General features: G+C 42.8%; 3 protein-coding genes and 2 pseudogenes across 6 annotated transcripts; 1 reads left to right on the top strand and 4 right to left on the bottom strand.

Annotated features, from left to right (window-relative positions):
* The first annotated feature begins 19,639 nt into the window (after positions 1 to 19,639).
* Positions 19,640 to 31,694, top strand: LOC117964888 (H-2 class I histocompatibility antigen, Q9 alpha chain-like). Of its 4 annotated transcripts, none has more exons than XR_009311385.1 (7): positions 19,640 to 19,834; positions 22,548 to 22,808; positions 27,340 to 27,615; positions 28,119 to 28,442; positions 29,152 to 29,262; positions 29,928 to 30,020; positions 30,233 to 31,694. XR_009311385.1 is itself a non-coding variant. In XM_059011078.1 (6 exons), exons 1-5 carry the CDS (start codon positions 19,777 to 19,779, stop codon positions 29,244 to 29,246), a joined length of 1,014 nt encoding a protein of 337 aa, XP_058867061.1. In that variant the 5' UTR covers positions 19,640 to 19,776; the 3' UTR covers positions 29,247 to 29,262; positions 30,233 to 31,694. The 4 variants fall into 4 exon arrangements, 2 of the variants coding, with proteins under 2 accessions (XP_058867061.1, XP_058867062.1); XR_009311384.1 differs by having other exon boundaries at positions 29,869 to 30,020; XM_059011078.1 differs by lacking the exon at positions 29,928 to 30,020.
* A 15,739-nt stretch (positions 31,695 to 47,433) lies between these two features.
* On the bottom strand, positions 47,434 to 68,328 carry LOC117964890 (gastrula zinc finger protein XlCGF26.1-like; annotated as a pseudogene).
* Positions 68,329 to 70,640: 2,312 nt separating this feature from the next.
* On the bottom strand, positions 70,641 to 76,725 carry LOC131696759 (gastrula zinc finger protein XlCGF7.1-like; the record flags this gene model as incomplete). Its single annotated transcript, XM_059010646.1, has 1 exon — positions 70,641 to 76,725. A coding segment is annotated over one exon (969 nt), but the record flags the coding sequence as incomplete, so codon positions are not given.
* LOC131709131 (zinc finger and SCAN domain-containing protein 12-like) lies at positions 76,722 to 83,474 on the bottom strand. Its single transcript, XM_059011086.1, has 3 exons — positions 82,840 to 83,474; positions 80,119 to 80,626; positions 76,722 to 76,895 (listed from the first exon to the last, which is right to left on the bottom strand). Exons 2-3 carry the CDS (start codon positions 80,597 to 80,599, stop codon positions 76,726 to 76,728), a joined length of 651 nt encoding a protein of 216 aa, XP_058867069.1. The 5' UTR covers positions 80,600 to 80,626; positions 82,840 to 83,474; the 3' UTR covers positions 76,722 to 76,725.
* Positions 83,475 to 84,624: 1,150 nt separating this feature from the next.
* On the bottom strand, positions 84,625 to 106,374 carry LOC131709133 (zinc finger protein 271-like; annotated as a pseudogene).
* Between the last annotated feature and the right edge of the window lie 11,955 nt (positions 106,375 to 118,329).

Raw genomic sequence — 118,329 nt, 5'->3', positions numbered from 1 at the left:
CTTTTTTGCCTCTTCAGGCAAACATGTCAAGTCCTGCAGGAAACTCTGCACCTCTTCAGGCTCAGCCTCAACCTCTGCTGCGAACAGACCAGAGTAGAACTCCACCACATACCTTCGGATCTCCTCCGGCTCCCTCAGCTCTACACCATCTGGTCTTGTCAGACAGTGAATGGTCTTTCTCTGGCCACTTTTTTTCTCCAACCCCAAAAAAAACTGTGTGGGTGCATCCATTTTGGTCAATCCTTGCATTCTGGACCTCACCAGAGCTCCCTGTACTTTTGCATCCAAAAGATCTGCTATTAACTGTTTCTTAAGCCTTAATTTTTCAATTAAACTATCGTTTGGATTGGAGTCCAGAGTTTCTTGAAGCTCTAAGACCTCCCGCTCCAGCTCTTGCAGAGACTCATTAGCCCTCTTTGTAACATTTTCAGTATATTGTTGACAAAAAGTTTTTATTTGGGCCTTTCCTACATCCCACCATTGTCTAAGGTTGGAAAATAAATTTTTACCAGCGCTCCATTTTTTCCAAAAAAAACTAAAACATTTCCTGAAATTTAAATCATTCAACAAACTTACATTAAATTTCCAATAAGAGCGACTGTGCTTAAAGGAGGGCAATAAAACAGAAAGAGAGACTATGTTATGATCTGAGAAAATAGTAGGGGAAATTTCCATTCTCTTTCCCAATCAGACTGAGTTTTCAGATCGCAATGTGTTTCCTGCAGGAATGTTACAGCAATCTTTTTTTGCAACAAGTATTCGAAAACCGAGGCTCTCTTGAGATCATCTCTACACCCATTTACATTTAGATTCCCTAGTAAAAGATTTTTCATTGGGATAAATAGAGAAAACAAAAACCAAACAACAAACAATATAAGAAAGTAATATAAAGAGTTTGCTCTCATTTATTTACTTTTGGTTAAGACTACTACGAGTTTTAACAACAAAGTTCTTTAGACGCCAGCGTTCCTGCTCCGTCAAATTAGACCCTGACGCCTTCTTTACGAAGAAAGCCGCAGAATTTAGAAACATTTTTATATCAGGAAAAAAATCCTCTACATCAATTTTTCTTCTTCCTTTTGTGACTTCTAAAAACTCTTTTATATTTTGTTCACTATACCCACTTTTTATGATAGCGAACTCTGAAGTCTGAGATGAGTCAGTGAGATCTGCCTCATCTTCACTCTCTGATTCTGAGCTGCTCTCCCTCACAGTACTGGCAATAGCTACGCTCCAGCACTTCGCCCCATCCGCTACTTCACTCTTACAGGCTTTCTTTGCTACTCCTACAGCTGCAGCAACTCCTTTCTTTTGCACTCGTTTTTTTTTTTCTTTTTTGAGGGGGTTTTAAAACCATCATTTTCATTTACAGGCTCACTCATGTCTACTTCTCCCACTACATTAGTATCAGAAACTTGCACCAACGCAGTCTCTTTCCTCAAATTCTCGTCTTTATTAGAGGTACACTGAGAAGGACTCTCGCCCTCGGTCTCCTTTACTTTACTTGTGCCAGCAACAACGTTTTTTATACTTTCTACTTCAAGCTGCACAGCTTTTGGTTCTCCCCTGCAGCAGCACCATCACTCGACCCCGCTGCTTTCCTCTCTTTAAGTTCACCCCTCGCATTCTCCCTATCAGCATTCTGATGTTCCCCTCCACCAACAACACTACTTGGCTCCTTACTTTTGGTTTCGGGCACCACAGAAGTAACATTATTTTGGATCACTCCTGCACCAACAGCCTCACTCGGCTCCGCCACCCCTCTGTCATTAATCTCAACATTCTTCTTTTCTGTTTCACCGCCAGCACAACTCGGCACTGTAGCTTCCCGAGTCACGGACACATCTCTCTCTGCTCTTTCACCATCTCCCTCCTGCGCTTTAGTTTTAGGACAGTTTTTAACTAAATGCCCATCAACACCACAATTAAAACATTTCATGGTATCTGATGTCGCCAAATAACATAATTACTGCATTCTATTTTGAATTTGAGTACAATATTAAGTTCCTCGTTTGGTTTATTTAAAAGCATAAACAACTGGAGATTTGCATCCCAGCGGAATTCCTTTTCGGGCTGACACAATCTGCCCATGTCGTGACAACTCATTCATAATTAACTCGTTCTTCAGAAAAGGTGGAACATTTGATAAAATGATTTTCTTTGCCAGTAGCTCTAGTGGCGAAACGGCAACAAACAAATCATTTATAACAATCCCGCTCTCAACAATTTTATGTACTAGATCAGTTTGACTCAAAAAAGCCACAAGTGAACCATGCATTCTCGAAGCAGACTTTATGTTTTCACATCCAACCACTTTACCAATCTCTAAAACACACTTCTCTAAAGAAACAAAACCTTCCGTAATTACTTTGACTCCATGCTTTCAAAGGGAAAAAATCCCGCTGAGCCAGCCATGCTGGCTAAAAAACAATTTCAAACTTATTAGTTTGCTTTACTCTAACACAAAAATATACAGACAGACAAACAAAAACATGAAAGAGAAACACCTACCGACACTCTACCTCGCTCACTCCACTCTCCCACCATGCACCGCACTAGACAGAACAGACAGATAGATAGATAGATAGATAGATAGATAGATAGATAGATATGATGCATTGTATATACACATGTATGTATTGTATAATTGCTTTGGCAACACCTGCTATTGTAAGTCATGCCAATAAAGCACCATTGAATTTAATTTAATTGAGAGAGAGAGAGAGAGAGAGAGAGAGAGAGAGAGAGAGAGCGAGAGCAGCAGCAGCAGCTTTCCAGAACCTTGCCATTCAAATATAATGTGCTATTTTGCTGCACTAATATAACAAACTATGTGACTATTACGTTATATAAATGATCATGTTATGCACGAATGTAAGAATTAGCTTTACTGTGGTGATGTACTTTTTTCTTTCAAATAGCATGTATCTATAATCGTTTTGTGTGATTTATTTTAGTTGCAAATATATACTTTTAAGTTGCTTTTTGAATTAAAAAAAATAATTAATAACTCAACATCTTGTTTGATATTTCTTTATTTTTGTGACCTCTGTAAATAAATATACTTTTATCACAAACAGGGTAATAGTGTTTCCGGTCAGTTTTTCAAAGCCATACCAGTGCATCGGAAAACTTTGGGTGCGTTCAAAAGGCAGACGCTCCACAGCGTCACGTGATGCTTTCTATTGAACCACCTGCACACCGAGATAGCTTCCTCACAGCGTGTCGAGCTCAGAGCAAATGGATTTTTCAACTATGGATTTGTATGACCATCACATGTGTGATGAGTAATATTTTTTAAGCTGATTATGGTATTTTTTAAAGTGACGATTGCATTAGAAAAGGAAACATGCACTATTTATAACTTGATAAATCTGAAGTTAAACCAAAACAAGTGTCAGTAACTTTATTACAAAAACACAATAGTAATCACATTTAAAAATAAATATTTAAAAAAACTGATGATCTCTAAATTACTTAATTGAAAAAAATCGCGGTCCCAGTGTGCTTGTGAATGTTGTCCAAATGTTAAATGTTTCACAGGGTTTTGGGGTATAAAGGGGCAGCTTGCACTCTGCTGTGGGCTGTGTTGTGCTGTCCTGACCTCGTGTGAATACAATCTTGAATGAGATCTTGCTGCACTCGTCTGGCTCCCTTTTGTTTACCCCGGAACGCTACATTGGTGTCAGAAGTGGAACAGAACGAAAGCGTTGGGGATTCAGAGAGGGAGCCGGGGGGAGACCTACCGAAGTCAGTATGCAACTAGAGAGAGTAGTGGAATCCGACGGGCGCTGCACAATTTCCGGGGGGCTGGAGCTGTGAGAGGAGAAGGAGCAGTGATTCCAGCGGGTGCTGAAAAGTGTCCGAGGGTCTGAGGCTGTGAGTGAGAGCAGTGATTCCAGCGGGTGCTGAAAAGTGTCCGGGGGTCTGAGACTGTGAGTGAGAGCAGTGATTCCAGCGGGTGCTGAAGTGTCCGAGGGTCTGAGACTGAGTGAGAGCAGTGATTCCAGCGGGTGCTGAAGTGTCCGGGGGTCGAGTGAAAAGAGCGTCTCCAGAGAGTGGTAGCGAGAACGGCAGAGCCTTGAAGGAAGAGGCAGAGCGGTGGAACTCGGCCAGGCAGGGCAGCGGAGTCGGAGGGAGCACGGCGCACCGACACTAAACGACAGGGCTCATCCAGCCAGCGGGAAACGGCAGAGATCCACCTCTCACCCTGACAGACGTTTGCAGCACGGAGGACACTATAGCACATATAGTGGTCGCATCCTGGGAGAGCCTGTCAGCAGAGCTGGGGAGTGGGAGCCAAGCCCCTCCTGAATTAGCAGACTGCGCACACAGTTCCAGGGACCAGCTACAGGCTGCCAGCGTTCACCTTGGCCAATCTTGCAGCGAATACCAGATTGATTCGAGACTGTAGCATTGTATCTTCAGGGACGAAGAGAACTGAGTGGGGAGCCGTGGAAGGGTTGTGGGCAATTCACTGACACACACGAGAGACAGAAGTTTTATTTGAAAACACTGCACTGGTGCCCAGTTTTATTTTATGATGTTTTCTTTTAGCCCGCAGAGGGCGCTGTTGTCCGTGGCCTGAGTTTTGGGGTATTGTGACAGAAATACAGTGATTCTTGGTGGTAAATCTCCCTCCTGACTGGTGAGGGCGCTGTGTAAAGTGAACAGAGTGCCCTGGGGTTGGAAGTCGACCAGCTTATAAAGGGGGTGGAGGAGCCACAATCCTGCAAGTCATTGCCCCAAAAAGGTCGCCGATGTGTCAATTGTGGATTGGAGGAAAAGCAATTGCACTCGCTACCAGAGCGGGCGTGACTGGTGGTATAAAAGGGGATGTGGCTTAGTGATCTGTTCCATCGTTTGGTTAAAGCTTTGAACCCGGAAGGACCCGTATTGTACTGTATCGTGAGTGTTTTGTTTGTTTTGTATAATTGTTATTATTAGACGGCTGACACGTTCTGGAGCTGTCGTCAGAGGCCAGCACTTACCTGGAACATCCCTGCACTGGAGCATGATCAATTGTATTTACAGCACGAGCACTACTGCCCTCACTGAGGACTGGTGACCGTGTATGTGTTTTGAATACCGTGTACATTGTATGGGGCTGCCCCGTGAATTAAATATACAGAGCAGTACACATCATTGTGTATTCCCTGTATCTCATTATTATTTCTGTTGGTCACAATTATCACTTAATCAGTACTGTTAAACATCTTTGTTTGGAGCACTGCATCACCTCTACACCTGCGCACTGAGCACTGCATCACCTCTACACCTGCGCACTGCAAACCACTTAGCCACACGTGGTGTCAGAAACGGGACACTGGATCACATGACACTGGTAGAGTTACTGAAGGCGTTGGATAACCGACGGGAGGCAAAGGAGAGATGGAGAGAGGAGAGGTACACAGTGCTTATTGAGAGGGTAGGTCTGGCAATAACGCCACACACCCCAACAGCACCCGGGATGACAGCCCCGAAAGCACGGGCGATGAAGATGATGACGGAGGATGACCCGGAAGCATAGCTGGTGGCATTTGAGTGGCTGGCCACCACCGACAGAGTTTCTCGGCGAGCCAGCTGGGACCCTGCCTGGTCGGGGAGGCTCAGGCAGCATACCACGCCGACGATTACAACCTGGTGAAGCTGGCAAAACTCAGACACCTTAACATCACGTTGGAGATGCATCACCTACGGTTCAGGGAGTACCAAAGATCCCAGGGTGGTCGCGCAGAAGTTGTGTGACCACATGGTACATTAGATGACCCCCACCAGGAAGACCAACCTCCAAATGGGTGAGGCAATAATTGTGGAGCAGTTCTGCTATGTGGTCTGCGCCGAAACACAAGCGTGGATACAGCGCCATAACCCCGACACCCTGGAGGATGCCGTGAAACTTGCAGGACTCCCTGATCTCCGCCCGGACCGGCCTACTCATGACCAATAAGTTGCCACCTGTTCCATCAAAACATTACACACAAAAGACAACATTCCTCCTCCCAGGAGAGCAACCACCAAGAAAAGGTGTTAAAACCAATCCTCGCCCAGGACAACTGGAAGCTGCTAGAGACTGGAATATGCTGGCAGATGTTGGTCAACGGCTTATTTTTCCACCTGAGATTGCCACCACTAACCTTCGACCAGATATTGTCTTGTGGTCTGGATCAGCACGCCTTGTTCACCTGGTAGAGTTAACAGTGCCATGGGAGGATGCTGTAGATGAGGCGTATGAGAGGAAGAAACTGCGGTATGCTGAACTAGCCACTGAAGCGGAACAGCGAGGATGGAGAGTTCGGGTTTACCCAGTGGAAGTGGGTTGTCGAGGATTTGTGGCACACTCTACAACCTGGTTTCTCAGAGACGTCGGATTCAGTGGCCAAGAGTTGCGTCGCACAGTGAAGAACTTATCTGAAGCAGCAGAGAGGAGCAGCAACTGGCTGTGGTTGAGACGGAAAGATTCTGGCTGGGGACAGGTAAGTAAGCTGGGCTGAGTTGAGTGGGGGACGGAGGGGGGTGATGCTGGGACGCCAGAATCACCGTCGAGCCCTCTTGAGGTGTCGTGGGCTAGTCGACGAAACACTGAGGATGGAAGGTGCCCACTTGAAAACCCCAGAGATGTACCCTACTTAGCTCAATCCAGACGGTTGTCATGCTGATGCGCTGGGGAGGCCGCACTTTGGTTGATCCCCGGAGCCAGCATCGCAGCCGTTGTGTGTGCTGATGCGCTAGGGAGGCAAATAAGCTGATCCCTGGAGCCAGCATTACACTTCAGCCACTAACACCAGACAGAAGGATATCTACATCATCATATGGAAGGAAACGTAAATGGATGGAGACGCATATGGATCACATTAGTTTACTGTAAAGCTACGTCTTAGTTGGTGCTTATCTTGGCGAGAGCCGAGTTCAAATCAGCATGAAGTTTTAACATCTACTCTTGTGTAATGGAAATCATGAAGATCTGGATACGTCCAGTGACTGCTGTGAATAGTGCAGCTGGCAACAAGGGAAAGACCTTGTGACAGCCTGGAGAGACAGCTGACAGGAGGAAAGAGACCCCATTGGGGCTGGTAAGGGTTAGCTACCCTTGTCGGCAGTATCCAGCTCTGTGTTTACAGGATGCTGGAGACACCCGCCCAAGGCTTCTAAGAAATTAAAGAGAAAAATACCCCTAGAGTCTGCGAGAGCGGGGGCGGAAGATGACTCAACGTTGGACAACACGGTTAACGACTTAGGAACGGAAACGGATATGAGTATGGAGAGTACTCACAAAAGACTAGTTCAAGATCTGCAGTTAACAAAGACATGGAACTCCAGGTTTGTGTCTGCGGCTGGAGCAAGGCGACAACGGTCAGGGGTTTGAAGATTCATCAAGGGAGAATGAAATGCTTGAGGGAGAAGGGACAAGGGCCTCGCATTGATCAGTACTTCTTACGAAGTCAGTCAAGTCAGTCGAATGAAATCCAGCGACAGGAAGCAAACCACAGTTCGCAGGATATCAGCACCCCTGTCATAGATGTGAGGAGGACTTGCATGGACACAGTTAGTGATGAACCTAATGATCCTTGTGAACCCGGTCAGACAAACCAGCATAAGAGAGAAAAGAACCTCAACGGGCACAAGCCTGGAGTTAAATGGCCAAGAGCTTGTGAGAAAACTGCATGGGACACAGTAAACACAGATCTCTGCGTTGCATTGGAAAGATTAAGTGGAACAGTTGAAAAGAAGCTGGATAAATTTGGGGACATCATCTACGCATATGGAAGTGAGAGGTTTGGAGTTGAAAAAAGGAAGGAAAAAGTACAAACTATTCCTGGAAAGTCTAGACGGCAGCAGGAGATTGAACGCTTAGTTAGAGAAAGGAGACAGCTGAGGAACCAATGGAGAAGAGCAGAACAAAGTCAGAAGGAGGGACTCAATCTCTTACAAAGGGTCATAAAAGATAAGCTTGCAACATTGCGCAGAGCTGAGCGCCTACGGAAACGCTACAAAAAGAAGGAGCGTGCGAGAGCTAACTTTTATAAAGACCCATTCAAATTTGTAAAGAAGTTATTCACCAGTGAGAAGAATGGCACACTAAAAGCATCTAAGGTTGAGCTGGAGAGATATTTGGAGGAAACACATACAGATTTAAAAAGGCAGGAGCCTATGTCAATTCCGTCAGACATCCCACCTATCAATCCACCAGAATACCAAATGGAGGACTGTGCACCTAAGTGGAAAGAAATAGAGCAAGCTGTGAAAAAAGCAAGGGCTTCATCATCTCCAGGGCCTAATGGAGTTCCGTACAGAGTGTACAAGAGTGCTTCAGGAGTTCTACGAATTCTGTGGAAATTGATGAAAGTGGCATGGGAAAAACAGGTTGTACCAAGAGCATGGCGCCGAGCAGGTGGAGTCTTTATACCTAAAGAAAAAGATTCTACAAGCATCAGTCAGTTTCGTCCCATTTCCCTATTAAACGTAGAAGGCAAGATTTTCTTCAGCATTATTGCTCAGAGATTGTCAGCTTACCTATTAAAGAACTGCTTCATTGACACTTCAATACAAAAAGCGGGCATTCCAGGTTTCCCAGGTTGCTTAGAACACATCAATGTGATCTGGCAACAAATTCAATCAGCTAAAAAGGAGAGGAAGGAGCTCCATGTGACATTCCTGGATTTGGCTAATGCATATGGTTCAGTGCCACATGAACTACTTTGGGCAGCATTTGATTTTTTCAGTGTACCGATGACAATAACAAATTTAGTGAAAGCCTATTTTGGAGATTTGCAATTCAGTTTTTCAACTTCAGAATTCAGCACTACATGGCAATGCCTAGAGGTTGGAATAATGGCAGGATGCACCATTTCTCCACTGGCTTTTACCATGGCAATGGAAGTAATCATTAGGGCATCAAAATGGGTAGTAGGAGGAGAGCGCTTGGCTTCTGGAATGCGACTACCACCAATTCGAGCATACATGGATGACATGACAACCATGACTACAACAGTAGCCTGCACTAATCGATTATTGGGCAAATTAACCAATAACATTGAATGGGCACGAATGCAATTCAAGCCCACTAAATCAAGGAGCATCTCTATAATTAAAGGCAAAGTAGTAGATAAAACATTCTTCATTAATGGTGAGGCAATACCAACAGTGTCTGAGAAGCCAGTGAAGAGTCTTGGGAGATGGTACGACGGGGATCTAAAGGACACAGTTCGTGTGGGAGAAGTTAGACAACAAGCAGTGGAAGGGTTGAAGAGCATAGACAGCTGCGCTCTACCAGGTAAACTAAAACTCTGGTGCTTTCAGTTTGGTCTACTGCCGAGGTTGCTGTGGCCACTGACTGTGTACAAGGTTTCTTTGACAACAGTAGAGAAGCTGGAAGCTTTAATCAGTTCATACATCAGGAAATGGTTGGGAGTTCCACGCTGCCTCAGCAGAGTGGGACTTTATGGTAAAGGAATACTGCAGCTACCAGTCTCTGCTCTAACCGAGGAGTTTAAGTGCGCCAAGGTCAGATTGGAAATGACATTAGTAGAGTCACGCGATAAATGCGTAAGGGAGGCAGCACCTGTGTTGAAAACTGGAAGAAAGTGGGCGGCAAAGAAAGCTGTGGAAGATGCAAAGGCTGCCCTTCGAATTGGTGATATCATGGGGCAAGTTCAGCATGGAAGAGGGGGTCTTGGTTTCAGTTCAACTCCTCCTACATGGCACAAGGCGGCCCCAGCTCAAAGAAGGAAGCTGGTAGTCAACGAGGTGCAAAAGCAGGAGGAGAGGATGAGGTGTATAAAGGCCATTTCCCAGGCCAAACAGGGAGAATGGATGAGATGGGAGAGTGTGGAACAACGCAAGATTGGCTGGCAAGACCTATGGTCAATGGAACAGAGCAGGATCAGTTTCCTCATCAGGTCAACATATGATGTTCTCCCATCACCACAGAACCTAAACCTCTGGGTAGGAGAGGATCCCTCATGTCCTTTGTGTTCATCACCTGCAACATTAAGGCACATTTTGACAGGATGTAAGGTGGCTCTTAGCCAAGGACGGTTTACTTGGCGCCATGACCAGGTGCTGCGATATTTGGCCTTAGCATTGGAAGACAAGCGTAACATGACCAATAAGTTGCCACCTGTTCCATCAAAACATTACACACAAAAGACAACATTCCTCCGCCCAGGAGAGCAACCACCAAGAAAAGGTGTTAAAACCAATCCTCGCCCAGGACAACTGGAAGCTGCTAGAGACTGGAATATGCTGGCAGATGTTGGTCAACGGCTTATTTTTCCACCTGAGATTGCCACCACTAACCTTCGACCAGATATTGTCTTGTGGTCTGGATCAGCACGCCTTGTTCACCTGGTAGAGTTAACAGTGCCATGGGAGGATGCTGTAGATGAGGCGTATGAGAGGAAGAAACTGCGGTATGCTGAACTAGCCATTGAAGCGGAACAGCGAGGATGGAGAGTTCGGGTTTACCCAGTGGAAGTGGGTTGTCGAGGATTTGTGGCACACTCTACAACCCGGTTTCTCAGAGACGTCGGATTCAGTGGCCAAGAGTTGCGTCGCACAGTGAAGAACTTATCTGAAGCAGCAGAGAGGAGCAGCAACTGGCTGTGGTTGAGACGGAAAGATTCTGGCTGGGGACAGGTAAGTAAGCTGGGCTGAGTTGAGTGGGGGACGGAGGGGGGTGATGCTGGGACGCCAGAATCACCGTCGAGCCCTCTTGAGGTGTTGTGGGCTAGTCGACGAAACACTGAGGATGGAAGGTGCCCACTTGAAAACCCCAGAGATGTACCCTACTTAGCTCAATCCAGACGGTTGTCATGCTGATGCGCTGGGGAGGCCGCACTTTGGTTGATCCCCGGAGCCAGCATCGCAGCCGTTGTGTGTGCTGATGCGCCAGGGAGGCAAAATAAGCTGATCCCTGGAGCCAGCATTACACTTCAGCCACTAACACCAGACAGAAGGATATCTACATCATCATATGGAAGGAAACGTAAATGGATGGAGACGCATATGGATCACATTAGTTTACTGTAAAGCTACGTCTTAGTTGGTGCTTATCTTTGCGAGAGCCGAGTTCAAATCAGCATGAAGTTTTAACATCTACTCTTGTGTAATGGAAATCATGGCTCCCATCCACCGGAGCAGCCTCAACTCACCTCCTCTCTCCTTCCCACCACCACCAGCACCCACACCAGCACCAGGATCGAGACCTCCCAGACCGCCGACCCCGATGGGCCACCTTGCCTCCCCTTCATGGAGACCAAGGTTGGCCCCCAGCTGGGGTAGAGGTGCTGCCTCTGCCCCATTGCCATACCAGCAACGGGACAGATACTTAGCCACTGTTCCCTCTGTCCCCCTACTTGTTTGAGGTGCATCCAACCAGGGCACCTGGCCAGGTCATGCCCCGCTGCAATGAGTGTGACTTGGCGGCGTGTAATTGGGCACCAGAAATAGATAAGCGAGGGGAAAATGGTCGGGAGGGACCTTGTACGGTTGATGTGGTTTTAGGGAATGTGAAAACCCATGCATTAGTGGACACAGGGTGTGAACAGACCTAAATTCGGACAGCTCTCTTGGGCAGTGTGTCGTGGCGGACACGAGGTTAGGTGGCCATCTCCTGTATCCATGGAGACACGGCGGCATACCACAGACTAAAAGTGTACTTATCGGTAGGACCGATAAGACGTCACCTGGTAGTAGGGGTGGCAGAAAGCCAACACACCCAGTTATTCTGGGCCGAGACAAAAATTTAAAGAATTAATGCAAATAATGGCAGTCTCAGCCACACATGTAAACGTAGAAGAAAAAGGAAAAAGGGAATGAATTGATGATGTGTTCCCTTTTCAAGCTGAAATGTTTTCTTCTGTCTTCCATCCTAGAAAAACAAATAGAGAGAAGCACCGAAAAATGGGAGGGAGCATCAATGAGACAAGGCTGAGGTTAGAGGGGAGAACGCTTGGATGGTTACAAACGCCAGTCTAATGGGGTCGGAACGCAGTGTGACCGAGAGGGCGAGGTTACTGGGCTATCCAGGACAGAAGCTACTCCAGCCCCTCTCAATATACCAGACATATGGCACTCAAGTGTGGACATAATGTGGGGACAACACAACGACCCGTCACTAGTGCATGCTTGGGGGCAGGTCCGGTCTAATGAAGGTAAGGATGTTGACGGCGCTGAGGCACAAGTATGTCCACACTTCATTATCAAGGGGCAATTACTGTATAGGGTAAACCTTGCCACGGGCACAGAACAGCCTGTAACACAATTATCTGTTCCCCCATCTTGTTGGACCGAGGTCATTAGGCTGGCGCATGATATCCCTTTTGCGAGGCACCTCGGAGCTGACAAGACAAGGGAGCGAATATTGGCTTCATTTTATTGGGTAGGTGTGGCAAAGTGGTAATGACGTGCAGGTGAGTGCAGTGCAGAATAATCACACAGACAAACGTTGATACAGGTGCAAGGGTGTTTATTTAAATTAATAAATGTCCAGAGCCTCAAGGCAAAACCTGTAAATAATAATAATGCTGGAAGTGATACAGCGGCGTGTATCACTTCTATTTGTAATCCTACGGGTTTGACCCGTATCCCCAAAGTCCCGTTCAGACACCCACACTAAACACAAACACAAAGACAGTGCGTGATTCAAGTGCTAAAAGGTGCAAACAACAGACAGTTCCAGTAGTGAAAAGGTGAGTGGTGAAGTCCGGGTTTGTCGCTGGCCTGCGGCTGCAGCTCCGGATCGTGCTCAGTAATCTTTAGTGAAACAACACACAAGACACACAGTGTTAGGACACAGACACAAAACACTCACGGTCGATTTCACAAACGGGCTCCTTCTTGGTCATATAATTTAACCATATGCAAAGGAACAGATCACTCAAGCCATGCCCCCTATTTATACCCTCGCCCATGACCCCGAGGTTAACGAGCGCATCCGCTCCTCCAGTCCTCGGATGCCACGCCGCTTACCGTCTGGGTCACTGAGCTCGGGTGCCATGGCTCCGCCCCCTTCCGAACTGACCGACTTCCATCTACCCTACGGAATAAATTGTCGTGCCATTTCATTAAGGGTACTCTGTTCCTCGTATACCGTGCCCTCACAGGTCGAGAGGGAGATCTAACACTAAGACTCATTCGATCTCTGTCACAGTAGGACTTCATAAAGATGTGTTGGAATATGTAGCCACATGCCCAGACTGCCAGCGAGTAGCGCCAGGTCGAGTGCGCCCCGCCCCTTTGGTTCAACTGCCGATTATTTCCACCCCGTTTGAACGCATTGCAGTGGACATAGTGAGCCCTCTGCTTCCAATTCCGGGTAATCGCATTTATTTCGAGCTCTAGTATGGCCGACAGCCTCGCGGCATCCTCGATCTGTTGAAGGGTGGGAGGAGCACAAAGGGTCGTCCAAAAATGTAGTGCAGCATGTGCTCCAAGTAAGAGATCGCCTGGATTTGGTTGGTCGTTTGGCCCAGGACAACCTCAAATCGGCTCAGCAGCAGCATTACAATAAAAATGAATTAATTCAAACCTTTCGACCAGGAGACAAGGTAATGCTGCTGCTTCCCTCCTCAGAATCGAAATTATGTGCTAAATGGCAGGGGCCATATGAAGTGATTCGGGCTATAGGAAATGTAGACAGCCCAATCGCAGTAATGAACGTGAAATTATCATGTAAACTTATTAAAGCCCTGGCAGGCAAGGGAAGCCTTATTTATAGCCCCAGTCTAAGTAGAGGATGATCTAGGCCCCTGTCTAAAGACCCCTAGCACTAAAGTCATTTCGATAGTTCCAGATCAGCAACAGGAGCTGTGTAAGTTTACTGAGGAGTTTAGCCATGTTTTTTCTGAATTGCCTGGTAGAACTAACCTTGTTGAATATGACATTGTCTCTCCCTCAGGGGTCACAGTACGAAAGAGACCTTACCATCGACGAAGTGGCGTTCGCAAAGAGGTATGGGTGATGCTCAAACTTGGGGTGATTGAGCCTTCCAGAACGGAGTGGTGCAGTTCAATTGTGATAGTGGCCAAAAAGGACAGCACCAACCGGTTCTGCGTTGATTTCCGTAAGGTAAACGCTGTTGCCCAGTTCAATGCCTTCCTCATGCCTCAGGTCGACGATCTTCTCAATAGACTGGGAACAGTGAAGTTTATCTCTACTCTGGACATGACAAAGGGATACTTGCAGAGCCCCTTAACCCGCAGCTCTAGAGAGAAAACCGCATTTTCAACATCAGAGGGCTGTTTCATTTCATAACAATGCTGTTTGGGTGCGCCCGCTGCCTTTCAGAGACTGATGGACCAGGTCTTATGCCCACATTGTGAATATACAGCAACGTATATGATGATGTAGTTATTTACAGCTCCACCTGGCGAGTGCATTTAGGGTTACGTCCTTTAGTCTCTAAGGGTAGCCCGGCTGACTGCTAACTTGGGAAAATGCGTTTTTCCCAAAACAGAGACACAATATTTGGGATTCTTAATGGGGAATGGAAGAGTGGAAACCCGTTGTCACCAAAATCAGGGCTTTGGTCGACACGGCAATCCCCAAAACCAAGACTCAGATGAGGTCACTATTATTAATAATAATAATAATAATAATAATAATAATAATAATAATAATAATACATTTAATTTATAGAGCGCTTTTCCAAACCCAAAGCAAAATGGATAAAATAAGGAACAGCATCAACACAGATCCTTGAAGGCCAGTTTAAAAAGACTCTTATAAAGCTGTGCAGTGCATTCCAGAGACATGGACAGTAGTGCAGAAGGATCTGTCTGTCTCCCAGGGACAGGGTAAATAAATACAAAAACAATACCGACGGCACTTCACCGTCATATAAATACAATAATACAAATAAACAATAACAAAACATACGCCGCACGGCTCTCGCCGTCATATTTACACAATAAATAAATCATAGCGATAATAATACAACAATACAACAAAAGAAATACAAAATAATAAACTGCACAGGGACGGAGGGGGGAAATAAACAAAATCCATGCACAGGGCTCCTTGCCCTGTTACATATCCCCACCTTGTGCAACGCACACTTGGCCCCAACGGCCACCTCCCCCCTCAGTCTCAAAGTCCCGGAAGAGGGGGAAGCAAGGTGTTTCTGGGGGTGGCCAAGGTGGAATGTTCTCCACCCCCCATTTCTTTGTGGCTAACAGCTCCCTCTTCCAGGGCTTCAGCCACACTATCTCCTGCCGGGAAAGTGTGGCTGGGGGAGCTGGTCTCCTGACCTCTCCCCCCTTCTTCGTGGCTGGCAGCTCCCCTCCATGGGGCTCCGGCCACAACACTTCCTGCTGCCACACAGGACCCTCGGCAACCTCAGGCGAAGCAGGGCCCTCGACGACCCAAGGCAAAGCAGGAGAGGCAGCAACCCTAGGAGAAGCAGAAGAGATAGCAGCCCCAGGCGATGCGGAGCAGCAGGCAGACCCAGGTGATGCAGAGCAGCAGGCAGCCCCAGGCAATGCAAACATGACATCCCTGAGCGGAGCGGGCGTGGCATCCCTGAGAGGAGTGGACGTGACATCCCTGAGCGGTGCAAGGCAGGCATCCCCGGTCGGTGCAAGGCAGGCATCCCCGGGCGATGGCAAACTGGCATCCGGACAGCGGACCCTCGGGAGACGACGGCGGGAGGGGAGCCCCTGGCAATGAAGGTGGAAACAGGAGCCCCATTTCTCCCAATGGTGGTGATGGAGGCAGAGGTAGCTCCTGCTCCTCTCCTCTTAATGGCAAAGGCGGCCGGGGCTCCTCCCCTTCTGGTGGTGAAGGCAGCCAGGGCTCCTCCCCTTCTTGCGGCGAAGGTGGCCGGCGCTCCTCCCCTTCTGGTGGCGAAGGCAGCCTGGGCTCCTCCCCTTCTGGCTGCGAAGGTGGCAGGGGCTCCTCCCTTTCTGGCTGCAGTGGGAGAGTCAGCAGGCATGCTCCATCTGCTGGTGGAGACGGGACCAGCAGGCACTCTCCCTCTGCTGGTGGGAATGGGCGCAGCAAGTCTACCTTCTCTGGTAGGAGGGGGCAGTTGAGTGGGGAGTGCCCCCACCAGGGGCGGACTGAGATTAAAAATCGGCCCGGGAAGCTCGGGTCCACCGGCCCACATTTATGTCAAAATCAACATACCGAAATAATAAAAATGTAATAGTAACGCAGCGCGTCGTCATGATGAAGTATCTATCAAAAAAAAAAAAGAGTTTTAAATTGTTAGGGTAAAACTTCTCTCTAAATTGTAGGCTATAGCTACTACCAGGTTTTTCAGACATATTAGGGGCGATTTAGGTATGGCAAAGTATAGGCTATGACAGTTGCCATACCATGGCTTCATGATCTAGAAGTCACAAATAATAGGCTATCCTATTGAAAATATCATAGATTTATCCATCTACGAAATATGTTTCTATTCATTATTCTTTGTCTCCGCACGTCTCTCTGTCTGCCAACGCTTTGCAGTCAGTGAATGCAACATTGTATCAGAGTTAGATTCTTTCGCCAGTTTGTCCAGTTTACGCACCACGGATTATTTCATTGATGGCTCTGCTCTGTGCAATTACAATTTTCTGTTTACAGTAATCGCTGGTCTAAAATCTAATTGCATATCAGATTATTTTAAACACAAGATTGCCGACAGTTGGTAGGCTATTTAGTATTTGTATTTACTGTAAGCAAATAAACATGAGTAGCCCATTTTATCAAGTAGAAAGAAACCATTCTCCGCACACCAGTACCAACCTCAGTAGGCCTAATAATAAACTGTAAAGTATAAACACATATCTTATTTATCAATTCTAGAAACCATCACTGACCTCACACAGATTGTGGTCTCTCAATAGGCCTAATAAAAAAAAAACAGTAAATTCTAAACACATCAGCTCATATTTAGCAATTCTAGAAACCATTAGCAGCACTCAGAGCCAATAGCAACCCAAAATTACAATAGGGTTTCATAACCCCGAATTATATCTCAAAATACAGTCAAAGACTTTACCCAAATCTACAGTAAACGAGACTGTCCTACCTTACGTCGCCAGCAGAGGTCGAAGCAGTGCACTCTTCTGCGCAATCCTGTCAATAACTCCATCACTGTCTTGGGCCATCAGTATCTCTTTCTCTGTAGACATTAGCATGAACCCTTCCAAGTGGTCTTGGGACATAGTGCTTCTCAGTCTATTCTTGACAAACTTCAGAATAGAGAAACACCTTTCACATGCTACTTGCGTTACTGACAAAGTCAGGAGGAATTTGTAGCCCATACCAATTACATGATAGGCATCAGTCAATAAATTATATCGGGATAGAATCAAATAGCAACACATGGCACAGTTTTTGCATGAAGTGCACGTTTTGTTCTCTAGCTCCAGCTCTTCTTCACATGCTCCACTGTTTCCATCCTCCTCAGGCATCTCACTTGTTGTTCTGACCCTGTATCTATCCCAAGCTGACATCTGTCCAACTGTGTTTGGGTGTGTGGCAATGTGGCCACGCCCTTGTGCGTAGTTTGTTTATATGTTACGTGTTGTGTGTTAATGTTGGTGTATAGAGATGGCTGCACGGGATATAAATGGGTGTGTGCAGCACGAGTTATTTAAGATGTAATTGTATTTAAGCACGAGGTTGCACGTAATTAATTCAAGTGCTGGGATTCAAGTGAATAATTAATTAGTAATTGAATCCCAGCACAACAGTATAAATAGATGCACGTTTTACTCACTCTGGGTTGGGTGTTCAGGGCGAGAGAACGGGAGAGAAAGTAGGGAATAAGCTTTAGAGTAATAATACAATTACAATTGCCATACGTGCTGAATTAGATCACGATACTTGTTTGTTTAGCGTTCGTCCCGTTTGTTAGTGTCTGTTTCGTTTAGTGTTAGTCTGTTTTTATTTGTCTATTTATTTTGGCTCACAGTGCCATGTGCTGTTTTTGTTTAACTCTTTTATTTGTTTGTTTATTAAACGCACTGAGCTCCGCAGCGTCTCAGTTTCACCTTCCAGTACTGCCGGTCTGTGTGTTTCTTTCTGGCCTGACATCACCCCTACGCCAGCCTGTTCACAATATAGCATTTAGATTTCAAGACCACGTCACATTAACATACTGCATAAAATATTTTCTCAACAAAGTTGTAAAGCAGGTGAAAGTCAGACAAAACTCAAGCACACCTTATCGACTTAATTTGTTAAACTTAATAAATGGCCAACAAAATAATGAGATACCGTTCTGTACATACGAAATGTATCTATGTAATATGAAGTAAGCAATTCAGACCATCTTCGTTGCCAAAGTAAACACGGTGATGAAGACAGTCACACATGCAGAGACCTTTACATGTTGTGACTAGCTCAGCAAATCTGCAGTAGACATGTTCCCAGACTCACACATTGCAAAGTATTCTGCAGGGAAGTCTAAAGCTCCTTTCACACTGGCACTCCTACCCGGGTCCGGACCCGGGTCCTGGCTACCCGGGTCACAAACCACCACATACCTGGGTCGTACCCGGGTCACACACCACCACGTACCTGGGTCGTACCCGGGTCACACACCACCACGTACCTGGGTCGTACCCGGGTCACACACCACGTAATTGAGTCGTACCCGGGTCACACACCACGTACCTGGATCGTACCCGGGTCACACACCACGTACCTGGGTCAGACCCGGGCCACACACCACCACGTACCTGGGTCATACCCGGGTCACACACCACGTACCTGGGTCAGACCCGGGTCACACACCACCACGTACCTGGCTCGTACCCGGGTCACACACAACGTACCTGGGTCGTACCCGGGTCACACACCACCACGTACCTGGGTCGTACCCGGGTCACACACCACGTAATTGAGTCGTACCCGGGTCACACACCACCACGTACCTGGGTCATACCCGGGTCACACACCACCACGTACCTGGGTCATACCCGGGTTAACCCGGGTCCCAGCAACCCACCTCAGGATGTGGGTTGAAGGCTTTGACCCGGGTTGAGCGAGACTAAATGCATGATGGCCGGGATGTAGTTGATTTTGCATGCTGTCATGCAAAATCAACTACAGTGGACCTGTTTACAAAGTATCAGCTGCGGCCAAATCAGCCACCTGCAACTACAGCACAATAAGAACCACAGGGGCCAGGAGAGAACTGGATTGCGAGACATCTCATGGTTGTTTATCTGTTTGATAGTTTTCCTTTTTAAAATCAATTAGAAAGAGCCGCGTATCATCATTCTACCAATAATAAAGTGGAATAGTTGCATGCCTTGGTCTTATTTAGGTATTCGCTTCAGTTCAGGACCCTCACATTTCAGTTTTGAAAACGCATGTTGACAGGTATGTACTTTGATCTTAGTTGTGAGTCTGTATGTTTGAAGGACCCTGAATAGTCTTTCCCTTCTAATTCCTCTGCGTACCCGCGACGAGCTAGTGATATGAGCGCCATTGTACTTTCTAATAGGATATTTTTTTATTATTTGCGAGGTGCTTAAGAATGGGAGTCGTCGCAAATCGTTTTTATGAAACGGGCCCCTGTATTTTACCCGGAGCCTCCCGATGCTGCGCGTTCTATTGGCTGAGAGCCGTCAGGGCAGCCAATCACAATATTCTGGGTGATTCAACCTTTTTATAACTGGACAGAAGTGCGCAGAACTGTTCAGTGCAGTGCGTGTCCGTGACTGTACTGAGACTCTTAAGAGAGCTCGCTTACAGATTGTTCTGAAATATCTAGTTATTAGCCTCGGAAATCGAGTTTATTCTTTATTGTTTTGATTTGTGGAGAGTGTGGAGATGTTGAGGGCGGTTGTGCTGGCGATCCTGTGCTGCGTTCATGCGGCGTCTGCTGCAGGTGAGTTAACAATCCTATCAGCATATTATTATTATTATTATTATTATTAATAATAATAATAATAATAATAAAGCAGACACTTCACAGGGAACACTTCAATTGCTTATAATAAAAAACAAAGTATTGAAGTTATGTTTTTTTTTAATTAAAATAAATGTATTAAATTCTATAAACAAGTCGTTAAAAAAAGTAAAATATATGTGATACCACCTGGAAGTTACTTCCCGGTTCCTTATTCGCGGTGTAGTTGACAAACCGCGTGTCCTTTTTCTGTGTTTTATCTCATTTACACATCTTGCTCAATTACTATATTGATACCGTTTAGATCGCTTCCTCTTTCAAGAAAAACGAAAACATTGTCGGTATTTTTATTGGTTACACTTTGGAGTGCTGCTGATCGTGGGGTACGGCTTGCTCACTAAAATCTTTAGTGTTTTTGCAAAGAGGGGGTTATAACCTATATGGGGATACCTCGATATTTAGTGAGCAAGCCGTCTAAGGGGGTAAATGGGGCGAAACAAGCGGGTAATATAGGGGAACCGCTATGCTGCTGATACAGATTTGTTATATATATATATTGAAAGAGGAAGCGGATATTTTTTAAATAGTAGCGATATATTAATTGAGCAAGATGTGTAAGCGAGTTAAAACACACAGAGAAAGGACGCGCTGCTTTGTCAACTACACCGCGAATAAGGAACCGGGAAGAAGTAACCAACTCCCAGGTGGTATATAAGATACCGTTAGTTTATTATTAGTGGAATGGATTGGGATGTGAATTGACTGGACAGTGTGGATCGGTGTCATTCTACTGTCATATTATACTAATATGGAGGAGATTACACCGAGTGTTTATATTCTGCTGACTTTAAATTCACTTCTGAAAACAAATCAGGTCGAATTGTAAGTACGTCATTGCTGATATCATTTAGAATGCACGAACAGTCATGTGACTGGATTGTTTAGAATGCGTTTTTATTTTATAAGCGCCTTTCTGTGTCTTTATACAGCTGCATTTAGACCTACTAAAAGAAACGTAATCAGTGTAATGAGAGATGTTTCGACTGGAAGTATTTCTCAGTGTCTTCAAGTCAGTCTCGTTACATTGATTTAGTTTCCTTTAGCTTTTCTGGTCTCGTTTAATATAATGTTAGTTTAAATGAGTTTTCTTTGAAAGGCTCTACAGTATGTGTATATATATATATATATATATATATATATATATATATATATATATATATATATATATATATATTACAGTGTCCGCTAGCACCAGATCCCGTGTTTCTGCTGGATTCTCAGTCAACCAGTGAACAGCACAGGCCGCCAGACAGCTGCACTGTGGTGCACTAAGAGTAAAGATAAATAAATACATCAATAAATACATCAATAAAATGAACAAAGATTTTATTAGATGTATTTTTAAATTTTTTTTTTACAGATTTAGCTTAATACATAAATGTAAAAAAAAAACATTCTTAAAAGTTTATAAATATATAAATGTTGAACACGTTCGTCACAAACTCAATATTTCAAATCAATATGATAATTAAATCTGGAAAGAATGCTTCAGTCTTTAAATCTTTTTACACTTGACATCAACATTTAGCTGACAGATACATGCGAAATACATCGAAAAATAAATCTGGTCAAATAAATCGGTTTTTTCAAAATAAATATTTCCAAGCTCAATATGAAGCTGACATGCAAATGAGTGCCCGTCCATTGAAGCGTGTGATGCAGGAATTCTACACACAGAGGCGGGGATGCAGTGCAAAGGAATATCCACTAGAAACTGTCCTCTGGGAATTAGTCCAGGACTCCAACCTTTCACGGGCTGAGCTCTGCACCTCTCTGACATCAACCCGCCCTGACCCTAACCCAACCCGCTGAGCTCAGCAGATCATTAACACATAGGTGCACTGGTATAATTAATTCATTTTAATTATGTATTTCTTAGCAGACACCCTTATCCAGGGCGACTTACAATTGTTACAAGATATCACATTATTTTTTACATACAATTACCCATTTATACAGTTGGGTTTTTTACTGGAGCAATCTAGGTAAAGTACCTTGCTCAAGGGTACAGCAGCAGTGGCCCCCACCTGGGATTGAACCCACGACCCTCCGGTCAAGAGTCCAGAGCCCTAACCACTACTCCACACTGCTGCCCATATATAGCAAGACAGAGGGGCTGGATTAGACAGGGTTACTGTACTGGTATAGCAAGACAGGGGCTGGATTAGACAGGGTTACTGTACTGGTATAGCAAGACAGAGGGGCTGGATTAGACAGGGTTACTGTACTGGTATAACAAGACAGAGGGGCTGGATTAGACAGGGTTACTGTACTGGTATAACAAGACAGAGGGGCTGGATTAGACAGGGTTACTGTATATATAGCAAGACAGAGGGACTGGATTAGACAGGGTTACTGTACTATTATATCAAGGCATTTTTGTGTTTAGATGACTTAGAAGAATCACTCAGGATTAAGCAGTTTGAGTGTTTGACAGTCCCTCTTATTATCCTCTAGTGTTGTGTTTAAGTGACTGGAAGAATCACTCAGGATTAAGCAGTTTGAGTGTTTGACAGTCCCTTTTATTATCCTTGACATCTCAAAGTTGTACTTGTTATCCAGGTATGCCTCCTGAGACACAGAGAGCTGCTTGTGTCAGTTAGACTAACCAGTGTGTCCTTCCCTGTCCCAGGAACCCACTCCCTGCGGTATTTCTTCATGGGGTTCTCAGAGGGGACGGGGCTCCCTGAGTTTATGACGATGGGGATGCTGGATGATGAGCAGATTGATTACTACGACAGTGTCATGAAGAAGATGGTCCCCAAACAGGACTGGATGGAGAGATCTGAGGGTCCGGAGTACTGGGAGAGAGAGACTCAGGGAGCTGTTGGGACACAGCAGAGTTTCAAATTGAATATTAGAATCGCAATGCAGCGCTTCAACCAGACTGGGGGTGAGTACAGAGACACACACACACACACACGCATGCACACACACACACGCATGCACACACACACACGCACACACACACACTCCTCACTTCAAGATATTCAGTCACTTGCAACTCTCATTTACCTCTTAAATGAATGATATTGTATTTACACACAGATTAGAACTGAGGCCCACAATTTTAACAATCTGCTGTTATTACCAGTTAAAAAAGCAAACACATCTCCAAATACAGTGACATGAATGTGGTTTTGTGGTTTTGTTGTTTTGAAAGCATCTAAAGCAGGTAAATGTTTGGTTATTTTTTGGGGGGCTATTTTTATCCTGAATGTTTTTTTCTATTCCTTTCGATTATGAGGTCATCTCCAGCGCAGAACTTCAATCACAGTGATGCCCTGTATAGTAGATCACACCCTCCCTGTCTTCAATCACCCGGATGCCCTGTATAGTAGATCACATCCTCCCTGTCTTCAATCACAGTGATGCCCTGTATAGTACATCACACCCTCCCTGTCTTCAATCACAGTGATGCCCTGTATAGTATATCACATCCTCCCTGTCTTCAATCACAGCGATGCCCTGTATAGTAGATCACATCCTCCCTGTCTTCAATCACAGTGATGCTCTGTATAGTAGATCACATCCTCCCTGTCTTCAATCACAGTGATGCTCTGTATAGTAGATTACATCCTCCCTGTCTTCAATCACAGCGATGCCCTGTATAGTACATCACACCCTCCCCCTGACTTCAATCACAGTGATGCCCTGTATAGTAGATCACATCCTCCCTGTCTTCAATCACAGTGATGCCCTGTATAGTAGATCACATCCTCCCTGTCTTCAATCACAGTGATGCTCTGTATAGTACATCACATCCTCCCTGTCTTCAATCACAGTGATGCCCTGTATAGTAGATCACATCCTCCCTGTCTTCAATCACAGTGATGCCCTGTATAGTAGATCACACCCTCCCTGTCTTCAATCACAGCGATGCCCTGTATAGTAGATCACACCCTCCCTGTCTTCAATCACAGCGATGCCCTGTATAGTAGATCACATCCTCCCTGTCTTCAATCACAGTGATGCCCTGTATAGTAGATCACACCCTCCCTGTCTTCAATCACAGTGATGCCCTGTATAGTAGATCACATCCTCCCTGTCTTCAATCACAGCGATGCCCTGTATAGTATATCACATCCTCCCTGTCTTCAATCACAGTGATGCCCTGTATAGTATATCACATCCTCCCTGTCTTCAATCACAGTGATGCCCTGTATAGTAGATCACACCCTCCCTGTCTTCAATCACAGTGATGCCCTGTATAGTAGATCACATCCTCCCTGTCTTCAATCACAGCGATGCCCTGTATAGTATATCACATCCTCCCTGTCTTCAATCACAGTGATGCCCTGTATAGTATATCACACCCTCCCTGTCTTCAATCACAGTGATGCCCTGTATAGTAGATCACATCCTCCCTGTCTTCAATCACAGTGATGCCCTGTATAGTATATCACATCCTCCCTGTCTTCAATCACAGTGATGCCCTGTATAGTAGATCACACCCTCCCTGTCTTCAATCACAGCGATGCCCTGTATAGTAGATCACATCCTCCCTGTCTTCAATCACCCGGATGCCCTGTATAGTAGATCACACCCTCCCTGTCTTCAATCACAGCGATGCCCTGTATAGTAGATCACATCCTCCCTGTCTTCAATCACAGTGATGCTCTGTATAGTAGATCACATCCTCCCTGTCTTCAATCACAGTGATGCTCTGTATAGTAGATTACATCCTCCCTGTCTTCAATCACAGCGATGCCCTGTATAGTACATCACACCCTCCCTGTCTTCAATCACAGTGATGCTCTGTATAGTAGATCACATCCTCCCTGTCTTCAATCAGTGATGCCCTGTATAGTATATCACATCCTCCCTGTCTTCAATCACAGTGATGCCCTGTATAGTAGATCACACCCTCCCTGTCTTCAATCACAGTGATGCCCTGTATAGTAGATTACATCCTCCCTGTCTTCAATCACAGTGATGCTCTGTATAGTAGATCATATCCCCCCTGTCTTCAATCACAGTGATGTCCTGTATAGTATATCACACCCTCCCCCTGACTTCAATCACAGTGATGCCCTGTATAGTAGATCACATCCTCCCTGTCTTCAATCACAGTGATGTCCTGTATAGTATATCACACCCTCCCCCTGACTTCAATCACAGTGATGCCCTGTATAGTAGATCACATCCTCCCTGTCTTCAATCACAGTGATGCCCTGTATAGTACATCACATCCTCCCTGTCTTCAATCACAGTGATGCCCTGTATAGTATATCACATCCTCCCTGTCTTCAATCACAGTGATGCCCTGTATAGTATATCACATCCTCCCTGTCTTCAATCACAGTGATGCCCTGTATAGTAGATCACATCCTCCGTCTTCAATCACCACGATGCCCTGTATAGTAGATCACATCCTCCCTGTCTTCAATCACAGTGATGCCCTGTATAGTACATCACATCCTCCCTGTCTTCAATCACAGTGATGCCCTGTATAGTATATCACATCCTCCCTGTCTTCAATCACAGTGATGCCCTGTATAGTAGATCACACCCTACCCCCGTCTTTTTTCTGAAGCTCTGCATCAAATGAAATTACGAATCACACAAACGCTCAGTTATTTTTTATTCGTCACCAATTTAAGAACTGAATCTGTACAATTAGAATTGCTTTTAAATGTATTTTTAAACACTATCTGCCGACAGTTCTGCACAATTTAATGTTACACTACATTCTGAATATATCCCCCCCCGACCTCGATTACTGGACAGAAACCAATATAAATTTACAAAGGTATAAATATCAAACATTGTAAAGTTTTGTCAGTCTTTTCATCTCTTTCGAATTGACTCCATGGATATCCGTGCTTTCTGATACAAACATATCATGCGCTGAGCTGTACTGAGGCCTGGTCCAAAGTCAGTTTAAATCTTGTGCTTATATGATTGCATTGGAGGTACACCTTTCTTGTATATAAAGTGTTTTTGAATCAAAAACCATTTGTCAGCTTAATTTTTTCACTACAGTAACATGGCTCTCTATGGGGTTTTTGAAGTGCAATCATAAGTCCTGCTAGTTCTGCATACTGGCTTGTCTTTGGTCCTGACTTAAACTTGCATGGTTCGAATATGAGAATCATTTTCCCAAACCAATCCCACACCTGCATGTATTTCTTGTTGGTGATGGTATGAGCACCCATCTACACAGACTCTAGGTAAACCTTCACAAACATTCTCTTCATAACATCTGTGGGGTCCACCTGCATAGTCACCGTGCCAGAATCGTAGCCTTAGTCATAGGCCATCTAGACAATGGTACCTGTCGATTCAGTACTTGATAATCTACAGCTATGCTCCACTTACCACTTCAAGACTGGCCAGATAGGAGAATTATATGTTGAGTTACACTGTCTAATAATTCCACGCTTTAACAAAGCATCCAGGGTTTCCTGTAGGTTATACTGTCTAACAAACACTGGCTTAGCACTCACATCGGTAGGTGTTCTGACCTGATGTACCGTAGTTTCACCAGTCATACGAATCCCTGGCAAATATAGTACTAAACTCTTCAAACAACTGTGTCAGTTGTTTGCTCTGCTCTGCGGGGAGTAGAGTGGCTTGATAAAGCTGATCTTGCAACTGATTCTGAAACTCTGGGTAAAGCAGCACTTTCTCTATGCCCGAGTTTTGTTCCAAGCTCTCTAACAGGTCAGTGTGTGTCTGTGAAAGAGCTGACACCCTGTGGTTAGTTACGTCCTGTTGTGCTTTTCTCAGAGAGCTGTGGTTAGTTACGTCCTGTTGTGCCTTTCTCAGAGAGCTGTGGTTAGTTACGTCCTGTTGTGCTTTTCTCAGTGAGAGGCTTACATTACCATCTGTAGAGAAGCAGTGCTGGGGTTCTGCACTAACAGATATGTTGCTCTGTTTTGTATCTCTAGGTAGGGTTTGCCTTACTTTGTTGCTGTTCACACTACTCAGTACTTTGCTACATTGCAAACATTTAAAAAATGAGCAAAATATCAAAGTGTTGATGCAGAAAGATCGTTTTCTGCATAAAAAATGTACTTTATGAAGCATCAACCCTCTCAATGTACAGCATGCTGTATCAGAATAATATGGAAAAACGCAAAATAACTGCAAACTGAACCACAGCAGAAGCAACAGATGCACACAGAGAGAGTCTTTTTGAAATTGAAACGTCATTTTTAAAGTTATGTAAACCTTCAGTTTTTGTTTGCTGTCCTTTAGAAAATCCATTGAATGTTATGTAAAACTAAATTGTTTGATTATAGTGAAGCTTACCAATTTACAGGATTAAAACTTGAACCTGATGTTGTGAAAACCACAATAAATAAATACATATTTAGATTAATTTTCCTTTTTTTCTACTTATATAGACAGACTGATTTTATTTTTATGTAGGTATATTATATTTAATATACCTCTCTCGTGTCTGTTGTCTTCTCCAGGAGTTCACACTCTCCAGAGAATGTACGGCTGTGAGCTGGATGAGGACGGGACCAAGCGGGGGTTTTTTCAGGACGGATTCGATGGAAAGGATTTCCTCAGCTTCGATAAGGACACTCTGACCTGGACCGCCCCTGTGATGCAGGCTGTCATCACTAAACACAAGTGGGATGCTAACAGAGCCGGGAATCAGTACTGGAAGGGCTATCTGGAGACAGAGTGTATCGAGTGGCTGCAGAAGTACGTCCAGTACGGGAGGGAGACTCTGGAGAGGAGAGGTACAGTCACACACACTGCTGCAGCGTGCACTGCTGTTGAGACGAGGCTGAGAGGAACACACACACACTGACACACACACTGACACACACACACACACACACACACACACACACTCCCACACTAGAAATGTTATTTACTTATTATTTCAAGTTTCACATCAGGATAAACTCTTAAGTTATTGCAACTCATTCACAAGAGAAATCATTGTCCCAAACAATCATACTGTAAAGAAATCTGTAAAGAAATCAATTACAACAATTATAGGGGAGAGCCACCAGTGCTGTCTGATTGTATTGCAGTGCAAGCAAGGTACTGCACAGGACCTTCAGAGGAGCAGTGTGTGCTGTGACTGCTGTGCCTGATATAGACACTGTCTCCCTGATATAGACACTGTCTCCCTGATATAGACACTCTCTCCCTGATATAGACACTCTCTCCCTGATATAGACACTCTCTCTGCAGTGTCTCTGCTCTCCTTGATATAGACACTCTCTCTCTGCAGTTCCTCCTGCAGTGACTCTGCTCCAGAGGAAAGCTCATGGATCTGCAGACACGGAGGTCCTGTGTCATGTGACAGGGTTCTTCCCCCGCGCTGTGGAGGTGACCTGGGTCAGAGACGGACGGGATCATCTGGAGGAGGGGGTGCAGAGTGGGGAGGTGCTTCCCAACCAGGACGGGACCTACCAGCTGAGAAAGATCCTGACAGTGAGCCCTGAGGAGCAGAGAAGACACATCTACTCCTGCCAGGTGGACCACGTCAGCTTCACTGAGAAACAGAACTACATCTGGGATCCCAACATGAGAAGCAACAGCGAGGATAATGAGGGTGATGATGAGTTAGAGATGGGGGAGAGGGAGGGAGGGATCCTGACAGTGAGCTCTGAGGAGCAGGGGAGACATAGCTAATCCTGCCAGGTGGACCACAGACATAGTGGTGTAACAGAGAGAGGGAGTGAGGAGGAGAGAGAGGAATGACAGAGATGTAATGGTACTGTGCTGAGAGGGAGGGTGAGGAGGGGAGGAGGCATGAGAGAGATAGAATGATACTGTTGAGAGGAAGGGTGAGGAGGGGAGGGGAGGAATGAGAGATGGAGTGAGTGGAGAGGGAGGAATGAGAGATGGAGTGAGTGGAGAGGGAGGAATGAGAGAGATGGAGTGGAGAGGGAGGAATGAGGGAGATGGAGTGAGTGGAAAGGGAGGAATGAGAGATGGAGTGAGTGGAGAGGGAGGAATGAGAGAGATGGAGTGGAGAGGGAGGAATGAGAGAGATGGAGTGAGTGGAGAGGGAGGAATGAGAGAGATGGAGTGAGTGGAGAGGGAGGAATGAGAGAGATGGAGTGAGTGGAGAGGGAGCTGGACTGTGTGTGGAAGGGAGGGAGGCTGAATCTAGTTGAACTGTTATTGAGCAAAATCAAGAAATCAAGTAGCTGTCAATTCAGTTGATTCAATTCAGTGAAGTTATGCCTGTGTTGGATTTGCCCTGGCTGACTGACTGCAGTAAATGAACTCCCACAAACCCTGCTCTGTGTCTGCAGTGACTGGGTGCAGGTGCAGCTCCTCTATTCGGCTCGTTGTTGGAGGGGTGGGTGTACTGGCTCTGGCTGCAGCGGTCATTGGAGTGGGGATCTAGAAGAGGAGACAAGGAGGTGAGTGAGAGAGTGAGAGGGATGGGAGAGAGGGAGGGGAGGGAGGGGGGAGGGAGGGGAGGGAGGGGGCAGTGAACTGCAGTGCTCAGCAGACACACACTCAGTGCGTTTACAACTCAGACCTGAACGGGCTCAGAGAGTCGAACAGATTAGAAGATTGTTATCATTTGAGCCACATGTTTACACTTGAGCACAGAGCTAGGCTGGAGAAAAACAAGCATTTCCTCATAATGATACGTATCAAAATCCAATCACAGGTTACATTTGCTTTACTGTAGATATGTGTGATATTTCTGACAATAAAGCTTCGTCTTTTCACATTATTGGACAAATATCAAAGTCTGTTTGTATGTCGGAATCCTCTGCCACAGCTCAAAGTAAGTACTGGATTGAGAGCTTTTCCACATTGTGCATTTTAAACAGCATCTTATGTGTTTGATTGAATTGTCAATAGGAGGCTCCTGGGATAGTGGCTGCTTATTCCTCTAATTCTTCAGATCCTACAAACAGTGTGTCTTGTGAAGTTAGATTGTTTACCTGGAAACAAAGCGTCCCTGTGTATCTCCAGTGTCAGTGAGTCTCCAGTGCTGTGTCTCTGCTCCACAGCGTCCCTCTGTGTGTCTGCAGTGTCAGTGAGTCTCCAGTGCTGTGTCTCTGCTCCACAGCGTCCCTCTGTGTGTCTCCAGTGTCAGTGAGTCTCCAGTGCTGTGTCTCTGCTCCATGCTGTGTCTCTCTGGTCATGTTGTTGTTTATTTCAGGTAAGAGTCAGTCCTGAACACTGAAAGGCTCTGCAGTCTTGTTCACAATCACACATAAACATGCAGAGATTGAAGGGGAATATTGAGGACAGTTTAGGGTTATATCTGTGGTGTTGTTTGGTTTTGTTCCTGAGCTACATTGTGACTGTGATGACCTCACTGATGACCTCACTGGTCCTCTTTGTTAACGCCCCCTTTCTGTCTCATTCCAGGAGAGTGACTCCACTGCAGAGAGAATCAGCGACTCTGCAGAGATTTCATCTTTTAAAATCCTTCATACGCAATACTGCTTTATAGTTTGATTTGATTCCACTCATTGCAACTGTGCAAGCCAGTAGACAAGGAACCTGCCTCAAAATCAACTGAGTGAATCAGCAAACAACACAAATGACACAATGAGAGGAACAAGAACATGGATTTCTACAACATGATATTATAATGGGATACAGCAAGATGACCCGTTTAACAAGGAGCTGTCCTATCCATGCAGGGCTATTGTAGAAACACTAACACTCACTAGTGTAATTTATTAATTCATTATCAAGACATTAGTAAATTGTTCTTGTGGAATGTTTGTCAAAGTACAGTCAATTCTCATTGAAACAAACTTGTATTGAATTAATTTCCTCATACTACGAATGTTCTGCATGGTCCCAGACAGGTTTAGCAGTCTCTTATTGTAAATCACTCAATAAATATTGCACCACTGTCCCAGACAAAGAAAGATGTTGCTGCAGATTTCAACATTCCTGCAAACACTTTCTCAACCATTCTGAAAAACCAGGATCAGTAATATACTGCAGTCTGAATCTGGAATCACTGTGAGACACACCCTGAGGAATGAGCACAGCAGCTGGGACATGCACATTTCAACCTCAGTTCATTTGCAAAGTATACTCACAAGTGCACAGTACTTTTACATTTATAATACTTTTCATTGTACTGTAATTGTAATTTGATTTCAGCCTTACTGTAACTTCAGTAAAACATTATGCATTTGGCTTAGACCCTTGATAATCAGAATTACAGATGAGACACATTTGTTTTGCTGGTCCCTTGTTTTGTATTGATGTGAGTTGAAGTTTGTATTGATTGTTGAAGTTTGTATTGATTGAAGTTTGTATTGATTGTTGAAGTTTGTATTGATTGTTGAAGTTTGTATTGATGAGAGTTGAAGCTTGTATTGATTGTTGAAGTTTGTATTGATGAGAGTTGAAGTTTATATTGATGAGAGTTGAAGTTTGTATTGATTGTTGAAGTTTGTATTAATGACAGTTGACTGTCTTCTCTTTTAGCATTGCTGCATGTATCTTGTTTAAGGCAGACACTGAGTCCGAGTGAGTCGGTGTCTTCACTTCAGTTTGAAATGTTGCAGTTCCCTTGTCTACTGGTCCGGCTTTGTTTATTTACCATGTTGATGTTTTTTTCAGTCAGAATGTGCTTTTGACAATACTTAAGGAGACGAGATTTTTAAGTCCTAAAACTGGAACAGTATAGAAATATTGTGAATAACTTCCAACTTCCATGGTTGGAAACGCCCTCTGCACTGAAGGCAGACATGCTACAGTTCTGCTAAAGGTTTTTTTTTTCATTATTATTTCCACCGATGGTGATATTCAAAGTGGAAGCTTTTACTGTCAAAACTTTTTTGTGTGAATAAATGATCTTATTGTCTTTATAATTTCATTTCTACACAACAAGTATAGTTCTTACATTACACAGTAGCAATAGAATAATATCAAATTCTGAGATTCTATTTTATTGCTGTGTGCAATAACTGAAGCCACTGCATCACCCAGAAGCCTCCCCACCTTTTCACTGATAATCAGCTTTTCTGAGTTTTGTTTAGAAGCTGCCCTGATAGAAGAAGGAATGTCCTTCTGATTAGTTATTAAGTCTGGTAAATAGTAATCCAGGCAGGAAACCCCTTTGAGGTTCTCTGAATAGTTGTATTTCCAAATCCACCTTTAACGTGCTGTAAGCTGACGGGAAAGGAACCTGTTAGGAGGCTGTGTGGTCCAGTGGTTAAAGAAAAGGGCCTGTAACCAGCAGGTCCCCAGTTCAAATCCCACCTCAACCACTGACTCATTGTGTGACACTGAGCAAGTCTGATGCATAGTTCACACACCCGAGTCTCTGTAAGTCGCCTTGGATAAAGGCGTCTGCTAAATAAACAAATAATAAAATGTCTTCATTGCAGGATGAAATTTCCAATCAATGATCATGAGAAAGTGTCTTTTGAAAATCTAGATTGACAATGCATTTTACAAAGGCTAATTTCTTTGCTGATCTTGGCTGGAGTTTATATTTTGGAGTCAACAGTACAGGCTGAGACATGGATCACGCTGTAATAAGATTAAATCATATTCATTTTCTGATCAAATTTAATACTGTCACTTCATTACTCACAAAAGAAATACTGTTTAATCTTCCTTAATATAAGCATAAGCATTATCCTGTGTGAAATACACAGAGACGTTTTCAGATTGTCAGGAGACGCGTTCTCATTATTATTGATTGGTACTGAAACACTGCACAGACAAGGCAGGAAATGTCTTCACACGATGAACATGTTTAACAGGTTCCTTTCTGTTTAAGTGATACCTGCCAGCTTAAAACATGTTAAAAAGGAAATCTGGAAATAAAACCATTTGGCGAACTTAAAGGGATCGACCCCACCCCCAGCCCCACAGTAATTCAAGCCCTGACATTTGCCTCTTTTGCTGAAGGAAAAACATATTTTATCAATGTGTTGTTTTTTTTTCTATTAAGCTATAAGCAGTGATAAAGTAAAATACTTATAAAATATCTTATATAGCTATCACACCTGTGCAACAGATAGCATTATTCTTAAATATGAATACTCCATTGTCTCTATTTTTGTCTTCAATTTTGCAGGATAAAATAGTTCAGAGGGGATGTGAAGCTTTTAGTAGACTGCGGTCTCTCAATAATTGGCTAACAGATTGGTGTGCCTCCGAGAATCTGAGTTTCATTGATCACTGGGATAGTTTTTGGGAGAGACCTGGGTTCTTTACATTAGACTCTGAGAATCTGAGTTTCATTGATAACTACAGGCCTATATCAAATCTTCCATTTCTGTCTAACGTTTTAGAAAGAGTAGTTGCCGACCAAATTTCTTGCAGTTCATACATATATGAGAAATTTCAGTCTGGGTTTCAGCCTTAACATAACACCGAGACACGCTTATTAGAGTGGTTAATGATGTGTTCTCTGACACACGCACACCTTCGGTTCTTATTAGAGTGGTTAATGATTTGTTGTTCTCCTCTGACACGGGCACACCTTCGGTTCTTATTAGAGTGGTTAATGATGTGCTGTTCTCCTCTGACACGAGCACACCTTCGGTTCTTATTAGAGTGGTTAATGATGTGGTGTTCTGACACGGACACACCTTCGGTTCTTATTAGAGTGGTTAATGATGTGTTGTTCTCCTCTGACACGGGCACACCTTCGGTTCTTATTAGAGTGGTTAATGATGTGTTGTTCTCCTCTGACACGGGCACACCTTCGGTTCTTATTAGAGTGGTTAATGATGTGTTGTTCTCCTTTGACACGGGCACACCTTCGGTTCTTATTAGAGTGGTTAATGATGTGCTGTTCTCCTTTGACACGGGCACACCTTCGGTTCTTATTAGAGTGGTTAATGATGTGCTGTTCTCCTCTGACACGAGCACACCTTCGGTTCTTATAAGAGTGGATAATGATGTGTTGTTATCGTTTGACACGGGCACACCTTCGGTTCTTATTAGAGTGGTTAATGATGTGTTGTTCTCCTCTGACACGGGCACACCTTCGGTTCTTATTAGAGTGGTTAATGATGTGCTGTTCTCCTTTGACACGGGCACACCTTCGGTTCTTATTAGAGTGGTTAATGATGTGCTGTTCTCCTCTGACACGAGCACACCTTCGGTTCTTATAAGAGTGGATAATGATGTGTTGTTATCGTTTGACACGGGCACACCTTCGGTTCTTATTAGAGTGGTTAATGATGTGTTGTTCTCCTCTGACACGGGCACACCTTCGGTTCTTATTAGAGTGGTTAATGATGTGCTGTTCTCCTCTGACACAGGCACACCTTCCGTTCTTATTAGAGTGGTTAATGATGTGCTGTTCTGACACGGGCACACCTTCGGTTCTTATTAGAGTGGTTAATGATGTGCTGTTCTCCTCTGACACGAGCACACCTTCGGTTCTTATTAGAGTGGATAATGATGTGTTGTTATCGTTTGACACGGGCACACCTTCGGTTCTTATTAGAGTGGTTAATGATGTGATGTTCTCTGACACGGGCACACCTTCGGTTCTTATTAGAGTGGTTAATGATGTGTTGTTCTCCTCTGACACGGCCACACCTTCGGTTCTTATTAGAGTGGTTCATGATGTGTTGTTCTCCTCTGACACGGGCACACCTTCGGTTCTTATTAGAGTGGTTAATGATGTGCTGTTCTGACACGGGCACACCTTCGGTTCTTATTAGAGTGGTTAATGATGTGCTGTTCTCCTCTGACACGAGCACACCTTCGGTTCTTATTAGAGTGGATAATGATGTGTTGTTATCGTTTGACACGGGCACACCTTCGGTTCTTATTAGAGTGGTTAATGATGTGCTGTTCTCTGACACGGACACACCTTCGGTTCTTATTAGAGTGGTTAATGATGTGCTGTTCTGACATGGGCACACCTTCGGTTCTTATTAGAGTGGTTAATGATGTGCTGTTCTCCTCTGACACGGGCACACCTTCGGTTTTTATTAGAGTGGTTAATGATGCGCTGTTCTCCTCTGACACGAGCACACCTTCGGTTCTTATTAGAGTGGTTAATGATGTGCTGTTCTCCTCTGACACGGGCACACCTTCGGTTCTTATTAGAGTGGTTAATGATGTGCTGTTCTCCTCTGACACGGGCACACCTTCGGTTCTTATTAGAGTGGTTAATGATGTGCTGTTCTCCTCTGACACGGGCACACCTTCGGTTCTTATTAGAGTGGTTAATGATGTGTTGTTCTCCTCTGACACGGGCACACCTTCGGTTCTTATTAGAGTGGTTAATGATGTGCTGTTCTGACACGGGCACACCTTCGGTTCTTATTAGAGTGGTTAATGATGTGCTGTTCTCCTCTGACGCGGGCACACCTTCGGTTCTTATTGAAGTGGTTAATGGTGTGTTGTTATCTTCTGACACGGGCACTCCTTCAGTTCTTATTAGAGTGGTTAATGATGTGCTGTTCTGACACAGGCACCAACTGTAAATTAAATGTTTAATACAAAAGGGGAGGTGGTACAGAGCACGCCCCCTAGAGCCCACTGGTCGACAAAGGTGGCCATGTCGCCAGCGGACTCCGCGTGGGCGTGCTCCAACTTAACCCGGGATCGGACAAGGGCCCTGAACATGGCCCCGCAGTCAAAGAGACCCTCCCCGATCATCTTACGCTTCCTGGTCTTGTAGATGGCCAGTTTAGCAAGAGCCAGGTGCAGATTCACGAGGAGGTCTCTCTTCTTGCTGGAGCCACGAACAGGGTGCCCGAAAATGAGGAGGGTGGGGGAGAAATGCAGCCAGATCTGCAGCAAAAGGTTTTTCTGCAGCAGGAAAAACGGCTGCAGCCTGGCGCAGAGAAAATAAATGTGACTCACCGACTAGGACACACCGCAGAAAGGGCATGCGGCGTCCGAGTCGGTAAAGTGACGCAGGATCTCTCCTGACGCGAGCGCTCCGTGCAGGACCCTCCACCCCAAGTCCCCAGCTCCCCTGGGACCAGCGGGGAGTACAGGGCCTCCCACTGGGGTCTCTCATCCTCCTGGGGTCGGAGGGGCTCCCGCCAAGCGGTGTCTCGGCGGGAGACGAGGGCGGAGAAGTGGAGGGTGTGGAGCGTCATCGCGTACAGGGTCCTCCTCGAAGCCGATCGGAGAGGGGTCGAGGAGAACTGCGAGATCCTGCTCAGGTTGTTCTCGAGGGGATGCCGATGGAGGCCTCGGGCCTTGGGTTCGATCAGCAGGACCGGAGAGCCGCGGGTAAGGGGGGGGTGGATGGCTCCCCCAGTACTGAGAACTCCCTCGAGATACCTGACAGAGTCTGGGTGCAACGCTGCTTTGCACTCCCGGATCGCTGGGCCGGACGTCCTGGTCACCTTGGCCAAGATCAGCGCGCGCCGCACCGAGGGGGACTCCAACGCCTGCGCACCCAGGTGGGGGTTGTGCAGCAGGGGCTCCAGCAGGAGTCCTTCGCCCTCAGTCGGAACGGCGTCTCAGCCGACGTTAAATATGCTCTGGGTCCTGAGCAGGTCCTGGTAAAAGGCCGGGGAGACGGATTCCCCGGAGGTCGATCCAAAAGAGCTGCCGGTCGTAGCCCAGGTCGTGCAGCTGGCACAAGAGGAGGGACGCCAGCGTGCACCACTGCAGGGCAGGTCTGCGTACAGGTATCTGTACAGGGTCTGGAGGCGGAAGGTGTGCACCTGGCTCCTGATGCACACCAACCCTTGCCCTCCCTCGGCCAGAGGGAGGCTCAGAACCACCGTAGAGACCCAGTGCTTTCCGGCCCAGAAGAAGTCCGTCAGCTTCCTCTGGACCCTGGCCACAAACTCAGGGGGCGGGCTCTGGGCGGTGAGTCTATGCCAGAGCATCGACGCCACCAGCTGGTTGATCACCAGAGCCCTACCCCTGAAGGAAAGCAGTTTCAGCAGACCCGACCACGACCTCAGCCTCGCAGCCACTTTGTCCTCCAACTCCACCTAGCTGGCGGCGACGGAGGTCTCCGCAGGGCTCAGGTGGACTCCCAGGTATTTGAAACTGTCCGCGCTCCACTGAAACTGCTGGAGCGTGACAGGGAGGGACTCCACCTGCCAGGGACCTACCAGTAACCCGGAGCATTTGGTCCAGTTGATCCTGGCAGAGGAAGCGGCAGAGTAGACGCTCTGGCAGCTCCGCATCCTCTCCAGGTCAACCGGATCCGAGGCCACCAGGAGCACGTCGTCGGCGTAGGCCGACAGGACCACCCTCGTGTCTGGCGTGCCGAGCGCCAACCCCATGAGCCTCCTGCGAAAGAGGCAGAGGAAGGGCTCGATGCACAGCGCGTACAGTTGTCCGGACAGAGGGCAGCCCTGACGCACTCCTCTCCTGAAAGCGAAGGGCGCGGTCAGGGACCAGTTCACCTTCAAGAGGCACTCGGCAGAGGCGTACAGCGTTCGGAACAGGCCGATGAAGCGCGGCCCGAATCCGAACGCTCGCAGGGTTCCGAAGAGGTACTCATGATCCACCCGGTCGAACGCCTTCTCCTGATCCAGCGAAAGGAAGGCAACCGACCGACCGGTCCTCCTGCAATAGTGCAGGAGGTCCCGAACTAGGAAGATGTTGTCAAAGATCGTCCGGTTCGGGACCGTGTAGGACTGGTCGGGGTGGATCACGTCTGCCAGCACAGACTTGATCCTCAGGGAGGCGGCCTTGGCCACGATTTTATAGTCCGTGCACAGCAGCGAGACCGGGCTCCAGTTCTTCAGGCAGCGATCCCCTTTCTTGGGCAGCAGCATGATGACCGCCCGCCTCATCGAAAGGGGCATCTCCCCGGTCTCGTAGGGTTCCGCCAGGACCCGGGCCAAGGCGGGCCCCAGCAAGTCCCAAAACACCTTGTAGAACTCCACGGTCAGCCCGTCAATGCCCGGCAATTTGTTGTAGGGCATCTGACCGAGGGCGTCTGAGAGCTCAGCCAGGGTCAGCTGACCCTCAAACTCATCCCACACGCCCTCGCCGACCGTGGGAAGCCCGTCCCACAGAACCCTGCATGCGTCGGAGTCGACGGGATCCGGAGAGAAGAGGGCAGAGTAGAAGGCCCTACCCCGCTTGTTCACGCTCTCCGGATCCATCAGAAGGGAGCCGTTGTCCGCCAGGAGGCAGGTGATGTTCTTACGATCCCTTCTTTTTCTCCAACGCATAGAAGAAGTGTGTGCCGCGGTCCATCTCCCGGAGGAACTGGACCCGCGAGCGCACAAACGCCCCCCGGGACCGCTGGAGCTGCAGGTCCCGCAGGGTGCTCTTCTTCTCCTCTTTCGCGCTCTGCTCGAGCTGGTCCCCGCGAGTCAGGAGGCTCTCCAGATCGAGCAGCTCCCTTTCCAACCGCTCGATCCGCGAGTCCCTCCGCCTGCTCGTGCCCCTCGTGTACTCCTGACAGAAGATCTTGATCTGCGCTTTCCCCACGTCCCACCACTGACGACACGTGGGGAAGCGAGATCGTCTGCCGTGCCAGACCGTCCAAAAGTCCTGGAAAGACCGCTCAAAGCACTCGTCCTCCAACAGGCTGTTGTTGAAGTGCCAGTAGGCAGCGGCATGCCTAGCTGGCACCAGGGCCACCGTCACGGCACTTGAGGGTGCTTTTTTCAGGAAGGAGATTACCTGGTCCCTGAGGAAATGGTCCTTACACCCGTTGACGTTCATGGTCCCGATGCGATACGTGATCCTCTGTCAGGGTTGGTTGGCGACACTCACGGGAGATCCTGAGATCTCCCAAAGTTCACCAACTGGTCATGGAGCTTTTGGGCATGAATGTGCACGCTCGTGCCCGAAGTTTTTCTGGCGTGGCTGGCCCTGAGTTAGGATCTCACAGAGTTGTCTGCAAACCATCTCCCCTGCCCCAGCGTGTCTGCAAACCATCTCCCCGACCCCAGCGTGTCTGCAAACCATCTCCCCTGCCCCAGCGTGTCTGCAAACCATCTCCCCTGCCCCAGCGTGTCTGCAAACCATCTCCCCGGCCCCAGCGTGTCTGCAAACCATCTCCCCTGCCCCAGCGTGTCTGCAAACCATCTCCCCTGCCCCAGCGTGTCTGCAAACCATCTCCCCGACCCCAGCGTGTCTGCAAACCATCTCCCCGACCCCAGCGTGTCTGCAAACCATCTCCCCTGCCCCAGCGTGTCTGCAAACCATCTCCCCTGCCCCAGCGTGTCTGCAAACCATCTCCCCTGCCCCAGCGTGTCTGCAAACCATCTCCCCTACCCCAGCGTGTCTGCAAACCATCTCCCCGACCCCAGCGTGTCTGCAAACCATCTCCCCGACCCCAGCGTGTCTGCAAACCATCTCCCTACCCCAGCGTGTCTGCAAACCATCTCCCCGACCCCAGCGTGTCTGCAAACCATCTCCCCTGCCCCAGCGTGTCTGCAAACCATCTCCCCTGCCCCAGCGTGTCTGCAAACCATCTCCCCTGCCCCAGCGTGTCTGCAAACCATCTCCCCAACCCCAGCGTGTCTGCAAACCATCTCCCCTACCCCAGCGTGTCTGCTAACCATCTCCCCTACCCCAGCGTGTCTGCAAACCATCTCCCCTGCCCCAGCGTGTCTGCAAACCATCTCCCCAACCCCAGCGTGTCTGCAAACCATCTCCCCTACCCCAGCGTGTCTGCTAACCATCTCCCTGACCCAGCGTGTCTGCTAACCATCTCCTATATATATATATATATATATATATATATATATATATATATATATTGTAATGAAATCAATGGGTGCAGTACCTTGTCTTCTCTTCAAAACACCGACCAGGAAACCAGGGTGTAATGAAAACACCGTAGCGCACGTTTATTAAACAAAGCAAACAAACCAACTCAAAACACAAACACACTCTGGCATGTGCTCTCTTATCTCTCTCTTATTTCCTCTGCTCCCTAACAGGTTCTCCCTGTCCCTTTTAAAGGGGCTCTAATTACCCCAATTAGCCCAACTGAAAAAACACTTAAACAATAAACAATCAATAAAACAATTACCAAAACAATCAAGCACTTAAGAGTCCTTCACCAAGATGGACTCCTTAGAGACAGGAACATTTACCAAGATTGAGTATATGTCCCTAATCCCAGGGTCCTAATGCCTCCAAATTATGGTCCGGGACATACACGTCATCACATCTCCTCCCCCTCCGCACAAACCTGTGGGGTTGGGCATACCAATTATTTACCGATTGGGGAAACCTTGACAAAAAATCAGCATTTGTGTGTTCCTTCCCTTTTCTGTGTTTCACATCAAAAGAGTATGGTTGTAGGGCCAAGAACCATCTGGTAACCCTGGCATTTTTATCCTTATTTCTATGCATCCACTGTAATGGAGTGTGGTCTGTAACCAAGGTAAATTTACGCCCCCATAAGTAATACCTTAGGGCTTCTACAGCCCATTTCACGGACAAACACTCCTTCTCTACAGTCGCATAGTTCCGTTCTCGAGGCAGAAGCTTCCTGCTCAAGAACAGTACTGGGTGTTCCTCCCCTTTTATCAGCTGAGAAAGGACCGCCCCTAAGCCCACCTCAGATGCATCTGTCTGTAATATAAATGGCTTTTCGAAATCTGGGCTTACCAACACTGGTTCGGAACACACTGCTGACTTTAAATCATTGAATGCTGTTTCCGCCTCAGCTGACCATTTTACCGTGACTGGAGCTAAAGCTCGTGTTAACTCAGTCAAGGGAGCTGCCCTTGAGGCGAAGTTTTCAATAAACCTTCTATAGTACCCGATTAACCCCAGAAAGGCTCTTACCTGCTTCTTATTCACTGGGGCCTTACAAGCCAGAATAGCTTCTATTTTATTTAGCTGGGGCTTTATCAAACCTCGTCCCAGTGAGAACCCCAGGTACTTAGTTTCTTGTAAAGTGAATGCACATTTTTTTGCATTCGCCTTTAAACCGGCCTCCCTTAACGAGCCTAACACAGCTTCCATTCTTTTTACATGGGATTCCCAATCCACACTAAAAATGACAACATCATCCAAATACCTTTGAAAGGTAGCAGGAGCCCCATGTAAAGCAAATGGCATGACAGTGAACTGGTACAACCCCTCTGGCGTTACAAATGCAGTTTTTTCCTTTGACGCTGGCGCCAAAGGAACCTGCCAATACCCCTTGGTTAAGTCAAGCGTTGTAATGTAATTAGCTTTTCCCAATTTTTCCAATAACTCATCGACCCTGGGCATTGGGTAAGTGTCAAACTTGGACACCTCGTTGACCCTCCTAAAGTCTATACAGAACCTAACTGTACCATCAGGTTTCGGGACCATAACAATAGGGCTAGACCAATCACTGCTAGATTCTTCAACAACTCTGAGTTCTAACATGATTTTGACTTCCTTTGCAATCACTTTACGTTTTGACCCTGGAATTCTATAGGGTTTCTGTTGTAATCTCACCCCTGGGGAAGTAATTATGTGATGCTCGATTAAGTCTGTCCTGCCTGGTAAATCCGAAAAGACATCATCATATCTTTTAAGCAAGTTATGAATTACCTGTTTCTGAACGGCAGACAGGTGTTCCCCAACTTTGGTATTGTCTGGGCCACCACCATCTAAGGGCTCAGGTGTGAGTCTCTGATCTCCCTCCAGTACAGAAGCTACCAAGACCTCCCTATCCTGCCATGGCTTCAACAAATTGATATGATAAATCTGGTATGGCTTCCTCCTTCCTGGCTGAAACACTTTATAATTTACATTGGACACTTTCTCCACTATCTGGTAGGGACCTTGCCACTTAGCTAGGAACTTATGCACGTGTGAGGGAAGTAAAATCACCACTTTATCCCCTGGTGCAAACTCCCTCAATCTGGCCCCCCATATTGTAACTGGGCCTGTTTTTCCTGGGCTTTAATTAGATTTTCTGTTACCAACAAGCTCACCTTCTCCATTCTATCTCTCATTTTTGTCACATACTCAACCATGTTCTCTCCCGAACTTGATCTTTCTTCCCATGTTTCCTTTACTACATCGAGGATTCCCCTTGGCTGCCTCCTATAGAGCAACTCAAAGGGAGAGAAGCCTGTGGATGCCTGGGGAACCTCCCTAATAGCAAACATCAGGTAGGGGAGAAAAGTATCCCAGTCCTTTCCATCTACTTGAATGACCTTCTTAAGCATCTGCTTTAACGTTTTGTTGAACCTCTCAACAAGGCCACCTGTCTGCGGGTGATAAACTGAAGTTTTCAACTTTATTTTACACAATTGGCACAGTTTCTTTAGAATCATAGAAACAAATGGGGTTCCCTGGTCTGTAATAATTTCCTTTGGAAATCCTACCCTAGAAAACACCTGCATGAAAGATTTGGCAATATTTTTACTACTGGTATTCCGTAGAGGAATGGCCTCTGGATATCGTGTAGCATAGTCAAGAATTACTAATATATGCTGAAATCCCGATTGGGACTTGTCTAGGGGCCCAATTAAGTCCATACCAATTCTTTCAAAAGGAACTTCTATTACGGGTAGGGGAATCAAGGGGGCTTGCTTAGGCTTCCGCCCCGAAAACCAACTGGCATTCTGGACAATCCAAACAGTACTTTTCCACCTCCTTGTAAATCCCTGGCCAGTAAAACTGTGTCATTATTCTATCTCTTGTTTTTTGTACCCCCAGATGTCCCCCTAACAGATGAGAGTGTGCAAGCTGTAAAACCACTTCTTTAAATTTAGCAGGGACCAAAAGCTGTTCGAGCCATTCTCCCACTTCATTTCTAATCACTCTATACACCAAGTCATCTTTTCCAATGAAGTGTGGTGTTGGCATTGTATCTCTATGGTCCCAGTAACCTTCATCCGTCTGAACCACCTGTCCTAGTGCATACTGCAAATTACTGTCTTCAACCTGCTCCTTCTTAAAATCTATATGAGCTACTGTTAACTTATTCCATACTTCTTGTGGTTCTTCAGGGACCCCTGGACCAGTATCTACTGGTTCACTGCACTCTGAAAGACTGCCTTGTGGTACCTTACTCTTTCCAGACCATTTCCCACTGGGAAGCCTTTGGGGTTTAGCCTGGGACCTCCTTTTCTGGCTACGGGTGCGTCTAGTTTTCCCAGGCTCTCCCAACAGGTCTTCCCCAAAAGGAAAGAGATCAAACAGTTCTACTGTTTGGTCAGTGGAGGGCCCTGGTTGCTCCTCCTGGTTTTGCAGCAACTGATTAAAATCCTTACAATCCCACCCCATAATGACCGGAAATGGCAACCTAGGAAACACGTCCATTTTTATTTTAACTAGCTGAGAACCAATTTCCACCTGTACCAAAGTGGCGGGGTAAGTTTTTACATCCCCATGGATACAACAAATGCGAACCTCAGACCCTTGCATTGGCTCATAAGCCCCCAACAAGTCAGCTGAAATCAAACTTTGCCCACACCCAGAATCTAAAAAAGCTACCGACTTTTTCTCAGCTACCTGTATAGGGATTATATATTCAGCCCCTTGTGATTTAGACGTGAACAGGTTATTGACAGTGGTTACTAAGTTACAATCCCTTGTTTCTGGTTCTTTCCCTTGTCTACAGAATCTAGCAATATGTCCCTAACCTTTACAATCAAAGCATTGTACTTTTCTTGGGCTATGCCCTCTCGCAGTTTGGTTCTTTAAGAACTGTCTATCCCCATCCCACGGTCCCTTCACGGTGTCATACCGCTCTTCAGCACCCCCCTCCCCAGACAGAGTCTTACCGGTTTAACTCCGATGTTTGGGGCTTGGGGGTCTCCAGGTACTCTTTGATGACGTATGGTAAGCCGGATGGGCGATTTCCATGGCGATCAGGTGTCTCTCGACTAAAGCTTTAAGTTCATCAGCCGATTTAGGGTCGCCCTGAGCCACCCACTTTCTTAAGCCTGATGGCAGTCCTCTTAAAAAATGGTCCAGGACTAACAACTCCACCACCCGGGCGGCAGTGTTTACCTCAGGCTGAAGCCACCTTCGGGCCAGATGGATGAGATCAAACAATTGTGAACGGGCAGCTTTCCCTTCGGCATACTTCCACGCATGAAATCGTTGGGCCCGAACAGCAATAGTGACCCCAGCTCTAGCCAAAATCTCAGAAGTGAATAGTTAGCGGCTTCTCCTGGTTCCAAATCAAAGTAAGCCTTTTGAGCTTCTCCGCTCAAAAATGGTGCGACAATACCGGCCCATTGCTCCTTTGTCCAAGCCTCTCGTTCCGCTGTCCTCTCGAACGCCAAGAGATAGGCTTCTGGGTCGTCATCCGGCATCATTTTCTGTAAGAAGTAGCTTGCTCTAACTTGCTCTAACTGGTCGTGTCGCCTCTGGTGTTGGATCTTTAGTTGGTATTTTTGTCAACAACTGGCCAAACATAGTCCTCCACTCTTGACGGTCCTGGTCTGCTTGCTGTTGATGCGCTGCAGTAGCTTGCTGTATCATGGTAGCAGTAGCTTGACGATCCTGAGCAGCTTGCTGTATCATGGATGCCGTAGTTTGCTGCTGCTGCACTGTGTGCTGCAACATCGCCTTCAAAATGTCTTCCATTTTCAGTATTTAGTTTGTTTATTTAAAGCCCCACTTCTGGTACCATATGTAATGAAATCAATGGGTGCAGTACCTTGTCTTCTCTTCAAAACACCAACCAGGAAACCAGGGTGTAATGAAAACGCCGTAGCGCGCGTTTATTAAACAAAGCAAACAAACCAACTCAAAACACAAACACACTCTGGCATGTGCTCTCTTATCTCTCTCTTATTTCCTCTCCTCCCTAACAGGTTCTCCCTGTCCCTTTTAAAGGGGCTCTAATTACCCCAATTAGCCCAACTGAAAAAACACTTAACCCCTTGTGGTCCTATGTCAGACCTGGTCCGACATTGCAATTATTCCTATCAGGTCCATTGTTGGACCCTGTCCGACATCATCAAAAAGACACAAAAAACGGGTTTCTAGTCGTTTTTTCTCCGGAAAAAGCTGAGAAAACCATTCAATGGCCGAGTGGTAATGACAGGAGCCGAGACAAGTCGAAAAAAAAAAAAAAAGGTGTATCTCATGAATAGTCATACATGGCCCTGGTATCAGATAACGGGGCAGTCGTAAGTAAACAAGCTGAATGGTACTGTATCAGCGCACAGAGAACACGGACATTTGCAGAGCTTTTTTGAGATGTTATAGTAATAAAATAATGACTTGGATCACATTATTGAGGAGTTTGGTGATAAAACGAGTGATCAGGAGATGATCGATCAGTATGTACCACTATTATTATTATTATTATTATTATTATTATTATTATTATTATTATTTATTAGCATCTGTGAAAGCGATACAAACGAAAGGGTGGGGCGGGGCTGGAGATGCCTAGTGAGTGCTTTGTTGATATGCAGGGCCTTTTAAACCCGTTTGACTGTGAAAAAAAATACTTTTAAACAGCGCGTCTAAAATTAACTGCGCGTGTGAAAGTAAATTGGACCTGACGCACATTTAATAAATGGACTGCAAAGGGTTAAACAATAAACAATCAATAAAACAATTACCCAAACAATCAAGCACTTAAGAGTCCTTCACCAAGATGGACTCCTTAGAGACAGGAACATTTACCAAGATGGAGTATATGTCCCTAACCCCAGGGTCCTAATGCCTCCAAATTATGGTCCGGGACATACACGTCATCACAATATATATATATATATATATATATATATAAATTATACTTGTCAATAAGTATTAGTAATGGTATTCATGGATTTTTTTTTTTTTTAAGATTTATTAAAAAATTTAATAAAACCTTAATCAGAACTAGAATGAACCCAAAATCTATATACTTGACAAGTACACAACTGGACTTTTTTCCTAAGGGACAGCAGAGTGGCACTGAAACAGGGACTAGTTGTTATTCTCAGACTCATTCATTTTAAATGTAATTCTTCTGATTATTATAACTTCTCTTTAATTAAAGTGTAAATGGATTCAAATGACATTAACATCTTAACTTGCACGATGATTGTGGTCATTGAGTTCTGAGCTTTGTTGTCCATAACTGATTGCTTTTGAAAATGTATAATAACATTTATATATATAAACATCCCGAGTTAACCCTGAACTGAAGACTGCGGTAACGCGGTTAGTTTATTTTTTTCTCCTTGCAACAAACACACACATCAGTAGTGCCAGGAGTGCCAATGGCACCATCATTTCGAATTAGATTATCGTATAGACATTTATCAACGATAACCGATGCATTGACGTTTTATTTTTCAAAAGAAACAGTTTAACAGACGATCCAATAACTAAAAACACCGTTTTGCGGAATACTTAAACAAAAAGGCACAAATTATAACAACACTTCCGATTTAAAAAAAAAAAAAAAAACACCACCACAAAGGAAACACCTTTTCATGATCCGGCAAAAAATGAGCCGGGATCCAAACCTGTTTGTGTGTTTTTTAGTCTCTCCCCCTCCCCCCGATATGCGAGTGCTGACTATTATTATTAATATGCGGATAGGATTGTAAACTCACCTGCAGCAGACGCCGCATGAACGCCGCACAGGATCCCCAACAGAACCGCCCTCAACATCTCCGCACTAATCTGAAAGCTAACTCTCTTACACTGATCAGTCGGTACAGACACATGGACGCACTGAACAGTTAGGCGCATTTATTATTCAAATATAAAAAAGTTGTCTCTCAGAATATTGTGATTGGCTGCCCTGACGACCCTCAGCCAATAGGAGCGCAGCGTCAGGAGTCTCCGGGTAGAATAGTGGTGAGCGTCCAATAGGCAGAGCGCTCCGTAACTTGAAAGAAGTGCAATACCAGCGAGTCGGATGTAGTGTAATTTCCCGCACATACTTGCCTTTGAGCAACATGACTGTGTAAAGTAATACATGTGTATGTCTCTAGACCTGAGACAACTGTATCACTGCGCCTCATCTGAAATCCAAGAAAACGCGAAACAGACCACTGGAAAGAGATTCATTTATTATGAAAACAGATTAAAACAAAACAAAGTTATCCCGCTGTGACGAGCAAAACGCTAAAATCCCTATGAACGGAAGACAAATGTCATAGCAATCTGTGTTTGAAGAGTCGGCTTTGTGCCCAGCTGCTTCAATGTCTTTATTAAAAAACAAAACAAAAAAAAAAGTACATATTACAACCGCAAACAAAACAAGATTACCTTGAATTCTTCTGATGTATGTTTTTAGCTACGCTGGATTGAAAACGGTCACAGAGCCGAGACCTCTGCAGGTGCTGCTCTCGCCAGCTACCTGCATAAACACTCTGGAGTTACTTTACTCTGACAGTTAGTTTAATGACTGTACACAACGCCAATATTCAAAACAATGTCTACAAATGAATCAGAAAAAAATCCTTATTTAAAAAGCTGAAACTCAAAACAAAAAGAGAATATTGTGAATACAAAGTTCAAACAATTTTCTGTTGCGGGAGGTTATACTTCAAATGTGTTAATAAATATTAGGAAACTGTATCGATTTCTCTTTTCAGTGTGTAGCAAGTGGAGAGGTGGAACCAGGTATACACATTAACCCTGAAGCCAGACTACGCCTCTGAAGGTATTACACCTTCAGAATTTAGTTTTAAATTTACCAGATCACTCAACACACACAGGTTCGTTATATAGGTCAATTAAAACATTATACTGGGCAAAGACAAGAAGCAACAGCCAAGAGATGAAGGTATAACACTTTATTTATGAAACACAGCTTCTGTTAAAAGATCACATGCATGATTAAAATACAGAACTCACAATAGCAGACACGTAACAAGAGTATATTACAATTAACATCAATGAAATAATCCAAGATGAGGTTTCAAAACAGGTAAACTACAATTAACAGCAATGGAATAATTAGAAATTGAATTCAGTGCAAATACAATTAGCATCAATGTAAAAGTACTGTGCATTTTAATGAAAATACAGTTGTAAGTGAACTTTTAAGAAGTGTATATTTCAGATGAACTGCAGTTGAAATGTGCATGTCCCAGCTGCTGTGCTCATTCCTCAGGGTGTGTCTCATAGTGCTCCCAGATTCAGGCACATTCTGATCACAGGCATTTTTAAAGCACAGAAGCAAGGCGTCCTCAGCATTTAAGTAAATCCTCTACCTAGATTGCTTGAAAAGTAACAATTATAACTGAAACATGAAAAAATAAAAGAAATCGGGAAAAAATAGATGGTGTGTGGTGTTACCGGCCTCTCTGTGGCTAATTTATTTATTTATTTATATTGGTATTGAATGCACTTCTGGACAAAACTATCTCTCTCTTTACATTTGTCCAGCTACAGGTTCTTCCGTGTTTAAAGTGAATGCAAGCTGGTTGTCACACACATGCCGATCCAGGGTGCATTATATCAGAATAGAACCACGTTGTGCAGCCTTGACCTACCTGTGACTGTGACAGCAACGAAGAGCGCTGGGGGATACACAGAGCGCTCCGGGTTTTGTATATTTTCATTGTTATTAAGAAACACCTTTTGAAATAACTTTAAATAAAATCGCATTGTAAATAAATGATGACATGTGGTTACAGTAGGCCTACACAGTGCAGTTCACTCGTCTCAAACAAATACAGCGAAACACGTTTTAATCACATTTAACCATCAGTTATGTCTCCTTTATTGTAAAAATAATAATAATAATAAATTAGACGCTCTCTCATAAATGATTTCATTCCATAGAGGCGGATGGCTGCATAAAAACACATTAAGCACCCAAACTCTGAAAAAGGTAAATCGCAACAAAGGACACACAGAACCCCATTTTTACATTAATGTAAATTAAGAACATTCAACCTAAAAAACATTTACAATATATGTTCATTCATACCCAGTTTGCAATGAGCTGTCTTCCTCTACTTCTACTGGCGATCTGCATCGCTGCTCCTCCACGATACTGTTTAGCATCTCATTTGTATATCATTTGTGAACATTAGCATTAAGTGCAGGTTAGTTCAGTTTGCCGCTGGAGCTTCTTATGAAACCGAGGTGCAGCACAGCCGCTCGGAGCAGCACAGGAAGGCGTGCTAGTGTCAGAAGAGTGTCGAGGTGAACTTCATTGTTTCAGGCGGTGCTCCATTCATGTACTTAATTGGGATTTATTCAAAATGAAGTGCTTCAATTGAGTTCAGCACATCTCTAGAGCAAACTGAAACTGGCCTGTGACAGACAGAATGGTTCTTGGTGATAGATCTCCCTCCCGACCTGCGAGGGCGCTGTGTAAAGAGAACAGAGTGCCCTGGACTGGGTGGCCTGACAATTCATTCCCAGGGTTAGGTGGAAGTCGGCCCTCTAGAAAGGGGGCAGAGCTATGGTACACTAAATCATTGACCTGGAAGGGAAAAGATGTGGCATCTGTGGATTGGAGGAGCAGATGCGCTCGTTAACCAAGGGGTCATGGTTGACGGTATATAAGGGGACATAGTGATGTGATCTGTTCTTTTGTGAATGGTTAAACTAAACAACCAAAAGAAAAACCTGTGCTGTGGAAATCGTGAGTGATTGTTTGTTTTGTCGTGTCTAAATACTGTTTGTTTGTGATTTATTAGACGGCTATCACGATCCGGAGCTGTCGCCACAGGCCAGCACTAAACACGAACAACACTGCACTTGATAAATTGCATTTGCACCACGAGCACTACAGCACTCACTTTACCCTTGTGACCGTGTTTGTGTTCACTGTGTGTGTTTAAATACCGTGGATACTGTTTCGGGACTGAACCCCTGGATTTAACTGGGCAAGACACATCATTGTGTACTGCCAGTTCTCATTATACTTTACTGTTGTCATCAGACTTTGGATTATAAATAAACCATCATTTCACCAGTACTTTGTTGTCAATCCTTGTTTTAAGCACTGCATCATCTCTACACCTGCACACTGCAAACCACTTTGCCACACAGCTTTAGATAAGACTCAAGCTTGGGCTGACACATGTGAATAAATACAAAGTCTTGCACATATAGCACAAAAACAGCATGAATTGTAACGAAATAGAGGAGGCTATGTATGAAAAGTACTTGGGGGTCATAGTGCATGAATCTCTGAAGCCAACTAGACACTGTGGAAAAGCTATAAAAAAGGCAAATAGAATGTTAGGTTATATATTCAAGACAGTTGAATTCAAATCAAGAGAAGTTATATTAATTATGCAATGCACTGGTACGACCACACCTAGAATAGTGTGTCCAGTTCTGGTCCCCTTATCATAAGAAAGACATTGAGGCATTGGAGAGAGTACAGAGAGCAACACGATTAATTCCAGGACTGAAGGGCATGTCATATGAAGATAGACTGAAAGAGCTGAATCTGTACAGCCTAGGAAGAAGGAGAGCCAGAGGGGACTTAAGAGGGATTTAAAATTGTCAAGGGGTTTACCAAAGTAACTGCTGAGAATTATTTTTCACACAGGAGTTCTTTGTTTTTCCTCTCCTGAGTGTTAACGGAGCAGAGGTGGGCCGAATGGTCTTTTCTTGCTCTAGAATTTTTTAATTATTTAAAAAAAAAGAAAAGAAAGAAAAGAAAAGAAAGAAATCAAATGAAGAGAAAAAAAATCAGATGAAATATACAAAAAATGAATAATAGTTTTTTTGGGGGACAGTAGAAAAAAGAAATTAGATCTAATATAAATTTATTAAAGTAAGAAATATGACTACAGGGATTACAAAAATAAGATACAGTATTTGAAAAATATGTAAAATATATCAATTGTATGCTCAAACTCACTAGCTTAACAATTCCTCTCCAACCAACTCACCCTGACACAACAAGTCTGAGATACAAGGTTTCACTCACAGTTGCTATATACAAAAAACACACGGTTTCTAATGTTTATTTTTACCCTATGATCGCTGAGTTTACGACACTTTTTTAAAGTTGGAACTACAGTAGCTCCCACACGCTCGGTGCATTACAATGGTGTCACACGATGATACAGTAGCTCCCACACGCTCTGTACATTACAATGGTGTCACACGATGATACAGTAGCTCCCACACGCTCGGTGCATTACAATGGTGTCACACGATGATACAGTAGCTCCCACACGCTCTGTACATTACAATGGTGTCACACGATGATACAGTAGCTCCCACACGCTCGGTGCATTACAATGGTGTCACACGATGATACAGTAGCTCCACACGCTCGGTGCATTACAATGGTGTCACACGATGATACAGTAGCTCCCACACACTCTGTACATTACAATGGTGTCACACGATGATACAGTAGCTCCCACACGCTCTGTACATTACAATGGTGTCACACGATGATACAGTAGCTCCCACACGCTCGGTGCATTACAATGGTGTCACACGATGATACAGTAGCTCCCACACACTCTGTACATTACAATGGTGTCACACGATGATACAGTAGCTCCCACACACTCTGTACATTACAATGGTGTCACACGATGATACAGTAGCTCCCACACGCTCGGTGCATTACAATGGTGTCACACGATGATACAGTAGCTCCACACACTCTGTACATTACAATGGTGTCACACGATGATACAGTAGCTCCCACACGCTCTGTACATTACAATGGTGTCACACGATGATACAGTAGCTCCCACACGCTCGGTGCATTACAATGGTGTCACACGATGATACAGTAGCTCCCACACACTCTGTACATTACAATGGTGTCACACGATGATACAGTAGCTCCCACACACTCTGTACATTACAATGGTGTCACACGATGATACAGTAGCTCCCACACACTCTGTACATTACAATGGTGTCACACGATGATACAGTAGCTCCCACACGCTCTGTACATTACAATGGTGTCACACGATGATACAGTAGCTCCCACACGCTCGGTGCATTACAATGCTGTCACACGATGATACAGTAGCTCCCACACACTCTGTGCATTACAATGGTGTCACACGATGATACAGTAGCTCCCACACGCTCGGTGCATTACAATGGTGTCACACGATGATACAGTAGCTCCCACACACTCTGTACATTACAATGGTGTCACACGATGATACAGTAGCTCCACACACTCTGTACATTACAATGGTGTCACACGATGATACAGTAGCTCCCACACGCTCTGTACATTACAATGGTGTCACACGATGATACAGTAGCTCCCACACGCTCGGTGCATTACAATGGTGTCACACGATGATACAGTAGCTCCCACACACTCTGTACATTACAATGGTGTCACACGATGATACAGTAGCTCCCACACACTCTGTACATTACAATGGTGTCACACGATGATACAGTAGCTCCCACACACTCTGTACATTACAATGGTGTCACACGATGATACAGTAGCTCCCACACGCTCGGTGCATTACAATGGTGTCACACGATGATACAGTAGCTCCCACACGCGCGGTGCATTACAATGGTGTCACACGATGATACAGTAGCTCCCACACGCTCGGTGCATTACAATGGTGTCACACGATGATACAGTAGCTCCCACACGCTCTGTACATTACAATGGTGTCACACGATGATACAGTAGCTCCCACACACTCTGTACATTACAATGGTGTCACACGATGATACAGTAGCTCCCATACGCTCGGTGCATTACAATGGTGTCACACGATGATACAGTAGCTCCACACACTCTGTACATTACAATGGTGTCACACGATGATACAGTAGCTCCCACACGCTCTGTACATTACAATGGTGTCACACGATGATACAGTAGCTCCCACACACTCTGTGCATTACAATGGTGTCACACGATGATACAGTAGCTCCCACACGCTCTGTACATTACAATGGTGTCACACGATGATACAGTAGCTCCCATACGCTCGGTGCATTACAATGGTGTCACACGATGATACAGTAGCTCCCACACACTCTGTGCATTACAATGGTGTCACACGATGATACAGTAGCTCCCACACGCTCGGTGCATTACAATGGTGTCACACGATGACAGTCAGGAGCAGGAAGTATCTTCCTCTCTGTCACATGAACAAAACAAGACAAAGACAAATAGTCGTATGTAACTTCAAAGCTGATTTCATGAAGCACAGCTCGATAAAACAGATACTAATCAAAAGGTAAACTTTTTTTATTATCAATCCTCATTGAAATGAAAACAAAAGTTACACACAGATTGTTTTAAATTCATTCTGGATGTTTCCAGTACAAGCCATAGATGGCCACTGCTTGCATTCAAACAGGCTGTAAATTACATTTAACAACTGCATCACATCAAATATATTTTATATGTGTAATATAATGACATTAATATGTTGTGTAATAACTCCTCGATGAGCCACCCCGAGTGAAAAAACAGCAATCCAGATTTATATATCTGTTTTAAACATTTTAACCATGTTTTTAATCATGACGTACCAGGTACGTCTGTATCGCAAAAGAGGTTAATGTTAAAATATAATGTAATTGATTTGTAGAGTCAGTGTAATACCTGGAAAAAAAATGCGCTGAGCCGATAAAGAACCTTGTAGAGCTGTGGTTGTGCCGTAGTTCAAAGAAACACTGCAGTTAAAACGGAAGGCTTTTTTAATGCCTGCCCATTACCATCAAAGATTGTACAGTATTTATCGACATTACTCAGGACTTCAAGGTAATGTTGCATTTTACCCACTGAAAATACATTTTACTCTCAGTGTTAAAAGGGTAAGTTACTCCCAGACCCAAAACCTTCTCTGGAGCACTGATGTAAGGTAATGTTTCTTTCTGAATGAACATGGTCCTTAGGGTTTGTCTCCGGTGTGAATTCACTGGTGTGTTTGAAGATGTCCTAACTTGTTGAAACTCTTCCCACAGTCAGAGCACTGGTACAATTTCTCTCCTGTGTGAGTTTGCTGGTGTGATTTTTGAGGTTACTTAACTGACTGAAACTCTTCCCACAGTCAGAGCAGCGATACGGTTTCTCTCCTGTATGAATTCGCTGGTGTTTATTCAGGGAGTCTGCATGCCTGAAACTCTTCCCACAGTCAGAGCAGCAATATGGTTTCTCTCCTGTGTGAATTCGCTCATGTTTTGTCAGGGTTCCTCTTTCTCTGAAACTCTTCCCACAGTCAGAGCAGCAATACGGTTTCTCTCCTGTATGAATTTGCTGGTGTGCTTTCACAGTTCCTGAATTTCTGAAACTCTTCCCACAGTCAGAGCAGCAATACGGTTTCTCTCCTGTATGAATTTGCTGGTGTATTTTCAGTGTTCCTGAATTTCTGAAACTCTTCCCACAGTCAGAGCAGCAATACGGTTTCTCTCCTGTATGAATTCGCTGGTGTATTTTCAGAGTTCCTGAATTTCTGAAACTCTTCCCACAGTCAGAGCAGCAATACGGTTTCTCTCCTGTATGAATTCGCTGGTGTATTTTCAGTGTTCCTGAATTTCTGAAGGTCTTCCCACAGTCAGAGCAGAAAAACGGTTTCTCTCCTGTGTGAATTCGCTCATGTTTTGTCAGGGTTCCTTTTTCTCTGAAACTCTTCCCACAGTCAGAGCAGTAATACGGTTTCTCTCCTGTGTGAATCTGATGGTGTGATTTCAGGTGTGCTAACAGACTGAAACTATTCCCACAGTCAGAGCAGCAATACGGTTTCTCTCCTGTGTGAATTTGCTGGTGTGTTTTCAGTTGTTCTGAAACTCTGAAACTATTCCCACAGTCAGAGCAGCAATACGGTTTCTCTCCTGTATGAATTCGCTGGTGTGTTTTCAGTTGTTCTGAAACACTGAAACTCTTCCCACAGTCAGAGCAGCAATACGGTTTCTCTCCTGTATGAATTCGCTGGTGTATTTTCAGTGTTCCTGAATTTCTGAAACTCTTCCCACAGTCAGAGCAGCGATACGGTTTCTCTCCTGTATGAATTCGCTGGTGTGTTTTAAGGTTTCCTAATCGAATGAAACTCTTCCCACAGTCAGAGCAGCAATACGGTTTCTCTCCTGTGTGAATTTGCTGGTGTGTTTTCAGGTTTCCTAAGCGAATGAAACTCTTCCCACAGTCAGGATATTCTCCAGCGCCCGCCCTCGCTTTAGCTGCTGGACTGGAACCTGGAAAATATGAACAGGAAAGAAAGTAAGAGGAGCTGCTTGTAGGCCTCGGGCATGTGGCTGGGTGGAGGAGTGGATTAAAGCAGGGGTTCCCAATTTCTCCCCCCCCCCCCCCCCCCCCGAGGCCCACCTGTTCAGCTGCATCAGGCACTGCGGCCCACTTTTAGCACTCCTGGGGAAAATGTCAAATTAAAAACATTTTCTATGTTTAAATTCTGTAACATTATAAATAAAGCTAATCTAAACTGTCCTTTATTCATTTGAATAAATAATGTGAAAGATGGAAATCACATAGAATATGCACAGAGTTAAAAATTCAAACACTTTCATTTTAGTGAATACAATAAATTGCAAAGATTAAACAGACGTTTTTATCAACCATTTAAATTAGATACCTTTGTATAATTGAAAATTCTAGAAATGCGGTTATTTTTCTTGGTTATCAAACAAGAAAGTGCATGTCTCTTATTATTCCCATTCATAAATACCTGAACAGGAATCACTTTTGAGTAAAACCAGTACAACATGCACAAAAACATGACTCTTAAATCCTAATTTCTGAACACTGTGCAACTAAAACGTCCTGCCGTTACCTCATACGATAACTGTCACGCATACAATAGAGAAGGAAACGAGAACTTTGCAGAAGTTTATTTTTTCGCAACTACTCTGTACAACCAAATACAACAAAAAATCAGAGTGCAGCTGCGTCAAAAAACATTTTATTATTATTATTATTATTATTATTATTATTATTATTATGTTTCAACAAATAAATATTCTAGCGTTATTTCAAGACGTCTGTATAAAATAGCAGTATAACCAAACATTTTAATAAATCAATTACCGGCATGCAACAAGACTTATCAGTTTGATTCATAACTTGATTTAGTTAATATTGAAACATACATCAAAGCACGCAATATTTTAAATGTTAATAGCTACTTAGGGACAAAAACGTATTCATCATTGGCATTAATTGTAAATGAATGTTATTATAAAAGTTAGTATGAAAACGTTTCTACAAAAGAAAAAAACCCATTCCAGCTCCTCAAAGCTGAGCCCGCGGTACAAATGCATTCAAACTCCTGCAGCTGCCTTTTCTGTTCTTTATACTTTATTATTATTATTATTATTATTATTATTATTATTATTATTATTATTATTATTATTTATTTCTTAGCAGACGCCCTTATCCAGGGCGACTTACAATCGCAAGCAAATACAAATACATTCAAGTGTTACAATACAAGTCATACAATAAGAGCAAGAAATACAATAATTTTTGTTCAAGTGTGACAAACCACAATTCAATAATACAGCAGATAATAGTGATAGTTACATCAGGATATGATTAAATAGTGATATTTACATCAGGATATGATTAAATAGTGATATTTACATCAGGATATGATTAAATACAAAGTTTGCAAAACGTATGAAATTACTTTGCAAAACGTATTCTTTGGTAGCGGATTCGACATATTGTAATGTTATGAATACTGAACACACTTTTACATCTGCCAGCAGAGCGATCACATGACCTCAACACCGCCCTATTGTCAGAGCTCTCGCTCTACATCCCGCCTACAGGAAGGCAATCTGTTAGCTCTGATTTGTGAATTTCTGCTTTGATTGACAGTCCGCCGATACTCCCTTGCTACACTTTATTTTTCTATAATTACAGCTGCTGCCGACGCCTGCTTATCGTTATTAATAGAAAAAAACACATAGAATGTCATTGCACCCGCGGCCCGAAGGTGGTGCTGTTTGGAACCCCGGGATTAAAGTGTGTGCATTTTAGCTGTGGGGTTTGCTCTGGGTTACACCAGTTTAAAAATGCAAAGTTAAACTTAAAGCCTTTCTGTGTGAAAGCAAAGTCAATAAAGACTGATGCTGGTGAAACCGAGCCCTGGGATCAAAATCTGACTGTGAAGTTCTCCTGTAATGTTTCAGGTCCATTTCCCCTGACAAACCCTACAATATATCTTTCTCCTCAGCATTAGATTACAATTATATCTTTCTCAAGATGGCATTGAGTTTTTCTAATCTTGGGGTCTGTACAGATGCATACACAGAACTGCAGTGTAATCCGCATCAGCTGTCAATGATGTGCTTGGAGACTGGAACGGCTCCCTCCCTCTCTCTGTTTGGAATCATCTTGTTTATTGTTGTACAGATATACATCACGGTGCATTAGAAATGTGCAGCCCCATGCCATAGCATTACATTACACATGCAGGGTTTATGTGTTTTGTTAATTCAATTCTCTCCATTTATAATTCCTATAATTGAATCCCAACACAGTGGGTTACAGGACTCCAGTATACAGACAGAAACACAAGCAGTTTATTTTATACAGTTACACAGACTGTAAATGCATCAGCAACCTACATTACAGACAAAAGTTTAGAAACACCTAGAATTTGAGGATTGAGACAAAAATAAATAAATACACACTATATAATGTGACATTTCGAAATCTAACAGGAAATACTGTGATACTATTCTGGCTTCTGGTAGAATTTTGCAATATGTAGTTTCTTTGATTACATGATGCTAAATAAAAGGTCTAAATGATGTTTATATATTTTTTTATTATCCCAATCAAATCCCTATTGAAATGAATGGTGTGATCCCCTCTACAATCCAGAGCCTGGCTATTCTGGAATCTGTCCCTTCTGCCTAAAATCAATGTATATCTGACTACAGCATCGACTCATGTGATTTTTCTTTTTTATGTTTAAAACGAGTCTGTAAAACAAATCCAGTAATCTGTCGCGTGTCTGACTGCGGAGGGACCAGAGTAAATACCATTTACTTTTAAAGTGTTCAAATGGATTAGTCATTTTTAGATCAGTATTCTGATTGGACGGGTTTTAAAAGTACTCTAACCAATATGCTCCCTCCCTCTCAACCACACTGTGGATTTCACCCAATCTAGAATGACAATGTCACAGCTACTGGGAGTCACTCACCTGCTAGACTGCATTCTGAATGGGAGCGCCCGTCTTCCTTTCCACCTCCTTGCGTGCTGTTGGGAGAGCCTTCCTCTCCAGCGCCTTGCTCTCTCACACAGATTCTCTCCAGCACCACGCTACACTCCCGCAGGCGTACAGGCTCCAGCTCAGGGATGTTTGGTTTGAAGTCCTCAGATTCTTCCTTCACTGGTTCCATGTGGTCAAACTTTACTTCAGGGGGCTCCTGTTTAATACGGACAGTTTCCAGCACCTCCTCTTGTTTAACAGGAAGGGGTTCTTCTGTCTGCGGGATCTCCAATTCATTGTGCTCAGCTTTATTGTCAAAGACCTGTGGCTGACTGCTGTCACATTGCATCTCACAGAGCTCCTGTTTAATGGGGAGGGAAGCCAGCCCAGAGAACTCCACTCTAATGGGGACAAGTTCAAGTTCAGGGAACTCCTCTTTAATCTGGACAGATTCCATCTTCACACTGTCCATGGCAGCACACGGTATTCTGTTTAGTAGCTGCCAAAAAAAGAAAATCATTGATTTATTTAATTACAGTGTTATGAAGGGCATTCAAGGGACAGACACAATCTGGCATTACAGCAGGAGTGGCTTTACTATTGAAGGAACACTAAATTTTTTGTAATAAGTTTATAATACCACAGGATTTTTTCTGTTGAAAAAGTTTACTCAATTTATTTTATTATTATTATTATTATTATTATTATTATTATTATTATTATTATTATTATTATTATTATTATTATTATTATTTATTTCTTAGCAGACGCCCTTATCCAGTGCGACTTACAGTCGTAAACAAAAATACATTTCAAGAATCACAGTACAAGTATTAATACAATTAAGAGCAAGATAAAATACAATGACTTCAGTTCTAGTAAGTACAAGTATAATACAAAATACGAATCAATATCAGAGCAGATGACAGTGTTAGTGATAGTTACATCAGGATACGATTAAATGCAAAATACTACAGATTAAATAACACTTGTGACAGATTACAGTACTCTGAAGAACAGGATTAAATGCAGTAAAATAGGGGGCAGATAAGAGCAAGTAAAGCGCACTAAGGAAGAGTGATAGTGTCCAGAGGGAAAAGAGGAGTTCTACAGGTGCTGTCTATAGAGGTGAGTCTTGAGGAGGTGCCGGAAGGTGGTCAGGGACTGGGCAGTCCTGGCATCTGTAGGAAAGTCATTCCACCACTGCGGAGCGAGGGTGGAGAAGGAGCGGGCTCTGGAGGCAGGGGAGCGTAGAGGAGGTACAGCCAGTCTTCTAGTGCAGGCGGTGCGGAGAGGTCGAGTGGGGGTGTAGGGAGAGATGAGGGTCTGGAGGTAGCTGGGTGCAGTCTGCTCAAGGCATCTGTAGGCGAGTACAAGAGTCTTGAACTGGATGCGAGCGGTGATCGGGAGACAGTGGAGTTGCGTGGGAGAAGCGAGGCAGAGAGAACACCAGGTGAGCACCATTCTATATACAGTGTTTCTGTGAATTAAAGCATTTGTACTGAACAGATAGGAGATAGGAGGCTTCCATAAGACCAGACTGGCAGATCTAGACTAGACTTTGCATTGTGCTTTCATGTCGACGAACACACGAGGCAGCCAATCAGAACCATGCATGAAAAGGAAATAAACAAATCCTCCCTCCATCACAGACTTGCTTTGTTAACAAGCCTGGAACTGCCCAATCACGCACTCATTCGATTGGCTGTGCCTTTAAAGGACAGGTCTAGAGGCCTGTCACAGACCTAAATCACATGTAACTAGCTAAGCAAGACATCTGCAGTCTCTCGTATCTTGGTGTCTGGGCAGAGTGCCAAAGTTAGCAGGTGTCTAATCAAGATGTGTGGAGGAGTGGAGACACAGTGTGAAAACAGAACACCACAAACAAAGGACTCGTTTGAAACAGTTTCTAACAGATTAGGTTAAGATAGTCAGTAAAATGCTTAAATGTGACGCACTGTAGAATGTGATAGATTTGGGCGAGTTCCCCCCCCCCCCCCTCCCTTCCCAGGAGGTGTGTTGAAGGTGTGTGATCGCAGGGTGGATCCATACTGATTGGAAGAGAGTATAAGAAATGGGGTGGAAATGCTGATATATTCATAGTATTTAATGTAATGTTTTTGTTTGAATCGTCAGTCAATTCTTTGATTTGACTCCACGGACGTCTGTGTTACGATACAAACGTATACATCAGTGCAAGCTGTGACCTGCACGTCTTTGCTAGCTTGTATCTAATGTTTATACGATTGTATTAATATTATTTTCTTTTATACATATAAAGAAAATAATCAATTTGTCAGATTTATTTTCCTACACTTCATTATAGTTTCTTCCACTCTGTTCAATTCCCCTCTAAATATTTCACTCCCTAATCTAACCTTTGGCTGTATATCCTAATAAAACCTTCCCTTAGGATTGTGTTCCCATTGGTTTTGTTTGGTTCTTGCATTTATCTCTGCCTGGCACAGGGGAAGTACTGTATCAACTTTTTTTTTTTTTTTAATCTGGTGAGATCAACTGGTCGTAGGAACTGATACAGTTCTTAAATTGGTGACACATAAAAAATAACTGAGCATTTGACTGATTCGTAATTTTATTTGATGCAGAGCTCCAGAAAAAGACGGGGGGAGGGTGTGATCTACTATACAGGGCATCACTGTGATTGAAGACAGGGAGGATGTGATCTACTATACAGGGCATCGCTGTGATTGAAGACAGGGGGGATGTGATCTACTATACAGGGCATCACTGTGATTGAAGACAGGGAGGATGTGATCTACTATACAGGGCATCACTGTGATTGAAGACAGGGAGGATGTGATCTACTATACAGGGCATCACTGTGATTGAAGACATTGAGGATGTGATCTACTATACAAGGCATCACTGTGATTGAAGACAGGGAGGATGTGATCTAATATACAGGGCATCCTGGTGATTGAAGACAGGGAGGATGTGATCTACTATACAGGCCATCACTGTGATTGAAGACAGGGAGGATGTGATCTACTATACAGGGCATCCAGGTGATTGAAGACAGGGAGGATGTGATCTACTATACAGGGCATCCAGGTGATTGAAGACAGGGGGAGGGTGTGATCTACTATACAGGGCAGTGTGGTGATTGAATACAGGAAGGATGTGATATACTATACAGGGCATCACTGTGATTGAAGACAGGGAGGATGTGATCTACTATACAGGGCATCACTGTGATTGAATACAGGAAGGATGTGATCTACTATACAGGGCATCGTGGTGATTGAAGACAGGGAGGATGTGATCTACTATACAAGGCATCACTGTGATTGAATTCAGGGGGAGAATGTGATCTACTATACAGGGCAGTGTGGTGATTGAATACAGGAAGGATGTGATATACTATACAGAGCATCACTGTGATTGAAGACAGGGAGGGTGTGATCTACTATACAGGGCATCACTGTGATTGAATACAGGGAGTATGTGATATACTATACAGGGCATCACTGTGATTGAAGACAGGGAGGATGTGATCTACTATACAGGGCATCACTGTGATTGAAGACAGGGAGGATGTGATCTACTATACAGGGCATCACTGTGATTGAAGACAGGGAGGATGTGATCTACTATACAGGGCATCACTGTGATTGAAGACATTGAGGATGTGATCTACTATACAGGGCATCCAGGTGATTGAAGACAGGGAGGATGTGATCTACTATACAGGGCATCGCTGTGATTGAAGACAGGGAGGATGTGATCTACTATACAAGGCATCACTGTGATTGAATTCAGGGGGAGAATGTGATCTACTATACAGGGCAGTGTGGTGATTGAATACAGGAAGGATGTGATATACTATACAGGGCATCACTGTGATTGAAGACAGGGAGGATGTGATCTACTATACAGAGCATCACTGTGATTGAATACATTGAGGATGTGATCTACTATACAGGGCATCGCTGTGATTGAAGACAGGGAGGATGTGATCTACTATACAGGGCATCGTGATGATTGAAGACAGGGAGGATGTGATCTACTATACAGGGCATCACTGTGATTGAAGACAGGGAGGATGTGATCTACTATACAGGGCATCACTGTGATTAAAGACAGGGAGGATGTGATCTACTATACAGGGCATCGTGGTGATTGAAGACAGGGAGGATGTGATCTACTATACAGGGCATCGTGGTGATTGAAGACAGGGAGGATGTGATCTACTATACAGGGCATCACTGTGATTGAAGACAGGGAGGATGTGATCTACTATACAGGGCATCACTGTGATTAAAGACAGGGAGGATGTGATCTACTATACAGGGCATCGTGGTGATTGAAGACAGGGAGGATGTGATCTACTATACAGGGCATCACTGTGATTGAAGACAGGGAGGATGTGATCTACTATACAGGGCATCACTGTGATTGAAGACAGGGGGGATGTGATCTACTATACAGGGCATCACTGTGATTGAAGACAGGGAGGATGTGATCTACTATACAGGGCATCACTGTGATTGAAGACAGGGAGGATGTGATCTACTATACAGAGCATCACTGTGATTGAAGACATTGAGGATGTGATCTACTATACAGGGCATCGCTGTGATTGAAGACAGGGGGGATGTGATCTACTATACAGGGCATCACTGTGATTGAAGACAGGGGGAGGATGTGATCTACTATACAGGGCATCCAGGTGATTGAAGTTTTGAACTGGAGATGACCTCATAAAATCGAAAGCAAAAGAAAAAAACATGATAAAAAAAAATAACCAAACCACCAAAGACAACATTTACCTGCTAGATGCTTTCAAAACATGTATTACCTATTAAATGTTACCTCAAGTTCAATGTACAAATAAAACGTGGATTCGTATCATTTGTTTTAGAAGCATCAATATTGTAATTGTCGTTCCGGTACTTTAAGATGTAGGACTACACCACTGTGTGTCAGGTTGCTGGTACCAGCAGATTTGCTGTACAGCCATCCTTTTTAGATTTTTCCACACGTGACTTTGCTTTGCAGAATTTAAGCAGCTCAAAATCTGTGTGCTTCTGCTATATTTTTTTTTGTGTAGCACAGCTCAAATTACGAGGGAAGTATTTATCTCTTGAGATAATAGCTGACATTTTCCTCAGTCTAACCAAATATACCAGTGGTGTTCAAATACCGGTTACAGTATTGCCTGATGAATATCGCAATATACCATATACAGGTATTATCACACACCTCTACTCTGGCACGCTCCTGTCACTTCTTCCTCAGCTACATATACAGAATTCGCCCCTTCCTCAACGGCTACTCCACACAGCTCCATGCCCTGGTACTGTCCCGCCTTGACTACTGCAACTCTTTCCTGGCTGGCCTCCCTGCCTCTGCTATCCGTCCGCTCCAGCTCATCCAAAACTCTGCTGCTCGTCTTGTCTTTTCCCTTCCTCATTTATCCCACGCTACACCGCTGCTCTGCCCTCTGCACTGGCTCCCTATCGCTGCTCGCATCCAATTCAAAACTCTTGTAGCTTTCTGCTCCCTCCTATCTCCAAACTATCATTTCTCCCTACACCCCGTGATCGCCCCCTCCGCTCCTCCACCTCTGGCAGACTAGCTGTACTCCCCCGGTACACTCCCCCACCTCCAGAGCCCCCTACATCTCCATCCTTGCCTCCCAGTGGTGGAATGGCCTACCCACGGATATCAGGACTGCTCAGTCCCTGACCACCTTCCAGCACCTCCTCAAGACACACGTGTTCAGACAGCATCTGTAAACCTCACAACTCTCCACTATACCTGACTATATGGCACCCAATTGTACCAGTACTTGCATCAGCTTGTATTTGCACTGAACTGCTCCATACCTTGCTGCGTTCAACTACTGCTCCTAACTCTAACTACTTCCCATGTCTTGTATCTGGTTTTACTCTTATAGGTAACCGTACTCACTTTTGTTTGTAATTGCTCTTATTTGAAATCATTCTCATCCATGTATCATTCTTACTACGTGTTCTTACTGGACTTTACTCATGTAAGCAGATATTTACTGTTTTAGCTGCTCTCAGTGGAACTCGCTCTTTACTGCATTCTTTATTCTGCTCTTACTTGAATTTGATCTCACTGTACGTTCATAACTGCTCTTACCTGTATTATGATATTCTGTAATGTGATATTTTATAATGCAATACTTTGTACTGTGATCCCTCCTAACAATGGTGCACCATGTACTGCGCTTACCCAGGCATGTGCAGATGATTTACCTCAGAAAACAAGTGAACGGCCATCTGAACAGGGTACCATGTTTAATATTTTTTTTTCACAGCTCAGCAAATGCATGTGACTAACTGATGAGCAACAGCTTGTGTTATCTAACATTGTAAACATGTAGGATTCTGTGTGTGAACTACAGTTTGTCTTGTTCCTACTGATTTGTGCAGCAGTCAATCACAACATTGACAGCGTACCATTTTTTGATGTCACCCGCGTCAAGTTTTGGTACCAGTACCACATTCTGATGATGTACCACGTTCTGCACCTACACCGGTTTTCAGCCACTTCCTGCAGCGCGATACACTCTAAATACTTTTTTGTCAAAATAACAGAAACAACCGCGTCTATATCATTTAGTTTAAAACAACCGCGTCTATATCATTTAGTTTAAAACAACCGCGTCTGTATCATTTAGTTTAAAACAACCGCGTCTGTATCATTTAGTTTAAAACAACCGCGTCTATATCATTTAGTTTAAAACAACCGCGTCTGTATCATTTAGTTTAAAACAACCGCGTCTATATCATTTAGTTTAAAACAACCGCGTCTATATCATTTAGTTTAAGGCATCTGCAGTGAAAACAAGATAACATTTTTAAAAAGTACTTTTGTAATCAAGAACATTGTTTTATAGTCATTAACACAGACAGACGTGCTTATTTCTCAGCGCGCAATGCGTTTCCATGTAGTTTATATTCAATATGAATCTACAATCACGTGTAGTTTCGTACAGTATCTGTTCAGTTCAGTCGGGATTTATCCCAGACACTAGGAGAGCATCGAGAGGTTGCGCGCATCCGAGTTCAGCAGGTTAAACCACATCAACACCGCGCTGACATTACTAGCTACCCATGACGAGAACATCACATACCTGCGCTGCACAGAAACACTGACCGGCTGAAAATCCTGTGACTAACAGTAATAATATAGCAGCAGGCAGTGGCTTCCTGTCCCGTTAGATTTTCTGTCACAGGTCTGAGTTGAATGTTAATTGAATCGGTCTTGCTGAGGAGGCTCGCCATGGCTTGTTCATTCAGGATCTGCAACACCACTGCGTCGCAAACAACGAAACATGAATTAAAAACAACATGGAACTTACTTTCTGAATCGTCAACGGGTGCCCAACACCATTTAAATAAGTGAAGAACAACTCTGCGGGGCTCGGTCAGGTTTTTAACTTCTGACTGTTGTTCTTATTCTCTTTGAAACGACGCTGTGTCTGAAACAGAGACATAAAAACATTATAGATAGGATAGGAATAGATAGGACGTGCCTGTACAATCACTCCGAGAGGCAGCCTGCAAACCGCCGGCCATATTACCTAGGGAGGAAAGTACAGTCCCTGCAAGGCAACAGACAGAAGCGTAGATACAAACGAGGTGTTGAATTGTATTTTAAACTTTTATTTATAACAGTAATATATTATAACTGAAAATATTATGTGAACATGTTGATTTATAAAAACGTATTTGTTTTTGATTGTTTAATAAAAAAAACACTAATTGAAATTACTGTATCATTATCCGATATCTGATATAGTATAGTAAGCAAACTCGTTAAATTTGCAGACGACACAAAAATAGGAGGAGTGGCAAACACTGTTGAAGCAGCAAAGGTCATTCAAAATGATCTAGACAGCATTCAAAATTGGGCAGACACATGGCAAATGAAATTTAATAGAGAAAAGTGTAAAGTATTGCATGCGGGTAGTAAAAATGTGCATTATAAATATCATATGGGAGATAGTGAAATTGAAGAAGGGAACTATGAAAAAGACCTAGGAGTTTATGTTGACTCAGAAATGTCTTCATCTAGATGTAACCCCACTTCCCACGTACTCTGCGTTGACACTTGTTTTCCTCTTTTTTTCGTAAATCAACAGCTTTTATTAATTTGTACATGCAGCGTCGGGTCTGTAAGAAGCAAGCCCGGAGTTAGCATACAAAAATTATTTTAACATTTTTTTCACAACATATAATGCTCTATATGTGTATCTTATAACATAAACATATATCTACCGATCAAATAGTTTAACAAAATACATGTAAAAATCAAAATGATATTATTATAAATCAGAGCACCTCAAACACGCAGCCTCACCTGAAAGAAGCAAGCCCGGAGTGACTTGCTCCTGCGCAGATGGGCTCTTACCCTTGACCTCAAAACGAGGCACTATTGAACAAGCTATACAAATTTAAAGGAACAGTGCAAATTCAAAATGCACCTGTTACATCTCACCCCCTCTAAATTTCAACAAATTTCCAGACTGATTACACTACATGTAATGTTATCAATTTCTTCAAGAACATTACAAAACATGAAAAAGAAACAAGGCCTGGGTTCTATACCCAGTTAGATGTACCAACTTGTAGTTATTCTTGACGAATTGTGAAATTAAAGAAACTGGCCAGGTTACAGTTGCTCTCACAGGGTTGAAATGTGCCGATATACACATTTCCTACACCTTTCTTATGCCTTGTTAAAAAAAAACACTTCTGAAACAGGTGATTCACAAAAACATTTTTAAAAAGTACTATTGTAATCAAGAACATTGTTTTATTAAGTTATTAACACAGACAGACGTGCTTATTTCTCAGCGCGCAATGCGTTTCCATGTAGTTTATATTCAATATGAATCTACAATCACGTGTAGTTTCGTACAGTATCTGTTCAGTTCAGTCGGGATTTATCCCAGACACTAGGAGAGCATCGAGAGGTTGCAAGCATCCGAGTTCAGCAGGTTAAACCACATCAACACCGCGCTGACATTACTAGCTACCCATGACGAGAACATCACATACCTGCGCTGCACAGAAACACTGACCGGCTGAAAAACCCGCGGCTAACAGTAATAATATAGCAGCAGGCAGAGGCTTCGTGTCCCGTTAGATTTTCTGTCACAGGTCTGAGTTGAATGTTAATTGAATCGGTCTTGCTGAGGAGGCTCGCCATGGCTTGTTCATTCAGGATCTGCAACACCACTGCGTCGCAAACAACGAAACATGAATTAAAAACAACATGGAACTTACTTTCTGAATCGTCAACGGGTGCCCAACACCATTTAAATAAGTGAAGAACAACTCTGCGGGGCTCGGTCAGGTTTTTAACTTCTGACTGTTGTTCTTATTCTCTTTGAAACGACGCTGTGTCTGAAACAGAGACATGAAAACATTATAGATAGGATAGGAATAGATAGGACGCGCCTGTACAATCACTCCGAGAGGCAGCCTGCAAACCGCCGGCCATATTACCTAGGGAGGAAAGTGCAGTCCCTGCAAGGAAACAGACAGAAGCGTAGATACAAACGAGGTGTTGAATTGTATTTTAAACTTTTATTTATAACAGTAATATATTATAACTGAAAATATTATGTGAACATGTTGATTTATAAAAACGTATTTGTTTTTAATTGTTAAATAAAAAAAACACTGTAATTGAAATTACTGTATCATTATCCGATTCATTTTTCAGTTATATTCAATGAAAAACATGCATTGTCGTTGTCATCATCATTGCCTGTTCTTAATTTACCTTGAGTGACATACATCACTTTTGAACACGTGTATAGTCTTCTGATTTCAACGTTGCCCCCACGATTCGGTAGCGTAAAGACACGAACGCCTAGTATAGGCTATTTCTAATGATGAATACAAAGTGCGGTTTTCCAAAAAAATGAATACGGTTCATTAATAGAGAAAGAAATTGCTGCAGATTTTAATAGAAGAGTCATAGGAAATTTAACACGTTTTATATTTATTTTGCAGACTGCAGACTGCCAAGGCAATTTATATGGCTTTTAAAAACACATTTTAATACAAAATTCTAACATTTATTCAGATCCCTGTAAGCGAGTATTAATATTTATAAATATCTAAAGAATGTAAATCTATCTAGCAGTATTATTATTATTATCTGTTACCTGTGAAAGGTGAGCCCCCTCCTCAACGAGTCTGCGGACTTCTGAGCAGTTTATAGCTGCACGTCGATGTCGGATAAATAACGTATTTAAACATAATATATACGTCACTGAAGTTCTTATGAGCCGAGTGTCGTGGAAATTCTATTGAAAGGAAGAGAGACTGTAGATTCTCAAACAGCAAGCTTTATTAAGATTTGCAAACCTGGAGCTAGTCACAACACTCAGTGCAGAGTCAGTTAGAGAACAAGCCCACATAGCTCTGCCTAGCTTGGATATTTATAGGTACCTCCGCAAACTGTCTAAGTGACAGTTGGGCATGTAGCAACTTGAGTGAAACTCTTGCATACAGAGGAGACAGAGAACATATTTTCAATAGAACAGACGGTCAAAAGGGTGGTTCAGAAATTATCTTCATAACTTCTACTTCTGCAATCGGTTGCCACCTGTCAACGTTCACATTTAGCAGACAGGATGCTGTGGTTACCCCCCTCGCTGACAGCAGCGTTATTCTGCACGTAGCTAGTTGTTGCAAGAATAAGATACAGAGTGGAAAAGTACAAACAGTTACAGGGTGGAACAATACAAGTTCTTACATTAAAGTATGTGTTCTTAACATTGTCGAGAATACCTTGTATTGTGAATTTTCTACCACATGAGTCAGAAACATAACAAGTTTGTATTCCTTAGAGAAGCAGCTGTGTGAGCATTGTAATGGAATTTTTATAACATTGCAATTGCTTAGCTTGCTCAATAGCAAACAAATAGGTTTTAAGATAACAATATAGGTTGTAACGTTAAGTTTAAGTTGAAGCCTGTCCCAAGTCAATAGGACGAGTAGAACATGAGCTATAAGAAATAATAACTTTATGTGTAATAAATATAAAAAGTGTATTTGTGATTTTGACTGTGGCTGTGAGATAGCAGGATGAGTTAGACGTGGCTTTCCGCACGTACACTCAAACTACCATCCTGCTATCTGCTTGCTTATCTACAGCAATGAATAGGTTTTCTCATATGCTAGAACCTGAATCAACATTACCTGCTCCTCATGTGATTAACTAGATGTTTTTGAGGTATGTTAATACCTGAATTAACATTACATAACCCTCATGTGATTAACTTGATTATGTGTAACTAAAGCCACGTAGACATTAATTGAACTGCCTATATAAAGAAACACCGAACACAGGTTTGGTGAGCGAGTCTGCTATTGCTAACAGAGTCTGCGTTACTCTGTTGAACGCTCCAGTTTGCAAACTTATTAAAAGCCTTTGATTGAACTACACAGTCTCCTCATTGAGTCAACACGCAGGCTGGGATAAAGAACCTGGAAGGATAACCCCTTACCATACTTAGGTTCAAGGGATGTTGAAAACTTCCACTACAGCATATACTGTAAATCTGTATCCTTGTTAGGAGGGAGCACTCTTTCTGTTTCTTAGTGGGAGGGAGTAGTTCAGTCTTTGTGCCTCAAGCCTGCCCTGGCCTGGAGGGAGCACCCTTTCTCTGAGTTCTGAGTACGCAGAGTCAGTAAGCATAATATATACCTTGTAACCTACAGTTATTGCGAGCCAATCACAGAAGCTTAGCTCAGTATACGTTGGATAGCAACAGCTTGGAAGATTAAGATGAGACCAATCATATACAATAATAACAACTTATCTAATTTACAAGCATCCTGTCAGCTGTACCTATTCTAACCAGGTCGGTGACATTTCTGAGAAGTGTCACGGATGCAGCTTGCGGTTACTAAATAGAGAGAACTTCCTCTTTCTAGCTAGTAGTCAGTATCTTTCCATCCCTTATATGGGCTGCCTGCACATGCTAAAAGAAAGAGGAAACATGCACAATAACAACTACCAGTGCGTGATGTACATTACTATATGATACCTAAATCTTACAACGCATATTAACATTTAAACATTAGCATGCAAACCCTAGACAATCGTAGCAGTAGCAACAATGTAATTATCCCAGCACAGGTGAGGGATGGAAGGAGGGAGCAGTTCAGTCTCTGTGCCTCAATCCTGCCCTGGACTGGAGGGAGCACCCTTTCTCTTAGGGGGTGAGGGATGGAAGGAGGGAGCATTTCAGTCTCTGTGCCTCAAGCCTGCCCTGGACTGGAGGGAGCACCCTTTCTCTTAGGGGGTGAGGGATGGAGGGAGGGAGCAGTTCAGTCTCTATGCCTCAAGCCTGCCCTGGACTGGAGGGAGCACCCTTTCTCTTAGGGGGTGAGGGATGGAAGGAGGGAGCATTTCAGTCTCTGTGCCTCAAGCCTGCCCTGGAGGGAGCACCCTTTCTCTTAGGGGGTGAGGGATGGAAGGAGGGAGCAGTTCAGTCTCTGTGCTCAAGCCTGCCCAGGGCTAACCCAGGGGGGAGTACTGAAGCCAGTGGTTTTTAATGTGATATTAAAGAAGCCAGTCAGTGCATTTGTTTTGTGTGTTTTTAATTCATTCTAAATTATTATTATTAATTTATTTCTTAGCAGACGCCCTTAACCAGGGCGACTTACAATTGTTACAAGATTTCACATTATACATTATTTCACATTATACAGATATCACATTATTTTACATACAATTACCCATTTATACAGTTGGGTTTTTACTGGAGCAATCTAGGTAAAGTACCTTGCTCAAGGGTACAGCAGCAGTGTCTTCCACTGGGGATTGAACCCATGACCCTCCGGTCAAGAGTCTTAAATGTCATCAGTCACAATTCATGAAAACCAGGGACCAGTTGCACAAAACACCTCCAGGTAACCCTTTACTGCACAGAGCACTGACATCATCATCATCATCATCATAATAAAACACTACAACAGTCTAGCAACAGTCTTCTCTAATCTCTTATTACACTGAACACTGCATCCATATGTTAATAATACTGCAAAGAGCCTCCAGCATGAGTCAGTGCAGCTCCACTGCAACATATCCTAACTCCTGCATTGGGAGACAGTGGACACAACCCTTCATGTATTATATACATGATTGGTCAACACAGAAAAAAGACTGAGACAGTAAAGGTTTCCCCTTAGTGGTATTCTGTTTATATCACAATTACAATTTATGGAAGAAGTTTGAGCCTAAACTAAACACTTGGGGGTGAGTCTCTGGAATGGGTTAACGCAGAATGATGCACTCAGTACAATTATTATTATTATGATTTATTTCTTAGCAGACGCCCTTATCCAAGGCGACTTACAATTATTACAAGATATCACATTATACATTATTTCACATATCACGTTATTTTTACATACAATTACCCATTTATACAGTTGGGTTTTTACTAGAGCAATTTATGTAAAGTACCTTGCTCAAGGGTACAACAGCAGTGTCCCCCACTGGGGATTGAACCCACAACCCTCCGGTCAAGAGTCCAGAGCCCTAACCACTACTCCACACTGCTCCAGTACAAGAGTTTAATACCAATACTTTATTAAACAGGGAACAGCAAGCAATGCAGGGAGGTATTGAAAGTGTAGGGGCCAAAACTGAAATAAGATTCTCCGAGAGTTGATAATCAGTAATATACAGGTAATAGACAAAAAAATTGAAACCCCAATGTAAAGTCACTTAATAGGGTGTTGGGCTACTATGGTATCCCGCTCTGTGGAGTTCTCGCCGGACCGTTTTTGTTGAAACTGGCTGCTCGCTTCCCAGGTTGAAATATGCAGTCAATTGATCTGCAGTTGCTCGTCTGTTTTTCCTTGCACTTTGAATTAATGCACGGATATCATGATCCTGGAGTATGCGCTTCCGCCCACTCTTGCCCTTTGCTGATGATGTCTTTCCCTCAGAGTTCCATGCCGACATCACCTTAGACACCGTTGCTCATGAAACATTAACAAGTTGAGCTGTCTTGGTCACTGAAGCTCCTGCCAAACGCACCCCAACAATCACCCCTCTTTCAAAGTCACTGAGGTCTCCTCTAGCAGCCATGCTAGCCATAATTATAGGCAACCAGGCCTGTCCAGCATTTTTATACATGACTCTATTATTATTATTATTATTATTATTATGTGTTTATTTAGCAGACGCCTTTATCCAAGGCGACTTACAGAGACTAGGGTGTGCGAACTATGCATCAGCTGCAGAGTCACTTACAATTACGTCTCACCCGAAAGATGGAGCACAAGGAGGTTAAGTGACTTGCTCAGGGTCACACAATGAGTCAGTGGCTGAGGTGGGATTTGAACCGGGGACCTCCTGGTTACAAGCATGCTGGAATGTTATTTGCTTAATTAGCGCATGAGCCACACCTGTGTGGAAGCCCTTGCTTTCAATATACTTGGTGTCCCTCATTTACCCGGGTGTTTCCATTTTTTTGTCCACTGCCTGTAGTTTAATAAAGAGTTCTGGAGAGAAGCAGAAACAGTCAGTATGTAAATGTTTCTCTGACTCATACACATTCAGCAATGGTATGTATATAGGGGCACAAACACTTACTGATATCCAATAAGAGAATGACAGTTTTAAAACAGTTCACAATATCCAATCAAGAAAGACTGCACCCTTTAGAAACCAGCCATAAATGAGTTTCCTGTGTTCACATTCCACAGTGCAGACTGAACAGCATTCTGTTCACCCCCCTGCAAGGAGTACAGGGAGAGAGGGGAAACTTGAAACCAAATCTGCTCATGCACTCCCTCTGTCACAATATAAAATAGAAATCTATTCCTCAGTGCTGTGTCTCATAGTGCTCCCAGATTCAGGCACATTCTGATCACAGGCATTTTTAAAGCACAGAAGCAAGGCGTCCTCAGCATCAGGTATTGAGCAAATCAGAAACGCTGACGACTTGCATGCAGTTTGCTGTTCACAGGCCTGTATTATTGTATCCCGTTATTTCAGAACGGTTTTCAAAGTGCTTGTGGGAATGTTGAAATCTGCAGCAGCATCTTTCTTTTTCTTGTACGGTGCTGCATTATCCATCGCTTTCAGCACCTCCACTTGTCTTCAAGGAGCGCACGTATTTGTGTGAGCAGCATGGCAACTCGAAATGCATCATGGGAACTGAAGTCCCCAAACAACACTAAAATACAGAACAGAGATGCTAATGTGGATGCAAGTGAATACATTTCCCACAATCCTTTACACTCAGCTGTTTGAACTAGGATGTTTTATTTTATTCACATTTCTTCCCTGGGAAGGCTCCAAAATAATTTGCATCTGTGTTAATTTAACTTGTATTATAAGAAATTATTTACAATAAGCAACACCGAATGCAGATCTAGTAGTAAGCGTGGCATTGACTCCTCATAATGTGGATGTTGCAGAATGTTTGTGTGTGAAAGCATGAGTTGCATCGGTATGTATTTATGTGTACGAATGGTAAATAAATCCCTTGCAAAATCTATACCCCGCCCCCATCTATACCCTATTAAATTCTAATAGGATATTACAAAATCGTAATTCATGCTTTAGCAAGCTGTTGTTTAATTATACATCCTTCAGTTAGAATCCACGACCCTTAAACTGAACACCGTTCCATGTGTTATTATCCATCCTGTATTCATTCCTGCACCTGTTACACAATTAACCAGATCGCTTCAAATATTTACACGTCTCATATTGTCAGATTGTTCCATCAGATATTACACTGACCCGTTTCTCTTGTCCAGCGACTTACAGCCACAGCCTGTTATATTATTACTATTATTATTATTATTTATTTCTTAGCAGACTTACAATCGCAAGCAAATACAAATACATTCAAGTGTTACAATACAAGTAATACAATAAGAGCAAGAAATACAATAATTTTTGTTCAAGTGTGACAAACCACAATTCAATAATACAGCAGATAATAGTGATAGATACATCAGGATATGATTAAATAGTGATAGTTACATCAGGATGTGATTAAATACAAAGTACTACAGGATAAACACTTGGCAGATTACACAGATTATACTTTATAACTCTTTCTCGTTCTGCAATTCTACCTGTATTACATTCCCACATATAGATTCTGTCAATCTCTGCACTCTTTAGCTGAGCTGGGATACTCAATTCAACATGTATTACATTCCCACATATAGATTCTGTCAATCTCTGCACTCTTTAGCTGAGCTGCGATACTCAATTCTACATGTATTACATTCCCACATATAGATTCTGTCAATCTCTGCACTCTTTAGCTGAGCTGGGTTACTCAATTCTACATGTATTACATTCCCACATATAGATTCTGTCAATCTCTGCACTCTTTAGCTGAGCTGGGATACTCAATTCTACATGTATTGCATTCCCACATATAGATTCTGTCAATCTCTGCACTCTTTAGCTGAGCTGGGATGCTCAATTCTACATGTATTACATTCCCACATATAGATTCTGTCAATCTCTGCACTCTTTAGCTGAGCTGGGATACTCAATTCTACATGTATTACATTCCCACATATAGATTCTGTCAATCTCTGCACTCTTTAGCTGAGCTGGGATACTCAATTCTACATGTATTACATTCCCACATATAGATTCTGTCAATCTCTGCACTTTAGTTGAGTTGGGATACTCAATCTTTGTCTTGTAGTCGATGCAGGTTAGAATGAAGTTGTTGTTTGTGGTTCAATGTTCCAGCGTCAGAGGCTGATTTCCTGTAGGATTTGCTTGTATTCCTGGTCACACAACCCAGACTCGCTCAGTGGATTGGAAAACTCTTGCTGTAAATTTGACCAGTGGCAGCAGGCTGAATCAGTTCATTCATTATTGGTTCAACATTTGTTGACTTTTCCTTTCTTCGATTGCAACCCAGTTGGTCGAGTTTCTTTTTATGGCCTTTTGATTTATTTAAGTTTCTTATAATGTTGATCAAACTATGGGGTGTCCCTGTTGAATATTGTGAAGAGCTCTTGTAAGGCTGTTACCCGTAACTCTCTCTTCTTACTGAAAACCTAACCCTAGCACAAAGGATTATTCATCTTCAACCTCTGACCTTGGAGTCCAGGTGCAACACGATCTTGTTTATTCAGGGCCTCCAAAGCTCAGGAATTCGGGAGAGGCGATCTCCCCCAATACATATTGGTGTTACTATGGTGATCAGGCCATTTCACCTCAAGTCGCCATGGCTACCGGGGCCTATTCCTGGTAAGCTCTACAATGTTACACATTTCTCCACTCCCTTGTACATCTGCAGGTGCCACACAATCATACCACAGAGGAGCCCTTTAACTACTCTTAAGGTCGAACACTGCAAAAGAGAAAGAAAGAGTTGGTATAAAACCTGTCTGAGTTTCTGTACCTATGACCCGTACACATGCTTGCTACACTTGTATTACATGGTGCAGTTTACAAAAGCAGGGTAAAATAAAAGCATGGACAATGCACATTGCAAAATATTCAATCATTGATTTGATTCATTTGTTCTAGAAACGTGACAAAATGTACAAGACAAACCCTCCAGGCGGTTGTCCAGTAAGGACGGTGCAGTCTTGTCTCTGGGATGCTACATACCGGGGTCGGGATACTCGTTCCCATCAATGTATTTATTTTCAAGTCTATGCAGTTTAAATGCTAAACCTTGAAACTCATTCCCCACACTGAGTTATCAATTTCTCCTGACTCGTCCATCAGATGAGGTGCAGAATAGTTTCCTTTCTGCATATTCCCACTCCCAGGCACTGACTGCATTGACAGCCTGAGTTAAACTGACAGCAGAGAAGCCTCTTGTGACGTGTCCGCGTCTCCGCCCACTTTCTAACACAATCAGAGTGCTAGTTGCTGAACAGCACTTTGACCATTTAAATCTCAAGCTCTAGAGCGATACACAAAACAGTAAATTACACAGGGACTCATAATGAAAGGTTAAGGTTTCGTTCTGAATGAACATGGGCTTCGTCTCTGGTGTGATTTCAGAGCTCCTGCCTGACGGAAGTGCTTGCCACAGTCAGAGCACCAATACGGTTTCTCTCCTGTATGAGTTCGTTGGTGTACTCGAAGGTCATTTTTAGTACGGAAACTCTTCCCACAGTCAGAGCAGTGATACGGTTTCTCTCCTGTGTGAATTCGTTGGTGTGTATGAAGATTGGTTTTAAAACGGAAACTCTTTCCACAGTCAGAGCAGCAATATGGTTTCTCTCCTGTATGAATTCGCTGGTGTGCTTTCAGGGATACTGTGTGACTGAAACTCTTCCCACAGTCAGAGCAGATATATGGTTTCTCTCCAGTGTGAATTCGCTGGTGTGTTTTCATGTCTCCTGACTGACTGAAACTCTTCCCACAGTCAGAGCAGCAATACGGTTTCTCTCCTGTATGAATTCGCTGGTGTGTTTTCAGGGATTCTGTGTGGCTGAAACTCTTCCCACAGTCAGAGCAGATATATGGTTTCTCTCTAGTGTGAATTCGCAGGTGTTTATTCAAGGCTCCTGACTGACTGAAACTCTTCCCACAGTGAGAGCAGCAATACGGTTTCTCTCCTGTGTGAAATTGCTGGTGTGTTTTCAGGTTTCCTAAGCGACTGAAACTCTTCCCACAGTCAGAGCAGCAATACAGGCTATATCCTAGATGAATTTGCTGGTGTGCTTTCAGGGCTCCTCTGTAACTGAAACTCATCCCACAGTCAGAGCAGCAAAATGGTTTCTCTCCAGTGTGAATTCGCTGGTGTCTTTTCAGATGTTCTGACTGAATGAAACTCTTCCCACAGTCAGAGCAGCAATACGGTTTCTCTCCTGTGTGAATTCGCTGATGTTTTGTCAGGGTTCCTCTTTCTCTGAAACTCTTCCCACAGTCAGAGCAGAAATATGGTTTCTCTCCTGTATGAATTCGCTGGTGTGTTTACAGTTTTCCTGATTTTCTGAAACTCTTCCCACAGTCAGAGCAGCAATAGTGTTTCTTTCCTGTGTGAATTCGATGGTGTCTTTTCAGGGTTCCTAACTGGGTGAACCCTTTCCCACAGTCAGGATATTCTCCAGCGCCCGCCCTCGCTTTAGCTGCTGGACTGGAACCTGGAAAATATGAACAGGAAAGAAAGTAAGAGGGACTGCTTGTAGGCATAGGACATGTGGCTAGGTGGAGGAGTGGATTAAAGTATGTGCATTTTATCTGTGGGGTTTGCTCTGGGTTACACCAGTTTAAAAATGCAAAGTTAAACTTAAAGCCTTTATGTGTGAAAGCAAAGTCTGTAAAGAATGATGTGAAACCGATCCCTGGGATCAAAATCTGAGTTTGAAGTTCTCCTGTAATGTTTCAGATCTATTGCCCCTGACAAACCCAGATTACAATTATATCAGCATTAGATTACAATTATATCTCTCTCATCATGGTATTTTATGACCTCCTTTTCTTTCCCTACTCCTCCCCCTCCTTTGATCTCTCTATCTCTGTTCCTCTGGAATCTACCACACTCTCTCCCTCTTCCTCCGCTAAGGACCCAGCACATCTCCACTCTGGCACGCACTTGCCGATTCTTCCTGAGCAACATCCGAAGAATCCGACCCTTCCTCACCAACTATGCCACCTAGCTCCTGGTCCAGGCCTTGGTACTCTCCTGCCTAGACTACTGCAACTCCCTCCTGGCTGGCCTCCCTGCGTCCGCCACCCGTCCGCTCCAGCTCATCCAGAACTCCGCTGCCCGCCTGGTGTTCTCTCTGCCTCGCTTCTCCCATGCTACTCCACTCCTCCGCTCACTCCACTGGCTCCCGATCACCGCTCGCATCCAGTTCAAGACTCTTGTACTAGCCTACAGATGCCTTGACCAGACTGCACCCAGCTACCTCCAGACCCTCATCTCTCCCTACACCCCCACTCGACCTCTCCGCTCCGCCTGCACTAGAAGACTGGCTCTACCTCCTCTACGCTCCCCTGCCTCCAGAGCCCGCTCCTTCTCCACCCTCGCCCCGCAGTGGTGGAATCTCTTTCCTACAGATGCCAGGACTGCCCAGTCCCTGACCACATTCCGGCGCCTCCTCAAGACTCACCTCTTCAGACAGCACCTGTAGAACTCCTGTTTTTCCCCTGGGACACATATCATTCTTCCTTAAATGCGCATTACTTGCTCTTATCTGCCCCCTATTTTACTGCAATCTGCTAAGTGTTTAATCTGTAGTATTTTGTATTTAATTATATCCTGATGTAACTATCACTGACACTGTTATCTGCTGTATTATTGAATTGTATTTTGTCACACTTGTACTTGCTTGAACCAAAGTCATTGTATTCATCATTGTATTTGTCTTGCTCTTAATTGTATTATTACTTGCACTGTGATTCTTGAAATGTAATTGTTGACGACTGTAAGTCGCCCTGGATAAGGGCGTCTGCTAAGAAATAAATAATAATAATAATAATAATAATAATAATAATAATAATAATAATAATAATAATAATAATAATGAGTTTTTTCTAATCTTGGGGTCTGTACAGATGCATACACTGAACTGCAGTGTAATCCGCATCAGCTGTCAATGATGTGCTTGGAGACTGGAACGGCTCCCTCCTTCTCCCTGTTTGGAATCATCTTGTTTATTGTTGTACAGATATACATCACGGTGCATTAGAAATGTGCAGCCCCATGCCATAGCATTACATTACACATGCAGGGTTTATGTGTTTTGTTAATTCAATTCTCTCAATTTATCATTCCTATAATTGAATCCCAACACAGTGGGTTACAGGACTCCAGTATACAGACAGAAACACAAGCAGTTTATTTTATACAGTTACACAGACTGTAAATGCATCAGGAACCTACACTACAGACAAAAGCTTAGCATCACCTAGACATTTTAGGATTGAGACCATTAAAAAAAAAATAATAATAATAATAAAAAAAATAAAAAAAAAATAATAATAATAAATAAAAAATAAAAAAAACACAACACTATATAATGTGACATAACATGAAATACTGGCAGACTTTTGCAATATAATGATGCTGTAATTTCTTTGATTACATGATGCTAAATAAAAGGTCTAAACAGGGGTGGGAGCAGAGCAAAGTAGCCAAGACTGAAAATGTATGGTGCTGTGAAGGCGAGTACTTTTAGTAGTTTATATTTTAACAGTAGTTGCACGTAGTCTATACAGTACAAATACAAAGCAAACATGCGTACACAACCTACAGAAACACACACTGTGCACAACAACTGCACAAAGTGTTTCATGTTACAAAAAGTGCAAACAGAAACAAACAGAAACACAACAGCTGTATTGCTGGTTTCTCAGCTTCTTGTAATAACTTGTTACTTCTAAGCTGCCGTGCAGAAGGCTGCCTGTCAAGGAAATACCAAAAAAAAAAAAAAAAAAAAAAAAAGCTTATTACTGCGTTGAGAATACCTCGTTTAAATATGGATGCTTGTTTTCACTGCATTGCCTCATGTACAGCTAACCATAGATATTCTATTTATTTCTATTCTTTTAAATAGAATATCTTTGAACTAACCTTGAAAGATTTTACGGTACGACAAAGGTCAAACGGCATTCAAACATTGAAACTCAAGACACTACTGAAACCATCTTTAAAAACGTAGCAATGTTCTGTAAAAGTTTTGGCTGCAAAACGGAAGCAGACAAAACTAGATTTTTTTTAAAACAATTTTGAGCGACAAATTCAGCGACATTTTCAAGTTTTGTAAACCTTTTAAAATGATGTTGACATACTCTTGAAAAGAAACGTGCAATTTCCATATTTTGATGCCTTAAAATCAATAAATCGTACACACGGGAGGCAACCCTTACATTTCTAATACTATGTAGAAATAATTATGAAGTTTTAAAACCAGATACCTTCAAATTATTAGTAAATTGTAACATCATGTATGCCACTAACTCAAAAGAGCCAACAGTGAGAGACCCTGAATGCAGCAAGATGCACCTGAATCCTCATGCAGGTACAGTACGAGCACGTGAAGGTCTTTCTATGGGAATGGGTTAAACAGGCTTGTGATAATAACAGGTGAAGAGTTTGCTGAAGCATTACTGTGTTTATTACACTGTGTATGTACAGTAACACAGTTGTTTAGTGTTCAGATAGTTTTGTCATTTTACCTTTAGGTCAGTATTCAATGTTTTACAGTAACTCTCTAATCCGGCACCACTTTCCAGTCCCAAGCGATGCCGGATTGGACAGGTTTTAAAGTAATCTAACCAATATGCTCCCTCCCTCTCAACCACACTGTGGATTTCACGCAATCTAGAATGGCAATGTCACAGCTACTGGGAGTCACTCACCTGCTAGACTGCATTCTGAATGGGAGCGCCCGTCTTCCTTTCCACCTCCTTGCGTGCTGTTGGGAGAACCTTCCTCTCCAGCGCCTTGCTCTCTCACGCAGATTCTCTCCAGCACCACGCTACACTCCCGCAGGCGTACAGGCTCCAGCTCAGGGATGTTTGGTTTGAAGTCCTTGGATTCTTCCTTCCCTGGTTCCATGTGCTCAAACTCTACTTCAGGGGGCTCCTGTTTAATACGGACAGTTTCCAGCACCTCTTCTTGTTTAACAGGAAGGGGTTCTTCTGTCTGGGGGATCTCCAATTCATTGTGCTCAGCTTTAATGTCAGAGACCTCTGGCTGGCTGCTGTCACATTGTATCTCACAGAGCTCCTGTTTAATGGGGAGGGAAGCCAGCCCAGAGAACTCCACTCTAATGGGGACAAGTTCAAGTTCAGGGAACTCCTCTTTAATCTGGACAGAGTCCATATTCACACTGTCCATGGCAGCAGACCGGATTCTGTTTAGTAGCTGCTGAACAAATAATTATGTATCAATTTAAATGTGTTATGAAGGGCATTCAAGGGACAAATGCAATCTGGCATTATAGCAGGAGTGGCTTTACTATTGAAGGAACACAGAATTTCTTGTAATACATTTTTAATATCATACGATTTTATCTGTTGAAAACGTTGAACCCTTTGCGGCCCTATGTCGGACCAGGTTCAGCATTACAATTTTTCCTTTCCGTTCAGACATCATCAAAAAGATGTCAAGCACAGGTCTCAAGTACACACACGTCCATAACTACACTTTATGATGAAATACGTTTAGTGTGTGAGTGTCAGTGACAGAAAGGGCAGAAATCTATATTTTGGAGATGATTATTGGAGGGGCCAGTGCCTCTGCATGTACTAAATATTTGAAGATGCACTAAATAGTGTGTTTCTGACCCGGATGGCCTTCCACACGTGTGTGTGTGTGCGTGTACGCATGTGTGTGTATGCGAGTACTAAAAGCATATTGAACACCCGACAATGCCTTAATATTTTGTGTACAGATTAGTTTTGTTACTAAAGAATTTTACCGACTGTATTAAAGTTACTTTTTAATTCTGTGAAGACCTTTTTATAATAAAGACCTTAAAATGTGCCCACATTATAGTTTAATGTAAGCTCAAGTTAAGTGAGTGCGTGGTGTCTCCATATCAAAGGCTGGACTCGCTGCGAGTGGTTCATTCAGACACAGCTTAAACTGTGCAAAATAACAAATGTTATATAAGGTTGCTTCAGCATTGTTTTTGCCACATCCCTGTGTTATTACAGAATGTCTATCCATGTGGAAAAGCCCATTAATATTTGCTATATACTGTAAAAAGCCTATCGTGCTGAAAAGCCTGTATAACAGTATATGGTCAAGTGTAGCATAATTATATATATAACATGGTGACCAGGCATCCCAGTGCCCCAACATTTCTCAATCTTTTAAAATTGTCCCAGGCTGTGTTATTTTGCGGTACATGTTAAAACGTGGTACACCATGTACTGCGCGTGCCCGGGCTGTGCAAATAATTATAGCTCAGAAAACAAGGTACCGTCCATCTGAACAAATACAAAGTACTGTTTGACCTTTAAAGTTCATTTTAATATCATTTTTTTCTACCAATTCAGCAAATATGTAACTAACTAATGAGCAACACATTGTGTTATCTAACATTGTAAACATATACCATTCTGTGGGTGATCTACAGTTTGTCTTATTCCTAGTGATTTGTGCAGCAGTCAATCACAACACTGACAGCATACCATTTTTTGACGGTACACATTTTGGTACCAGTACCACATTCTGATGATGTACCACGTTCTGCACCTACACCGGTTTTCAGCCACTTCCTGTAGCGCGACACTCTAAATACCTTTTGTCAAAATAACATAAAACAACCGCGTCTGTATCATTTAGTTTAAAACAACCGCGTCTGTATCATTTAGTTTAAAACAACCGCGTCTATATCATTTAGTTTAAAACAACCGCGTCTATATCATTTAGTTTAAAACAACCGCGTCTATATCATTTAGTTTAAAACAACCGCGTCTGTATCATTTAGTTTAAGACATCTGCAGTTAAAATAAATAAATAAATAATAAAATAGAGTAATCAAGAACATTGTTTTATAAAGTCATTAACACAGACAGACGTGCTTATCTCTCAGCACGCAATGCGTTTTCATGTAGTTTATATTCAATTAAACAACCGCGTCTGTATCATTTAGTTTAAGACATCTGCAGTTAATAAATAAATCAAATTAAAAAAAAAAAATATATATATATATATATATATATATATATATATATATATATATATATATATAGGGTAATCAAGAACATTATGTTTTATAAAGTCATTAACACAGACAGACGTGCTTATCTCTCAGCGCGCAATGCGTTTCCATGTAGTTTATATTCAATATGAATCTACAATCACGTGTAGTTTCGTACAGTATCTGTTCAGTTCAGTCGGGATTTATCCCAGACACTAGGAGAGCATCGAGAGGTTGCGCGCATCCGAGTTCAGCAGGTTAAACCACATCAACACCGCGCTGACATTACTAGCTACCCATGACGAGAACATCACATACCTGCGCTGCACAGAAACACTGACCGGCTGAAAAACCCGCGGCTAACAGCAAAACACCACTGCGTCGAGAACAACCAAACACCAATTAAAAACAACAACATGGAACTCACTTTTTATTATTTATCGTCCACGCCTTGTCAAGTGGCGCGCAACAAAATGTTAAATAATTTAAAAAGAACTCTGCGGAGCTCAATCTTTTTTTCTTTTAAATTTCTGGCGTTTGTTGTTGTTCTTCTCTTTGAAAAGACGCGGAGGTATGACGCAGCCCCGGTTTTGGGGGTGGAACTGCTTAACAGTCTCGCGTTTTGATTGGTTCTTGTCTGTCGGAGGAATATGACGTTGACACGAGTGGGGAAACCTTAGAGTCATTTTAACATTGTGAGAGAGTTATACAACCAATCCTTTTACACGGCAGTGAAGTTTGGAGCCCAACTCTAAACTGTGAATACAGTAATTGGGACTAAAGTCCAACAGAAATCTTACATGTAGAATTCTGCAAAAACATCTTGCAGTTGCACAGAAATGCTGCAAGCAACGCTAGCCTACAGTATAACTATCAGGAATAGATGAGGAGTAATTGACCAATGCAATCCAATAATATCCATGTTAAGTTGTTGAAGGGCGCTGGTCTCTTAAAACCCATAAGCTAAAGAGCAGATATAGGACTTTTTTGCATGTTTGTATTTTTTTGCATGTAATAGGTTTATAAAATATGTTGAATTCCACCATTCTATTCATATTGAGGTCTGATAAACCGCTACACATGACTATATATTGATGGACATTACATAAGCTAATGAGATGTCCCTTTTTTTGAAATACCATGTTCCTTCTCAAAATGTATTTTGATATTAACCTTTAATAAAGGAAAACACCTGCATTTTCAGTACTGTATCTATTTCAGTGCAATGCAGTTTTTTTTCATTGTAATAAAGAAATAAGCTTTTTTTACATTTAAATGTTATTTCTGTTTCTAATTCAAATTTGGGGAGAGTCAAAAAAAAGTTGTCAACTTTGATTCATGTACTAAAGGTTACTCTTAAATGAATTCACGATCCAGTTCTGTTGAACATTTTTATGGTAAACTGAGCATGACTTAGAAACTGGGCTGTCATGTGTAGAGCAGAACATCCCATAAACTCAGCTGAATTCGGAACAGCAGAGAAGCCCAGAATTTGGGACATAGCCTCAGAACAGGGGCAGTGTATATGTAGAACTGTGATTACATTAGAGATAAACTAATGTATCCTGTAACAAAACTGAAATAGTGCAGTATATAGATTTGTAATTAAAATAAATCATGCAAACGATAAGTAGTAAGGTATAGTCAGTAAAACATTTTTTAACTCCATTTCAATGCAGAATGTTCTTTGGTTGTGAATTTGAGATGGTGATCCATTGTTTTCTAACACATTTTATTCTTAACTGTATTAATATACATGTATGACTGGGGGAGCAAATCTAAATGCAATGATGCTTTTTATATGTGTCTGTTCTGTGTTGTATTCAAATCTAAATGTAATGATGCTTTTTATATGTGTCTGTTTTGTGTTGTATTCAAATCTAAATGTAATGATGCTTTTTATATGTGTCTGTTTTGTGTTGTATTCAAATCTAAATGTAATGATGCTTTTTATATGTGTCTGTTTTGTGTTGTATTCAAATCTAAATGCAATGATGCTTTTTATATGTGTCTGTTTTGTGTTGTATTCAAATCTAAATGCAATGATGCTTTTTATATGTGTCTGTTTTGTGTTGTATTCAAATCTAAATGCAATGATGCTTTTTATATGTGTCTGTTTTGTGTTGTATTCAAATCTAAATGTAATGATGCTTTTTATATGTGTCTGTTTTGTGTTGTATTTTTTGTGATATTACAGAAGCGAGTCAGTGCATTTGTTTTGTGTGTTTTTAATTCATTCTAAATGTCATCAGTCACAATTCATGAAAACCAGGGACCGGTTGCACAAAACACCTCCAGGTAACCCTTTACTGCACAGAGCACTGACATCATCATCATCATCATCATCATAATAAAACACTACAACAGTCTAGCAACAGTCTTCTCTAATCTCTTATTACACTGGACACTGCATTCATATGTTAATAATGTTGCAATGAGCCTCCAGCATGAGTCATTGCAGCTCAACTGCAACATATCCTAACTCCAGTGGACAAAACCCTTCTGTGATTACATAAGTGGTATTCTGTTTATCTAACAATTACAATGTGTGGAAGAAGTTTGAGCCTAAACTAAACACTTGGGGCTGAGTCTCTGGAATGGGTTAACACAGAATGATGCACTCAATACAAGAGTTTAATACCAATGCTTTATTAAACAGGGAACAGCAAGCAATGCAGGGAGGTATTGACATGCACTCTCTTACTTGGAGATGCAGAGGGGTGCAGTGTTCTATTCTTTCTCTGCTCTCACAAGAGCTCTAACACTACTCATATTTATACTGGTTTTGAACTCGATTCCAGCTGCTGTCCAGCACAGCTACATTTCCACTCCAGAAGTTTCCTTTGTCTTGCAATCGATGCAAGTTAGAATTGTTTCAATATATATGAGTCAGGAAAGAACAATAAACTCAGTAAATTCTAATAGGATATTACGAAATCGTAATTCATTCTTTAGCAATCTGTTGTTTAATTATACATCCTTCAGTTAGAATCCACGACCCTTAAACTGAACACCGTTACATGTATTATGTCTGTGGTTCAATTTCCCAGCGTCAGAGGCCTGTAGGATTTGCTTGTATTCCTGGTCACACAACCCAGACTCGCTCAGTGGATTGGAAAACTCTTGCTGTAAATTTGACCAGTGGCAGCAGGCTGAATCAGTTCATTCATTATTGGTTCAACATTCGTTGACTTTTCCTTTCTTCGATTGCAACCCAGTTGGTCGAGTTTCTCTTTATGTCCTTTTGATTTATTTAAGTTTCTTACAATGTTGATCAAACTATGGGGTGTTCCTGTTGAATATTGGGAAGAGCTCTCGTAAGGCTGTTACCCGTAGCTCTCTCTTCTAAATGAAAACCTAACCCTAGCACAAAGGATTATTCATCTTCAACCTCTCACCTTGGAGTCCTGGTGCAACCCGATCTTGTTTATTCAGGGCCTCCAAAGCTCAGGAATTCGGGAGAGGCGTTCTCCCCCAATACATATTGGTGTTACTATGGTGATCAGGCCATTTCACCTCAAGTCGCCATGGCTACCGGGGCCTATTCCTGGTCAGCTCTACAATGTTACACATTTCTCCACTCCCTTGTAAATCTGCAGGTGCCACACAATCATCCCTTTAACTACTCTTAAGGTCCAACTCTGCAAAAGAGCAAGAAAGCGCCGGGATAAAACCTGTCTGAGTTTCTGTACCTATGACCCGTACACATGCGTGCTACACTTGTATTATATGATGCAGTTTACAAAAGCAGTGTAAAATAAAAGCATGGACAATGCACATTGCAAAATATTCAATCATTGATGTGATTCATTTATTCTAGAAACGTGACAAAATGTACAAGACAAACCCTCCAGGCGGTTGTCCAGTAAGGACGGTGCAGTCTTGTCTCTGGGATGCTACATACCGGGGTCGGGATACTCGTTCCCATCAATGTATTTATTTTCAAGTCTATGCAGTTTAAATGCTAAACCCTGAAACTCATTCCCCACACTGAGTTATCAATTTCTCCTGACTCGTCCATCAGATGAGGTGCAGAATAGTTTCCTTTCTGCATATTCCCGCTCCCAGGCACTGACTGCATTGACAGCCTGAGTTAAACTGACAGCAGAGAAGCCTCTTGTGACGCGTCCGCGTCTCCGCCCACTTTCTAACACAATCAGAGTGCAAGAGAGCTGAACAGCATTTTGACCATTTAAATCTCAAGCTCTAGAGCGATACACAAAACAGTAAATTACACAGGGACTCATAATGAAAGGTTAAGGTTTCGATCTGAATGAACATGGGCTTCGTCTCTGGTGTGATTTCAGAGCTCCTGCCTGACGGAAGTGCTTGCCACAGTCAGAGCACCAATACGGTTTCTCTCCTGTATGAGTTCGTTGGTGTACTCGAAGGTCATTTTTAGTACGGAAACTCTTTCCACAGTGAGAGCAGCAATACGGTTTCTCTCCTGTGTGAATTCGCTGGTGTGTTTTCAGGGATACTGTGTGACTGAAACTCTTCCCACGTCAGAGCAGATATACGGTTTCTCTCCTGTATGAATTCGCTGGTGTGTTTTCAGGGATTCTGTGTGGCTGAAACTCTTTCCACAGTCAGAGCAGATATATGGTTTCTCTCTAGTGTGAATTCGCTGGTGTTTTTTCAAGGCTCCTGACTGACTGAAACTCTTCCCACAGTGAGAGCAGCAATACGGTTTCTCTCCTGTGTGAATTCTCTGGTGTGTTTTCAGGTTTCCTAAGTGACTGAAACTCTTCCCACAGTCAGAGCAGCAATACAGGCTATATCCTAGATGAATTTGCTGGTGTGCTTTCAGGGCTCCTCTGTAACTGAAACTCATCCCACAGTCAGAGCAGCAAAATGGTTTCTCTCCAGTGTGAATTCGCTGGTGTCTTTTCAGATGATGTGACTGAATGAAACTCTTCCCACAGTCAGAGCAGCAATACAGTTTCTCTCCTGTGTGAATTCGCTGGTGTGTTTTCAGATGATCTAACTGAATGAAACTCTTCCCACAGTCAGAGCAGCAATACGGTTTCTCTCCTGTGTGAATTCGCTCATGTTTTGTCAGGGTTCCTCTTTCTCTGAAACTCTTCCCACAGTCAGAGCAGCAATACAGGCTATATCCTAGATGAATTTGCTGGTGTGCTTTCAGGGCTCCTCTGTAACTGAAACTCATCCCACAGTCAGAGCAGCAAAATGGTTTCTCTCCAGTGTGAATTCGCTGGTGTCTTTTCAGATGTTCTGACTGAATGAAACTCTTCCCACAGTCAGAGCAGCAATACGGTTTCTCTCCTGTGTGAATTCGCTGATGTTTTGTCAGGGTTCCTCTTTCTCTGAAACGCTTCCCACAGTCAGAGCAGCAATACGGTTTCTCTCCTGTGTGAATTCGCTGGTGTCTTATAAGGGTTCCTGAACCACTGAAACGCTTCCCACAGTCACAGCAGCGATACAGTTTCTCTCCTGTGTGAATTCGCTGGTGTGTTTTCAGGTTTCCTAACTGGGTGAAACCTTTCCCACAGTCAGGATATTCTCTACCGCCCGCCCTCGCTTTAGCTGCTGGACTGGAACCTGGAAAATATGAACAGGAAAGAAAGTAAGAGGGACTGCTTGTAGGCTTAGGACATGTGGCTAGGTGGTGAAGTGGATTAAAGTATGTGCATTTTATCTGTGGGGTTTGCTCTGGGTTACACCAGTTTAAAAATGCAAAGTTAAACTTAAAGCCTTTATGTGTGAAAGCAAAGTCAGTAAAGACTGATTTTGGTGAAACCGATCCCTGGGATCAAAATCTGAGTTTGAAGTTCTCCTGTAATGTTTCAGATCTATTGCCCCTGACAAACCCAGATTACAATTATATCAGCATTAGATTACAATTATATCTCTCTCATCATGGTATTTTATGACCTCCTTTTCTTTCCCTACTCCTCCCCCTCCTCTGATCTCTCTATCTCTGTTCCTCTGGAATCTACCACACTCTCTCCCTCTTCCTCCGCTAAGAACCTCGGAGTCACCCAGGACCCCTGCCTCTCTTATTCCCAGCACATCTCCACTCTGGCACGCACTTGCCGATTCTTCCTGAGCAACATCCGAAGAATCCGACCCTTCCTCACCAACTATGCCACCTAGCTCCTGGTCCAGGCCTTGGTACTCTCCTGCCTAGACTACTGCAACTCCCTCCTGGCTGGCCTCCCTGCGTCCGCCACCCGTCCGCTCCAGCTCATCCAGAACTCCGCTGCCCGCCTGGTGTTCTCTCTGCCTCGCTTCTCCCATGCTACTCCACTCCTCCGCTCACTCCACTGGCTCCCGATCACCGCTCGCATCCAGTTCAAGACTCTTGTACTAGCCTACAGATGCCTTGAGCAGACTGCACCCAGCTACCTCCAGACCCTCATCTCTCCCTACACCCCCACTCGACCTCTCCGCTCCGCCTGCACTAGAAGACTGGCTCTACCTCCTCTACGCTCCCCTGCCTCCAGAGCCCGCTCCTTCTCCACCCTCGCCCCGCAGTGGTGGAATCTCTTTCCTACAGATGCCAGGACTGCCCAGTCCCTGACCACATTCCGGCGCCTCCTCAAGACACACCTCTTCAGAAAGAACCTGTAGAACTCCTGTTTTTCCCCTGGGACACATATCATCCTTCCTTAAATGCGCATTACTTGCTCTTATCTGCCCCCTATTTTACTGCAATCTGCCAAGTGTTTAATCTGTAGTATTTTGTATTTAATTATATCCTGATGTAACTATCACTGACACTGTTATCTGCTGTATTATTGAATTGTATTTTGTCACACTTGTACTTGCTTGAACCAAAGTCATTGTATTCATCATTGTATTTGTCTTGCTCTTAATTGTATTATTACTTGCACTGTGATTCTTGAAATGTAATTGTTGACGACTGTAAGTCGCCCTGGATAAGGGTGTCTGCTAAGAAATAAATAATAATAATAATAATAATAATGAGTTTTTACAAATCTTGGGGTCTGTACAGATGCATACACTGAACTGCAGTGTAATCCGCATCAGCTGTCAATGATGTGCTTGGAGACTGGAACGGCTCCCTCCCTCTCTCTGTTTGGAATCATCTTGTTTATTGTTGTACAGATATACATCACGGTGTATTAGAAATGTGCAGCCCCATGCCATAGCATTACATTACACATGCAGGGTTTATGTGTTTTGTTAATTCAATTCTCTCTATTTATAATTCCTATAATTGAATCCCAACACAGTGGGTTACAGGACTCCAGTATACAGACAGAAACACAAGCAGTTTATTTTATACAGTTACACAGACTGTAAATGCATCAGGAACCTACACTACAGACAAAAGCTTAGCATCACCTAGACATTTTAGGATTGAGACCATTAAAAAAAAATAATAATAATTAAAAAAAATAAAAAAAATAATAATAATAAATAAAATAAAAAAAAAAAAACACAACACTATATAATGTGACTTAACATGAAATACTGGCAGACTTTTGCAATATAATGATGCTGTAATTTCATTTGATTACATGATGCTAAATAAAAGGTCTAAACAGGGGTGGGAGCAGAGCAAAGTAGCCAAGACTGAAAATGTATGGTGCCGTGAAGGCGAGTACTTTTAGTAGTTTATATTTTAACAGCAGTTGCACGTAGTCTATACAGTACAAATACAAAGCAAACATGCGTACACAACCTACAGAAACGCACACTGTGCACAACAACTGCACAAAGTGTTTCATGTTACAAAAAGTGCAAACAGAAACACACAGAAACACAACAGCTGTATTGCTGGTTTCTCAGCTTCTTGTAATAACTTGTTACTTCTAAGCTGCCGTGCAGAAGGCTGCCTGTCAAGGAAATACCAAAAAAAAAAAAAAAAAAAAAAAAAAAAGCTTATTACTGCGTTGAGAATACCTCGTTTAAATATGGATGCTTGTTTTCACTGCATTGCCTCATGTACAGCTAACCATAGATATTCTATTTATTTCTATTCTTTTAAATAGAATATCTTTGAGCTAACCTTGAAAGATTTTACGGTACGACAAAGGTCAAACGGCATTCAAACATTGAAACTCAAGACCCTACTGAAACCATCTTTAAAAACGTAGCAATGTTCTGTAAAAGTTTTGGCTGCAAAACGGAAGCAGACAAAACTAGATTTTTTTTAAAACAATTTTGAGCGACAAATTCAGCGACATTTTCAAGTTTTGTAAACCTTTTAAAATGATGTTGACATACTCTTGAAAAGAAACGTGCAATTTCCATATTTTGATGCCTTAAAATCAATAAATCGTACACACGGGAGGCAACCCTTACATTTCTAATACTATGTAGAAATAATTATGAAGTTTTAAAACCAGATACCTTCAAATTATTAGTAAATTGTAACATCATGTATGCCACTAACTCAAAAGAGCCAACAGTGAGAGACCCTGAATGCAGCAAGATGCACCTGAATCCTCATGCAGGTACAGTACGAGCACGTGAAGGTCTTTCTATGGGAATGGGTTAAACAGGCTTGTGATAATAACAGGTGAAGAGTTTGCTGAAGCATTACTGTGTTTATTACACTGTGTATGTACAGTAACACAGTTGTTTAGTGTTCAGATAGTTTTGTCATTTTACCTTTAGGTCAGTATTCAATGTTTTACAGTAACTCTCTAATCCGGCACCACTTTCCAGTCCCAAGCGATGCCGGATTGGACAGGTTTTAAAGTAATCTAACCAATATGCTCCCTCTCTTTCAACCACACTGTGGATTTCACGCAATCTAGAATGGCAATGTCACAGCTACTGGGAGTCACTCACCTGCTAGACTGCATTCTGAATGGGAGCGCCCGTCTTCCTTTCCACCTCCTTGCATGCTGTTGGGAGAGCCTTCCTCTCCAGCGCCTTGCTCTCTCACACAGATTCTCTCCAGCACCACTCTACACTCCCGCAGGCGTACAGGCTCCTGCTCAAGGATGTTTGGTTTGAAGTCCTCAGATTCTTCCTTCACTGGTTCCATGTCGTCAAACTCTACTTCAGGGGGCTCCTGTTTAATACGGACAGTTTCCAGCACCTCTTCTTGTTTCACAGGAAGGGATTCTTCCATCTGGGGGATCTCCAATTCATTGTGCTCAGCTTTAATGTCAGAGACCTCTGGCTGACTGCTGTCACATTGCACCTCACAGAGCTCCTGTTTAATGGGGAGGGAAGCCAGCCCAGAGAACTCCACTCTAATGGGGACAAGTTCAAGTTCAGGGAACTCCTCTTTAATCTGGACAGATTCCATCTTCACACTGTCCATGGCAGCAGACTGGATTCTGTTTAGTAGCTGCTGAAAAAATAATCATGTATCAATTTAAATAGTGTAATGAACGGCATTCAAGGGACAAATGCAATCTGGCATTATAGCAGGAGTGGCTTTACTATTGAAGGAACACAGAATTTCTTGTAATAAATTTATAATATCATAGGATTTTATCTGTTGAAAAAGTTTAACCCTTTGCGGCCATGTTGGACCAGGTCTGACATTACAATTTTCCCTTTCCGGTCTGATGTAACTGAAAAAAGGATGGTGAGTAAGTAGATTCAAGAAACTGCACAGAGTCCTTTTCTTCAATCAGTTGTTAGGTTTATTGAAATATGCAGGGAGTCTGGTCCCAGGTACAGGACAAACAGAATACTCGTTCTTACAATTGTTGCATGACATTAAATACCCTTCTGCATAGGTGTCTCTCTCCTCCTCTTTCTCTGACACTTAACCAATAGAAAAGGTACAACTCATTATCCTGTTACCATATATTTCATGTGCGAGTGTTTGTGTGTGTGAGTGTGTGTGTGTGATCTAGTGTGAAGACCTCTGAACTCAGTGCATTCTTCACACCCCTGGTGCCACAAAGGTCCATACATCTGGTTTTTGTCATCTTCTTGAGACCTTTTCTCTTTTGATCTATTTGAAGTCTTAGAGCCTGGCTCCTTCGGTCCCCTTGAAAACTAGCTTTATGACCCCGTCATAAACCAGCTGTATTTTCTAAGCAAAAACCTGTTAACTAGTTTTATACCCCAGTGGACTCCCCGAAGGGCAAGCTTCTTTCATGTCAGGGCTGGAGATCAAAGGACTTGTTTGTACAGCCGTGTGCTGCTGGCCAGCCATTTGCTTTGACACAAAAGAATCTTTTTCAGTTGTTACAACTTCAGAGTAACTTCTCTACCATATTGCAGCTTTCATCTATCACAGCAGTGCTTGCATTTTTGGAACTAACAGTTTTTTCTATCCAATGTTAAATCACTTTTCAGAAAAATAACATGAATACAGCCGTCATTCCTCATGCGTAGCAAACTGCTATTCAATACTTGTTCCATGTTTTCCAACACGGTCCGACATCATCAAAAAGATGTCAAGCGCAGGTCTCTAGACATTTTTTCTCAGGAAAAAGCAGAGAAAAGCTTTCAATGGCTGAGTGAGACCGATAGCAGCCGAAAAAAAAAAAAATAAGGAGGCAGATCTGAGCAATACAGATAGTCCCTTCACCACAGACATAACACGGACATAAACAAACAAGATACCTGCTTCCGCATCCAGCGCTCAAAGAATATCACAGACATTTGCCAAGCTTGACGTTACAGTAATAAAATAATGCCAAATGCATACTGAGTTTCTACTGAAGCTACAGTAACACTAAAATCAAATTTCATTGACAGTACAATGAAAAGTATTATAAATGTAGTAGTACTGTGCATTTTATTGACAATACGGTTGTAAGAGAGCCTGCAGCAGGGCAGCAGGAGAGAGCCCTGCACACTATTAGCGGGGGCAGGGCACAGCCCTGCTTGTATAGAGGCTTTGTATTATTAATAGAATGTATAAATATGACTGTATTATTAATAGAATGTATAAATATGACTATTATTAATAGAATGTATAAATATGACTGTATTATTAATAGAATGTATAAATATGACTGTATTATTAATAGAATGTATAAATATGACGGCGCAGCCTTGTGTTTTGTTTTGTATTTTTAAAAAATCCGATGTTTTGTTATTGTTTAAAAACCTTGTGCAGAAACAGTGAAGGAAACTGCCCAGCCTGACCCAGGGTCTGTTTTGTTTATTTTAGTGTTCGTGACTTTGTTTTGTTTTAACTGTTTGATTTCACTCTGTGAGCAAGTGTTTTTGTTAAAATGTTTGTTTTTGTATTTATTTTTGTGTTTGTAAAGAAACACGACGATGTCAATTTATATATATAATGTGTGTGTGTGTTGATATGGTTATATAAATAAATAGCATTACACTCGCCATTTCAATGAAACTCCATACGCTGTGGAGCTTTTTATCACTGACACATCTTTCTGCAGTTGCAGCTGTAACAGGTAGCGCGGCCCAAAGCACCTGTAGGTGGAATACATCAGGATACAGGAGTCCAGGTCATGTTCTTTACAGAGCTTCATGAGTTCTGACAAAGACATTGCATTGTCCGATTCCCGAGCGTTAAAACAGGCTCAATGTGGTGTACGAATAAATCACACTGCATTTCAGGAACTCTGCATTGAAGCTCTAGATTCAGCTTCACAAGTGCTTTCCCTTTAGTATATTAACAGTTTTCAGTTTAGCATAAAATAGCATCATTTTTAAAATGTGCGGTTTATCCACTAATCGTACTACTACAGCTGGACTCAAACATTAAAGGGACACACGCGCCAGTCCTTAACTGCACTTTATTATTATTATTACTTATTTCTTATTGGGGGGGGGGGGGGGGGGACATGTGCAAACCAAGTACACACACGACCATAACTACACTTTATGAGGAAATACGTTTAGTGTGTGAGTGTCAGTGACAGAAAGGGCAGAAATCAATATTTTGGAGATGATTATTGGAGGGGCCAGTGCCCCTGCATGTACTAAATATTTGAAGATGCACTAAATAGTGTGTTTCTGACCCGGATGGCCTTCCACACGTGTGTGTGTGTGTGCGTGTGAGCATGTGTGTATGTGAGTGTGTGTGTAAGTACTAAAAGCATACTGAACACCCGACAATGTCTTAATATTTTCTGTACAGATTAGTTTTGTTACTAAAGAAGTTTACTGACTGTATTAAGTTATTTTTTTTAATTCTGTGAAGACCTTTTTACAATAAAGACCTTAAAATGTGCCCACATTATAGTTTAATGTAAGCTCAAGTTAAGTGAGTGCGGAGTGTCTCCATATCAAAGGCTGGACTCGCTGCGAGTGGTTCATTCAGACACAGCTTAAACTGTGCAAAATAACAAATGTTATATAAGGTTGCTTCAGCATTGTTTTTGCCACATCCCTGTGTTATTACAGAATGTCTATCCATGTGGAAAAGCCCATTAATATTCGCTATATACTGTAAAAAGCCTATCGTGCTGAAAAGCCTGTATAACAGTAAATGTTATGTTAAAAAAGTCCCAGGTCGTGTTATTTTGCGGTACATGTTAAAACGTGGTACTCCATGTACTGCGCTTGCCCGGGCTGTGCAAATAATTTTAGCTCAGAAAACAAGGAAACGCTCATCTGAACAAATGATACTGTTGGCCTCTAAAGTTCATTTTAATAGGAGGCTGTGTGGTCCAGTGGTTAAAGAAAAGGGCTTGTAACCAGGAGGTCCCCGATTCAAATCCCACCTCAGCCACTGACTCATTTTGTGACCCTGAGCAAGTCACTTAACCTCCTTGTGCTCCGTCTTTCGGGTGAGACATAAATGTAAGTGACTCTGCAGCTGATGCATAGTTCACACACCCCAGTCTCTGTAAGTTGCCTTGGATAACGGCGTCTGCTAAATAAACAAATAATAATAATATAATTGTTTTTTTTTTTTTTACCAATTCAACAAATATATGACTAACTGATGAGCAACAGCTTCTGTTATCTAACATTGTAAATATGTAGGATTCTGTGTGTAAACTAGTTTGTCTTGTTCCTAGTGATTTGTGCAGCAGTCAATCACAACACTGACAGCGTACCATTTTTTGACGTCACACGGATCAAGTTTTGGTACCAGTACCACATTCTGATGATGTACCACTTTCTGTAGCGCGACACTCTAAATACCTTTTGTCAAAATAAACACAACCGCGTCTATCATTTACTTTATGGCTTCTGCAGTTAACAAATAAATACAATTTGTAAAAAATAAAACAGGGTAATCAAGAACATTATGTTTTATAAAGTTATTAACACAGACAGACGTGCTTATCTCTCAGCGCGCAATGCGTTTTCATGTAGTTTATATTCAATATGAATCTACAATCACGTGTAGTTTCGTACAGTATCTGTTCAGTTCAGTCGGGATTTATCCCAGACACTAGGAGAGCATCGAGAGGTTGCGCGCATCCGAGTTCAGCAGGTTAAACCACATCAACACCGCGCTGACATTACTAGCTACCCATGACGAGAACATCACATACCTGCGCTGCACAGAAACACTGACCGGCTGAAAAACCCGCGGCTAACAGCAAAACACCACTGCGTCGAGAACAACCAAACACCAATTAAAAACAACAACATGGAACTCACTTTTTTATTATCGTCCACACCTTGTCAACTCTGCAGAGCTCAATCTTTTTCTTTTAAATTTCTATCGTTTGTTGTTGTTCTTCTCTTTGAAAAGACGCGGAGGTATGACGCAGCCCCGGTTTTGGGGATGGAACCGCTTAACAGTCTCGCGTTTTGATTGGTTCTTGTCTGTCGGAAGAATATGACGTCAACACATTGTGATCAGAGAGAGAGAGCATGCAGGGCTGAATCAGGCCAATACCCACTACTGATTAATATCCAAAAAAGAGCAATTAAATTTTGGCTCCATCTAAAAAATAGTAACATAAACTCTTACCACCATAAAGCCCTGCTGAGCAGAGCCCAGAGAAGAGTCCCCTCAGCCAGCTGGTCCTGAAGCTCACTGCACTAACACACACTAACACCAACCAGCTTCAGGACAGCACCACTCCAACACACACAATCAGAGTAAACCAAATTATAGCACAAAACAAACAAGAATATCTTATTCATTGGGACACACACACACTAAAACACAAAGCAAACTGGAATGCTATCGGGCCCTAAAAAGACACTACACCCCGGCTGAATACCTGACCAGGGTGAAAAACAGTAAACAGAGACAGACCTTAACAAAGTACAGGCTCAGTGAGCACAGCCTGGCCATCGAGAAGGGCCGACACAGGCAGACATGGCTGCCCAAAGAGGACAGGCTGTGTGATCACTGTCAGCTCAATCGGGTCGAGACAGAGATACACTTTTTACTGCAGTGCACAAAATATAAGAATATAAGGGAAGCCTTCGTCCCAAAAATACAAAATCTCTGCATAGACTTCTCAGACTTGCCAGACCCAGATAAACTCCCCATCCTCCTCGGTGAGCAGACAAGCTGTATAGAAGTGGCAGCCCAGGACACAAGCGCCTGCCACAGCCTGAGGGACAGGGAGAGACACTGAGGCTCCTCACACAGCCTGAGGGACAGGGAGTGACACTGAGGCTCCTCACACAGCCTGAGGGACAGGGAGTGACACTGAGGCTCCTCACACAGCCTGAGGGACAGGGAGTGACACTGAGGCTCCTCACACAGCCTGAGGGACAGGGAGTGACACTGAGGCTCCTCACACAGCCTGAGGGACAGGGAGTGACACTGAGGCTCCTCACACAGCCTGAGGGATAGGGAGTGACACTGAGGCTCCTCACACAGCCTGAGGGACAGGGAGTGACACTGAGGCTCCTCACACAGCCTGAGGGACAGGGAGTGACACTGAGGCTCCTCACACAGCCTGAGGGACAGGGAGGGACACTGAGGCTCCTCACACAGGAAGGGAAAGAGAAATAAATAAATAAATAAATACATGTTATAGAATACATATATACATGTATATCATTATTGTTGTTATTATTGTTGTTGTGATGTGTTTGAAGTACTGTGTTGTTTTTGTTTTATTTTTAAAAGTTTAAAAGTTTTAAATGTTCATTGTAAAGATGGAATTGCTTTGGCAATACTTGTGAAAAATCAGTCATGCCAATAAAGCACTTGAAATTGAGAATTGAGAGGGAGAGAGAGAGAGAGAGAGAGAGAGAGAGAGAGAGAGAGAGAGAGAGAGAGAGAAGCCATTTGGTGACGCGATTTGATTGGCTCTTGTAATGCTTATTGCATATTTCCCAATTACCCCTTCTTCTCTATTCATTGCTTTTATTCGCCTTAACTCAAAAGCTGCGTGTTTTTGATATAGAACATGGTATTCCAAAAAAAGGACATCTTATTTGCTTATTTAATGTCCATTTGTTTATTTAGCACACACCTTTATCTATATATATATATAGACACACACACACACACACACAGACGTGCTCAAATTTGTTGGTACCCCTCCACACAAAACGAAGAATGCACAATTATCTCTGAAATAACTTGAAACTGACAAAAGTAATTGGCATCCACCATTGTTTATTCCATATTTAATAGAAATCAGACTTTGCTTTTGCTTTTTTATTCAACATAATATTGTAAAGAAGAAAACAAATGAAAATGGCATGGACAAAAATGATGGGACCGCTAACCTAATATTTTGTTGCACAACCTTCAGAGGCAATCACTGCAATCAAACGTTTTCTGTAGCTCTCAATGAGACTTCTGCACCTGTTAACAGGTAGTTTGACATGTGTGATACTAATTAAAGAAACAAATTAGTTTGAAATATCACTATAATCCAAATATTTATTATCTTTTCTAAGGGGTACCAACAAATGTGTCCAGGCCATTTTAGAATATCTTTGTAGAATGAGCAATAATTCATCTCTTTTTACAGCTTCTTTGCTTTATTCTATGACATACCAAAGGCATGCAAGTATACATGATAAAATAGCTTTTAATTTCATAACTTTTCAGGAATGAAGCATTATTTCAATGAGCTGTAAGGGTACCAACAAATTTGAGCACGTCTGTGTGTGTGTGTATATATATATATATATATATATATATATATATATATATATATATATATATATATATATATATATATATGCTTCAGTTGTTCAGATATTTGTGACATACTCAATAAAAAAAATAATTACATCTTACTGTTTGTTTATCCTTTTGTTATTCAGTGTTTTGAATACAACTGTCAGAAAGACTGCTGCAGGGCTTCTAGGCATGAGTATATCTCCGGTCCTTCTACTGTTAACTAATCACAGTCGTCTATAAGTCATGTTTGTTTCGTATGAATCACTATCAGATATTGGTTGAAACTCGTGTGGAGAAACAGGAGATGACGTTCCATGTGAATCAAGCAAGGGAGTTGACTGTGGCGTCAGTCTCATTGACACATCTTGCTGGGCTGATACTGGGGACACTGACTGAGGATGATCATACTAACCATACTCATTTGTTCTTTGATTTGATTTGTGTGTGGTGTTTGTTGCATAAGCATTTGAAACTATTGTGCTTCATGGTCCCTAGACCTTTGATTTTCTTCCCTAATCAATTGTATCATGTCTCTGGTTGGGTTGTTCTCTATTGCAGTCCGTAGTAACCCAACAGCCTGAGATAGCTGATCATTCCTCTTTCTCTTTGAAGTTTTGAGTGGTACAGACTGTTTAGGGCTCGCTGACTGGCCTGTTTCTCCACCGCTTGTGCTGGAATCTATAGCATAAGTGACCTCATCAGTTTCACTTTGTGGATGGTTAGCAGTGGGTGTTTAAAAGAACGGGACTATTATTTCAGGGCCAACCCGAGGATTACAAATAAAACAATACACACCGCTGTATCGCTTCTCATTGTTTATTGTTTACTGCTGTTTGCCATCAGGCCTTTGGGTTTAAAAATAAAACGCCATTGCACCTGGATTTATCATTGTCTCTCTGATTACTAATCACCTGCACCTGCACACGGCTAACCACTCTGACACAGGGACGTAGCGAGGTGATCTGTTCCTTTTGTTATGGTTAATGGGAACCCGGAAGGAGAGCGCTGGACTTTTGACCGGAGGGTCTTGGGTTCAATCAAAGGGTGGGGGACACTGCTGCTGTACCCTTGAGCAAGGTACTTCACCTAGATTGCTCCAGTAAAAACCCAACTGTATAAATGGGTAATTGTATGTAAAAAATAATGTGATATCTTGTAACAATTGTAAGTCGCCCTGGATAAGGGCGGCTGCTAAGAAATAAATAATAATTTCCTGGTTTTCAAGGGGAGCCGTGTTCTAAATCAGGAGTGTTTTCTTTGTTTGTCGTATATCTAATTGTATCTTGTTTCTTGTTATTAGACGGCTATCACGATCCGGAGCTGTCGCTACAGGCCAGCACTAAACACGAACAACACTGCACTTGATAAATTGCATTTGCACCACGAGCACTACAGCACTCACTTTACCCTTGTGACCGTGTTTGTGTTCACTGTGTGTGTTTAAATACCGTGGTTACTGTTTCGGGACTGAACCCCTGGATTTAACTGGGCAAGACACATCATTGTGTACTGCCAGTTCTCATTATTCTTTACTGTTGTCATAAGACTTTGGATTATAAATAAACCATCATTTCACCAGTACTTTGTTGTCTGTCCTTGTTTTAAGCACCTCTACACCTGCACACTGCAAACCACTTTGCCACACAGCTTTAGATAAGATTCAAAGCTTGGGCTGACACATGTGAATAAATACAAAGTCTTGCACATAGGGTGCAAAAACAGCATGAATAGTAATGAAATAGAGGAGGCTACGCATGAAAAGGACTTGGGGGTCGTAGTGGATGAATCTCTTAAGAAGCTATAAAAAAGGCAAATAGAATGTTAGGTTACATATTCAAGACAGTTTAATTCAAATCAAGAGAAGTTATATTAATTATACAATGCACTGGTACGACCACACCTAGGATAGTGTGTCCAGTTCTGGTCCCCTTACCATAAGAAAGACATTGAGGCATTGGAGAGAGTACAGAGACCAACACGATTAATTCCAGGACTGAAGGGCATGTCATATGAAGATAGACTGAAAGAGCTGAATCTGTAGAACCTAGGAAGAAGGAGAGCCAGAGGTGACGTAAGAGGTATTTAAAATTGTCAAGGGGTTTACCAAAGTAACTGCTGAGAATTATTTTTCACACAGGAGTTCTTTGTTTTTCCTCTCCTGAGTGTTAACGGAGCATAGGTGGGCCGAATGGTCTTTTCTTGTTCTAGAATTTCTTATGTTATTTATAAAAAAAAAGAATAGAAAGAAAAGAAAGAAATCAAATGAAGAGAAAAAAAATCAGATGAAATATACAAATAATGAATAATAGTTTTTTGGGGGACAGTAGAAAAAAGAAATTAGATCTAATATAAATTTATTAAAGTAAGAAATATGACTACAGGGATTACAAAAATAAGATACAGTATTTGAAAAATATGTAAAATATCAATTGTATGCTCAAACTCACTAGCCTAACAGTTCCTCTCCAACCAACTCACCCAGACACAACAAGTCTGAGATACAAGGTTTCACTCACAGTAGCTATATACAAAAAACACACGGTTCCTAATGTTTATTTTTACCCTATGATCGCTGAGTTTACGACACTTTTTTTAAAGTTGGCACTACAGTAGCTCCCACACTCTCTGTACATTACAATGGTGTCACACGATGATACAGTAGCTCCCACACGCTCTGTACATTACAATGGTGTCACACGATGATACAGTAGCTCCCACACACTCTGTACATTACAATGGTGTCACACGATGATACAGTAGCTCCCACACGCTCTGTACATTACAATGGTGTCACACGATGATACAGTAGCTCCCACACACTCTGTACATTACAATGGTGTCACACGATGATACAGTAGCTCCCACACGCTCTGTACATTACAATGGTGTCACACGATGATACAGTAGCTCCCACACGCTCTGTACATTACAATGGTGTCACACGATGATATAGTAGCTCCCACACGCTCGGTGCATTACAATGGTGTCACACGATGATACAGTAGCTCCCACACGCTCTGTACATTACAATGGTGTCACACGATGATACAGTAGCTCCCACACGCTCTGTACATTACAATGGTGTCACACGATGATACAGTAGCTCCCACACACTCTGTACATTACAATGGTGTCACACGATGATACAGTAGCTCCCACACGCTCGGTGCATTACAATGGTGTCACACGATGATACAGTAGCTCCCACACGCTCTGTACATTACAATGGTGTCACACGATGATACAGTAGTTCCCACACGCTCGGTGCATTACAATGGTGTCACACGATGATACAGTAGCTCCCACACGCTCTGTACATTACAATGGTGTCACACGATGATACAGTAGCTCCCACACGCTCGGTGCATTACAATGGTGTCACACGATGATACAGTAGCTCCCACACACTCTGTACATTACAATGGTGTCACACGATGATACAGTAGCTCCCACACGCTCTGTACATTACAATGGTGTCACACGATGATACAGTAGCTCCCACACGCTCGGTGCATTACAATGGTGTCACACGATGATACAGTAGCTCCCACACACTCTGTACATTACAATGGTGTCACACGATGATACAGTAGCTCCCACACGCTCTGTACATTACAATGGTGTCACACGATGATACAGTAGCTCCCACACGCTCTGTACATTACAATGGTGTCACACGATGATACAGTAGCTCCCACACGCTCTGTACATTACAATGGTGTCACACGATGATACAGTAGCTCCCACACGCTCTGTACATTACAATGGTGTCACACGATGACAGTCAGGAGCAGGAAGTGTCTTCCTCTCTGTCACATGAACAAAACAAGACATAGAAGAATAGTTGTATGTTACTTCAAAGCTGATTTCATGAAGCACAGCTCGATAAAACAGCTACTAATCAAAAGGTAAACTTTTTTTATTATCAATCCTCATTGAAAAGAAAACAAAAGTTACACACAGATTGTTTTAAATTCATTCTGGATGTTTCCAGTACAAGCCAAAGATGGCCACTGCTTGCATTCAAACAGGCTGTAAATTACATTTAACAACTGCGTCACATCAAATATATTTCATCTGTGTAATATAATGACATTAATATGTTGTGTAATAACTCCTCGATGAGCGACCCCGAGGGAAAAAACAGCAATCCAGATTTTTATTTTTTTTTTAAAAACATTTTTAACCATGTTTTTAATCATGACGTGCCAGGTACGTCCGTATCGCAAAAGAGGTTCATGTTAAAATATAATGTAATTGATTTGCAGAGTCAGTGTGATACCTGGAAAATAAATGTGCTGAGCCGATACAGAACCTTGTAGAGCTGTGGTTGTGCCGTAGTTCAAAGAAACACTGCAGTTAAAACGGAAGGCTTTTTTAATGCCTGCCCATTAGCATCAAAGATTGTACAGTATTTATCATTACTCAGGACTTCAAGGTAATGTAGCAATTTACCCACTGAAAATACATTTTACTCAGTGTTAAAATTAGAGGGTAAGTTACTCCTAGACCCAAAACCTTATCTGGAGCGCTGATGTAAGGTAATGTTTCTTTCTGAATGAACATGGTCCTTAGGGTTTGTCTCCGGTGTGAATTCACTGGTGTGTTTGAAGATGTCCTAACTTGTTGAAACTGTTCCCACAGTCAGAGCACTGGTACAATTTCTCTCCTGTGTGAGTTTGCCGGTGTGTTGTTTGAGGTTACTTAACTGACTAAAACTCTTCCCACAGTCAGAGCAGCAATACGGTTTCTCTCCTGTATGAATTCGCTGGTGTGTTTTCAGTTTTCCTGAATTTCTGAAACTCTTCCCACAGTCGGAGCAACAATACGGTTTCTCTCCTGTGTGAATTCGCACATGTATTGTCAGGGTTCCTCTTTCTCTGAAACTCTTCCCACAGTCAGAGCAGCAATACGGTTTCTCTCCTGTATGAATTCGCTGGTGTTTATTCAGGGAGTCTGCATGCCTGAAACTCTTCCCACAGTCAGAGCAGCTATACGGTCTCTCTCCTGTGTGAATTTTATGGTGTGTTTTCAGGTTTCCTAACAGACTGAAACTCTTCCCACAGTCAGAGCAGCAATATGGTTTCTCTCCTTTATGAATTCGCTGGTGTGTTTTCAGTTGTTCTGAAACTCTGAAACTCTTCCCACAGTCAGAGCAGCAATACGGTTTCTCTCCTGTGTGAATTTGCTGGTGTGCTTTCAGGGCTCCTGATTGACTGAAACTCTTCCCACAGTCAGAGCAGCGATACGGTTTCTCTCCTGTGTGAATTCGCTCGTGATTTCTCAGGGTTCCTCTTTCCCTGAAACTCTTCCCACAGTCAGAGCAGCAATATGGTTTCTCTCCTGTGTGAATTCGCTGGTGTGAAACAAGGTGTCCGGACTGACTGAAACTCTTCCCACAGTCAGAGCAGTGATACGGTTTCACTCCTGTGTGAATTCGTTGGTGTGTTTTCAGGTTTCGTAACCGACTGAAACTCTTCCCACAGTCAGAGCAGCGATACAGTTTCTCTCCAGTGTGAATTCGCTGGTGTGTTTTCAGTTGTTCTGAAACTCTGAAACTCTTCCCACAGTCAGAGCAGTGATACGGTTTCTCTCCTGTGTGAATTCGTTGGTGTGTTTTCAGGTTTCGGAACCGACTGAAGCTCTTCCCACAGTCAGAGCAGCGATACAGTTTCTCTCCTGTGTGAATTTGCTGGTGTGTTTTCAGGTGTCCTAACTGGGTGAAACCTTTCCCACAGTCAGGATATTTTCCACTGCCTGCTGCTGGACTGGAACCTGGAAAATATGAATAGGAAAGAAAGTAAGAGGGACTGCCGGTAGGCTTCGGGCATGTGGCTGGGTGGAGGAGTGGATTAAAGCAGGGGAAAATGTCAAATTAAAAACATTTTCTATGTTTAAACCTGTAACATTATAAATAAAGCTAATCTTAACTGTCCTTTACTCATTTGAATAAATAATGTGAAAGATGGAAATCACATAGTTAAAACTTCAAATACTAATTTTAATGAATACAATAAATTGCAAAGATTAAACAGACGTTTTTATCAACCTTTTAAATTAGGTACCATTGTATAATTATTATTATAATGTTTCTACAAAAAATATTCTAGCGTTATTTTAAGACGTCTGTATAAAATAGCAGTATAACCAAACATTTTAATAAATCAATTACCGGCATGCAACAAGACTTATCAGTTTGATTCATAACTTGATTTAGTTAATATTGAAACATACATCAAAGCACGCAATATTTCAAATGTTAATAGCTACTTAGTGACAAAAACGTATTCATCATTGGCATCAATTGTAAATGAATATTATTATAAAAGTTAGTATGGGAACGTTTCTACAAAAGAAAAAAACCCATTCCAGCTCCTCAAAGCTGAGCCCGCGGTACAAATGCATTCAAACTCCTGCAGCTGCCTTTTCTGTTCTTTATACTTTGCAAAACGTATTCTTTGGTAGCGGATTCGACATATTGTAATGTTATGAATACTGAACACACTTTTTACATCTGCCAGCAGAGCGATCACATGACCTCAACACCGCCCTATTGTCAGAGCTCTCGCTCTACATCCCGCCTACAGGAAGGCAATCTGTTAGCTCTGATTTGTGAATTTCTGCTTTGATTGACAGGCCGCCGATACTCCCTTGCTACACTTTATTTTTCTATAATTACAGCTGCTGCCGACGCCTGCTTATCGTTATTAATAGAAAAAAACACATAGAATGTCATTGCACCCGCGGCCTGAAGGTGGTGCTGTTTGGAACCCCTGGATTAAAGTGTGTGCATTTTAGCTGTGGGGTTTGCTCTGGGTTACAGCAGTTTAAAAATGCAAAGTTAAACTTAAAGCCTTTCTGTGTGAAAGCAAAGTCAATAAAGACTGATGCTGGGGAAACCGAGCCCTGGGATCAAAATCTGACTGTGAAGTTCTCCTGTAATGTTTCAGGTCTATTGCCCCTGACAAACCCAAATTACAAATATATCAGCATTAGATTACAATTATATCTCTCTTATGGTATTTTAGGAGTTTTTCCAAATCTTGGGGTAAATCAAATACAAATCGAGTAATCCGTCGCGTATCTGACTGCGGAGGGACCAGAGTAAATACCATTTACTTTTAAAGTGTTCAAATGGATTAGTCATTTTTAGATCAGTATTCTGATTGGACAGGTTTTAAAAGTACTCCAACCAATATGCTCCCTCCCTCTCAACCACACTGTGGATTTCACGCAATCTAGAATGACAATGTCACAGCTACTGGGAGTCACTCACCTGCTAGACTGCATTCTGAATGGGAGCGCCCGTCTTCCTTTCCACCTCCTTGCGTGCTGTTGGGAGAGTCTTCCTCTCCAGCGCCTTGTTCTCTCACGCAGATTCTCTCCAGCACCACGCTACACTCCCGCAGGCGCACAGGCTCCAGCTCAGGGATGTTTGGTTTGAAGTCCTCAGATTCTTCCTTCATTGGTTCCATGTACTCAAACTCTACTTCAGGGGGCTCCCGTTTAATACGGACAGTTTCCAGCACCTCTTCTTGTTTAACAGGAAGGGGTTCTTCTGTCTGGGGGATCTCCAATTCATTGTGCTCAGCTTTAATCTCAGAGACCTCTGGCTGACTGCTGTCACATTGCATCTCACAGAGCTCCTGTTTAATGGGGAGGGAAGCCAGCCCAGAGAACTCCACTCTAATGGGGACCAGTTCAAGTTCAGGGAACTCCTCTTTAATCTGGACAGATTCCATCTTCACACTGTCCATGGCAGCACACGGGATTCTGTTTAGTAGCTGCCGAAAAAAGAAAATCATTGATTTATTTAAATACAGTGTTATGAAGAGCATTCAAGGGACAGACACAATCTGGCATTACAGCAGGAGTGGCTTTACTATTGAAGGAACAGTCGTAAACAAAAATACATTTCAAGAATCACAGTTGTGTTAATCACAGATTGATTAACACTAGTGGCAGATTACAGTACTCTAAAGTACAGGATTAAATGCAGTAAAATAGGGAACAGATAAGAGCAAGTAAAGCGCATTAAGGAAGTGATAGTGTCCAGAGGGAAAAGGAGTTTCTACAGGTGCTGTCTGAAGAGGGGAGTCTTGAGGAGGCGCCGGAAGTTGGTCAGCGACTGGGCAGTCCTGGCATCTGTAGGAAGGTTATTCCACCACTGCGGGGCGAGGGTGGAGAAGGAGTGGGCTCTGGAGGCAGGGGAGCGTAGAGGAGGTAGAGCCACAGTCTTCTAGTGTAGGCGGAGCGGAGAGGTCGAGTGGGGGTGTAGGGAGAGATGAGGGTCTGGAGGTAGCTGGGTGCTGTCTGGTCAAGGCATCTGTAGGCGAGTATAAGAGTCTTGAACTGGATGCGAGCGGTGATCGGGAGCCAGTGGAGTGAGCGGAGCAGTGGAGTAGCGTGGGAGAAGCGAGGCAGAGAGAACACCAGGTGAGCACCATTCTATATACAGTGTTTCTGTGAATTAAAGCATTTGTACTGAACAGATAGGAGAGAGAAGGCTTCCATAAGACCAGACTGGCAGATCTAGACTAGACTTTGCATTGTGCTTTCATGTCGACGAACACACGAGGCAGCCAATCAGAATCATGCATGAAAAGGAAATAAACAAATCCTCCCTCCATCACAGACTTGCTTTGTTAACAAGCCTGGAACTGTCCAATCACGCACTCATTCGATTGGCTGTGCCTTTAAAGGGCGGGGTCTAGAGGCCAGTCACAGACCTATTGCTGTCAGTCAAACTGACGAGCGGCTTCAGTCTCTGCCAGTCAACTAGCTTTTGAACCCGTCTGACAGGTTTACCAGGTAATGGAAACGCTGCTATATTAGTCATGGTAGAATTATTTTTTGCACACTGTTCTGGTATATTTGTTTCAGTTTTGTTATAGTTACTTTTTTATATATTATATATACTAGGGGTGGGTTAGAGCATTAATTTACTTAATTAGACCTTTTTAATTGTTTTCAGCTGTTAACAGTTAAATATTTCAAGTTACCTCTACCATTTTATAAGTAACTTGAACTCTGCAACAATTAAACAGGTCTAATTAAGCAAATGATCAGTTCAATGAAGGGTGTGGTTAAGCTGGAATGAAAACCAGCAGGCACAGGGGGTGACCAGGACCAGAGCTGGGAACCCCGGGGTAAGAGGACTCTAAATAATTATAATAACTCGAGCACTCATGTATTACTCCAGGACTCCCATTTAAATAACATCTCTTCATGAATGGAAGTTCAATATATTTGTATTCACGTGTACCACCTTACTGGGTTCACACTCTTAATGTGTAGACCACTTCAGTTATAAAGAGGAAGGGCTCCTCGAGTCTGCAGCAGAATGATTGACAGCGGGCAGGTTTCATGGGCGGGCGGCCAGCGCTCCAGTTCTTCCTGCTGGAGGCGTGGTCTGGGGAACTTTCAACTTTTTCTTGCACATTGTCTTTTGGACGAGACTGCAATGTTAAAGTCTTTTTTTTTTTAATCCGCTGAACCACATACTACAAGATAGTTTTTGTTTTATTTCTAAATGGTGTTTTTTTGCACCAACTTGGATGCAATTGTTATTTATTTGGATTTTGTACTGGGCAGACTGAAATGTTAAAAATATTTTTGGAGCAGGTGAAAATATGGACCTTTGTTAATGGATTTAGCATTGCAACTCCTCCCTATACTAGATGAATGGGTTTTTTCTGGGATTTTTGATCGAACATCCAGGAATATTTAAGACAAGTTGTATTTGTTTGTTCATTGGATCTACTATTTGCAGGGCTTTCGAGTTACATCTTAAACAGGCTGGCCAGGCTTTGTGTGTAATGATTTAATGTAGTAAAGCTTGTGTACATTAGTTCAATTAGAATAGATTGACATTTATCTAGTAAGACTTGCATAAGATACAATTAACTTTACCTGAAAGCAAATGTCACTCAGTACTTAACCTATTATTTAATTGTGTGTTACATTAGCATTTAGAAATAGGACTGGCAGGGAGACTATATTACTCCATGGTCATCGGGACACTGAGACAGGACAGGATTTTAAAGATACCCTTAAACTAAGAGATTAATGTGGAAATTAAGCATTACACCTTAATTACACTACACAGCAATAATAATAATAATAATAATAATAATAATAATAATAATAATAATAATAATAATAATAATAATAATAATAAGGAATAAAATGCTTATGAAATATATTTTTATTTTAATTAATTTAAATGATTGATTCCAGTTGTTCACTCCCTCTGATCGGTGGGAGGAATAGTGAACAGCTGATATGTACAGAGGGAGGAATAGTGAACAGCTGATATGTACAGAGGGAGGAATAGTGAACAGCTGATATGTACAGAGGGAGTAATAGTGAACAGCTGATATGTACAGAGGGAGGAATAGTGAACAGCTGATATGTACAGAGGGAGTAATAGTGAACAGCTGATATGTACAGAGGGAGAAATAGTGAACAGCTGATATGTACAGAGGGAGGAATAGTGAACAGCTGATATGTACAGAGGGAGTAATAGTGAACAGCTGATATGTACAGAGGGAGAAATAGTGAACAGCTGATATGTACAGAGGGAGGAACAGTGAACAGCTGATATGTACAGAGGGAGGAATAGTGAACAGCTGATATGTACAGAGGGAGGAATAGTGAACAGCTGATATGTACAGAGAGAGGAATAGTGAACAGCTGATATGTACAGAGGGAGGAACAGTGAACAGCTGATATGTACAGAGGGAGGAATAGTGAACAGCTGATATGTACAGAGGGAGGAATAGTGAACAGCTGATATGTACAGAGGGAGGAATAGTGAACAGCTGATATGTACAGAGGGAGGAATAGTGAACAGCTGATATGTACAGAGGGAGGAATAGTGAACAGCTGATATGTACAGAGGGAGAAATAGTGAACAGCTGATATGTACAGAGGGAGGAACAGTGAACAGCTGATATGTACAGAGGGAGGAATAGTGAACAGCTGATATGTACAGAGGGAGGAATAGTGAACAGCTGATATGTACAGAGGGAGGAATAGTGAACAGCTGATATATACAGAGGGAGGAATAGTGAACAGCTGATATGTACAGAGGGAGTAATAGTGAACAGCTGATATGTACAGAGGGAGAAATAGTGAACAGCTGATATGTACAGAGGGAGGAACAGTGAACAGCTGATATGTACAGAGGGAGGAATAGTGAACAGCTGATATGTACAGAGGGAGGAATAGTGAACAGCTGATATGTACAGAGGGAGGAATAGTGAACAGCTGATATGTACAGAGGGAGGAATAGTGAACAGCTGATATGTACAGAGGGAGGAATAGTGAACAGCTGATATGTACAGAGGGAGGAATAGTGAACAGCTGATATGTACAGAGGGAGGAATAGTGAACAGCTGATATGTATTACTTGTTTGATTCCCACAGTAATTAAGCAACAATATTCATCTTAGCAATTTGTCCCGGTGACCATGAAGCCATATGTTCACCTTAACCTGTGGTCATTTATGTAGCGCATATGTAGAATAATATTGTCTGGCATTAGGTTTGAGTACGAAATACTTATTAATATGAATATTAATATGAATGTCAAGGGACCAGCAAAATAATGGGTCTCATCAGTAATTCTTTTTTTATCAGGAGATTAGGCCAAATGCATACTGTGGGTTTTTACTGAAGTTACAGGAAGACTGAAATCAAATCTCAATTACAGTACAATGAAAAGCATATCAATGTAAATACTGTGCATTCTATTGAAAATACAGCTGTAAGTGAACTTTTAAAAAGTATACATGGCAAATGAACTGCAGTTGAAATGTGCATGTCCCAGCTGCTGTGCTCATTCCTCAGGGTGTGTCTCATAGTGATTCCAGATTCAGGCACATTCTGATCACAGGTATTTTTAAAGCACAGAAGCAAGGCGTCCTCGGCATCAGGTATTGAGCGAATCAGAAACGCTGACGACTTGCATCCAGTTTGCTGTTCACAGGCCTGTATTATTGTATCCCGTTATTTCAGAATGGTTTTCAAAGTGCTTGTGGGAATGTTGAAATCTGCAGCAGCATCTTTCTCGAAAAGAATCAGCAGCCTCAAAACAAAACTAAAATACGGTGCAGCTGATCTTGATGCAAGTTAATACATTTAAAAAAAATACCTATTTTTGGGGACCAATGCACTAATTTATATATATATAGTAGGAGATGACATTAAGCATAAAGTATTAATTATGTATTTGATTATAAGTTTCTTTGCTTCTATGTTAAAGTTTTATTTTCATATTTTGATACAGCTTAAATCACATGCAACTAGCTAAGGAAGACATCTGCAGTCTCTCGTATCTTGGCGTCTGGGCAGAGTGCCAAAGTTAGCAGGTGTGTAATCAAGATGTGTGGAGGAGTGGAGACACAGTGTGAAAACAGAACACCACAAACAAAGGACTAGTTTGAAACAGTTTCTAACAGATTAGGTTAAGATAGTCAGTAAAATGCTTAAATGTGACGCACTGTAGAATGTGATAGATTTGGGCGATCCCCCCCCACCCCCCTTCCCAGGAGGTGTGTTGAAGGTGTGTGATCGCACATTTGTCAGATTTATTTTCCTACACTTCATTATAGATTCTTCCACCCAGTTCAATTCCCCTCTAAATGTTTAACTCCCCAAACTAACCTTTGGCTGTATATCCTAATAAAACCTTCCCTTAGGATTGTGTTCCCATTGGTTTTGTTTGGTTCTTGCATTTATTTCTGCCTGGCACAGGGGGAGTACTGTATCAGTTTTTTTTTTTTTAACCAATGAGGGGGGGTGGGCGCAGGGGGGGAATCACAGGGCATTGCTGTGACAGAAGACTGGGAGGACGTGATGTACTATACAGGGCATCACTGTGATTGAAGACAGGGGGGATGTGATCTACTATACAGGGCATCACTGTGATTGAAGACAGGGGGATGTGCTATACTATACAGGGCATCACTGTGATTGAAGACAGGGAGGATGTGATGTACTATACAGGGCATCACTGTGATTGAAGACAGGGGGATGTGCTATACTATACAGGGCATCACTGTGATTGAAGACAGGGAGGATGTGATGTACTATACAGGGCATCACTGTGATTGAAGACAGGGGGGATGTGATCTACTATACAGGGCATCACTGTGATTGAAGACAGGGAGGATGTGATCTACTATACAGGGCATCACTGTGATTGAAGACAGGGAGGATGTGATATACTATACAGGGCATCACTGTGATTGAAGACAGGGAGGATGTGATCTACTATACAGGGCATCACTGTGATTGAAGACAGGGAGGATGTGATATACTATACAGGGCATCACTGTGATTGAAGACAGGGAGGATGTGATCTACTATACAGGGCATTGCTGTGATTGAAGACAGGGGGAGGATGTGATACAATATACAGGGCATCACTGTGATTATAGACAGGGAGGATGTGATGTACTATACAGGGCATCACTGTGATTGAAGACAGGGAGGATGTGATCTACTATACAGGGCATCCAGGTGATTGAAGACAGGGGGAGGGTGTGATCTACTATACAGGGCATCATGGTGATTGAAGACAGGGGGGATATGATCTACTATACAGGGCATCGCTGTGATTGAAGACAGGGAGGATGTGATCTACTATACAGAGCATCACTGTGATTGAAGACAGGGAGGATGTGATCTACTATACAGGGCATCACTGTGATTGAAGACAGGGAGGATGTGATCTACTATACAGGGCATCGCTGTGATTGAAGACAGGGAGGATGTGATCTACTATACAGGACATCACTGTGATTGAAGACAGGGGGAGGGTGTGATCTACTATACAGGGCATCATGGTGATTGAAGACAGGGAGGATGTGATATACTATACAGGGCATCACTGTGATTGAAGACAGGGAGGATGTGATATACTATACAGGGCATCCAGGTGATTGAAGACAGGGGGAGGGTGTGATATAATATACAGGGCATCGCTGTGATTGAAGACAGGGGGGATATGATCTACTATACAGGACATCACTGTGATTGAAGTCAGGGGGAGGGTGTGATCTACTATACAGGGCAACGCTGTGATTGAAGACAGGGAGGATGTGATCTACTATACAGGGCATCCAGGTGATTGAAGACAGGGGGAGGGTGTGATATAATATACAGGGCATCGCTGTGATTGAAGACAGGGAGGATGTGATCTACTATACAGGGCATCCAGGTGATTGAAGACAGGGGGAGGGTGTGATCTACTATACAGGGCATCACTGTGATTGAAGACAGGGAGGATGTGATATACTATACAGGGCATCACTGTGATTGAAGACAGGGGGAGGGTGTGATCTACTATACAGAGCATCACTGTGATTGAAGACAGGGAGGATGTGATATACTATACAGGGCATCACTGTGATTGAAGACAGGGAGGATGTGATATACTATACAGGGCATCCGGGTGATTGAAGTTTTGCACTGGACATGACCTCATAAAATCGAAAGCAAAAGAAAAAACCATGATAAAAAAAAATAACCAAACCACCAAAGACAACATTTACCTGCTAGATGCTTTCAAAACATGTATTACCTATTAAATGTTACCTCAAGTTCAATGTACAAATAAAACGTGGATTCGTATCATTTGTTTTAGAAGCATCAATATTGTAATTGTCGTTCCGGTACTTTAAGATGTAGGACTACACCACTGTGTGTCAGGTTGCTGGTACCAGCAGATTTGCTGTACAGCCATCCTTTTTAGATTTTTCCACACGTGACTTTGCTTTGCAGAATTTAAGCAGCTCAAAATCTGTGTGCTTCTGCTATATTTTTTTTTGTGTAGCACAGCTCAAATTACGAGGGAAGTATTTATCTCTTGAGATAATAGCTGACATTTTCCTCAGTCTAACCAAATATACCAGTGGTGTTCAAATACCGGTTACAGTATTGCCTGATGAATATCGCAATATACCATATACAGGTATTATCACACAACTCTACTCTGGCACCCTCCTGTCGCTTCTTCTACATATACAGAATTCGCCCCTTCCTCAACGGCTACTCCACACAGCTCCATGCCCTGGTACTGTCCCGCCTTGACTACTGCAACTCTTTCCTGGCTGGCCTCCCTGCCTCTGCTACCCGTCCGCTCCAGCTCATCCAAAACTCTGCTGCTCGCCTTGTCTTTTCCCTTCCTCGTTTCTCCCACGCTACACCGCTGCTCTGTTCTCTGCACTGGCTCCCTATCGCTGCTCGCATCCAATTCAAAACTCTTGTAGCTTTCTGCTCCCTCCTATCTCCAAACTATCATTTCTCCCTACACCCCGTGATCGCCCCCTCCGCTCCTCCACCTCTGGCAGACTAGCTGTACTCCCCTGGTCCACTCCCCCACCTCCAGAGCCCCCTACATCTCCATCCTTGCCTCCCTGTAGAGGAATGGCCTACCCACGGATATCAGGACTGCTCAGTCCCTGACCACCTTCCAGCACCTCCTCAACACACACGTGTTCAGACAGCATCTGTAAACCTCACAACTCTCCACTACACTGGACTAGATGGCACCCAGTTGTACCAGTACTTGCATCAGCTTGTACTTGCACTGAACTGCTCCATACCTCGCTGCATTCAACTACTGCTCCTAACTCTAACTACTTCCCATGTCTTGTATCTGGTTTTACTCTTATAGGTAACCGTACTCACTTTTGTTTGTAATTGCTCTTATTTGAAATCATTCTCATCCATGTATCATTCTTACTACGTGTTCTTACTGGACTTTACTCATGTAAGCAGATATTTACTGTTTTAGCTGCTCTCAGTGGAACTCGCTCTTTACTGTATTCTTTATTCTGCTCTTACTTGAATTTGATCTGACTGTACGTTCATAACTGCTCTTACCTGTATTATGATATTCTGTAATGTGATATTTTATAATGCAATACTTTGTACTGTGACACCTCCTAACAATGGTACACCATGTACTGCGCTTACCCAGGCATGTGCAGATGATTTACCTCAGAAAACAAGTGAACGGCCATCTGAAAAGAGTTTGGACTTATTTTTAAATTATTTTTCACAGCTCAACAAATGTATGTGACCAACTGATGAGCAACAGCTTGTGTTATCTAACATTGTAAACATGTAGGATTCTGTGTGTGAACTACAGTTTGTCTTGTTCCTACTGATTTGTGCAGCAGTCAATCACAACATTGACAGCGTACCATTTTTTGATGTCACCCGCGTCAAGTTTTGGTACCAGTACCACATTCTGATGATGTACCACGTTCTGCACCTACACCGGTTTTCAGCCACTTCCTGCAGCGCGATACACTCTAAATACTTTTTTGTCAAAATAACAGAAACAACCGCGTCTATATCATTTAGTTTAAAACAACCGCGTCTATATCATTTAGTTTAAGGCATCTGCAGTTAAAATAAATAAATAAATAATAAAATAGAGTAATCAAGAACATTATGTTTTATAAAGTCATTAACACAGACAGACATGCTTATCTCTCAACACGCAATGCGTTTTCATGTAGTTTATATTCAATATGAATCTACAATTACGTGTAGTTTCGTACAGTATCTGTTCAGTTCAGTCGGGATTTAGTCCAGACACTAGGAGAGCATCGAGAGGTTGCGCGCATCCGAGTTCAGCAGGTTAAACCACATCAACACCGCGCTGACATTACTAGCTACCCATGACGAGAACATCACATACCTGCGCTGCACAGAAACACTGACCGGCTGAAAAACCTGTGACTAACAGTAATAATATAGCAGCAGGCAGTGGCTTCCTGTCCGGTTAGATTTTCTGTCACAGGTCTGAGTTGAATGTTAATTGAATCGGTCTTGCTGAGGAGGCTCGCCATGGCTTGTTCATTCAGGATCTGCAACACCACTGCGTCGCAAACAACGAAACATGAATTAAAAACAACATGGAACTTACTTTCTGAATCGTCAACGGGTGCCCAACACCATTTAAATAAGTGAAGAACAACTCTGCGGGGCTCGGTCAGGTTTTTAACTTCTGACTGTTGTTCTTATTCTCTTTGAAACGACGCTGTGTCTGAAACAGAGACATGAAAACATTATAGATAGGATAGGAATAGATAGGACGAGCCTGTACAATCACTCCGAGAGGCAGCCTGCAAACCGCCGGCCATATTACCTAGGGAGGAAAGTGCAGTCCCTGCAAGGCAACAGACAGAAGCGTAGATACAAACGAGGTGTTGAATTGTATTTTAAACTGTTATTTATAACAGTAATATATTATAACTGAAAATATTATGTGAACATGTTGATTTATAAAAACGTATTTGTTTTTGATTGTTAAATAAAAAAAAAAACACTGTAATTGAAATTACTGTATCATTATCCGATTCATTTTTCAGTTATATTCAATGAAAAACATGCATTGTCGTTGTCATCATCATTGCCTGTTTTAATTTACCTTGAGTGACATACATCACTTTTGAACACGTGTATAGTCTTCTGATTTCAACGTTGCCCCCACGATTCGGTAAAGACACGAACGCCTAGTATAGGCTATTTCTAATGATGAATACAAAGTGCGGTTTTCCAAAAAAAAAAAATGAATACGGTTCATTAATAGAGAAAGAAATTGCTGCAGATTTTAATAGAAGAGTCCTAGGAAATTTAACACATGTTTTATATTTATTTTGCAGACTGCAGACTGCCAAGGCAATTTATATGGCTTTTAAAACACATTTTAAAACAGAATTCTAACATTTATTCAGATCCCAGTAAGCAAGTATTAATATTTATAAATATCTAAAGAATGTGAATCTATCTAGCAGTATTATTATTATTATCTGTTACCTGTGAAAGGTGAGCCCCCTCCTCCAACGAGTCTTCGGACTTCTGAGCAGTTTATAGCTGCACAATACAAAGGCATGTCGATATATATATATGTGTGTGTGTGTGTGTTTTGAAAAGTGCAGTTATACCCAGGCAAGATGGCGTCGCTCTTGCCTATGACGTAATGTCCTAGCGAGTGTTTCTATAGCTGTTTCATCAGTTTCAACATCTGACCTGGTGTCAGTTTGTAATTAACCCTGTATCGGTTTGTAATGAACTCTGAACCCAGACCAGTCTGTATGTCTGACCTGGTGTCAGTTTGTAATTAACCCTGTATCGGTTTGTAATGAACTCTGAACCCAGACCAGTCTGTATGTCTGACCTGGTGTCAGTTTGTAATTAACCCTGTATCGGTTTGTAATGAACTCTGAACCCAGACCAGTCTGTATGTCTGACCTGGTGTCAGTTTGTAATTAACCCTGTATCGGTTTGTAATGAACTCTGAGCCCAGACCAGTCTGTATGTCTGACCTGGTGTCAGTTTGTAATTAACCCTGTATCGGTTTGTAATGAACTCTGAACCCAGACCAGTCTGTATGTCTGACCTGGTGTCAGTTTGTAATTAACCCTGTATCGGTTTGTAATGAACTCTGAGCCCAGACCAGTCTGTATGTCTGACCTGGTGTCAGTTTGTAATTAACCCTGTATCAGTTTGTAATGAACTCTGAACCCAGACCAGTCTGTATGTCTGACCTGGGGTCAGTTTGTAATTAGCCCTGTATCGGTTTGTAATGAACTCTGAGCCCAGACCAGTCTGTATGTCTGACCTGGTGTCAGTTTGTAATTAACCCTGTATCAGTTTATAATTAAATCAGAGTCCATATCAGTCTCTATGCCTGACCTGGTGTCAGTTTATAATCAAATCTAAATCCAGATCAGTTTTCACATCTGGTATTGTGTTAGTTATAATAATCAAATCTGTATCTGTAATTCTGAATTGAGACCAGTTTTCATATCTGACCTGGTGTCAGTTTGTAATTAACCCTGTATCAGTTTAAATCTGAGCCCAGACCTCTTTCTATATCTGATCTGGTATCAGCTTGTATCACAACCTGAATTCAGTCCACTTTTTACACCACCTCATTTTATTAGGTCATGTTTTTGTGGTGGATTGTGGGTGATATTGTACCCGGTGTGCCGACCCGGTGTCAGTTTGCAACCAGTCAGTGTTTACAGATGATAAATCAATGTGCAACAGTATTACATTTCTAAACTTTCAACTGAGACCAATGTAGTTAACAGGTATAATTTCTATCAACCTTGACTATTCTCCTTACCAATGAATAAAAATATATTTTTCTTTTCACAGTATGTAGCAAAACTGCCACAACTCTTTTTTCAAGACTCAACAATTTCTTGAGAAGAAAGAATGGAGGAGAGATTCCTTGACTCGATCCGAAGAGGCATCAAGACTAAAGACTGAGGTGGAGGCGGCTCTTTTGCATGGCAGTGAAGACAGTTTCATAGACGAGTATTTGAAATCACTTCAAGAGAATGGATATGGATTGTTTACCCGTTTCAAACATGATGGACAATACAAACAGTATTTGTGTGAACGTAGTGGAATGTCCAAAGGAAAGTGAAACGTTGACCCCATTGAAACGTGAGCTAATGGTTGCACAGCTTATGTTTCATTTAGCTTTGTGAGTACTGCTGTGAGTGCAAGGAAAGCTGTACTGATCAGAAGAAAATGCAAACATACTGGACATGACAATGAGGAGACATCCCAGGATTGTACAAAGACTATTGACTGTTCCCTGCTATCTTTTATTCAGATGCTCATTGCTCTTGGCAAAAAAACAAATGAAATCCTGGTGGGAGTGGGCTGTTGGTCCAGAGAAAGAGGGTGCAGTGATCCCACCAACAGAGCATTGTATCCTTCTCCAACCGATATTAAATATCTATCCTCCAAATATAAGGCTGAAGGCAGATTTGACAGGAATGGTGCTACCAGTGTGGACAGGCTCCTAAAATGTGACCTGAAGGAAGAGGTACTCTACTGTCAGCCACTATCAAGAGAAATTGATCACCCCTTGATAATTGTGCTCCAGTCTGCATATCAGAGGAGGAAGGCTGAGGAGTATGCCCA

This window comes from Acipenser ruthenus, chromosome 41 (genome assembly GCF_902713425.1).
Source record: "Acipenser ruthenus chromosome 41, fAciRut3.2 maternal haplotype, whole genome shotgun sequence".
NCBI classification, from domain to species: domain Eukaryota; kingdom Metazoa; phylum Chordata; class Actinopteri; order Acipenseriformes; family Acipenseridae; genus Acipenser; species Acipenser ruthenus.
The sequence above is the reverse complement of the archived record's forward strand: the minus strand, read 5'-3'. Positions and strand labels throughout refer to the sequence as shown.

Coding starts and splice junctions, on each gene's coding strand:
- LOC117964888 (XM_059011078.1), top strand. CDS start 19,777: ATGTTGAGGGCGGTTGTGCTGGCGATCCTGTGCTGCGTTCATGCGGCG. Junction 19,835..22,547: donor TCATGCGGCGTCTGCTGCAG/GTGAGTTAACAA, acceptor TCCCTGTCCCAG/GAACCCACTCCCTGCGGTAT. Junction 28,443..29,151: donor CAACAGCGAGGATAATGAGG/GTGATGATGAGT, acceptor CTGTGTCTGCAG/TGACTGGGTGCAGGTGCAGC.
- LOC131709131 (XM_059011086.1), bottom strand. CDS start 80,599: ATGGACAGTGTGAATATGGACTCTGTCCAGATTAAAGAGGAGTTCCCT. Junction 76,896..80,118: donor TTCAGAATGCAGTCTAGCAG/GTGAGTGACTCC, acceptor CATATTTTCCAG/GTTCCAGTCCAGCAGCTAAA.